Genomic DNA, 144179 nt, shown 5'->3' with positions numbered 1-144179 from the left:
ACTTTTTAAAAAGCTGTTTTATTTTACTTTGGAAGTCTACTACCAAAAAAAATCTCGAGAAGAAAATTAACTAGACAATTGACCAGGATATGTTATAAGAATAGGTAGAGTAACATTTATTTGGAAAGAAAGGTATTCTATATTTAGAAACACCTCATTTGTGTCATTTGATTTTCTTTCTTTTTTTTTTTTTAATATTTTTATTTATTTCTAGGAGAGAGAGAGAGACAGCGTGAGCAGGGGAGGGTCAGAAAGAGAGGGAGATACAGACTCTGAAATAGGCTCGAGGCTCTGAGCCGGCAGTCAGCACAGAGCCCTACAAGGGGCTCAAACCCACGAACCGCAAGATCGTGACCTAAGTGAAAGTCGGACGCTTAACTGACTAAGCCACCCAGGCGCCCCTCATTTGATTTTCTTTCAAGGCTTAGCTAAAATTCTCTAGGGAACATAGTTGTCTTATTTTGTTTTTTCTGCAACAGAACAATAGGTAGGCCACAAAGTTAATATTCATGTGTATGGTTTATTATGAAGGAAGCTTTAAGCGTTGTCATCACTATTTTGTGGATTGAAAAACCTACACAAAAACCTATTTTGTGTATGTATCAAAACATACAGTTTTGATCCTATGACCTGTCCTTAGTCAAAATGCATAATACTAAGGTGACTTCTTCCCCAGGGCAACACCCATTCCACTCAGTGCTCTGTACTGACCTTTCTAGTAGGTTTTCTGGATAGCACACATCTAGGCTGCTCAGGGTCCCAAATCCTAGACGATTAAATATATCCTTTATTTAAGCAGTAGACAAACGCACATGCACTTCTGTTTACCCTTGGACCAAAAATTAAAAAGAAAAAGAAAAAAGAAAACATTTGGATATGTCTGGCTTTGGCATATTATATATATCATAAATTCAAATAATATTAGAATTATTCTTTATCTACCCATCTACCACTTAGTTCCTTAGGTCATTTTTCTCTTCTTTCTTTCTTTTTGTTCTTTTTTTCTAGAAATAAACTCAAAATAACATCACAATAGCAATGACTGTGTAGTTGGAAAGAAGGAGCCCAAGTTTGATGTTGCTTTGTTTTTAACAGAATGAAGAAAAAAAATCCTAAACCCAAACCCTATAATTCAGCCCAACTTGTTGCTACCCCCTGATTAAAGCATTTTTTAAAATAACAGATAGGAAGCTGAGATCTGCATTGAGATAAAGATGGTTAGCATAGATCAAAAGGAATTGTACATATGTCAGTTAGACTAAGTGACAGGATGTGGGGAAGTGGTAGGTCCCATATCCAGTTACTTTATGCACGAGTACATTTGCTGAATGCAGGTACTCTAACAGGCTAGCCACGCATAGACGGAAACCAGGGAAATTAATGGAAAGCAATCTATAATGGTTAGAGTGTTTGTTCTGATATGGATCCAAGACCACATTTCTCCTAATTAGTAATATTACTGTAATTTTTTATAACTGTCTATCTTGCTCTGCCCAGAATAGTAAATTATCTCTGGATCTTCCATCTGGCATTTCTGAGGGGGTCAGCATTACGTTGTAAGTACTCTATATAGCACATACATAAACTTAGTAATTACAGATCACTTCCCCAGCCAATTAGAAGGAAAAATATTTAAAATATTTTCCTCTGCCCCCCCGAAAAAGTCTATCTAAGGCATTCTGGGAGACAAAAGGGACAAGTAATATACAATAATGTCAAAATCAATAGAGCCCAAAGGAAGAATATATAGTTGTTTTTGAGGTGAAGTGGGATTGGGGAGAGGAAAGGATAAGAAGCAGGAATAGTTTACTTGCTAAGTAAAATGGAAAAGTCATACAAGGGTTATTTTTCTGGAAGGATGAGTTACAACAGATGAGTATTGCTTAAGGCCACAGTTAATGTCACATATTTCTTTGGGATGCCATTCATATATTACTATTCATAATGAAGGTGATCTTGGCTACTCAAGTCCAGGCTATAAATCAGAGAAATTAAAAGCCCATGTTAGGGAACTTCTATGGGGTTTAATAACTGGATTACTTCCTTACTTAATGTAGTCACTAAGAAGTAAAATTCTAGACCTGGAAAGGACTTCTTCTTTGCCTTTATGAGACCTGACTTAGCCCAGTTTAGTTATAAACAAATCAAATCACTCTTTAGCTAAAACAATTTCATACCCTTAATAATCCAACAGGCCAGGACTAGGATGAGGGGAATGAGGCACTTGCCTCAGGCACAAACTTAAAGGGGGACAGGGGAAGGAGGTGCCAAAGCCTGGGGAATCAAGATAAATAATATTTCAACTTTGTATGCCCAAATCCCTTCTCTGTTGAATCCTCTCTTTATTTAAAATTTTATTGTATTGTTCATCATAGATTTTTTTTCCATTGATTTTTTTTTAATATTATTTATCTTGATGACTGATGTTTTGGGGACTTAAATTTTGTACCCCAAGGCAAATGTTTAACTCACCTCACACTAGTTCTGGACGTGTAAACCCATTCCACTATTTATATAATTTCAGATTCAGAAATTTCTTTCTTATGTCTAACTCAGGGTTTCTTAAGCGTGGCACTATTGGACATTTTGCACCAGATAATTCTTTGTTGTGGGGGCTGTCCTGTGAATTATAGGCTGTTTAGCAACATCCCTGGCTTCTACCTACTAGATGCCAGTAACACCTCCCTCCCCCTTCCACCAAAAATATCTCCAGATTAATCCTGGTTCAGAACCATTGATCATCACAAAGTCTCTAATGCTAAAAACCACCCCATATCTTCCTGTTGTGTCCTCAGTAGAGATAGAAAACAGCTTTTCATCATCCTCTAAACAACCCCATGAGATTCTTTGCTTTGTAGAGTGTATGTTTACTTTATAATCTGATTAAAGTGATGATAATCATGTTAGTATGTCTAGACTTACCAAGGTTAAACCCCTGGCCTCTGTAAGGTTTATTCCTGTCTAGTATCTGACATCTCAGTGGGGCCACTTGGCAATCTGAAGCAGTAGCTTCTTCCAGAAGTCCCAAGATGTCTTGTAATTATAACCCCTTTATCAAACTGCAAACTCAGCTCCCTCATTGAATTAGGCCAGAGAGATTAGTTACATCCGACCACATTTCATTCTCTTCAAAGTGAATTTCATCTTGGAATTTATCAATAATCTTTATGTAAGCTATCATATCTTCTTCCATATCAGAAACTAAGATTCTAATATGTCAGATTATATTAAATAATTCAGCAATTCAACTTCCCCTGTGATCTTAGTTTTGTAAGTTATACAGTTTTGGGAAGCCATTTTTCCTGTAATGAGCAAGAAAGATATTTAGTACTTTTTCTTATTATTATTCAAAGGCTAAATTCATTAAAAATGTTTTAGAATTAGACCTGGAAATCAGAGTTAGACCTGGAAATCAAATTTACTCATGAGGTAAAAATTCATTTCTGGGTTCTAGTATAGTAGCAACATGCTGAAAATTCCCATATTCATCCATGTAAACTGCTAGATGAATCATAAATAGGTAGTCAGCTGAGCTAGAAATCCTTCTTTCCCAGTGATACACAGTCTGCCACCGTAATCCTCTACTTAACTGAACTTTCATAAAACTCTGGACACATATGTGGGATTTTTTTTTCCAGGTAGGAATATAGGAACCTATATCCAAGATAATGGGTTTGGATATTATACCAGCCAGGTGTCTTGGCTACAAACAACAGAAACTAACTCTGGCTAAGTAGGGAAAAAAGGGAAAAAAGATTATATATATATTTTTACTGAGTTATTAAATAATTAAAGGATGTTCCAAAAAGATTTGAACCAGGCTAAAAAAGGAGACCAAACAAGGGAGCTAGGCAGCAAGTGGTCCCCAGCCAAGAGCACAGCACTCAACTCATATGGTAAGGAATCCACCACCACCGCCTCTACCAGCAAATAACAAATGGATGCTGCAGGTTACTGGATAGCCACAGACACTGGACTTTCGATGGCACTCCTACTGCTACCACCATTTTGATGTCTCTGGATTCTCCACTGTCTCTGCCCCTTTATGTCACCAGGTCCCAGTTCAAAGTCACTAGCAGGAACATCTGTTTTGTTAAGCCCGGGTCAGGTGCCTGCATCCTAGATGCAAAAGAGGCCAGGACAATGTCTGAATTTACAAGCTTTTAAAGTGAGAGGCAGGCAGCCAAGAAAATAACAGCTATCTATTACCAACATGATACAGGGTGGTAACTAATAGTAACAGATGAAATCTTGGGCTCTGGAGTCAGACTATCTGAATTTGGATTTATGCTCTATTACTAGCTATGTGACCTTGGGCAAATTATTTAAATCCTTAATCATTTCTATTTCCTCACCTTTACAACAGACCCTTGTGAATCTTAAAAAAAAAAAAAAAAAAAAAAATCCATGTAAAATTGCCTAGCATGGGATATGGTACATAGTAAGTACTTCTATATATTTATTTTTGTGTGTGTATGCCAGTATGCAACACTGATAACAAAGATAGAGCTTCTCTATTTCTATTTTCTTCCTCCTTTTATAAACATCTACCAAATACTAAGACAGTACTTAACATATCCCAGACTTCATTAAGTTTAAAGCAGGACAATGTAACTAAACTTAACTTTGATTTCTCCCACCCCTCCACTTAAAGCATACATGATGGATGTAGCAGAGCAAAACCAATGAAGAAATCATCATAATCCAACATATGCTTGAGAGCATAAAAATGGGAATTCAAAGAAGGACAGGATTAATTTTGTCTGGGGAGCTAGAAAAGTCATTATAGAAGGAACTTGACAGAGAACATGAAGAACAGATAGATAATGAACTTCTTTAGACAGTAGAGAGAGGACTTCTGTCAGGCAGTGAGAATACTCTCAGCATGGCTCTGTAAGTGCAGGGTCTGCCTGGGAAAGGGGAGGAATCGGAAAGGACAAGAACAAGGGATTGACGGGAGGGCAGGAAAAAAGATGTACTGAGACAGACAGACTAGGGCCGTATTGTCAAAACCACACCAGACCTGACCAAAGTCCCTGGAAATATGTCACATCATTGAGATCAATATCTTAGGTGATTATTTATTTCTGGTAATATTTTTAGTTCATTATGCAGAAGTTCAACCCCCAGGGATTAAGGTTGATTTAAGAGAAACAATGGACTAGGCACAGTTTGTCTCAGACTTTCCTTTTGTTGAGTCTCCCTCCCTCTTAACCTCTATCCTATGTCCCCAGGGCCAATTTGGAAAGTCTCTGCCTGCTCATCACAACCTATGCGATGCTGCCAGAGGCTTTAGGCCTTCACTAGTGCTCCCGGCTCCATGCCCTGCCATTCTTCTTCCTTCTCCACACTTGTCAGAGCCTCAGTTCCTGTTTAATTGGCAAGGCTGAGAATGTGCTAAACAGATAAGCCAGTTTCAACTGCCGTCCTGGTCCACAGCTCTTCCTCACAACATACGGCCCTAATAGTTGCAGTGGACCCTCCCAGAAACAATAGGAGCAGTTCTCCACCTTCACTTTCTGTTAGCTGATAGATCTACACTTTCCCAACCTCTCCATCTCACACCCCCTGCCACAGTTAGAGCATGTGCTGTAATAAGGACAGAAGAGCTTTTATAGCCCACAAAATACTTAAGAAAGCTCAAACAGGATTGCTCTAGAAAGGCTGATATGAGTGATTGCTTCCTCATTTCTTCTCAGGAAATAGAAGCAACTCTGGGCTAAGGGCTGAATCTGATCTTCCTTCCTGGATGGAGAGTTTGAGCTCAACTTCTCCAAGACCATTAACCCAAGGATCTGAGCCCAGTGGTTCCAGCATCCACATGACTGGAAACAGAAGGGTTTCGCCTCTTGCTGTTGGAGGAGTTTAACACACTGATTGCAGAGCTTAGTGGATTTCTTTCAGGTTTTGTTTCAGCTGCCAAGAGCCCAGGGACTCAAGCATTTTAAAAAGCTCAAGGAATGGGGGCGCCTGGGTGGCTTAGTCGGTTAAGCGTCCGACTTTCGCTTAGGTCATGATCTCGCGGTTCGTGGGTTCAAGCCCCGCGTCGGGCCTGTGCTGACTGCCAGCTCAGAGCCTGGAGCCTGTTTCAGTCTGTGACTCCCTCTCTCTCTGACCCTCCCCTGCTCACGCTGTCTCTCTCTCTCCTAGAAATAAATAAAAAACATTTAAAAAATTTAAAAAAAAAAAAAAGAAGCTCAAGGAATGTCAGAGAATTGAGAAGGGATGTAGGGAATTGATGTTCGCTGAGCTATTGCTAGTGTGCCTAAGATGGAGAGTGAGGAAGCCTAGAGATGTGGCCCATCCTGAAGAACTGTGGCTGAGAGGGTTTCGTGCAGCAGGGGTAGCCTCTTTAGTAATCTACTCTGGTAAGACACAAGGAATGGATAAAAATGAGCAATTATACTTGAGACAGATCCGTTCCTTCAGTGGCAATATATTTTCCTCACATGCTTTTCTCTTCACAGCAAGCAAATAAATGCATGTGGAGCCAGTGACTATGAAGTCAGTCATATTAAATTTACTCAGTTTTCTTCAAGTCTTCAAGCGTGAAGCATTGCAAACCTTCATATGTACACTAGGGAAAGAAAGGAAGAAAAAAAAGAACTCCACCGCAAGGCCTAAGGAAAAGCCTGTGGAAAGAAAACGGCAGGATAAAGCAACACAATTTCAAATCTTAATCTCCTGAAATGGTGCCTTTAAAGCCACACTTTCCGCATTTCTGAGTGGGGCCTGTCAAAACTCCGTGTCAAATCATGTTATAACCTTGCTTCTTATCTGTTTGTGATAGCCTTCAAGGGCCAGTAATTCCCCCATATGTGGCAGAAAAGTTCATAGTAGAGATTTGCGTACTTGACTAAGCTTCCTGCATCGCTTTTTGTGGAGTGCTGGTGAAGGACAGAGATTTGTTCTCCCTTTCAGAACTAAACCATGCAACCGCCAATGACACAGTCAAGAAGCAAACCAGAATCACTCACTGGGTCAGGTAATCTACAGAACGATGACTTAATATTATATATACTCTCTGCTTTTGTCCAGTAAAACACATAGCCAGGTAGAATGCCCCTGCCTTTTTTCAAGTAAAAATTAGCAGATAAGACCCCATCATTGAGGGAGTACTTTTTGGTACCCTCTCCCCAGATGCCCTCCTTTGGCACCCCAGCCCCGTCACCAGAGGTGGCCTGTAGTTCTGGGTCCCAGCTGGCTGCTGGGGTGAAGACAGTGTCAGGAGCTCAGGGAAGGAAACCATAACAGCTGTGGAGACCATAATGGCTGTGGAGAGAGGGTGTCATCTGCCTTGGGAAAGGTGGGGGACAACTCACTTTGTCTCTCCTCTATCCACCTAGTGACACTGACTGCATGAGGCTTAAACCGGAGGTGTGACTAGCTCTGAATAGCATCCTCAGGACCAGGGGTCATAAACACAAGTATCAGCCAGAGCCAGGCAGGTAGTGTCAGTGAGTGAAATGGACCAGGTAGAAGGCAACAAAGATTGTCAGGATCTAAGAAAAGAGAAAAAAAAGACATCATTTGCCATTTTATTTATTTGTTTTGTTTTCTGGGTTTTTTTTTTTAATGTTTATTAATTTTTGAGAGAGAGAGACACACACACAGAGTATGCGCAGAGGAGGAGCAAAGAGGGAGACACAGAATCTAAAGCAGGCTCCAGCCTCTGAGCTGTCAGCACAGAGCCTGAGATGGGGTTTGAACCCACAAGTGGTGAGATCATGACCTGAGCCAAAGTAGGATGTTTGACCAACTGAGCCACCCAGGCATCCCTGGTTTTCCTTTTGTTTTGTTTTGTTTTGTTTTTATAAAGAACAGCTTTCTTTTTTCAGATAGACAACATTCTGAAACAAAACCAAAATTAGTTCCTCTTAGCAAACTAATATACTTTCCTGGATTAGGCATGGTATCTATTGTTTCCTTTTTACCTTGACTGTCAAGAGACTCAATGCTATATTTTGTGCTTCCCTTTGATTTTTTAAGTTCTTGTTTTTGTTTTTGTTTTTTAATCTCTATACCCAACTTGGTGCTTGAACTCATGACCCTGAGATCAAGAGTCACATGCTCTACTGATTGAGCCAGCAGGTGCCTCCCTTTGATTTTTTGACACAGTGATCTCCCTCTCCTTCCCGTCCCTTTCCTCTCTTAACCTACATACACACACTTACCTGGTAATCTATAAAGGTGTAGCATAGATAACATATGGGTAATACTGATTAAATATTTCAGAGTTCCTGAATTCTTAATATTAAGTATTAATATATGCCAAGGTCCTATTTTTTATTTTTTTCTGTTTTATGTATTTTCATCTAAAACCTGAATGTCTGAACTCATTGGAAAGAACCATTATATAAGTTCTAAATTCTGGCTATATCAGTGAATTCTAAAGGTATTCTAATTCTAAAACATCTTACTATTCTCGTTTTAAGGACCTAAGGTATTTCCCTTTGAAAGTTTTTTGGTTTTGTTTATGGTTTTGTTTTTCTTTCTTTCTTTTTTTTTTCATTCACTACCATCTCTGTCTGCAAGCCAAGATTACAAAAAGAGATGATATACTTTAGGAAGAGGCCATAGATTCAAAATTAGTCTCTACCAAAGTTAATTCCTACATAAATTAAGCTGAATATGTTTTCTAACACCATAAATTAAGTGTAATAGGTATAAATAAAACATGAACTCAGGTTTCTTCATTTATAACTTCAGATCTGTGACACTTCAGTGTGAAAAGGGGCAAAGTTGGTTTTATTTCTTCTTTTGTAGAGCTGTTGGGGTAGCTATCTCAAAGATTGTAGTATATATTATAAACTCAAATAGAGGTCCTCTCTATGGGACTTTATGGACCCACTATGGATCAAGCTAAAGTTAGATTCCACCTAGGCAATGCCCATGCTCAGATCTTTCCCCTTCCCTATCCTGCTTCCCTGCCTCCCTGCCTCTTAATTCTTTATCTATCTATCTATCTATCTATCTATCTATCTATCTATCTATCTATCTAAAGAGCACGTACTCCCTTAATAAATCATGTGTACCCAAGTCCCTGTGTCAAGCTCTGCCTCTAAGGAATTCTATCCAAGACACCATTTGTATTGATTTCAGCTTTAGGCTCACTGTAAACCAGCTAAACATTTATATATGGAAGGCTTAGATTTCCTTATCTTAAAAGATAGGCTTGCATGCTTGTTTTCTAAACAAGGACTTATAGGGTCAGTGGGCCAGGTTTTCATAAAAGGAAAAGAGCTCTGGGAACAAAATGAAGCAGTCTTAAATTCCTCAAGATTGTGACTGAGGGCCGAGTCTCTGCAGGAGGCATGCAGTGCCCAGATGGGGGGCGGAGCAGGAGGCTAGCTGAGGAGTTCTGATAGATCTGAACCATAGGTGTGAAAGCAGAATATCTGACTGAAGGTAGAAGACAAGCCATGGTCTCCATGTTCACTTTTATATACTTAACAGGAACTAAATGTTAAACAGAAAATCAGTTCATCCCTTGCCTGATATTTATGAGAGTTTGCTCTATGTCACGTGTCATGCACCATTGCCTCCACTTTCTTTAAGTCTTCCCTTTGAGTCTGCAAAGGGGTGGTTTCCTCTTCCTGAATATTTCAGCACTGCTCTGTCCAGTAGAAATACAATGCAAGCCACATATGTAATTTACATTTTTCTGGTAGTCACATTTTTGAAAAAACAAAAAGAAACACAGGGTGCCTGGGTGGCTGAGTCGGTTAAGTGTCCGACTTCAGCTCAGGTCATGACCTCAGGGCTCTTGGGTTTGACCTCTACTTCTGGCTCTGTGCTGACACCTCCAAGCCTGGAGCCTGCTTTGGATTCTGCGTCTACCTCTTTCTCTGCTCCTCCCTCGTTTGTGCTGTGTGTGTGTGTATGTGTGTGTATGTCTCAAAGATAAATACACATTAAAATTTTTTTAAAAAGAGGGGCACCTGGGTGGCTCAGTCAGTTAAGCGTCCGACTTCAGCTCAGGACATGATCTCACAGTTCAGTGGATTCAAGCCCTGCATCGGGCTCTGTGCTAACAGCTAGCTCAGAGCCTGGAGCCTGTTTCAGATTCTGTGTCTCCTTCTCTCTCTGACCCTCGCCTGCTCACGCTGTCTCTCTCTGCCTCTCTCAAAAATAAATAAAACACTAAGGTTTTTTTAATTTAAAAAAAAGAAACAGGTGAATTTAATTTTAACAAAGGATTTTACTTAGTCCCAGTATGTCCAAAATATTATCATTTCAACATGTAATCAATATAAAAATGTATTAATGATGGTGCGTGGGTGGCTCAGTCAGTTAAGCATTTGATTGTGGATTTCAGCTCAGGTCATGATCTTGCAGTTCATGAGATTGGGCCCCTCATCAGGCTCTGCGCTGACAGCACAAAGCCTGCTTGGGAATCTCTCTCTTCCTCTCTTTCTGCCTCCTCCCTTGCACTGGGTGCTCTCTCTCTCTCTCAAAATAAATAAACCTTAAAAAAAATATTAATGAGATATATTACATTCTTTTTTCTTTCATTTTAAGCCTTCAAGATCCAGTGTGCAGTTTGCACTTATACTACATCTTATTTTGGACTAGCTATTTCAACTGCCTTTATGTTTTGTATATATATATCTATACAAAATTAAAGTATTACTCATTAAAAATTTTTTAAATGTTTATTTTTGAGAGAGAGAGAGACAGAATGCAAATGGGAGAGGGGCAAAGAAAGAGGGAGACACAGAATCCAAAGCAGGTTCTGGGCTCTGAGCTGTCACCACAGAACCTGACACTGGGCTTGAACTCGCAAACTGTGAGATCATGACCTGAGCCAAAGTCAGACGCTTAACCAACTGAGCCACCCAGATGCCCCAGACTCAATTTTAATAACTAATTGGTTTAAAATCTCATGGGTTTAAGATTTTCCAACTGCAGTGATAATTTTCTTTGGAAGTAGCATGATGGGTGGGGATTGTGGAGAAGGGGAGAGAGCTAGTGGGAAGAGAGGGCTAGCCTGGAACTCTTGTCACCAACCTAGCCTCTGGCCTGGGGATGTTTTTCAGAACAGTATATCTGTAAATAAAGGCTAGGCTTGTCAGTGGGAAAAAGGAAGGAGTAGGTAGAACAAGTGGGGCCAAACAAGCAAAAAGAACAGTATATAACCAATTATCTGGACAAAGAAATGTCCTAGTCACCAGCCCAGGAGAAATGAAATCTGGATAGGACCTTAATGCAATCTCCTCCTACAGAAAAGTAGTTGAGAGGCTCTAAATTCTGTTTCCAACACAGTGGACAATGCTTACCTTGTTGAAAGTATTCCCTTTGGGGTCCTCCCCGATCCGTGTTAAAACGGCTCTAGCTGTGGAGCAGCCTCACTCCTGTAGTGTGGTTCTTTCTGCCTGTAGACAGGACCATAGGGGCATGGAAATAAATACATTTTTCAAAAGATGTGGTCTGAGACCACACAAAATGCAGGGTGTTCAAAAATTGGTAATGATAAGATAAACTTGTAAACAGATGTTCTCTTTTCAAAAAAATAGGATCAGTATGTTTCCAAGTGAAATATTTCTAAATTTAAAGCAATAAGTCCAATTTTTAATTTAAAAAGATACAGTAAATACTCTATTTTCCAGCTGTTTCTCAGACCTTTTGAACAGCCTTTGAACTTCCTGGAATGTATATATTATATTTTGTTCAGATTAACAGTTTTATCCTTTGCTTTAATTGAAAACTAAAAATACATTAGCTTATTATTTGAAAAGATAAGTAACATGCTGTTTAAAAGTAAGCTCATCCCAGGGGCACCTGGGTGGCTTAGTCGGTTAAGCGTCCGACTTTCGCTTAGGTCATGATCTCGTGGTTCGTGGGTTTGAGCCCCGCTTCGGGCTCTGTGCTGACTGCCAGCTCGGAGCCTGGAGCCTGTTTCAGTCTGTGACTCCCTCTCTCTCTGACCCTCCCCTGCTCACGCTGTCTCTCTCTCTCCTATAAATAAATAAAACATTTAAAAAAAAAAAAAAAAAGTAAGCTCATCCTGGGCTGCCTGAGTGGCTCACTTGGTTAAACATCCAACTCTTGATCTCAGGGTCATGATTTCAAGCCCCAACTTGAAACCTACTTAAATTAAAAAAAAAAAAAAAAGTTTATCCTGTAATTCCTAGGAAGCTACATGGTTCAGACTGCTGGGCCCCATCGCAGACCTATTAGAAGGGACTTTCTGGTAGGGTAGAAATTTGGATCAGTGGCTGAGCCTCTCTTCCAGATGATTCTTATATATGCCAAAGTTTGAGAAAAGGACCACAACAAAGGGGCCATGAAGGATATTGCACAGCCGCCACCTAAGACAAATTCTGTGGGTCATCTGCAGTCCCTCACCTTTGATGGGCCTCACGACTGAGCTGGCCAAGAACACCGGCTCTGAAGTCAGATATGCTGGCTTGATTCTTGGCTCTACAGCTTTATAGCCAGGTCTCCTCAGACACGCTACTTAAAACCTTACCCTTTGTATCCTCTTCCACAAAATAGAGTTAATGATTGACTTAACTTCCCAGATGTAAGGCTTCACAGAGGCAGTGTATGGTTAATTTTACCTGTCAATTTGACTAGGCCATAGGATACATATGCAGATATTTGGTTAAACATTATTTGTAGGCATGTCTGTGAGGGTATTTCTGGATGAGATTAATATTTGAATAAGTGGGCTGAGTAGAGAAGATTACCTTCCCCATTGTGGGTGGGCATCAAGTCTGTTGAGAGTCTGACTAGAACAAAATATGGAGGAAGGGCAGATTTGCTCTCTGTGCTTGAACTGGTACATCCATCTTCTCCTGTCCACTGACACTGATGCTCATGGTTATCAAGACTTCATGTTAGAACTGGAACTATACCACCGGCTTTTATGGGCCTCCAGCTTGCCAACTGCCGATCACAGGACTTCTCATTTTCCATAATCATGTGAGCCAGTCCTTCATAATAAATCTCTTCCTATGTATCTGTTACTTCCTATTCTGTTTCTCAAGAGAACCCTGATGAATACAGACTTCAACATATCTTTTAGGGGGATGCAGATCAACCCATTGCATGAGACAATGGCAGCAGGCAAAGAAGACAAAAGTCTGAGAAGGAATTGGGAGCTGGCAGGCATGGACAGAAGAACCACATTAGGCATCTCGCCATAGACCGTACTTACTGAGAGTTAGGGGTTTAGAGGAGAGTGAAGGCAGCTAGATATGAGCTTCTCTTTCCATCTCTGTTTCCAGCCAAGGAAACCAGCTGCAATTCCAGAGAACATAAAGGGAAGCACTCCAAAACAGGTTGCAAAATGCCTAGTTCCTGAGCCACATGCAAGCGGCCTGTGCTACATGAGAGCCAAAAAAAAGAAGAAATTGGAGGGAAAGGGTGAGTTTGTACTTATTTTTCTCTAGTCCCTGAGGCACAATGAAACAGACCTTTCAGGTCAAGACTTTTGCTGCCAGTATTCTAGCAGAGTTTGTCAGACTGCCCTGACCAACTGTGGCTTCATTATTCCTCAGGGATCCCCATTCTGGAAACATTTTCCACAACCCATTCAGACCTCATCAGCATCCAGATCTCCCTAAAGGGATGCCTTTTTGTTTTATTTAGTCAGAGCTTAATGTCCTCGTTGCAACCCTACGGATGCATCACTTACACATTAGTCATTCAGAGTTTTATAAAGAGCCAAACAGAACCATCCAAACACATTCTGAAGCAAAGCCACATCTGCTGGGCCTTAACACAAAGAATATTCTGTCCCTTTATGCTTAGGATTCCCTTCTTGGCATCCATATATGTGCTTTTAAATGCTCTGCCAGGCAAGCCCTAGATGCTGCCCGTGCTCATATTTGTATGTGGGAGTAGGGAGGAGAGGGTAAGGATTTGGGCATGAAAGAGGAGATGTACTGGGGAAGTAGAGGTGAAAATGAGTGGATTGCACACCAACTGGGCTCGATTGTACACAGTGACCAAAATAAGAGCAATTACAATAACTACTCCTTACATTTACTGAGCACTTAGTAAGTGCTTTGCAAGTGTTATCTTATACAAACCTCATAACAACTCTGGGTGATAGGAATTATCATTGTCCTCATTTTAATGGTGAAAATTCTGGGATTTAAGGAGTTAAGGGATTTACCCAAAGTCATACAACCAGTTAAGTATTAACACCAGGACTGAAATTCAGGCAATCTGGCTTTGAGCCAGACCCTCACTATTTTTTTTATTTTGTTATGTAATAATTGACACATAAAATGTATAAATACGGCATTTATGTTATAAATCATAAAAATAACATAAGCCAACATGCAACTTCAAAGTTCCATCACTACTAATATCTTTGAAGTGACTTATTTGCTTCTATTCATTCCATCTCCAGCCTAACACCTTGCAGAAACCACCATTTTGTGTTTATCACCCTCTAGGCATATAAAACAGCCTTTACCACATAGGTAAATACCCTTAAAATCATAGTTTTAGTGTGAACTTTGAGCTTTTAAAAAGTAGAGTCACATTATACACAATCTCTTATGACTTACCTTTTTTAAAATTCAACATCATGTTTCTAAAAGTCATCCCTATTGTGTCAGCTGACTGTGCTGTCATCATTTTCACTGCTGAGCTCCATTTGTGTAAATAGACCACAGTTTATTTATACATTCTCCCACTGAGGGGCATTTGGATTGTCTCCAGTTTCTGCTGTTGCAGACAATGCTATTACGAACATTTTTGAACCTGTCATTAAGTCCATATGTGCAAGAATTTCTCTAGGGTACTGCAGGGTCAAATTATTTTCCACAGTGTTTGCACTAGTCTACACTCTTCAGCCATATGTAGGAGTCCTTGTTCCACATTCTCACCAACACTAGGTATTATTAGGCTTCTTTGTGTTTGCTAAAAAGTGGGTGGGTAAAATGGTATTTCATTTGATTTCAACTTGTATTTGTATATCATTATATTATGATATTTGTGTTATATTATTATTAATCATATCCAGATGATGTTTGTTCACATTTACCTCCGTTTAGCCTTCATGTTTACCTGGTATTTTGCTTACCATTCCTGCTTATATTTCTGATCTTTCTACTGAGATCATTTTTCTTCTTCCTGAATGATATCCTTTAGAAATTTATTTAGTTAAGGGCCATTGATTGTAAATTCTCTCATTCTTTGCTATTCTAAAGATATCTTTATTTAGCTCTTATTCTTAAAAAAAAAAAAATACCTTTCCTGAAATGCAAACTCATTTTGACAGTATGTTAACGAGCTGGAAGATATCCTATTGTCTGTTTTCCCTTGTTACTAAGAAGTCAACTGTCACCCCATTTGCCTTTCCTTTATAGGTGATCCTTTTTCCCCAGCTATTTTTAAGATCTCTGGTGTTTTTTGGAATCATACAAAAATGTGTCTAGGTGTAGATTTTTTTTATTCTGCATGCTATGTGTTGGTCTTCCTGCAGCTGTGGACTCATGGCTTTCATCATATTTTATCACTTCAAACATTGTCCCTCCTCTGTCTTACATACTGTTTAATTTATATGTCATCCTTCTCATCTCCCCATGTTTCTGTACTGTTTTACAGATAATTTCCTCAGCTCTTTTCTATAGTTTATCAATTTTTAAGCCATTTCTAATCTTCTGTTTAACCCATATATTTGTTATTCATATCAAGATTATAATTTTTCATTTCTGAAATGGATTCCATTTCTGATTTCTAGGTCATTATTGACAGTCTCTTCCACATACATTTTTAAAGTGAAATTTTTTTATCTTTAAATTATCTTTGAACTTTCTTTAAAGTGTTTTCAGGGGCACTTGGTTGGCTCAGTCAATTGAGCATCTGACTCTTGATTCCAGCTCAGGTCATGATCCCAGGGTCCTGGGATTGGGCCCCATGTTGGGCTCCATGGTGAGTGTGGAGCCTGCTTAGGATGCTCTCTCTGTCTCTCTCTCAAATAAAAATAAATAAAAATTAAAAATAAAGTGTTTTCAGTATCTGATCATTACAACTTCTGAACTCTTGGAGGAGCACTGTATTTGTTTTTTGTTTCTTCTGACTCTATTAGTTTTCTATAACTGCTGTAACAAATTATCGTAAAACTGGTGATTTAAAACTGTGCAAGTTCATTCTCTGACATTTCTGGAAGCCAGAAGTCCAGAATCACTTGGTTAAAGCCACGGTATTGAAAGGGCTATTTTTTTCCAGATGCTGTAGGGCAGAATCTATTTCCTTCCCTTTTCTAGCTTCTGAAGGCTGCCCTCATTCCCTGGCTTGAGACCCCTGCCTTGCATCTCTCCAGCCTCTTGCTTCCATCATGACATGTGCTACTTCTATAAGTCAGATCTCCTTCTTTCCTCTTATAAGATACTTGTGATTGCATCTAAGGTCACAGTTGCAAAGTCCCTATTTTCATGGTAATGTTCACAGGATCCAGGAATTGGGACTGGGATATTTTGGGGGCCCATTTTTCAGCCTACTATACACTTGTTGTGTCAGAGACTGCTAGTGGCCAGTAAGTATCTATCTCCCATTCCTTCTTAGGAATGAAAATACTAATTTTTAGCCAGGCTTATTTCCAGCCAGTTAAAATTCCCTAGTTTTTGTTTTGATATCCAGATGTGGCCTTTGGGATTAGAATTTATCAGTAAGTTATAAGTGGAAGTGCTATGTACAACTTCCCAAATATGTTTTTAAAGAGAATAGTTATGCTCCTCTCGTTCTTCATTCCCTAACGATCTGGAATGTGGATAGCTGGAGCTCCAGCAGACACCTGGGATCACAAAAATAATGATCATAACCAAGATCTCAGAGGGTTCATGAACCATAAGAATACAGGTCCCTGATGAATTTGTGATATATCTTCCCTGAATACCTACTTCTTGGTTTGTTTAAAATGAAAACAAATAAATGCATGTTTAAGCCACCATTAATAAAATTAAAAAAAAAAAAAAAGCCACCATTATTTGGGGTTTTTTTTTTTTTTTGCTTGTTTTTTTTTTTTTTTGCCATGTGATGTTAAATTTAGTTCTAAGTGATATAATCACTATGTCTTGTTTGGTAATTTTTTATTGTGATTCTTTATTTGGTTTTACATAATCTGTGGGAATCCTGAAAACCTGAATTAATGACACCCTCATCCAAAATGGATTTGTATTTACTTATCCATTGTAGTAGAGAATTACATCAGGATATCTTGTTCACCATCTCGCCGGGGACCACCCCAGTTTCAGCATTAAAGTATGCCACAAAGGCCTTACATCTGATTGTTCCACCCAACGTTTTGGTGCAAATTTGGTATAAGCAGAACTCTTCTGGAAACCAGATTGGTAACACTTTCTCTGACCATGGACTCCACTCATTTATTTGTTCTCAGGGGTTCAGCTCACAGTCATTAACTATGATTCTCTCTTTTAGAGTTTCTTGCAGCTCTTTCAAATTACAAAGTCTCTTTCCTCTGCCCACAAAGATTTTGATACACCTCCAGAAATATATATAATAAAACTCTACTAGGGGGTACCTGGCTCAGTTGGTTGAGCATCCAACTCTTGATTTTGGCTCAGGCCATGATCTTATGGTTTACTGTAGGATCAAGCCCCATGTCAGGGCTTCTCTTGGGATTCATTCTCATTCTCTCTCACTCTCTCTCTCTCCCACCCCCCCTTGCCCACTCTCTCTATATCAAAAAATAAATAAACATTTAAAACTCTGCTAATGAGATTATATTACACTTATTATAATACGTGTAATATTCTGTACCTTGTTTTTTAATTTAGTAATGCCTCATATCCATCTCAGTACTTGTAGTCATCTAATACTTTTTTCATAGCTCCATAGTATCCCATCGTGTATATTATAGTTTCTTGGACAATGTGACTGTTGATAGATATTTAGTTTGTTTCCAGTTTTTTTAGTGTTTATTTCTTTGAGAGAGAGAGAGTGGAGGAGGGGCAGAGAGAAAGAGTATCCCAAGCAATCTCCACACTGTCAAAGCAGAGTCCGACATGGGGCTTGGGGCTCATGAACCATGAACGATGAGCTCATGACCTGAGCTGAGATCGAGAGTCAGATGCTTAACTGACTGAGCCACTGAGGCACCCCTGTTTCCAATTTTTTGATACTATAAGTAGTGCTGTGCTATAATAAGCACATGTATATACATATGTGAGAGTAAATATATAGAAAGGACTTCTAAAAATTAAATTTTTAGGCGCACCTGTGTGGCGCAGTCAGTTGAGTGTTTGACTCTTGATTTCAGTTCAGTTCATGATTCCAGGGTCATGATATCAAGCCCTGCATCAGCCTCTGCACTGAGCATAGAGTCTGCTTAAGATTCTCTCTCTTTTTCTCTCTCTCCCTCTTGCACTCTCTCTCTCTAAAAAAAAATGCATTGAAAATATTTTTTTTTAGTTCAAAGAATATGAATATTTACCATTTTGGTGGATGTTGCCAAATTGTCTCCTCCAAAAGCCATGCTAATGTAATGGTGTTTTGTAACAAACTACTAATGCAAAATCGATGCCATTTCCCCTAATTCCTGAGTAGGGATTCTCTAACTTATTTCAGAATGGTGAGATGCCTACCTAAAGATTACCCTTCATTGAAGTATGACCACATGACTATCTGTGGCCCCTGAGCTTTGAGCGGCAATGTTATTGATATATCATGCAATATTGCTTACTGGAAGTTATGCCACTTTCTGCCCTTCTGCCTTTATGCCTTCTTTCAACATATGTAGTGGTTTTAAAAAAATGTTTATTTCTTTATTTTGAGAGAGAGAGAAAGCATGCATGTGGATGAGCAGAGGAGGAGCAGGGAGTAAAGGAGAGAATCTCAAGCAGGCTCCACACAGAGCAAAGCCTGATGTGGGGCTCTATCCCACAAACTATGAGATCATGACCTGTGCTGAAATCAAGTGCTGGATGCTCAACCAACTGAGCCACCCAGGTGCCCCTGTAGTGGTTTTATGGCTAGTATTCCATAGACAGGAACATTTTAGAAATGATCTTGATGATGGAAACTATGTACTAAGGATTGTAGAGAAGAAACAAAGGAAGTTGAATAATGGAGAACAGCCACACAACCTTAGACTGCCCGTGTCTTGACTGCCATTATATAAGAGAATAAACCACTACATTCAAGAGTCTTTGTCACAGTTAGGAATTGCATTCCTAACTGACACAATGTCCCTTTTAATCACTTAACCAATAAGCCAGTCTTTGTTATGGGCCCAGTCATATGCTATGGATTATCACTATAGTAAGCTTGCCTGTGCCCAAATTGGGCTGTCCTCAGAGGGGTTAGTGTGGCCAGGATTGTCACCTTTTATATGGACTCCCATCTCTTCTTCCCCAAATGGTAATCTCAGTCCACAGAACTAATAGAGCAAACTTTAAATTCCTATCTTTGGCTCAGATCACCTAAGGAAATCAATCTACACACACACACATACACACACACACCAGTGCATACAAAAGCCAAATTACTTTTCACAGCACCCATAAAACTTCCTTACTTCAGTCTCAGAGATTTTCCAGAAAAACCCTTCAGCCCTCTTTAAGAGAAGTCCCATCTGATGAAAAATGTAATAGGTCTATGGAATAAAAAATTGCAGAATTAATAACTCAGAGCTACTATTAAATCAATGTGCTTACTGTTGATTTGTCAATATGGACTTTTCCAGTTAGACAATTTTATTACAGTGATGAATACGAAAGGCACAACTTAGAGACTACTCTTCTAAGTTATGGTCTGGTTAGCCTAACAATCCATATTTGCTATTGAATAAATGTGATGGCTGTAGCCTTCCAAAGATTAATGGGAATTTATTGGCAGCTGAGGCTGCTCCTGTCCCTCGTGAGGATCAAGCAGGAGTGACTTTCTTCATGTATCCCCAAAGGATCCTTCCTGACCATTGTAATGGCCCATCACCTCCCTCCCCGGGATCCTCTCCCACCCCATATCAGGAACACCCACTCTGCAGGTGACAGGTGTCACAGACAGTGCCTGACAAGTGCCTGAGTCCCAAACCAAGACCCACTTTGCCTGGTAAAGACAGCAAATAAAATTCTTTCTTCATCTACATGAGGTCCTGTAAAATTTGTCAAATGGGAAGCAAGTGCAGCAAAAGATCACAGTCCATGCAGTCAAACCCAGGGGATCTCTGTTGTGAGTAATGTATGATTAGTACCGGACTTATTTAGCCTGCTGCAGGAGAGGGGACATGAGATACAGAGCAGAAGAACTGAGGGATGTCCAGGATCTATTATATTCTAGCAGTGTCACCTGAAGCAATTTGCTCAACTGCTCTGAGCCTTGGTTTCCTCATTGGTACAGTGGGGTTAATAATCTCTACTTTCTGGAGTGGGAATAATTACGTAATAAAAGAGTATAATTCCTCTGACACATGGCAGATCCTCAGGAAAGGCTGGTTGACTCTGAATCTGTTCAGTTTACTGACAGGACAGGACCTGTGCCTCAAGGAAGGGGCATGAGCTTCCACTTCTCCCTACATGACAACATTTTATTAATGCTTTTCCTCTTTATCTGACTGGGAGCACATGAATGATGTGTGGCCCATGAATGATCTGTGAGCAACACTTCTGCTTCCCCTCTGAATTTGTTGTGGAATACCTCTCTTAGTTTGCAAGTACTCCATATTTGATGGCAAAGATTTGACCTGCCTTGAAGTGGATGACAAACTAGGCACACAATTTTGCTCCCTTCCTTATTTTTGAGGCCCCCAAAGCATGGACAAGCAAAATCCAAATTAGCCCTGTTGACTCTTTCTCCCCCCACACACATGAGCTCCTCCTGGTCAGCTCCTCTGAATCGTCAGAGGACACTTCAATCTAGAAGGTGGATAGAATGACCAACTCCTCCTGGTCTACCTGGCACTTTTATGGGTTTTGCACTAAAAGCCCAGCAACATCCCAGGACAGGTGGTCATGCTTAGCAGTCCTGGTGTGTGGATTGGAATAACCTCTGTAAGAGACCTTTGCCTATCGTATGCAGAGCAGACCTCATGGCCACCACTAGGTGCTTGACTTACTGGGTTTGCACTGGCCTTGCATCTTGCTTCAGAGTTTGCTCCTCCTTGGGGACTAACACCAGGGTCACCGGAGTGCTCTTGCCTCAGGCCTCACTGGGCCAGGTAAATAACAGCCCAGCCAAGGGACCAGGCCCTCTTGGGTGTCCTTTCCCCATGGCAGTCAGGCACATGGGAGCTACAGTAATTAACAGGTCCCATTTTTCCTTCTTGCTTTCTCAGGCTACTCCTGACAGAGCTATGAGGGCAGGAAGCCCAGGGGGCTCAGAACTGTAGCCAGGTCTTCCCCACTGGTTCCTAATGAGAATGTCTGTGGGCTGAGAATTGCAGCTGTTACTGGGTTGGTTCTTTTGCAAGTTATTTATCGGTTGGTGATGTATGCTCTTGTATCCAACATCAATTACTCAGCATGCATGCTGTTGCCCTACCCAGGGATCTTGAGGTCTTTGCTTCTATATCCTCTTCAGAGTTCTGCCCACACTCATCCTGGTGACCCTGTTTCCCTTACTCATGCTCTAGATGTCTTCTGTGCTAGTCTCTTCATAGCTATGACCTTTTAGATTTGCCGGAGACTGTCTTAGTTGCTGGTTTTGCAGGTACAGGCCTCCAGCTAAACCTGCAGCATGTGAAGAGCAGGGCTGGGGCCAAGCCTCCCTGAAGCATGTTGTTTTGGCCTGCCCAGCTGCCATTCCCTTGCATCTTGTATTGATGGTAGCCTCACTTTGCTATGGGAACCACTTGATCTTCTCTACCTTGTCTGGACTTTGTGGGCTCAGGATTAAGCCTGAATAATGAGAGCACTTATTGTCCCTGATCATCACAAGTTAGCTCAGGGAAGGCCTGGGACCACCAAGGCCAATGAGCCTTGATCCTAAGATCTTTACTGGATCTGGTCAGGGAACATGCCCTCTGCCCCACAGGGGCTGCTCAGTTGAGCTGACATACACTTGGTCTCTTCAGATACCAGGTGGGGAGATCCTGCTCGAGAATGCAGTCAATCCAGACCAATACCAGGTGCAGTGGGTATCCACTATCTGCCTTTCCAGCATGCACACCCCTGTTCTTATAACAGCACTTTGATTTCCCTTTGGGGGACCACCACTCCACCATTTCGTGCACTGTTATTTGGACAGTCAACCAAGGAGTTTGTTCTCCTTTGGCCAAGGCATGAGCACATGACCTCACCAGCCAATGAGACTGTGTCCTGGGAATTTGAGCAGTACAGGAGGGAATGTAGATGGAGGTGACTCTGAGACCTGGGAAAGAGAAAATGGGAGTGTTAGCTGCCAGATCTCCAGAAATTCCTTGATTTCTTTCTTGTCCACAGACTGATTCTTCAGCAACTCCTTCCTGAGGTGGCTTTATAATATGCCAACCTACTAAGCTGAACTACACTTCCAAGTACTCTTTCCTGGATGTTTTTGTGTCCTGTGGGCCAAGAGAGGGATTCTGGGGTGAGATATGGAAGGTGAAAGAGAAGCATCTATTTCTGTAGCCCATACCTGTTGTCATTCATCTGCCGGCCCTCCTTGTTAACATGAGGCAGTGGCCTTTCCCAGGATCCTCCTTCAGCTTTTCCAACTTCTGGGCCGGGTGTGTGTGTTTTTTTCAAGACCCCTAATGAAGGGTTCTGATCTCTGCAGGATATCCATTCCACCAAGATCAGAGGCATGCGTTGCAGTCCATCTTTGTCATCCCCAGCTGGTGCATGTAGGTTCCAGCTTATTCTTGCTCTCCTCCCCTTTGCATCCAGCTGCCCTTCCAGCTGTCTGCCCTCTGGACTGTAAGCCCCAGCTTCAGACCTGAGGACAGTGGCCTTGCAGAGACTGCCTAACCGGCTCCCACAACTACAGAAGGTCAAGTTCCTGCAATAAATCCCTCATGATTTTGCTTCTCAAGAGGTTGTACTTCTCTAAGTGAAGGCTGACTGATACACATCCCCAGGTCCTCTTAATGGAGTCCACTTTAGTGTAACTTTATCTAGAGTTTACTGCTGTTGCTTGCATTATACACATTGCTTAATGCATGAAAATGTTTTCAAATTACAATGTACTAAAGATTGCATGTTCTCTAATATTTTCACTCGTAGAGACTGTGCTGGGAAGGCAAACTCTGGGGTCAGACAGATAGATTTAAATCTGAATTCTTCCGGGTAACATTTGTACAACTTTAGATAAAGTTATTTACTCCTTTTGACCCTGTTTTCCCCCATTATAAAAAGAAGAAAAAATGTTGTTAGGACCAGGTGTCCATGCATACAAGAGAAAATCCCAAGTTATGAACTTAAACGCAAAACAAGTAAATTTGTCCATCATGTGGAAAAAGTCGAGGTAAACCACCTCGGGCAGGTGTGATGGTTCACTATCAGGCCCCAGACTCCTCACACTTAGCCTTCTGCTGTCCCTGGAGGGCAAGCCCATGCTCACGGTCAGTGATGGCCACACCTAGCTAAAAGAGAGGCTGGCAAATATAATCTTTATTGTGTGCTACAATAGAAATGAGTTCCTGTCATTGAGGAAGGAGGAAAGAGTAGTCAGGGGAGGCCACTGCTGCCTGCGTAATGGGAGAAAACAGGGCTGTGCCAGGGTGGAAAGGAAGCCAGCGCCCAGTCTATGCTAGAACCCATTTTCCTTCCCACCTCCCTCCCAACCCTGCACTCAATCAATGCTCTCTCCGTCTCTCCTGCTCTCATGAGAATCCCTACTAAAGGCTCCTTTCACTGTGATAACACTCTTTCACAGGACTTTTATCCTTAATGTAGTGAAACAGATTGGGGCGGGGGAGGGGGGCAGGGATGCATCAAACAGCTTACACCAATATATGAAAAAGAAGAAGTTGAGAGTCCGGGTTCTAGGGATGGATAAATCATGTTTCTACTGCTGGATGTCCTGTGTCCTGGCTGTAGAATTTTGAGCAAGTATCTTAATCTCCTGAAGCCTATTTTTCAATTGCAAATTTCAACAGTAGGACTGACCTCAAAGTTTTGTGGTTAGGATTGAAGAATATAATGCAGAAGAAACACTTAGTATAGTGCCTGGCACATAGTCAATGCCCAGTAAATATTAGCTGCTATTATTATCACTATTATTATCTTATGTACATCATCTTAGTCAAGTCTCTTTAGAGACATGCTGACGGTTTTCTCTGGGTTCATTCTTCACTGCCGTCTTCAGCTTCAGTGACTGCAATGGTGAGACAGAGAATGAGGCTTCTGACACTTCTAAGAATCTTTACCGGGCAGACTTGGATAATCCATGGCATGCCCCAGTGGCGCTTAGTGGATGAGGAGAGACAAGGGCCACCAGGACTCTTCTGCTGAGACCTTTGGCTCTGTATTCTTTGGAATCTTTAGCCTGTGATCTCCCAGGAGTTCAGGGACCCCTGAGTGGGTAGTAACAGTTGCCCCTAATCCGTTGTTCAGCTAGTGTGAGGACCAGGCCAGCAGTCATATGGTTCCAGATGTGCTTGCTGCAAGCTCAGGCACCCTCTGAGTGTGAATGTTGTTTCTCACCAGATAAGGGATGTGCTCAGCCCAGATCAAACACTTGTTTATCTCCAGGGTGCTGAGAGCCAAACCCTGCTTCTGTTCCTCCCTGGTATTTATTTGCTTACCCTTATCGCCTCTGATGGTGGTGGTGTTTGCACACCTGATCTCAGTTTCTGGCTTGGTAGACTGAAAGGTGCCCTGGTTCTCGGTGAGGTGTGGAGGATGGAACAGCCTCCAGGTGGTGCAGGGCGAAGAGCACTGGACGAGGGGGTCAGGACATGCAGCCCCTGAGTCTATCTCCAAGTGGAGGGATGGGGCTCAGCAGACTTGAAGGCCTCTTCCAGAGCTGACGTTCTGTTTTGCTACAGAAAGCCCAGCGGGAACATTCTTAGGGGTAAGGAAGAAAAGTTGAAGGCTTAAAATGAGCAGAGAATGTAAGTGTCTTCAGCCTCTTGTGTGAGGGAGAATTGTGAATCTCTTTTGACCACACTTTATTTTCTGCTTGCCTCTTTCACCTGTGTGGTCACAATGACAAAAATGAGCAGATGCAGGGCTCCTGCTTATTACTTGTTCGTGCAGAAATAGCTTGTAAAATCAGTCACTATATCCCATATAAATATGAAACAAGGAAGGGAAGAATTCTAGAATATTTGCAGGAAGATAGTCAATGGTATAAAGAGGTCTTTACTTGGAGAAATATTACCATCAGAACTTCCAGAATGAATGGTGGTGGGAAGTGGGGGCATAGATTACTTATTTACTTTACAAGATAATGTCCCACTTCATAAAAAGCTAAATGTTTCCTTTTGGAAGCCAGCTCTCATGGTGCACTAAAAGGTCGAATCTATAATAAATCTAATTATACAAGTTTTGGCTAATAAATCCATAGTGTACAAGCTTTGCCGTGATGGAAAGTGTTTTTCTCTTCATAAATATGCTCTCATTTTTGGAAGAAATTTTTATAAGGTAATGTTTTCTTCTGGTCCAGTTTGACTTGTGTGCCTGCTGTGAATTGAATAATGAAGATTTTTCCAGTTGCATATGAAGGGCAAAATCCATCTTCTTCTAGTGATCCACAATATTCACACGTTCCCACAAGGGGGCAGCACACCACAGGGTCTTTAGGTATAACAAAGGCCTGGGATTCAGAAAGCACAGCCCTAGAAGAGTGGCTCCTTCCCAGGGAGAAAGACAATTCACTAAAAGCTGTTAAGAGGCAGATCTGATAGTGCCTAGGCATAATTGAAAGCCTAAGTATTTGCCAGAAACATTTTGGCTGTTCCCGCATAGAAAAAGGATGAAATAATTTTGTGCGAGGGACAATTCTTTGATATTAACAGAAATCATTTTTTCTGTACGTACACAAAATTTATCCACCTAAGTCAACAACAAGAGCAATTTTAGACAGAGACCAATACACTGAATCATAAATACATTGTTTTCCCTTCAAGTTTCTTTTGGAGTTTATGGAAATGCATGAGATCAAGTGTTCCATTCATGCTGTATTGCATGTCTTTGCACCGCCCAGTGGACAGAAGCAGTGCTTAGCATTTGAAACAATTTATTATCAAGTAAATACAAATTTTTAAGGAAAGAAATTGAGGATAGAAGATCAATTTCAGCTTTAGGGAGAACATCCCTTTCATATTTTTGTACAGGGCTAGGCTTCCATTAAATGTATGTAAGGGATAATAAAAGATTCAATGGGTCAGGGAAACAAGTGATTCAACTGTGTCATGTCTATACGAGCTGAGGGAGAAGATGCAATTGCCAAAAGTGTCTATTGGTGCCAAGATCTAGATCCAGCCTGAGGAAATATGAATTGATCACTCCCTGGTTTTCACCTCATGGGAGAACTTAGGGAGATGTTACGCTAGACTATTATTCTGTGACACTGGCCAAATCCTTTCTGTCTCCTAATATTCATTCCCCTGTCTTCCTCAGAACTCCTGGGTGTGAGTTGAGTATATCATTGCACAGAATAAGTCTGTTTCTCAGCCTTCCTATGGCAGGTGTGGCCACGTGACCAACCATGGCCAAAGAAATGAAAACAGAAGTGGTATTCTTTAAGTGGCAGGGTATCCTTTCTCTTACTTTTCCTACTTTCTTGATGGCTGGAATGTGGATGTGATGGTTGGAGCTGGAACAGCCCCAATGATGATGGATGATGAGGTAAAAGATACATAAGGAAGACAGTAGAAAAACATGATAGAGTCAGGTCTTTCATTATGAAGCCACCATAGCAGCCTAGACTGCCTACCTATAAATAAAAATAATTTGGGTGTTTTGCCATAATTTCATAAATTTTTTTATCGCCAATAAATATCTATCAAATGTTGTGTGGAGGCCACTGCTAGATGATCTGGCTTTAAGTTGACTTAAGGACAGAGTTGGATCAAGACCACCAGAAACAAATTGCAGTTGTTAAAAAAAAATCCTTCCTGAAAATTGCTTCAGTGCTACTATATAAATAAATGCAGCTGTATTTGGTCACAGCCATAGCTGTTTCTGACATCTGTGTTTTCCCTGGCAGCAGAGGTTGTGTTTGTCCTGTATCTCCCTTTATGACTTAAAGCACAGCCAGAATCTGTTCCTGCATTCAAACTTGACGTTTGGTGCTAAATATACAGAACCTATGGATATTAATGGTCATGGCATTGTGAGGCCAATCTGCATCTGCTCTCTCTGTATTGTTCCTGATTAAGAACCACCCACTTTTTTGGTTCAAGGTTAAGGACAGGCAGGTCTTTTTCTGTCTAGATCCCAGCACAGTGACACGGATTCACAGGATCTGGAAAAAAGAGAATTTTTGTGCAGCTGCTTGTCCACCCTAGCCCTGTAGGACAGATGGAGGGGTGATTCTACCAGTCAAAGAACTGCCCACCACTCCAGGCAGCATACAGGAGTGTAGGTGGAGTGGGGTAAGGGGCATTGTCCTAGCAGCCCTGAGTCCTTGGCTCTCTGGGTGTGGGACAGTACTTCCATCAGCAGATCCCAGCAGGTCTAAGAACAGCATGGGCTCAGTGCTCCCAGGCTCTCTCAGAAGGCAACACCAGACCCCCTGGCTTATAGGGACTGCTAAGCGTGGCCCAGCTCTAAGGGAAGAGCTCTGTGCAAATAGGAACTTGGCAGCCTAATCCCACCCAGATTAATGAGGTGGGACCACACAATAAAACAAGGGTGGACCTTCAGGGATGAGGTCTTCTTGAGCAAAAATAACCAACCAGTCCTTTTTAAGGAACATAGCCAAAAGCCAATTGCCCACTTATTTTCCAAATTAGTCATAGCAATTAAATGCACACTGAGATATTATACTCAGGTTGCATAAACCAGCCTTATATCCAAAGCCTATATGCTGCTGTCTTTACAAAGGTAGCACTTGCCTGGAAGGGTCTAGACTCCGTGATGAGAATTATCCCAGGGATCCCTTACAAAAAATTTTGATAGTATGGAGACACCTAGCAAAGTTTACTACCACACCTACATGTTTATGCTAAAGAAGAATGGAAACAGATACACAAATATGTACACAATATCTAAATTGGGTTTTTAGGCTGTACTGAGGCCTGGATGAATTCTTTTTAAATGCTGTGAATGTCTGCTTCTAATTTGGCCCTCACAGGAAGCCTTTAGAACAATACAGCACATCAGGTAAGTTGAAAGAGGGTACACCTATTGGCAAACCTAAGCATTGTGTTAGCTGAGACTCACTTCTCATGGTATACAAGTGAAGTGCCATTTTGTTTTTGCATGTTTGGTTTCTATGGATGGTCTCATGCAGGAGACGTTCATCATTGTGTGAGATACCGAAAGAGAGAGCCAAGGACTCATGGGGTCCACAGTGAGGTAATGCCTGGTCGAGGAGACTAGCTGAACTTCACAGGGATCACTAACAGTTGATAGTAGCTCCTAGTTGTGTAATAAAGCTTGGAGGCTCCGAGAAAACGAGTACCATGATAGATTAGTAATGGCCGCAATAAATTAGGGGTAGGGAGGGGTGTTAGCAGATGAGTGGGAGAGAGGACTTGCATTCCAACTAACAAACTTCATCAATTTTAATAAGCCCATCACCCTCATCCCCTTTTTTACATCTTTGAAATTGAGATGCATCTTGTAATCTACCAAGCCAGATTGTATTTTCCAAAAATGGACACAATATTTTAAGTCTCATGAGCTCTTCCAGAACCTAGCCAAGCCCCCATCAAGAAGTAGAATTTATGTCTTCTCCCCTTGAACTGTGGCAGGGTGGGGGGGAGGGAGGATTGTGAGAAATACGTGGCAAAAGTGATACTAAATGAATTATGAAGCTAGGCCATTTAAAAATGATATTGCTTCTACCTGGCCTTCTCTTTTCAGATGCTCATCCTTGGAACCCAGCCACCATTGCTCAGAGGAAGCACATGCCATGTGGAGAGGCCCCTGGTTCTAACGCCTGGCTGAGGTCCCAGCTGACAACTTGCAGGCCATATGAAGGCCACCTTGGAAACACCCTCCAGCTCTAAGTCTGGCTGCCTGAGGCTGCCGGAGCACAGACAGTAAGTTTCCTAGTGATTTGTTACACAGCAGTAGATAACTGAAAGGATCCTGCTAGATCCTGGTAAGCTCGCAGCAATCATGAGGACAGTTGTCACAGCTGGCATGTGTACACCAAAACTTGTAGAGTAAGTGACAGTTAATTGAAGACAACAGGGAAGCATGCTTTAAAGAAATCCTGCCTCAGCAACATTTTTTGTGGCACAAAGGACAATACTATAAGGAAAAGATGGAAAGGTGATGTAGAAGGATCAGACTCTGAATAGGTAGAAATCTGAGGAATACCATACCAAATTTATCTTGTATATAGTTTCCTTTATAAGGATGATCTAAGGTTAAAAGACCATTCAAGAAATATTAAAGAAATGCAAAGTAATAAGTGTGTGCATCGGTCACTGGCAGCGTTTTCCTTTCTCCGTGGCAGAAGATCATCTTACAATCATGACATCTTAGATTTAAAAAAAAAAAAAATTTTTTTACTATTTTATTTATTTCTGAGAGAGAGAGAGAGAGAGCATGAGCAGGGGAGGGTCAGAGAGAGAGGGAGACACGGAATCTGAAACAGGCTCTGAGCTGGCTGTCAGCACAGAGCCCAATGCAGGGCTGGAACCCACAAACCATGAGATCATGACCTGAGTCGAAGTTGGACGCTTAACCGACTGAGCCACCCAGGTGCTCCATGACATCTTAGATTTAATGAGACAGAAGTATTTACTCTCCTTGACTTAAGCCTCTCTAATTATACCACCAAACACAAGTTTTCTGAGAATTTCACAATTTTTAAAATTTTTCTTTGAAAAATGAAAAAAACAAAAACAAAACCCAGCAGGTATAGGCTTTTTTAAAGTTCAATTAAATTTTGTTTATGTTTATTTATTTTTAAGAGAGACAGAACATGAGTGGGGGAGGGCCAAAGCGGGGGCGGACACAGAATCCAAAGCAGGCTGCAGGCTGCAGGCTCCAGGCTCCGAGCTGTCAGCACAGAGCCCGATGCACCACTTGAACCCACAAACTGTGAGATAGTGACCTGAGCCAAAGTCAGACACATTTCTAATGACAAGCCACCCAGGCACCCCTAAAGTTCAATTTCATTTTTACTTCCATAATTCTGTACACAGCATAAAACATCTTGGTTTTTTTTAAGAGGTTAATTTTCTGAATTTCGTATTCTGAACTAGCAAGAACCCATGAGATCACAGAAAGCTTACATATTACAAATGCTTCAGGGGGCTCTGACTCTTGAGTAGAGGAGGGAGGGTGAGCATACTGAAAGAGTGATAAATTGAATGCCTCTGAGCTTTAGCGAAAGATCTGGTGAGCACTAAGGAAACAAAGTGAATTAAGAGATACTTACTAAGCATTTATACAGCAAAGAAGTGATGGTGTCAGCTTTATTACCACTGTTAAATTGTCAGAATCAAGGCTTCCATAGATTTCAGAAAAAAAAATTTATTCATAAAATGTATAAAAAGATATGACACAATAGAAGGCTAGAAAACTTCACAATCTTATACATCTCAACATCACTTACCACTCAATAACCAAAAGTCTAATTTGACTCTTGTTTCTAAAGTAAAAAGAGGTCATTGTAAATATTCACTTTGTAAATAATATTTCATTTTATGAGCTAGAGAGCTAAAAACTGTTACCCAAATCTAGTATGGCCATGCCATTTTGATATCTTATAAAGTACTATTCTTTCCAGAAACTTACTAACACTGAAATCTCTCAAAGTGTATTTATGAAGGTTAATTCACAGTAGTTTTACCAAAACAATTTTAAACCAGGTGTTATGGTAAAGTATTAGAACTCTGGTGATGAAGAACAAATTAAAAATATGTTTAAATATAGACAAGTATCAACTTTTTCTTAGAAACAGAGGGGAAAGGAACAGAGCTGGCCATGGAAACAGTGGTGCCCCGTGCACTAACAAACCACAAACGGGTGTCGTCAGATCGCTGGAACACACCACTCGGCATTGGCATTTCACACCCAGAGACAGGCTAGTCTGGATGTTGCATCTGGGGCTTGTCTTCTCAGTCAAATCCAGGTTTTTCAGTGAAGGTCAGAGGATTCCAGGGCACGTTCTAAATACTATGAGTGTTCTTCTGGAAGGTTTAAGTCCAAAGTCTCCAGATCAGATTTTATGGAGTTTTGTAACAATCAGTACTCTTACCATCTGATCAAATGAACTACAGACGCAAAGGCCTCTTTTATCCGGACTCCAGTCCAAACTGGAAATGGGCTGGGTAGACAAGGTGACATTCTGCAGAAGGCTGACAGAGCCAGCAACTCCCATCTCCACTCCCTCAGAATCTTTCTTTGACCGCTGAATAGGGTATTCGCTGCAAACGAGACCAGAGTGGTAAGGAGAGAAATCTTAACATTCTCCACATTGTGTTTATATATATATAATCTGTGACTCTGTTTTTACTTCTCAGTTGATTACTAGAACTAATAAATACTTAAAGAAGCTTTCTAATGTTGAGTTTCATACAAAGAGACACTATTTCAACCTCAACAGCTTTAAAAAGGGATTGATTCTACTGAAAACTTTTTTTTTTGCGGGGGGGAGAGTGCCTGCTCTCAAGTAGACTCCATGCTCAGCATGGATCCCAATACGGGACTCACTCCCACGACCATGAGATCATGGCCTGAGCCAAAATCAAGAGTCGGACACTCAACCAACTGAGCCACTCAGGTACCCCTCTCCTAAAAACTCTTAAACATCATCTCTGTTCAGCATGAGTCTATATTTTCTTCTCATATAAAAGTTTTAGATTGATCTAGCATTCTTTATGAAACTTACTTGTGTTCCTGATAATCTTTTAATGCAATTCTTCTCTAGATTCGGTTTGCTAGACACTGCAGGCAGAACAGTTGCAAAAGCAAAGGCTGTCAGTAACACTTGCAGAACCTCGCCTAAACACATCCAGAATGAAGAACAGACACTGTTTCTAACCCTCAAGCTCCATGACACAGACCTGAGCCTACACACCTTCTGTATACCATTTCCATGGGAATGTGCTGCTCAGATATTTTAGACCCTAAAATATCATTGCCTCAAGAAAAATTTTTAAAAAAGCAATTCCAAGAGCATTTGTTTTCTTTCAGCTGAAAATATCAATTTATAAAATAAGTAGAGCTAAAGATTAACAACTATAAATACTAGTTGGTCTAGATTTGAGAGGGTGAAAAGAAACAACCCTCTCTACCACAGATGAGTCCCTCATGAAATACAGGGATAATCTGCCCCTGAACGTGTTTAAAGCCTGCTAGGTATTGACTATGATACTACCTTCATTTCCTAAATTCTAATAAAGGCTAAGAGTTTAAAAGGTAAAAAGCAACTCAAAAGCAGAGCAGAAATAGAAGTGATAGGCAGATAATCTACTATTCTTTTTCCTTTTTGGACCGTACAACTTCTTTTGATTAAGACGAATAAGATATTCAGATGATGAAACAGTTTACAGAATATTTTTTTAGGTCTCTTGGCAAAGGATGCAATTATTTAGTATTTAAGACATAACATAAAGTAAACCCTCTACATTGTCTATTAAAGTTTTAAGAATGTTATGTTTGTGTGTTTCGAACACATACAAAAAATCATGTTGGGGTTCATTCATTCAAAAAACAATTTCTGAATTAACTAGATGAGTTGCTCTAGGAACTCTCTGGTCCCCAATAAATATTTATAATTTAAGTGCATTACTACCAAAGGAGACTGGCAAATGGAAATAGAGCTAAATATCTTTTTACTTAAACCAGATGTCTTCTGTTGGTGTAATACATGACAGCAAAGCTCCACGCCAATTTGGAGATCTGTTATGGTAAGGATTAAAGTTCATATTGAGATAAGCTTCAAATTTCTGTGGGTTTTTTTTTAATGCTTATTTATTTATTGGAAGGAAGGACAGAGAGACAGAGAGAAAAAGACAATTCCAAGCACGTTCAATATTGTCAGCGGAGAGCCCGACACAGGGCCCAATCCTGAGAACAGGGAAATCATGACCTGAGCTAAAATCAAGAGTCAGATGCTTAACCAACTGAGCCACCCAGGTGCCCTGAGATTAGCTTCAAATTTCAACCGCATACAAGACTCCACTTAAACTATCGTCAAAAATTCTAGCTACAAACGTGTTTGTACATCACACAGACTACAACTCCATATGCGGATTACAGAGAAAACTGGAACTAGTTCTTCAAGGAAGCAGCCCAAAGAGTTTGGTCCCAGGCAGAACAGTGATGTGCTGCTGCATGGTCTGATCAGCAGAGGCTAATAGGGAGCACAGCCTGGTTTGGGAGAATCCAGTAAGGACAAAGGGCAAGGGAAGAGAAGTTATCAAACAGTCTATCTACTGGGCATCCTCCCACACTTGTAAAGTGTTTCCTCTGCTTGTTACTCACAGGAACTGTAGAGTCTTGATCTCAAGCATTCTGGTTTTTTTGTCGGCCAGATCCCTAAATACTTGAACACTTTCCAACTGTGGCCTTGTTTCTCAGCACCCCCTGCTATCTTCTAAAAGGAGCTAATAAATACAGAAGTATTTTGTAGGTGTGAAAGTCCTAGCCATACTGAAGATGGTGGTTTTCTTCTTATTTCATGAATCAAACTTTATTTTTGAAATATCTTTCATTTATGGGCTTGTGTTATTGGGGTTTTTTTTTTCCCCTTGAGTGATGGAGAAAAAAATACCATTAAGTCTCATTTTCATCAGGCCCTGTAAATGAACAGCTGACCTAGTATGTGCCACCTTAGGGCACCGGGAAGTGAGAGCACAGTCAAGGCTGTAACTCATACTGCCTCCAGCACACGGAAAGCAAACTCAAGGATGGGGTTTTTCCTGGAGACCCATCCATCGCCTCAGTGCTGTTTGGATTCTTTCACAACAATGGTATCTGAACTCGGTCAAGTGAGTGATCAGAATCTAAAATTAAGAATTCTAACCCATTTCGTATTCTCTAGAGGCAGTGTTCTAATGGCCAGACAGTAGTATTTCACAAAAGCTTCTGGTCACATTTTTCACATCCAAAACAAAACAACAACAAAAACTGACAACAACAATAAAAACCTAGCCAAAGCCATGATTTTAAACTATGAAAAGAACTATTCCTAAGCTAATGCGATAGATGGAAGACACAACAAAAATGATAAATATATTTAGTGTGTCAAAAGAAGGTTAATACTAAGTGTAAAATAAGTACATTAATTTTAAAAAGCTGACAAAATAACACTTAACTTAATACCGTTTAAAATCATTATCAAAATGAACTAAGTCAAAGGAGGAAGAAAGGCAACCAAGTTCAATTTAATCCTACTTTCCGCCCACCAGTAACTTAACGAGGACCCACGAGCACCAGCGGAGACTTACTACTTCCAGAGGTGAAGGCTGCCGGCACCTCCAGCCGTCAGAAAGAGCTCTCTGTTCTGTGGCAGGTGGCGGACCTGCCACACAGTTGACTTATGGGCCTAAACAGGATGAGAGGCACATAACTAGTTTTTATGTTTAAAGGACAAAGACTGCCCTAGAAGAGAAACACTGTAAAAGAGAATTTTTACCACTATAATTTCAACAACCATTACAAAAGTAATTCAAGTATTTCTGGCACATCTCTTTATAAGGGCTACAGAGATTTCTAAGAGTTCGTCACAACTAAGAAAAGCATCGTTTTTCTTTGTTGCTTTATGAAACAGTTCTACTGGATTATAAAAGGAGGTGTTACCAGGTTAAAAGTCCATTTAAGTTTATAGTACCATATACATAGATTTTACATATGTAAATATCCCTAGCTCACTCTGAGGGAGAAGAAAAACTCAAAACACAAACACATATTGTTCATCCTAAGGGAATAAAAGGATAGACTGATTTAAAAAAATAAAAATAAAAAAACAGCCTTTATTTTTTAGAGCAGTTCAGGTTTCCAGCAAACTGAGTGGGAACTTCAGAGAGTTCCCATATACAGGATGGATTTTAACTTAAAGCTGCAAGAGCCTTATCTTTAATTTGTACCATTTGACTTGTCTAGTCTTCAAAATAAGGACCCTATGGGGTGTAAGGTCATAATAAGCCAGGGTCTTTATTCAGTCCTATTAAACTAAAAGACAAAAATGGCAACTGGGAGGTTAACAGCTTGTTACCACAACAGCTAATAAATCAGTGTTAATGGTGTAATATTCACTGCCAAGAATTTGAAAGAGAGACAGGGAGAGAGGAAGGGAGGGAGAGAGATAACGGGAGAGGGAGAGAGAAGGGGGGAGAATGGAAGAGAGAAAGAAGGAGGGAGGGACAGACAGAGGGAGGAAAGATTTCTGCTTTGCAGAAGCAGTGAAATCAAGTAACTTGATCTAAGTCATTCTTAGACACTGTATTTTGGGGAATGATTGGTCTTGGCATTTGCTTTAATAGTCTTGTAAAGGGGATTACCATTGACAGATTAAAAATGCATATCTCAAAATATACCCTTTAAGTGTGTGAGAGTCCTCAAATGAGTGGGTCCAAGTTGTTAAAACCTATTTTGTTTTGGAGTTTAAACTTCTCTTTTTCTTCTGGAAATTGATAAAAACACAAAAAGAAGGGCCATGACCTCTTAAAATATACTGGCATCATTTGACAGATTTAGCCATTACAGGATTAAGTAAATATAACAAAAATTTTTGAAGATGACACTTTATAATGGGCAGATGAGAACCATGTTACAATTGTATAAGGGACAATTTAATAAACTGCTTTATGTTGTTGATACTTAACTATATTCTGAAATAAGAAAGGCAAAACAATATTGCAATTTATAGCTACCTTAAGAATTTAGTTCATCAGGCAGTGACAGTAATTTATATGCAATAATAATTATTATTATTATTAGCAGCAATAACAAAAAAAGACAAAATGCGAAGATTTGAGAAGTACTACTGAATCCACAATGAAGGGAGAGGGAGCAAGAGAGTATTTCTTGAGCCTTACATAGTTTAATCTTATGGAAACTACAAATCTGTAAACTAATCTTTACTTTTACATTCAAGGAAGGTCAGAGTCACATTCCCAACCCATCTCTGGCAAATGACAGGTGTTGCAGCATGAACCTGATGCAATCCCCTTACTCTAGACATCACCATCTTTTTTCCCTTCTTCTTCTTCTTCTTTTTTTTTTTTTTAAACCAGTATTGTCCCTGTGCTCTGTTTTCTCTTCATCTATTTTTGATGTGGTAATACCATATGTTTCCTTCTAAGCTACCTCATACACTCTTTGGGACACGGTAAAGTATGTATGTATGTGTGAATGATGGACTTATTTTTTTGAACCTACTATGTATCAAGGGTTAAGGCTTGAAATAATTTCACTTAATATAGCAAATCAGAATATAAAACAAGATGTGATGAAATAACATAATGTACATATGTTGATATGTTCTGAAAACTATAATTATATATTAATACAAATATTGTATATTAGAATACAGTAGGCTAGGTTTTGTTGATCCAGTTCTCAACATCAGCTAGTTTTCTTGTGATTGCTCCTAAACTACAAAATAAGATTCTTGGTGAACTGAAGCCTTTATTATAGTCAAGAAATCTAAAACTGATAAACTTTGGGGAAGTACTCTGCACAGAAAAACCTGTCAAGTTCCCACAAGAATATATTAAAAATAGCTCCTTTCATATAAAGACCTGGAAGGAACCTGGATGACTAATTCTATTTATTAGTCTAAAACAAGCTATGAATGTTCCTCTTCACAGAAAGGTATTTCCCTCATATTTACCTTTTCTGAAACAGAGGCAAAACCTTTGGTTGGATGCTGTGTCCTCATATCAAAAACATGAAACTTTCCTTCGAGTGACGTAGCTACCAATTTATTCATACTTATGTCTTTTCTGTCAAACTCCAAGCTACATACCTGTAATAGAAAATATTTATTATTGACGGTCTAATGATTATTATTCAGGAGGTTCTTTTAAACTAAGTAAAACCACTTTAAAATTATCAGCTCATGTGAAAGGTTTTAAATAATCATTTTATTTTTTGAGAATCAATACATCAAATATATTTAAATGAAAAAATTTCTTCTTGGTTTATAGGATCCAATAAAATCATCTTGAGTTCCCCTGTCTGGTAGATTAATTTGGAAAGCCATATAATTTTTTACTGTTATTACATAATAATTATTATTTTTTAATGTTTATTTATTTTTGAGAGAGAGACACACACAAAGCATGAATGGGGGAGAGGCAGAGAGAGAGGGAGACACAGAATCCCAAGCAGGCTCCAGACTCCAAGCTGTCAGCACAGAGCCTAAGTGAGGCTCGAACTCATAAGCAGCTAGATCATGACCTGAGCTGAAGTCAGACACTTTACCAACTGAACCACCCCGGCATCCCTGTTATTACATAATTATTTTATACAGTCCAGTCAAAGCTGATTTGAGAAAACAGGAAGGAACCACATTCTTCACTAAAAGTGTACAACTCAAGACCCAAAAATCTGAAAGAACTTGCGGAGGCTGTTACTATTCTAATGTTAGCAGGGAAAAAAGGCCTCTTACTAGCTCATTTTAATATCACACTGCATAGCCCACAGGGGTCCACAGACAGGACACAGGGGCCGGTGACTCACCAGTAGTTGTCCTACCACATCTGAGTGTGTGTTCACTTTCTGAGGAAAGGATCCATGATTTTCATTAAATTCAGGGCTCCACAGCCGAAAAAGGTTAAAAAACTACTGGCAGAGGAGCTGTACTGAGGTGAGTTATTAAAGGCACTCTCAATTTGAAGTAGTTCGGAAGTGAACAAAAACATGCTCAGAACCCAAATATACATTACCCCATTTTTTATGTTCGTTTCCCACCGCAATGACATATTTCTGAGATCAAACAGTTTGATATCCCCATTGTCATAGCCAGCACAAACAACACGTTCTTCTTGATTATAAGCATTGCCTGGAAATCAAGATACAACATTGAATATCTTTATAAATGCTAATTTGAAACTACACATATAACTTTTACAAAATCACACTAAGCAGAATCTCATTTTGCTAAACCTGATAGGACGACATTAAGATTATTAAGTTGGTTATCTAATATTGCTTTAAAAAAAAAAGCTCATTTGCTGAGATTCTATGCTTAAGACGGGAGTGAAAAATATTTATTGGAGTCTAAGTTGAATGGATGGTCTCTCCCTATTATATCTACAAACTAACAGGTTAATTACAGTTCAAACATAGGAGGGTTTGGTAGAATAAATACAGCTATGCTTCTGTTGCTTTCTTGGTAGTAACTATTTGAATGTAAATAGAAACTACTTTCAAACTCTTTTATTTTGCAAGATGTTGTCTGGTATTATCTCATCTTTGCAAGGAAATCTGAAATATGTTGTAATACACTGTTACACATTTTCAGTTGTATGGATGGTCGCACCTGAAGTGAGTTTATAATCTGTAGTTTAATTCATTCTGCTTGGTTGGATCCAGGATGTGTCCTGGAGTACCTCTGCCACTCATCTCTCCCCACTACATACCACCAATTTGATTTTCCTAACACTGTGATCACATCTCAGCCTTGCAAAACCTTCAAAGGTTTGCCACTACCCCCACACCGTCTCAACACTTCTGTCTGTGGCCCTGAGCCACCTTTAAGGCTACTTCTACCACTACTTCTTTTAACATACTTTCTTGGGGCACTTTTCAGGCTATTCCTTATGCTTGACATTTATTCCCAATTTCAGCGATTGACATCCTATGTATACTTGGTCTGAGGTCAAAATGTTCTTCCTCCGTAGCCATTTCTCACTCGAAGATTCCTTCTGTATTTATCCATACTTCTTGTGACCTTTCTCACTCCTACCTTGTACTATAATTAGTGTAGATACTATGCCCTCTTCACTAAACTCTAAGCTTCTGGAGGGTAGAATATGAATCTCTCTCACTTTGCATGCCCACAGTGCAGTACTCTGACATAAAAGGGTCAGATCAATGGACTGTTTTTCAAACGTAATGTCTCCAATTTTAAATTGCACTTATGTCCCTTAGATCAAAGATGAAAGGCTTTAATGGACCCACAGATAATTACTTTTTAATTATTACTTCAAATTTTAGATGATGATTCTAAATACAAATCCTGAAATTTCTCCCCAAAGTATACATGTGTTAAGTTTACATATAATTGCTCATTATATACAAACATATAGTAATTCCCATACAATAACTTATTTTTTAATTTGGAAATTTAAACTTTCCTCTGATTAAGTAACAGTGCAATTTTAAAATAACATATAAAACTTAAGCAGTTCACATATACTGTTAAATCTCACTATTAATGTCTGTTAATCTATACAGGATTATACTATGAAAAAGGAAAAAGAACATACAGATTTCAAACAAAGTATAACCCATAAGCTGTAGTAGCAAAAATTATTTTAATTTTGGCTCCCAGTAAAAGATACTAGGGTATGCATCAATTAGTCCTACAAAATCAATATTCACTTCAGTTATAGTAACATAGGAATACAATTATTGAATTATAACAAATAATTCTGTAATGGCATAACTATGTTCTAGAAAATAAACATCCTCTGTGTAGAGTATAATGTAAGATTTGTTAGGTCACCATTCGTGTTTGAGACCCTGCTTAGCTCCATTAATGGCACCTGACTCTAAACTAGGTCCACAATGTCTTGTTAAAGCCAAGTATGTAATAGTAGCAAATATTTTTGAGCACTTAATAGTTTAAGCACAATTCTAAGCACTTTATATGTACTACTTCATTGAATCCTCATAATACTATTAGGTAAATTCAATTATTAGTTTCATTTTATAAATGAAGAAACTAAGTGCCGGGAGCCGCACCGGCCTCTCTGGATGGCAGTCACAGCAAGGAAATGGCAGTGTTTGCAACTCCTGCCATGAGAAATGAAGACTGGTATCTCCTTCTGCTACTACTGGCTCATGTTGGATATAAGCCTACTGGTATTGACCAGGCCTCACAATATTCCATATCAGACCCATATTCTGAATATAGATACCTCTTAAGTAAAAGCATATTCCTGCCTTTACATAAGAGATTTTAGATGAAAGCTCTTTGGTTGATTGTCAAAAGGCTCTTCCTATGGGCCTTGCAGTTCCGAGACTTAGGGGGTTAAGAACACAAGAATTACAATTGAGCCTGGCCCTGAGACTAAGGGCCTATTTTGGGGTTAAGTGCATAACATATTTACTTCTTTTATCTTTGCTAATTGGTGAATCATATCAGTCCCTTCCTCAAGGCCTACATTCCACAAACACCCTCTCTTACACTGGCAGCTCGGATGAGGATAGATAAGAGTAGCTAAAACATAACCCAGGGGCAAAAGACTGACCCATTCAGGGGCCCCATGTTAGTTTCCACAAACAAACCAATTCAGCAACATTCATCCTCTTGAGAGCCAGACAAAATACTCCTGGCTTATCTATATACAATTTGACCTATATGTTATCCTATTTTTCACTAAGAACATTGTTATTTCCTTGGTCAGAATAATTCTGCAATTGATATCACAAAAGGCCTCTCATTCTAAGAAATTCCTTTCTCTGACTTCATCTTGTGGCTGAATCTTTAAATAAAGACACAAAAACCCACAGGACAGAGATGCCTGCCTGGTGATCAGAAAGAATCTCGGGGCTCTCTCACTCTCTCTCTCTCGCCGACACCGTCCATCTTTCAGGGACCCCTGGACCTGCCGGAGCCGGCTCGGCCTCCAGCAACTAAGAAACAGACAAGCTTGCTAAATTGCCCACCTCACTCAGCCAAATAAAAAATAAAAAAATAAAGAATAAAAAAGAAATAAAAAAGTGAGGATTCAAAACTAGGTGCCAGAGGCTGACATTAACCTCCATCTCTATTTGCCTCAATAAACTATCAGAATAATCCAAAAAACAGACTGTAAAGAGACTATCAGGGACTTCTTGAAGCACTGTGCTTTTTACCATCTGATACATCAAATGCAAGAGTTCTTCAAGAATTTACCAAATGCCACAGTCCAACAGTCCCTCTTGTTTTCTCCTTGTACAGGTTCCATATTAGCAACAGGATCATCTTTTTGTCTTGGGTCCCACACCTTCACAGTTCCTGTTATGAATACAAGTGAGTTGGCAAAATTCAATAGTAAATGAGGACATTTCTGCATTCTCTTCCTATGACTTCCTACATACATGGCGATATTACAGATACTAAAAACTTGAAAATTGTTCACGTATTTCTGACTTCAAATTGGGAAAGTTGTATTTAATATCAGAGATATAACCCATATATTACCGTCTGACTTGATTTCCAAATTAATAGATACACAGAAGAGCCAACAACTGTTCTGAAGTTATCAACAAGGTCTGACTGACAATTGCTGGCAAACACAAATGGTATGTAATTCAGATCAGGTCTTATTTTCTTTGAGCCTAAAACTAATGTACTATTTATTTTGAGTAATATCGGTGCCATTTTAATTTTTATTTTTTGCCATACTACCCATATAATCACTGGCATTTTTCTTACACAGAAGAATAAACTCTAATTTTTACATTTATGATTTCTTATATGGGGTTTTAGAACACTATCTCACATACAATTAAGCTTAATTTCCCTGTGGCAATAGACATGAGGGAAATATTAAATAAAATTAACACATATTTCTTCTCAATTGAATTTCAATCCCCTCATTTTACTGCAAATTGCAAGACTACTAACTAAACTCATCACTGCCTGGGAGAAATACAAATGCATTTAATAAAATGGCTGAAAGGCAAGTACTTGAGCGAGAACAGGAAAAGGGCAAAAAAATCCTTAAAGGGAATAATAAACTCAGGAAAAGAGGAGATATCCCACTAGATTTATCTCTAAGGATAAAATTAAGTTGGTCATTAAAAAGGCTACTTTAAGGAGAAAAGTGTTTCTCACAAATGTGACAAGAGGTTATTATATTACTCTAGAGGGTTCATACAAATTGGTAAAATTCATATGAAATTTGCAATAGTTAAATGAGCAAAGAACATAAATAGACAATTTACAAAGAAAAACTAACTAGTAAACAAATATAGAAAGAAGTTAGCACAAGTTGGAATGCAGTACTATTTTTACTTATAAAATTAGAGAGAGATGGCTGTATGGCTCAGTAGGTTGAGCATCCAACTTCGGTTCAGGTCATGATCTCCCAATTCATGAGTTCCAGCCTCACTTCGGGCTCTGTGCTGACAGCTCAGAGTCTGTAGCCTGCTTCAGATTCTGTGTCTCCTCTGTCTGCCCCTTCCCCACTTGCCCTCTGTCTCTCAAAACTAAACATTAAGAAAATTTTGGGACGAAGCACCTGGGTAGTTCAGTCGGTTAAGCATCTGACTTCAGATGAAGTCATGATCTCGTGGTTTGTGGGTTCACGCCCCGCATCGGGCTCTGTTCTTACAGCTCAGAGCCTGGAGCCTGCTTTGGATCTGTGTGTGTCTCTCTCTCTGCCCCTCTCCTGCTTGTTCTCTGTGTGTCTCTCTCTCTTTCAGAAACAAACTTAAAAATAATTTTTTTAAATTTTTTTTAAATTTAAAATTAGGGGGAAAAACCAATGCTCATAAGATAGACTAAAAATCTACCTCATTGATTGTAGCTTAGAATGTACGTGAGTACTTTGGCAAGTCTGAAAATAAATTTTAAAAATCATATAACATGTTTATTCTAAAAATAGTTACATACATGATGATACCCATTCCTTCATTATTTTAAAGTCACTCTCCCAAAACAATAAACAGAAACTTAGAGCAAACTTGAGCACTTATTAAATAAAGACATGGTTAAGGACATTGTAATATATCCATAGAATGGAATATTACAGTCATTAAATGCTAATTGTGAAGGCAGTAACATTTGCATATAACAAAACAGAAAATAAAAAAAGATAAAATCATGTCCACACAGACAACTACACAAAATTGTATATAAGATTGGAAAGGAAAACAAACCTACTGGTTATGTTACTATGGTAGATTGAATGCTATTTTTCCTTATATATTCCATATTGCTTTTATGATTAAAAAGAATAATTGATTTCTTTTTTAAAAAAATTTTTAACATTTTATTTATTTTTGAGACAGAGAGTGAACAGGGGAGGGGCAGAGTAAGAAGGAGACAGAATCTGAAGCAGGCTCCAGGTTCTGAGCTCTCAGCACAGAGCCTGATGCAGGCCTCAAACCCATGAACCATGAGATCATGACCTGAGCCGAAGTCAAATGTTTGAGCCACCCAGGCACCCCGGATAATTGGTTTCTAAAACACAGACACTGTTGAGTAACCATTAGAAAAATACATCTCTTTTCTTCTAAACATTTTTTTAATGTTTTATTTATTTCTGAGAGAGACAGCATGAACAGGGGAGGGAGGGAGACACAGAATCCGAAACAGGCTCCAGGCTCTGAGCCAGCTGTCAGCACAGAGCCTGACGTGGGGCTCAAACCCACAAACCGTGAGATCATGACCTGAGTCGAAGTAGGATGCTTAACCAACTGAGCCACCCAGGTGCCCCAACACCTCTTTTCTTTAAAGTAATCTCCTCATGGTCTTGAGCAGCCATTAAAAAGTGAGCCAAACCCACTAAGGCACCAAATTTCTTACGTACCCATCATGAAGCAGCAAAAATTCTGACTCCTTTACAGTCATTCAGAACAGCTTTGAACACCAACAGACCTGTCCCTTGCTAGTCACCACAGAGTGATAGAAAAGCAGAGTTGATGCCCTTCATCATTCTACAATGCTCAGTGGAAGGATCACACAGCTTTGATGTTCAACCAGCTGTCAATATGACAATTCTTACAAGTACCAATTCTGCTTATTAAAAAAAGAAACTGAAAAGCTGCCACCCACCTTATATTGATTTTAAGCTGCCTCAAAAACCTGTAAAGAAATTTTAAATATTTCAAGGTTCATAGGAAACTATGGTTGTTAGTAGCTGAAGTAGCTCAAAACTAAAACAGTAATTGCTATGCCTCTATCTCAAAATACTTCAAAAGTCTGAAGCAATTGAAGGATATGCAATTAAACTTGCCCATTAAAAAACGACTGTTAGATTTAGGAAGTCAAAGCTACTGAAGAGGATTTCCATACAGAGAGGACATATTGTTGCACAGAGATTTATCTAGAGAAAAAAAAAATTTAAATATACAGAATACTTACCATCTCGGCTGCCAGTCACAATTTCAGGTGCACCTTCCCCGATTCCCAGTCCACCTACACCATCTATGGTATTTATAATTTCCTTATGACCCTTTACGGAATATACTGGGATCTCTGGAGCTTCCAAATTCCTAGACAACAGATCACAGCTTCTTACTTACTAATCTACAACACTTAGTTACAAATTTCCATGTGTCCTAAACATTTAGTCCACTACTAAAATTTAAGAATGCATACCATATTTAGATTTTTGTTTTAAAATAAGGGTTTTGCTATGAAGGTAATTTACACATTTATTTCCAATATTTTTCTCTCCACTTCAGCTTCTTGAGTCCTCAATGAGAATTGCCATTATTCAACCTGGAATTCAAAGTCCCGAGTACACTCCGTGATTCTCAGAGATGATCTATCTGGGGCCTCTGCATATGACTTACCAGGTAAGCTTACTAATAAATACAGATTCCTGGGTTCCTCCACAGATGTAATGCATAAAGAGTCCAAATCTACTGACTCTTTGGTCCACTCAAGTCTGATAATCACTACTTTAAACACAGAGTAAATTCAAAGTGATTTAGAATGTTTCCAAAGCAGGCCTTGGTAATCTGATCTTGAGATCTTTTGGAAGGATAAAATATGAGTAGTGTTTACTTTGTATATGTTTCTTCCTTTATAATGTATTGTTTTCTCACTAAATTCCAAACTATTTTCACCTAGTTACATATTTTTCAGTGTATCATGCTAGTCACAATAAATCTATAGTCAAACTGGCCAAAGCTTGTCTAAATCCAGGTTAGTTAAGAGAAAGGAATGCAGGAAGGTACCCATTACTATGAGTACAGTCTGAGTCTACCCGAGATGGCAGGGTGACGGCTCAAGTAAGTTACGTTAATATACCCTTCTCCAGCCTCCCTCTTTTCTACTGAAGCTTCTATCCACACTTCTCTTTAACAAGTCAGTTTCTGATAACTTATACTTTAAAAAAAATGAAGGTGCTATTCATGAAATGTAATCCCAACTCATTACTAGGCCAAGATTTATTAGTAAAATCTCCCTAATTAAACTTTCAGATAGCTCAACCTAGTTTAGAGACAATGTTTATCTTTGTAGCATCCCTGAAAGAATCAAGACTAAACAGGACTGAGATTCTACTTCAAAGAATTGCTTTACTCTTTGTACAGACTTTAAAACACTGCGTTTTACAGCATGAAATAATGAAAATAAGTCAGTAATACATGTGACTATGCTAGGAAACTCTATTAGGGAGACAGTCAATAATTATATTTGTTGCTCATTCTTATGCTGAAATCTTACTTTTAAAAAGAACATTTAGACTGATCTCTCCCAAGTTCTCTGAAAGCATATGTAAGAACTGATGCATTCTAATAAATGCTAACTTAATTATTAAGCAGTTAAAACAAGGGGAAATTAAAATAGCTTCATTCTATTTTATGATTTGAAGATAAATATGTCAGAGTAATTTAATTACAAAGCAGCAGATTTTAAGTGAGAGTCGAGGAAGGTCACCTTAGAAAACATGAGGTGGAGAAGACAGCTTCTTCCTAGAAGATTACTATATACTTTAAACAGTGAAAATAAAACATATTCTTGAAAAGTAATTAAGGAGGAATTTCAGTTCATGCAATCTAATTTAAATGAGGAAATAACTCAAGGTAGAACATGAAAATTACAAGCATTTGGCATAATTATGGTCTTGTTCATTTGTAACAGGTTTATATTAGTTTGCTCAACAGATGTGTTCCTAAAAAGTTGTACTTAGATGTTAGCTAAAGCAGTAACAAATTTTTTTTAATGAATTGGGAATTCTACATTTAAAAAATTAAAGAAAAACCCAGTGTATCATTCTGTAATGCCAAATGTCTCACTGAAATATAAACATTATCTTAAGTTTTCCATGTTTTCCATGTGCAGGGAATAGCCCTTTATGTACAAATACAGGGGATTAAATGCTAGCACCAAAGAGCATGTGTGGAAATAAATATTGGTAACATTGGTCAAACTAGCTAAAGGAAAACAGTATTTTTAAATGGATTTTGAATATGAAATCCAGAAATATGTATTAAAGGACAATTCTTACATTTTTATAAATAGCTAAAATTGCACAAGGAACATTTTATAATTAGAGTTCTCCCTTTCAGAGGGACAGTAACAAGACTATCAAAGAAACTGCCTACCTTGTGTCTTAATAGTCACTAAATCATCTTACCATATATGAAGGTTTCCAGCAAAATCTCCAGTAGCTAAATATCTCTGCTGTAAAGATGTTGCACCAAATGTTCCACATTTAATGGGTTTGGCCTTTTCAATCTTGACAGAGGGAGGGAGAGAGGATACATTATTTATGTAAGCAGCTATTTATAATTCATGATATTTATGGCTCTACTATGGGAAATAAGGCACATAATATAAAAAGCAATTAAAACATTTTCTGATCAAAATTATGCTTTTCCTTGCATCACTTTTCTGTAGTTTAAAAGTATGTAACTGTCAAAAAGAATGAGTTTTAATTTTGCCTTTCCTCTCATCTCACTAATGAGACATTCAAATGCTGACAAGTGTACCATCTTCATTGGTTTGCAAATTATGAACATTTCAGCGTTTCATGTGGTATTCTTCTTTAAGATCCTCAGTAGGAATGAGAACATAATGAAGATGTTATTCTTTCCAGATGGCTACAGGAACAAAAATGTTTATGTCTCTTATAGTTTTCCCTGCAGAACCCTATAAACTGAGAATGTTTATGTCACTATTCTCCCTGGGACCTTGTCAGTCAATGCATAGAGATTTGTAGATGTTGTGAGTGCCAAAGGCACTGCTAGTGGTAGGGGTTAGCCAATATTTTGAAGTTTCCTTCAAACTATATGCTCCAAGTATTGCATATAATCACATTAGTAGAACAACCACATACCAATGCACTAGTTAAGGTACGTGGCTTATGGAAATCAAGTACAGACCATATTGTCAAAAGGATCCTTAGAAATGGTATCATACAGGGGCACCTGGTTGACTCAGTCAGAAAAAGGGACTCTTGATTTCGGCTCAGGTCATGCTCTCACTGTTTATGGGATCGAGCCCCGTGTCTGGCTCTGCGCTGACAACAAGGAGCCTGCTTGGGATTCTCTCTCTCTCTCTCTATCTCTCAAAAATAAACAACAACAACAATAGAAAGAAATGATATCATACAGTACCCTCCTGTCATATTTGCCCAACTCAGGCATTCCAACATTTTTATGGAGTTCCTACTAAATAAAGTCAATGAACTGGGCAGAATAGCATACAAACATAAGTGAGATTGGTCATGCCCTCAAGTTTACAACCATGTATCAGTTCCTATTTGACTCTTTCCACATATACATATGCATTACGCTACTCTTATCTACTCCCACACCTGTGTGGGTCATCCACTAAACTCCTTTTACTTCCTGATGCTTCCCATTTCTCTGTCTCCCCCATCCACTCTAACCCCACCTGCCCTGGCCACTTATGTCTCTCCTGGAGTCAGCTGCTGCCTTGGCCCCTGGAAATTCTGGACAGTGTGGAATCTGATGAGGCTCCTGCTTGATGCCTGCCCCACTCCATACTCTAGCCCTATAATAAATATCACCTCCCATTTACTGTCAGCCTCAACAGGGCAAACCTATTGTCTTAGTCTCTTATAAACTTTAAGATTTATTTTTTTAGAGAGAGCGAGCGAGCACGCACACGAGCGGAGGAGAGGGGCAGAGGGAGAGAGATCCCAAGCAGGCTCCATCCTGGGTGTGGAGGGGAGCCCAATGCAGAGCTTGATCCCACAACCCTGGGATCATGACCTGAGCCAAAATCAAGAGTCTGATGCTCAACCAACTGAGCCTATCCAAGAGTCCCAGATTTTTCTTTTTTTTTTTTTAAGCATTTATTTTGGGAGAGCACAAGCAGGGGAGGGGCAGAGAGAAGGGGACAGAGGATCAGAAGCAGGCTCCTTGCTGACAGGCTGACAGCAGTGAGCCAGATGTGGAGCCCAAACTCACAAACTGTGAAATCATGACCTGAGCCAAAGTCAGAGGCTCAACCGACTTAGCCACCAAGGCGCCACTATTCTTAATGTGTACAAAAGTAATAAATGTTCCCTATAAAAATTCAAAACAAAAAGCTGAAGGTAAAAAAGTGAGTTTCTCTTTGTAGTAATCCCCATCCTTCTAGATATTTTTCTACACATTTACAAGCACACATAGGTTTAATATAAGGAGGCCCATCGTATATTTTAACTGTTTTTTTTTTTTTTGACATAACAATATTCTGAATACACTTTTTTCCTTCCACAGAATTTAGTTTTTAAGGGATTTCTTCTTGAAACTTTTCAGTTCCTGGGCCAATGTCATCCCTCCTAGTAGGTTTGGCCTGTTTTATGGCATTTAAATAAATAATTTCCCTGCCACTTTAAATGTTGGGCTGGGCACTTCCATATAGGGTATACATAGCAGTTTTCAAAGAAAAAAAATAAAATCCACTTGATACAAACTAAACTTTTCTTTCATGATTCAAAAGATATTATTACATGGTACAAGGTTTGTAAACTGGCAGCTTGTTAAGCTTGCACACCGTTTCGGATCTGGAAACGATCAGTTACTATGTAGCCAGGTCTACAAGAAAGCATCGGCCACCTCCTTGGAAACTGCCCAGTAAACAAAAGCAGTCATCTATAGTAACATGGTTGTAAAAGACTGTATTGATGAGGAGCACAAAATTGCACAATATTTTTTTCTTTTTAATACATATGTGGTCCCAGATAGTATCAGTACTCACTGATATTCACTTATCTCAGTAATTTTTCCAATTTTACATATTAAAATCATAATGCAGCAACACAAAGAATCAAACATTTGGCAGTTTAACAAAGCAGTTTCTAACTCCAGATCACTTATGTGCTCTCCACCTTCCACTTCCCCCAAATAAAAGTAACTGAAACGATATGTCAGTAGTGGCACAGCACTTAATTACTGTTAGGACACAATTTCTAAGGTTAAAGTAATTCAGAGTTCCAACTTAGGCCAACTAATGAAATAGACACCCACTCCTTCCTCCACTTATCTCACACTGGGCCTGGGTGCCCTAAGCAAGAAGGCACTGGTCATGACCCCCACAGTCTGAGGCAGAGGCTGAAGATGGGCCTCTCAGGGAAGCAGCAGATAGGCTTCATGGACAAGAATATGGCTCCAGGGACTTGTGGGTTAGGAGCTGTGGGGAGGTTGCATCAACTCTACAGGAAAATTCTTCTCAGGGACCTGGGAAGACTTGTCTCCCATTTTCTCCTCATTAAGCACCTGAAGCATTCTGCTTCTCATAATTCCACTATGACCTGGGGCCTCTGAGAGGGTTTCTCTTCTTCCTAAGCCACAGATGAGTTATACCACAAAAGCTAGCCTCTACTTTTCAGTCCCTATAGTGAGCACATGGTTCTTTGAAGATTTTACTGCTGATAATAAAAAACTAGGAAGCAAAAACTTACCTCCCTATGTTATTTCTTCATCTAACTTTCACCTTTTAAGCCTTTGAAACAAAGATTCTCAAACCACACTCCTAGAACACACTAATCTCCCAGCACCAACATAAATTTACACACACAGACAGAAGCTTTAAAAAGCTAATGGATAGGGGGCACTGGGTGGCTCAATTGGTTAAGCGTCCAACTTTGGCTCAGGTCATGATCTCATGGTTTGTGGGCTCGACCCCCATGTTGGGATCTAGGCAGAAAGCTCAGTGCCTGAAGCCTGCTTCAGATTCTGTACTCCTCTCTCTCTGTCCCTCCCCCTACTCAAGCCCTGTCCGTCTGTCTGTCTCTCTCTCTCAAAAATAAATAAATATTTAAAAAAAATTAAAAAGCTAATTGATATGTTTTTCTCAAATTTTCTTCAATATTTTGTTTAGCTTGTCTGTTAGAAAATATTAGCAAATGAACTCCAATAAGAAAGCCTAGCAATGAAGATTAAAAAGTTTATGTACGGTTGCTTCTTGTGATAAAGAGATCACATTATGTATAATATAGTCAGATTTTTCTACTGGAAAACCCTTTCTTTGTACGGAATTGAAACCAACTATTCCAGTATTTCATGGAGTTCCAAAAACAGCACCACAATGTCCAGACATTCTGGCACCTGAACACATCTGAGAATCTCTAACTTAAAAGGAAAGAAACCATGGGGCGCCTGGGTGGCTTAGTCGGTTAAGCGTCCGACTTTCGCTTAGGTCATGATCTCGCGGTTCGTGGGTTCGGGCCCCACGTCGGGCTCTGTGCTGACTGCCAGCTCAGAGCCTGGAGCCTGTTTCAGTCTGTGACTCCCTCTCTCTCTGACCCTCCCCTGCTCAAGCTGTCTCTCTCTCTCTCCTAGAAATAAATAAAACATTAAAAAAAATTTAAAAAAAAAAAAAAAAAAGGAAAGAAACCAAACTGAGAGACACTCTACTACAATAGAATATCCTATACTAGATATTCCCACATTTGTCATTGCACAAATTCTGAAAGTCAGTCTTTTTTAAAAAAATTTTAATGTTTTTATTTGTTTCTGAGAGAGAAACAAGAGCACAAGCCAGGGAGACAGAGAGAGAAGAAGACACAGAACCCGAAGCAGGCTCCAGGCTCTGAGCTGTCAGCACAGAGCCCAACACAGGGCTCAAACTCACGAACTGTAAGATTATGACCTGAGCCAAAGTTGGACACCCAACCAACTGAGCCCCCCAGGTGCCCCTGAAAGTCCGTGTTTATTGAAATATAATGGAATGAAATAAAATGCACCTACATTTAGAGGCATAGATTCACAGGAGTGTCACCAAGGCCTGTGGTAGACAAAATGTGCAAAGCTCTATGAAATCTTGTCTTGATTCTCTGACCTCATTTCCTGCTTCTCTCCTCTCTACTACACTGCAGCCACATCTGCAGCTTCCTTTTTGCTTTTCAGACACAACAAAGTCATTTCTACCTCAGGACATTTGCATTTACTATTCCCACTGCCTGAACTGCTCTTCCCTCATATCATCATGTCTTTCTTCTCCCAATTCAGATTTCAGATTAATCTCCCCTCCTCTGAGAAGCTTTCCCTGTGCCTCCAATCTGAAGTGGAACCTCCAAATCACTATCACCCACCCTGTTTAATCTTATTTATAGCCCTTACCAATAAAATTATTTTATTTATTCAGTTATCTATCTCTGTCCTTTCTAGAATGAGTACCATGAGAATGGGGCCCTGCAGCATCTGTTAAACACCTTTAAGGTGCTCAACATTTGTTGAATAAAAATATAAATATCTATTAACCTCTCATTCCTAGTGCTGGAGAGAAACCATTGCTGGGATTCACGATCCCATTTCTCCCACGTTTTTCCATGACACACCATATAGTTTCTGGTGTTATTTATACGCAATAATGAAAACAGCATCCATATATGGAACACATCTGTCAGATACTGTTCTAGGTGTTCTTCTAGAAGAGGCATCACTTCTCTATTACTGCAAGCTAAGTGCTCAGAACACCCCTTTATACAGATGAGGAGACAGGTTTAGAGAACCAAGACTTGCTCAAGGTCCATACAGAGCTAGGAAGATTCCAATACTTCCAATATACTAACTGTGGCTGCCCCTAGACCTACAGGTAAATCAATTAAGTTTATTATGTAAGCCCCAATTCCATAAACCAGAGAGTCATTAGAAGTACCAAAGAAATGTTCCAAGCTTGAAATGGACTGGTGAGTAAATGGTATTGTCACAAACTGAACCTACTTTCAGATTTGTGTTCTCTGGTTCCTACCTTCATTCATATCTTTACAAGACATAAATATATAGTTATCTATGCTTCCCTCATGTTCTCTTTTCTCCTTATACTAAAGAAATATAAAGAGATTTATGAATACTAGTTGTCTGTTGTGCAAGAATCAAATTCAACTGAAAGTATAAAAACATTTTTAAAAAGTCAAATGTATAAACATCTTATTATTTGCATGGCAATGAGGACTGCATTTGGCCGAGAAGGGTTGAGCTCTGCTGGAAAATGGACTTAAAGAAGCAGGAGTCTTTTCTCTAAGATATTCATGGGCATCATCATAGCTAAATTAAGAAGGAGCACTGGAGTGAAGCTCATTTTTTATAGTTCACAAAAAGGCTCCCTCCCTGCCTCTGTTAAATACTTTACCTTTGGGAAACAAGGGTTTAAAAAAATCCAGTGGCTACTTAAATTTTCCTTGCTAGGGAAAAAAAAAAAAAACAGCTAAAAAGAGATATTTGCAAAATTTGTTCCAAAGAGAAAATTGGTATATATTAGTAACTTTTGCTGTAGGACACTGAAAATGACCAGTACCTAGCTGTTGGTTCTCTTTGCTACAATAAGTTAACATGATTAAGGAAACCCATGATGGATAACTCCCATGAGAGTTATTTTTGTTCCATCTGTGGGTGGGTCTAGTACAGCTTGTCAGTATTTCCTCCTCCACATCCTGGCACTACTTTAATTAACATTAAGAGTTAGTCAACCACACGGTAATAAGCAGTGAACTCAGTGGCACAGGGGCTAAAAAAGCAGAACTTTATTAGCTTATTACATTTTAAAGTATAAACATCCACACTATGATTCCATTTTTCAGGGCCATCCCAATCCTCTGTGCCAGTTAGAAAAAAGTTGCCCTTCACAGGCTGAGGAAGACTCACACTTGTAAAGTTTGTGGAGAGAGACAGATTTCAGTTTCCACTTGAACCCTGCAACCCCATGTATGGTGTAGCAAACTGCTCAACTGTACATGAAAGTCCTCATTCCCTAGCTATCCTTAATAACAAGATAAGGAAAGCCACAACAAACACCTGTTTGCTTCCTTCACATTTTTACCTTGGATGCATGGGCTTTGGAAAACATGACTTGAGGTGGTTCCACACTAAAGAATGAAGTATTTCAGTAATTCATCTAGCCCAATGGTAGTCAAGACTGGTACTTGTTAGAAACACCTGGTTGAAGTTTAAAAAATACTGATATCGAGGCCTCACTCTACTCTAAATGCAAGAGTCCCACTGCATCAGCTTTCCTGAAGGTGAGACCAAGGCATGAATGTTTTAAAACACATACACACACATCTACAACAGCAACAGAAAATACTCAGCTGATCCTGATGCGCAGTAAGAGTGGAGAATCGCTGAACCTGTATTTAACCTCTATTCTTTTCCACTGCACCATCACAGCCAAACACAATCTAAGTTCTTAAATGTGTTCCTGCATTTGTTTTACCCTCTGTCTAGACAATAGGCTCTTTAGAAGGGACTCATCCTTCAAGTACCTTTGGTCCTTCTTTAACATAATATCCTGAAATATGAGGTTGTCAACAAAGGGCACTATTTCACTCCGTGGAACAAGTGTGTTCCTAAATGTATACAAACTATACCTTATTTTAAAAAGTCACAGTCTGTAAATGTTCTCTGGTTAAATTTGACGGTATTTGTTCCTAATACTTCACTTGTAAGTTTCTGTCTGCTATTCCAATGTTTCCATTTGTTCAAACCCTGACATCAGTTGATTAGTGATCAATAAACCAATATTTAAATTTTCTAAGTTACATTCTTTTACAGACTATACATTCACTCATTCTTGTAACAAGTAATTTATTGAGTGGTTGAACTTTACAAACCACCTGATGAAAAGACACTGTCCTTACTCTCCAGGAGCTTACAATCTAATTAGAGATTAGGCAGAATTACATTATTTCTGTAGCAGAGAAGAACCAGGGTAATGTAATGCAAAGAGGTTACTTGGTGTTGGGATTAGGGATTTCCTGAATCAAATAATCTGAACTGGACCCTAAAATAGGAAAAGGTGCCTGGGGGCTAAGTGGTCAACAACATAAGCAAGGCAAGGTAGAAAACTATAAGTCGTGTGTAGGAACTCTGTGTAACTGGCTAGAAAAGACAAACTGGAGGTGCCTGAGTGGCTCAGTTGGTTTAGTGTCTGACTCTTGATTTCAGCTCAGGTCATGATCTCAGAATAGTGATTTCTAGCCCTGCCATCAGGCTCTTTGCTAACAGTGCTACTTGGGATTCTCTCTCTCTCTCTCCCTCTCTTCCCGGCTCTCTCTCAAAATAAATAAATCAACTAAAAAAGAAAAAACAAACTAGAACAAGTAAACTGGAATTTATAGAAATTTAAAGTGAGATTATATACCTTCTAATCCAAGCTTGCCTATCCAAAGTATATTCATTATCTACCACGGCTTTTTCTTAATGTTTTAATTTATTTTTGAGAAAGAGAGAGAGAGAGAGAAAGAGCGCGCGCACGGAGGAGCAGAGGGGGACGGAACCCATGTGGGCTCCGTGCTGATAGCAGCTAGCCCAACTCAGGAATCTGAAATCATGACCTTAGCCAAAGTCCGACGCTCATTGGTCTGAGCCACCCATCCGCCCCAACCCGTATCTACCAGTTTAAAGCCAATCTCCTCCATGCAGATTGTCTCCATAGTTTTTTTTTTTTTAATTTTTGTATATGTTTTATTTATTTCTGAGAGAGAGAGAGAGACAGACAGTGTGAGCAGGGGAGGGTCGGAGGGAGAGGGAGACACAGAATCTGAGGCAGGCTCCAGGCTCTGAGCTGTCAGCACAGAGGCCAGGGCGGGGCTCGAACCCGGTAACTGTGAGATCATGACCTGAGCCGAAGTCGGATGCTTAACTTACTGAGTCACCCAGGTGCCCCATCTCCATAGTTTTTAATCCCTGAAGCTCTCAACCTTCCCTGCAGTCTATTACAAACCTAATACTTGATTATGACTGATCAACTAAAATCAGTGCATTTTTAAAACTGTAAACAAGTACAAAAATGTCAGGTAACATAATTATTCTCTAATTCTTTCACTAACGATATTCACAAAACTTAGACTTTGCAAAGTCTGGTACCTTGCTTACCATTCCCATGGCTGCGCTTCCGCATACGCTGTTTCCTCTGGAAACTTCCTCCTCTACTCCTGGTTTGGCCTAGTTAACACCTACATATCCCAAATCTGTTTTTACTCTCCTAGAACCCTGTTCCTTTATGTCAGAGAATTCATCTCTGTTTTTATTTATGCATCGTTTGTTTGATCTCTAATTCTCTCTCCCACTAGAAAATAAACTGCATGAAACCGGGGACATTGTCATTCACATGCCTGAGAATATCAGACAACCAATTAATACTCGTTGAAGAATAAACGGTTCGGATGTCTCCTCCAATTACAGTGCAGGCATCCCGGTGTCAGCTTTGTCTCTGCTTGTATGAAAAAGCATTTTACTAACAGGGGATATTAAAAAGACTCTCCACAAACAACTACGCACTGCCTACAAGGACCTCGAATTTAGATTCGAAATCTTAATGTCACTTCCCAGAGACCCCGCTCTAGACTTGCGAGGGTGGCTGCAAGAAGGGGCCAGCAGGGCGTGGATGAACTGGCTGCCGAGAATTCAGGACTCGAAAAAACAAGTTTACGTCGGAAGTATTCCTCAATCTGCGATCACCTTCGCTGGTTCCGCGCAGCTCGAGCTGTGCTTTTGGGGGACGCTGGACGGAGGCTTGGGCAAAAAGAAATGCAGACTCCTCCCACCCCCAGATCCGCACTCGCCCCCTCACCAACGGTAGTCCCAGATCCTGAAACTGGGCAGTTCCGCTTGACACCCACCTCCCGAAGCAACTTTAGGTCCCCGTGCTGGATCTCATACAGTTGAATGACGCCGGTGCCCCGTGCGAAGTTGCCCATGGTCACAAATTTGGCGCTGCAGGGCACCCACTTACAGTCAAACACCGTGTAGTTGAGGCCCTTCTGAATATGGGAGATGATCTGAGGCTTCTCGAAGGCCGACATGTCCACCCAACTTCCACGCCACCAACCAGCCCACCCAGATCCTGACAATACACAAACCAGGAAACCAGACTCCAAACATGAACGTTCTTCGCCCTCCCACTTGCCGTAGTAGCCCCCAAACCTTGGCGAGTTGGATTTAGTTGTCTCGGATAATGCCCGACGCGCTACTGAATTCAAGCAAGATTTTTCTTCACTGACATCATAAACTTGCTTATCGTCTTTACCTACTGCCTTCTGCACATACACATATTGTGGACTGCAAATGCTTCGGCTGGGAACGGCGGAAAAGACGGGCACCATAGGAATCAGGCATATCTTAGGATATACCCTCTTCCGGTCCAATAAACGCACAAAATCTCGCTCTAGGTCCCCAGCGTGGGCCTTCTTAGGTAAGGGGGCGGAGCCTTGGGGCTGGTTGGCGGACGCTGGACCTTGCGAGGTGCGCCTGCGCATTGCAGCAGTGCACGCGTTCTGGCCGGAAGCACATGTTGGGGCTGGAGAATCCTGGGGATGGAAGCGGAGATGGAGGCCCAGAGTGCGGGTGCAGAGGACGGCTTCACCCAAGTCACTCGCAAGGGTGGCCGGCGGGCGAAAAAACGGCAGGCTGAGCAGCTGTCCGCGGCGGGGGACAGTGCGGACGCGGCCCGCATGGACACAGAGGAGGCCCGGCCCGCGAAGAGGCCCGTTTTCCCACCCCTCGCAGGGGATGGATTCCTGGTACTAGCGGGAACCCTGGGTGAGGAACGGGGTCGGGGCCAAAGTTGGGCCGAGCCGGTGGCCTCTGGGTGGGTGATGTTAAAACTGCTGGTTCTCTTCTTAGAGAAATGACTTTCCTGCATGAAGTTTAATTCGCTCATTTAAATCTTTTTGTGGAAGAGCTGTCATTTTGCCATGCCCATCACCTTCCCTCGAGACATCTCCCGAGTTGTGTGTTCTTTTATTGTAGAGTGGGAAAGAAGAAATAAGGAAAATTCCAGTCCCAGCCAACAGATACACGCCATTGAAAGAGAACTGGATGAAGATATTTACTCCTGTTGTGGAACATTTGGGACTTCAGATACGCTTTAACTTGAAATCGAGGAATGTAGAGATCAGGGTAAGGAGAACGTCAACCATTTCCAAATATATTAGGGTTTTTCTCTTCTACAGGGATGAAAAGGCGTGAATAGGCTTTCTTTAGTGGTGATTAGTTAAATGGTTGTCATGCAGTTTTCTAAAATAGTATAGTGAGCTCGAACTTATTAAATGTCTTTGTAATTTGCATTCAATACATACATTAATTGAATTCATAAGGTGGGCCTAAGGTCATACCAAAATACTGGCCATGCCTGTACATGTATTCTATGATGTGTTGTGTGTTGAAATGAGAGAAGGCGGAGTAAAGAGGTTGTCATAAACAGAGGTATGTAAATAAGGAGCAAAAGTACTTGTTTGTGCGCACACACACATATATTCCTTTCATGGTGTCAGTTCGAAAGTTAGACAGTATTATTTGACTTTGGTCTTCTTTTCCTGGGTGCAGGTTTTGTATTAGAATCAATGACCAAAATTCTGTCTTCCATTTTAAGGGTTTTTATACCATCATTAGGACTGGTATAGACTCACCTGTGTTGAACTAGAATAAAGCAGATGCACTGCTATCTGAATAGTTGGTAAAGTTTAAAATCTAGCACTTGGCAGCAGAACTCCTCTTTGCAGGTTTTTGTGGCTTTGTGCCGAAACACCTTGTTTCTTCAAGTGTTTTCCTTCATTGCTTTAGATCTCCTTTCACCATCCCTTCCTCTGTGCCAGTGCCAGATGCATTTTCCCTGCCCACACTGCTTTTTACTATGATATCCTAGTATCTTCAAAATCTCTTAAGAGCAAAAGTCAATTTTGACCTAACTTGCCTTTTAAGTAGGAGTTAAAGTCCCAAGTTCATCTCACCATCTCTTTGAACATATCTATGTCCCTGCTCCGGGGGGCTTTGCTCTCTAAAGGAGGCCCTCTCCTCTGTACTCTCTTTTCCTGCCTCAATTCCAGTCACCTTTCAGGGTCCAGCTCAAGTGCTTTCTCCTGTAGGCTTCGCCCGAGTTTCAGTGTCACGTGTCCCAGCAGCATCAGTTTGGATCCCACTCACACCTGTTGGTCCTGCTGGAGGCCATAAACGTAGTGGTGCTTTAGCACGCACTGCGTCATGTTAAACTTTAGGACTGCCCTGTGAAGTATTCACAAATCCTCATCATTTAGATGTGAGGAAACTGAGGGTCAACAGGGTATGTTAGTTGGGGCCCCTGGGTGGCTTAGTTAGTTAAAGCTTCTGACTTCAGCTGAGGTCATCATCTCAGGGCTCGTGGGTTTGAGCTCCTGTTAGGTCTGTGCTAATAGCACAGAGCCTGCTTCGGATCCTCCGTCTCCCTCTCTGCCCCTCCCCTGCTCTCCCCTGCTCTCACACATACTCTGTCTCTCCCTCTCTCTCTCTCTCAAAAATAAACAGACATTAGGGGAAAAAAGTATGTTAGTCAAAGTCACTCACTAATAAGTGAATCTTGATGCAGGGGAGGCCTTTCAGAACCTCCTACTCGGACCTTTTTATTTTACAAATGAGAAAACTTAAGACCTGCATCATGTGTAGGACTTGCTCAAGGCCACATATAGGATTGGAACTGGGGTCTGGTTTTAAATATGCCATTATACAACCTCGTAGAGTTTTAAATTTGTCAAATATGTGGTCTCAACTAAATTTTGAGTCTGCGTGGGAGAATGGAAGTGACAATTTTGGAATCAGACCTGTATTGGAATTTTACCTTTTTCACATTTTAGTACTTTAGTTTTCTCAAATGTAAAGGTTTTTATATTAAGCCTCAGGGTTGACATGAAGATTAGAGCTGCTGTATGTAAAGCATCTTTGCAGTGCATTTGATTTTCATTGGTTGGCTATGAATAACAGCTGTTTTTGCAGTTATCCAGTAAAGCCTTTGAAGACAAGATCCTTGCTTAAACCATCCTTGGTAGTTCGTACAGGAGATAGTGCTTTGGGAAACGTCAGCATATGACGACAGTTGAAGTCAGATTAATCAGAACTCCCAGGGAGACTGCATTTAGGGAGAAGAAAAGAGGACAAGCCTGGGCATTGATGGGATAGACCAGGGATGGAGGCCCCTCAGCATGTGGGCAACTCTGTGCCAGAGGAAATCCTGCTCTTTACCCCAGAGTGAAGATTAGTCATGGAGTATAGTCATTTGGCAGTCTCTGGATGGAACTACCCGGCTCTAAAGCTGGGAACATTTTGTTTTGCAAATTATTACTTTCTAAATTTTTAGTTAGTGTAATACTGGTTTCAGGAGTAGAATTCACCAATTTGTCACTTACATACAACACCCAGGGCTCATCATAATAAGTTCCCTACTTAATGCCCATCACCCATCTAGCCCACCTCCCACCCACCTGCCTCCATCAACCCTCAAGCTTGTTCTCTATCGTTAAGAGTCTCTGTGGTTTGTTTCCCTCTCTGCTCTCCTCCCCTTCCCATATGTTCATCTGTTTTGTTTCTTAAATTCTACACATGAGTGAAATCATACGGTATTTTTTTTTCCTAACTGACATTTCATTTAGCATAATAGATTCTAGTTCCATCTGCATCGTTGCAGATGGCAACATTTCATTATTTCGATAGCTGAGTAATAGTCCATTCCATTCATTTTTTTTTAAGTGTATTTATTTTGAGAGAGAAAGCATGGGTGCAGGTGGAGAAGGGGCAGAGATAGAGACAATCCCAAGTAGGCTCCATGCCGTTAGCACGGAACCCCACATGGGGCTCGATCTCATGAACTGTGAGATCATGACTGGAGCCAAAATCAAGAGTCAGACTCTTAACCTACTGAGCCACCCAGGCACCCCTCTTCCATTATATTATACCACATCTTCTTTGTCCATTTATCGGTCGATGGACCTTTGGGTTCTCTACATAGTTTGGCTATTATTGATATCACTGCTGTAAACATTGGGGTGCACGTACCCTTTTGAATCTGTATTTTTGTGTCCTTTGGGTAAATACCTAATAGTGCACTTGCTGGATCATAGGGTCGTTCTGTTTCTAGGAGTTTTTTAGTTTTGGAGTTTTTTTTCTGTTTGTTTAGTTTTTAGAGACAGAGTGTGAGTGGGGGAGGGGCAGAGAGCGAGGGAGACACAGAATCTGAAGCAGGCTCCAGGCTCCAAGCTGTCAGCACAGAGCCCAATGTGGGGCTCCAGCTCACGAACCATGAGATCATGACCTGAGCCCAAAGTCGGACACTTAATTGACCCACCCAAGCACCCCTATTTTAGTTTTTTGAAACCTTGATACCGTTCTCCAGAGTGGTTGCACCAGTTTGCGTTCCCACCAGCAGTGCAAGAGGGCTCCCCTTTCTCTGTTGTTTGTTGTTGTTAATGTTAGCCATTCTGACAGGTGTGGGGTGGTGTCATCATGGTTTTGATTTGTATTTCCCTGGTGATGGGTGATGTTCAGCATCTTTTCATGTATCTGTCAGCCATCTGGATGTCCTCTTTGGAAAAGTGTTCAAGTCTTCTGCCCATTTCTTAACTGGGTTGTTTGTTTCTTGGATGTTGAGTTTGATAAGTTCTTTATAGATTTTGAGTAAATTAAACATAGCACTTATCTCACCAAAAACTGGGTTATAGAGAATATATTGGGGAAGGATGGTGGTAAAGGAAATTTTAATAATGGGGAAGGTCAGTTCTAGTATTTTGTTAGAATATTATCTCCAGTCTTAATTTGTACCTTTTTTGTTTTTAAACAGACTTGTAAAGAAACCAAGGATGTTAGTGCTCTGACAAAAGCAGCTGATTTTGTGAAAGCCTTTATTCTTGGGTTTCAGGTAGAGGTGAGTGATTTCGTAACATCTGAAATAGAGGCTTAAAAATACTTAGTATGAATGTTTCAATGGATTTGGGCATTTTTTGAAAAAATTTTTTGAGTTTTCTAGGTCTACAGTTGGTAAATTTTAACTTAATAGTCATTCTCAGATACCTAAATGGAAGGGGTTCACAGCATTTATTTTTATGTTTTAGGATGCACTTGCCCTCATTAGGCTGGATGACCTCTTCCTAGAGTCCTTTGAAATTACAGATGGTGAGTGCATGGTGATCTTCTATTACTATTGTACCTTTGTACTGCTGACTTTGTAACGAATGTGTCTCGTAGCTTTCTAATAGCATTCTTTGACCTGTATTATTAGCAGGTTTTAAAAATATACAATATATGTTTTGCATGTTTTAGTAAGGAAATTTAGTTAAATGGTTAACTTTATGGAATGGGTGATATGCTGGCATGGCTTCCCTCCTGAAGTCTTGCTTCTCTCATTTAGTGAAGCCGCTAAAGGGAGACCACCTGTCAAGAGCAATAGGGAGAATCGCTGGCAAAGGAGGAAAAACCAAATTCACCATAGAGAATGTGACACGGACACGGATAGTTTTGGCTGACGTGTAAGTACCTGATCTTGAGAAAATTATTGTCATAATTTATATTTGATCTCTTGCTGGTTTTAAGAAGTCATAAAGATTGTATTTTATGCATAACGTTACTACTGAATCCTTGTCAGTGTATGGTTCTGAATGAAATACATAGTTACTTTGAAAGCAGATTTAGTTGAGAAGATCTTAGAAATTTTAGCTTTTATCTCAACAATAAAGGAAATGTTTAGAATTCCTGTTCAGAGAAGTTATGTGACAGGTGAAGATTTCAGTAGTATCCTAGGGGACTCTTTAATCAGTAGGAGAGAACAAAGAGTAGGTGTTTTAAATGCCATTGTGACTTTCTTTTTAAAGAAATATGTGTAGATAAACTTTATAAGTGATTTTAAATTATATATAAAGGCCTTTGCTGAAAGGACGGAGAGTGTTGCACATTGGGTGAAAAGCTAGAGCCATGTCTGAACAGAAAGATGAGACAGGCTTAGAGTAAGGGTGCAGGAAGTCAAGCTGGGATTAGCCCTGTGGGAGGTTGATGCTGCTGCGGTGCCAGGTTGGGGTTACTGGCAGATGGCTCACAGATTATATAACACCATGAAGTTAGGGAACAAAGCAGTTGACTGAGAGGAGGAGGGATCTGCCTGCTGCTAAACCCAGAAATAATTTTATTGAAAATATACTGTCTTTGCTCTAAACTCAGGGGCTCACCATAATTTAGAATCTAAATTTTAGACACTGTTTTACACTCGAGGGTTAACGGTAATACCCCGTTGGTGGCCCTCTTCCTGGAAAACAGGTGTATTGTCATTTTGATCTTCGGGACATGAGCCTACTACAGTTGGGCGTATGGAGCCACGAGGAAAGCTTTTCTTGAACTAGAAGTTTTAAAATGTTTTGAAATGTATACCACATTTGAAAGTATCCTTTGTTGCCTTAAAAACTTTGTTAATTTAAAAATCTAGAAATGTAACTGATTTGCTAATCAAATTACGGGGTTACCATAATGTGTTAAATTTTAAGCATATTTGTGTTACCTTAAAATTTACTACTGAACTGGTTTTTTTAACAGCTTTATTGCAGTATGATTTACATACCAAAAAAATTACCTGTGTTAGTATCTTGTTCAGTGAGTTTTTGGGCAAATCTATAGTCCTACGAACCCCCCTCATCCCAGGCAATCACTGATCTACTTTCTTTTTATGTTTGTTTATTTTTGAGAGAGAGAGCGTGCATGCAGGCGTATGCCATGCGAGAGTAGGGGAGGGGCAGAGATGGGGGAGAGGGTACAGAGGATCCGAAGCTGGCTCCATGCTGACAACAGAGAGCCTGATGAGAGCCCAATGCAGAGCTCAGACTCACAAACCGTGAGGTCATGACCTGAGCCGAAATTCGATGCCTAACCAACTGAGCCATCCAGGACCCCCTGATCTACTTTGTTTTGTTTTTGCCTTTTCTAGAAATTTCTATGAATGGAAATACACAGTATGTGGTCTTTGGTGTATAGTGTCTTATAATTAGCATGCTGTTTTGAGTCTCCATTTTGTTGGGTGTGTCAGTAATTCCATTTTATTGCTAAGTACTAATTATATGGATGTGTTGCATTTTGTTTATCCATTCACGGTTGGGCTGTTTTCAGTTGGGGCTATGATAAATAGTGTTGCTGTTATTGAATAACTTTTTATGTTTTTGTATTTTTCTTACAAACTGAATTACATACTATCTGAAATCAAAGAAATCTATCTTGAGTTTTCAGTATAAATAGGCTAATTGGAAATTCATATATTCAACTTCTGTTAATTATGAAAAAACTGTAAGGTTTTGCACCCGTGTTTTTGATGAGTTGCTGATAACCTAGTAAAATACTGTATAATATGAGCAAGATAAACTAAAAACTATTCCAAGTATATCAGATGGGAAATAATATTGCCTGTATGTCCTGAGAACGGCATTCCATCCCGCTGCTGCCCCCTGCTTTGGTTGTTTTGGTAGCAAAACTACTCACACTTCATGTATTCTCGATGTCTCTATTTCCTCATCTTCCAGCTCTGTTGTAAAAAGTTTATTTTTATCAGAGCTAAACATACACATACTTGAGCAAGTCCCAAATTTCTACCACCTACTTCGATTTCCTCTTCCTCAGAGGAACCAATTTCAACTCTTTTAGCTAATTTTAAATTATTTATGTCCGTATTTTCAAATTATCTTTATATACCAGCTTGATTCTTTTTAGATTCAGTGTTGACTTTCTTCTATGAAAGATGGAAATGTAGCTTTCTTTCATCCCTCTCCCCCTCCACCCCCTGTACTCAAGCCTTCTCACGTCCAGTTTGCTTCTCCCTCCGTATGTGCCCCATATACTGGAGGTGTTGGAAGACCAGTGTTCGGGATTCCCTGAGTACAGAATCTGTGCTCACTGTATCATCAGCTGAGCCAGGCGATATACTGTGATTCCTCTGTCCTGAATTTACAACTTTGTTTTCACTTGAAAAAATAATCCTTGTATCTGTGTGCTTTCTTAATATTCACTAAAATTCAGTTAAAAAGTTGTCTGCTCTTGTATCTCCCCTTGGTGTATCTGGATGCAGCAAACGTTTGAGAAATCTCTCTTCCTGGACCCGTCTTCAGAAGCACGGCCACCCTCTCTGCCTGGCGCCCAGCTGGCATCCTGGCTTCCCCTTTCAGCCTTGCCTCTTTGCTATTTGGATCCCTTGACTGCTGGATCCTTTTTCCTGAGCGCTCCTTGTGGGGTTTTGGTTTTTGTTTTACAGTTTGTATATATTGCAAAACGATCACAGTAAGTCTATTAATGTCCACCAACACAGTTACAATTTTTTTTTCTTGTGTGAAAACTTTTAAGATTTAGTCACAGTAGCACAGTATTACTGACTAGTTGACATTCTGTATTTTACATTCCTGGGACTCACTTATTTCATAACTGGAATTTGCTGTTTTGTGCTGTTTGACCCTCTTCACTCATTTCACCCATGCCCAAGTACTCCTTACTTTGGTGCTGTAGATAGTCCAGAAGCTAGCTTAGCATAGGAAGAACATTTTTTGAGACTTTCTAGTTTTGAAGGTGTCCTGGCTCCTGGCCAACTATACAGTTCTGATCTAGAAACCATTTTTATTCAGAACTCTGGAGACCTTGCTATATCCTGGCTTTCAGTGTTGCTATTGAGAAGCCCATAGCCACTTTGATACCTGATTATTTTAGCTTCCTGTCTGGAAGTTGTACCTTCATCCATTATGTTCTGAAATTTCATCGTGATCTATGTTAGTGTGGGTCTATTTTTACTCATCTTACTAGGCCCTTTCAAATTAGAAACTCACTTTCTACAAGTCTTAGGAATTTTCTTAAATTGCTTTGGTTGTCCTTTTCTTTCCTCCACCCTATCTGGAATTCCTTTCTGTAACTCCCATCTTCTAATCCTTGTATTTAGTTTTCTTAACATCGTGCTGTTGATTCATGGCTACGTGAAACTGGCATTTCTGATCTTATTGATTTGGTTTTGTTTTTGCGGTTTTCATTTATTTCTCCCCACAGCCTGTTTCTGTAATGCTTTCTTCACCTTGCTAGTTGTAGCTTTTTTTTTTTTTTTGTATTAGATGCTCTCCTCGGATTCTGGTAATCCTCAGTGTGTTTGCCGTATGTGTAAGTGAGGCAGTGAAGAGCAGACTGGTAGCCCTGAGCCCAGGGGGTAGTGTTGGTTGACTGTAGGCTTCAGTGAGGGTTACTGCCAGCCTCTTTCTTTGGGGAAGCCCTAATGTCTTTTAGTCTTTTTTATTGGGCAGGGCAGTTTTCCACAGAGAAGTCTTCTCCAGGCTCTTTGCCACCAGACTTTGAAGCCCGGTTATGGAGATAGGTGGTAGTCTTAACAGTGTGCAGATACTTGCTTTGACATGCCCCTGTTTTTAACATGTTACTCCTACTTCAACTATACCTGGTACTCCCTGTGCAGACACTTTATCTTTTACCTTTTCCAGGGAGCAACCCCCCATCCCCACCCTGTAATTTTGCCCGTTACAAGGGTGGATGCCTGATTGCACAGAGTAGGGAAGAAAATTTGGGGATCATCACGAACAGACTTTCATTTTTACCCCCCAATTTCAGAAATGCCAGAGTCTGTCTGGGCAAGAGGGTTCCTTTTGGTGTTCCCATGGCCAATTTTGGTGTCAGTTTACTGATACTTTTTGGAATATGGGCTCAAAAGGACAAAAACTATGCTGTCCATCTTGTTTGAGTCAGCCAGGCAGGAATACCCATTAGAAGGGTCTAGATGACTCTCAGTGAGTAAAGAAATTTAGATAACCTTTAGAAAGCTTTGCAGTTGAAGTCCAAATATTTTGATGAAGTACAGTGTTACTTGCATTTGTGGGCACTTAATAATTCCACCTCTGCCAATGTATAATCTTGGACAGGTGCTTTAATTTCTTGTAAATTTCCTTCATTTGTAAAATGGGAGTAACATCTACCTAATAAAGCTCATGTAAGGATTAAATGGAAACACACAAAGGTGCACAACATATAGAAGGCACTCAGTATTGATGGTAACCATCATTAACTAAGAATCTTTAAAAATTCTTGGTTTCTTAAATTTTTTTTCCTTTTATTGGTATATAACTTATGTACCATAATATTCCCCTTCAGCGTGGTTTTTAGTGCATTTAGAGTTGTGCAACTATCACCACTTCCTTTATTTAGGGATCTGTATCTGTCATGATTTTCCAAAGTTCCTGGATTAGGGGACTTCATTAAGAAAATGTTTTTTTGTTGTTGTTGTTGTTGCTAACTTGTCTCACATTCTCTCTTGCAGGAAAGTTCACATCCTTGGCTCTTTCCAAAACATCAAGATGGCAAGAACTGCCATTTGCAACCTCATCCTCGGTAACATCTATTTAACACTATCCTAACAGCTATCCTAACACTATTCCTTAGGTGTTTTCTCTGGAAAGAAAAGAGTAGGAAATTTAGAACTCAAACCACATTTGCAGATCAGTGTAGGTTAAGGGTAATGTTAAAGATAACAAGTAGAAATGGGGGTTGGCAATTGCAGGCCTAAAGAAAAATGGATTCCATCTGTTTGCTAGAGAAAAGGTGTGTTGGATTATATTGCTCAGATCTTTGCTGCTTTCCCCTGAGGTTCAGTGAAAAGCCATTCTAGGTTTCAACAAAAAGGGAGCTGTTGATCACCCATCAGTCAACTTAATTGATGCACGTAATCTTGTTTTCAAACTGTGCCAGCAAAGTCAGTAACTTCTGTTAAGAGTTAACAGGATTCTAGTAACTTGCTCTAGATGGGATTTTTCCATCAGTGCCCAGATCTGATTGACCAGCTTTTAGAAATCAGCAACTTGGTGCCTTTGACTCAGGATTTAAAATGTTTTTGGAGAATATGTGGGTTTATGGTTCTTTTTGATTTAAGAGAGATCCACTGGAAAATGTTCTTTTGTAGACACCTTTCCATGTAGCTCCTATGTGTGAGTGTATTTGTATACATACGTTTATTTTCCTCTGCAGGAAATCCTCCATCAAAGGTTTATGGCAATATCCGAGCCGTGGCTAGCAGAGCAGCAGATCGGTTCTGATTTCAAATCAAGAGACTTTTTATCTTGTCTTTGGACTCTAGAGAAAAAGCCTTCCCCTCCACATGTGGTCACAAGAAACCATTTGAAGAGTATTCCAGTCACTTTAAGCATTCATCACTTCTGTTCTCAGCCGGGAGCATAAACAGAAAGGTTTGGTAATACTCACACATAGCAACTTTGAGGATAACTCCATAACTGAATTTGGCACACTATACTTAACACATTAACTATAATTTATCACTTCATTTTAAGTAAAAGATTTGCATAGTTTATGATTCTTATAGGAGGGGAACTTCTGGTTTAAACAGTCCTATATGAATTTATCACCTTATTTATAAATTTATAATTTTTTATAAATTTATAAACATTTCTTGTCTATGGAGTGTAATTAAAAAAATCATCTCACAAAACTGCTCTGAATCATGACCCTTAATACTGGGTGGTATGTGGGGTTTTTAGAATTGGGTCATAGAAGTAGCAGTTCAGAGATACTGTTGTGAACAAAGGCAAGCTAGCTAATCTTTGTACCTATTTTGTAGTTTATAAGGTTAAAAACATCACAAGGCTGATGGTTGATGGTGAGGAAAGTACTTTATTTTTCAAATAAACACTTAATGAAAGTAGCCAGACCTCACCAGTGTTTGGGCATATTTCTTCTAAGTAGTAAAGGTGAAATATGGTAAAAAGAATGTTTTTACCATGATGTTCTGTAAATGAAAAGATTACTTTAAAAATGTTTTATTTATTTCAGAGAGAGAAAGAGAGAGGGTGAGCAGGGGAGGGTCAGAGAGAGGGAGACACAGAATCCGAAACAGGCTGCAGGCTCTGAGCTAGCTGTCAGGCACAGAGCCTGACACGGGGCTCGAACCCACGAACCGTGAGATCATAACCTGAGCCAAAGTCAGATGCTTAACCAACTGAGCCACCCAGGCACCCTAGTGTCTGCCTGTTTAAATAATCCTTTAGTAAGTATTTAATGAGCAAACACTAAGAGGTATAATTCTAGACAAGTGAGGTTGTCCGTGAACAAGGGACAGAAATAGAAAAATGCCCTCGTGGAGTTTTTGTTTTATTCCAGTAACCCGGGAAGAGAAGTGTACAAAATATCCAAGTAAGTTCTGTCAGCAGAAGGTAAATGCAGTTGGGGGGGGGGGGGGGGGTAAAAGGGACGCAGGTGTATTACGTTTACAAGGGATGGCCAGTTGTGTCCTTGGGCAGCGAGGACATATTTGAACAGACGGAGGCATTAGCTGTGCTATACCTGGTGGGGGAGACTGAACAGTGGCCCACAGCAGAAGCAAGCCCAGAGATCCAGGAAACACAGGAGGCGAAGGCAACTCGAAGCAAAGGAAGGGTAAGTGGTAATGGCATAATGAGGTAAGGCTTTGTAGGTTATTGTAATGACTTACATTTTTAACCAGTGATAAAGCAGAGTAGTCAGATACCAAACATCAATTTATCAGTTTTTTTTTAAAGTCAAAAGAATGAAAAAAAGACTACCTAAAGGACAAAACACTACCTAATGGCTGTGGAGGCCCACAAAAGACTGAATATACTCAAGCAAGTTTCAAATATTTTATTTTCTTATTCATACAGTATGAAGTTTTCTAAAGATCCCACAACATGATGTTTCATGCAGAAGAAAAAAACTAAACATTCAACATAAACCCCACCCCCACCCACACTAAAAAAAAGAAAAAAAAAAAACCCTCATTCCCAGTAAGGAAATAACGTTTGCACTATTTTTCCTGTAACGCCAGCCAAGATATGCACAAGCAAGAGAAATAGAAAGCATTTGCTAAAATATTTGTAACAAATACTTATGTACAAAAAATTCACAAAAGACTAGTTCCCCCTTGAAGCAGAGCACATGGCAGTTGACACTGGAACAGATCAAACCACTGGCTGGGATTATAAGCCACGTACTGATCCAGAGGAAGAAAGTTACATGTAGTGGAGATTCTCAGTTTGAACATTAACATTTCCAAAGTTTGGCAACATTATCTTTTAAAATTATGCAAATTATGTAAACAAGAGGTACATTTTAAATTGATCTACATGCAAAACTCCATGTCATGCAAGGACACCAAGCACCGGGATTTTTCTCTCACAGACAGAGCCCATGATGTGCAGCACTCAGTTGAAGGAACAGCGATGGCAGGCAGGCGTGCCCAATTTAAGATTCATTCACTTTGATTCAACCTGCCCTTTTCCACTCATGATTATGAAACCAGTTTTCTAGAAAAACAATATAGGGGAAGACTACTTTCCTAGAAAGCTAACCAAAATGTTTTCTTCTAGCCAATAGTACCTTTGCAGAAAAGGGAAGGGATAATATCAAGTGGTGGAACATGATACACTACTTTTATATCACACGTTTATTCAGTTATCATCCATTACAAATATGGGCAAATCAAGAAAGAAAAACATGCACTCTCTATGCCTTGTGGTAAAGAAATAGGAGAGGTATAAATTTGGATAAAATTTTGCTTTTCTGTGGCATATAGATTGGTAAGACTTCTTCCATTTAAATCACAAATATATGTGGGTATCTAGATACATACATGCACATTAAATGTCACCAGTTTTTTAGATTAGCTGCAAGTCTTCTGAAACAAGGGAAATTTATGGTTCAAACAGAAGTTTAATGACACACTGTTTGTTTACAAATGAATGGATACCCTTAAGTTCCATAGTTATTTCAGGTATTCATTAAGTAATGTCTGAGATAAATCATGATTGCCTCAGATAGCTTCTGGCCTTTCCACAACTGGTAACTTACATTTAACTCAGGGACATTTAATAAATGAAAATGGCTCCTAGTTAAATAATAATCCTGAAGCAGCCATGAGCTTGGTGCGGTTCCCACGAGAACCCAAGCAAGAGCTCTTGGCAGCAGCACTGCACTGTACTTTCTCCTCAAGCAGAGATGTAGTAAGAGCTGCTCAGCAATGAGACCTAGTCCCTGAAAATCTATTGATAGGTATAAATAAAATTACAAACCCCTTTGTTACAAAACTGTAATTAAGGTAAATAATAGGACGTTAACAAATGCTTTGTCAATCTCTCAAAGGAGAAAGCACAGGGAAAGGAAAATAGCTGGCCTAACACCCGGCTCAAATTGTACAATTTTCTATCTATATATAAAACTGTGTGAAATAAAAGTAAGGATGTTTTATGTTCTGCTTGGCACTTTTGTACTCTATCATTTTGTTTCTGAATCAAGTATATTAAATTAAAGCCAACCTACTACACATATAGAAAGCTACATATATCTATATATAAATATTTACATATGTATATATAGATACTTTCTTGTTATAAAAGATGAAGAAAAATAAATTAAAAAGCCAACCCCTTCCCTTTCTTCACCACATTGATATGCTCTTTTCATGTTGCTGTCCTTCAGACTTTAAAGTGCTACACTGAGTTATTGAGAGAATAAGAGTTCAATAACACTTAGTTGGCTTCATGAGGCTCGTGTTGGAAAATGTGGCTTCACAGAGAAAAATACTTCCATTTAAATACACAGAGAGCATTGCTGGACGTCTTGAGCAGATCTTCAGAGATGGAGAAGAAAGCAAAAGTGTTGGGTGGTACTCTTTAGAAAAAAGAGTCACACATCTACCACCATCTTTTTGTGGATATCTAGGCCACCTACAACCTGCAACAGACAGGAACAAATCAAACTTTACCATGGTGGAAAATTCTGTTTTACTGGTCTAACCACCTTAACCAAACTACAATTTAAGGGGTGCCTGGATGGCTCAAGTCGGTCAAGTGTCCTAATTCAGCTCTCACAGTTCATGGGTTCAAGCCCCATGCCAGTCCTGTGCTGACAGCTCAGAGCCTAAAGCCTGCTTCAGGTTGTGTCTCCCTCCTTCTCTCTCTCTGCCCCTCCCCCTCCAAATAAGCATTTTAAAAAACCCTACAATTTAAAAAACATACTACTATAACCATTTTCAGAAGCTGGCTTTTGAGGTTTGGGGTTTTGTTGTCTTTAACCTGTATTGCCTCTAGGTAAGAACTGCTTTCTCTCAGGTATCACTCATTTTCTTGTGTTCTGGGACAACGGTTGGCAAACTTAAAGGGCCAGACAGGAAGTATTTTAGGCTTTGTAGGCCACATACAATTTCTCTTGCATTTTCTTCTCCCACTTTAACACTTTACAAATGTAAAAAAATGTTTAAGCTCAAAGACCTAGAAAACAGGCCATGGGAAGGATCTGACCCATTCTGGTTTGCTAACCCCTACTAAGGCAGTTTAATGTTAAATAATAACCAACTGTAAGGATAAAAATTATCTTCAATAATTTTCTAGGGGCTTATCAGTCCATTCTAGAAGGTATTAAGAAAATACCAAATAAAATCTTCCGCACATTATTTTCTCATGGGCTTCAATACACGTAGAATTGTTACAGAAGTCTCAGTGAATAACAACATGGAAATCTAAAGGTATAATCACCTGTTCACAGCCTGATAAATCTTCCCAGAGTAAACACCAAAGTAACTAGCACCCAGACCATTTCCTGGAGTCTTCTGCGGGCCCTTTCCAGCACCAGCCATCTCTCTCCTGCCCTAACACACATACAGGTAGCCACTACTGTGACTAGCAACATGCATTAGTTCGGTTTCAGCTTTTGTACAATTTTAAATGAAATTTCTTTTGTGTCTGGTTTTTTCACCCAACAGGTTTTTGACATTAATCCATGTTGTTGTGTATAGCTGCATCTGTATTATTTTTAAATTTAAACTTAAAAATTTTATATCAAAAACAAAGCTTAAATAGCCAATTAGTTCTACAACTTCTGCTATAAAAACAGCAGTTTGCTACCCCTGCCTTCATTCTCTATTTTCTTTTACACAGAGGTAATCATTTAGAATTTTCAGCTAACATTCAGTATTTCCCTGAAGGCCTCCAAATAACAATCCTGAGTTGCCTTCTCTTGGGATTTAGAGTTGTAGGCATCTATCCACTGACTTCCCACCAGACGAGAGAAACACTTAGCTCTTACACCCAAACCCTTCCCATCTATCTCTTACCCATATAATTCCAACAGTTACATCTTCATGATTAGCAGAAATTCAGCATTTTAATTATGATTACATAAACTACCGCAAAAAAGAATTGCATACTGCACATTTATTTTGCTACATTTCATGATTATCTGATCTTTTCTTTTGCTGGGTATTCTATGTATTGCACGAACTCAATCCCAAAATTTGGTTCTAACTATATTATGTAATTCTATCAATTTTCTTATCTTTGAATCACTCACTGCCAGAGCTTTCCAACCTGCTTCAATGTAGGCCTCTCTGGATCTTTCTTCACCATCATCCCGGGCATTTCCTTCTCTCATGTTGGGCCATCTGCCTCTTGGACTCCACATTATCTTTTTTGATTTACAACCTTGTTACAGTAGGAGCACATCGTCCAAGAGTTTCCAAAAAAAGGGAAGCCTTGCATACCGAAAATATCTTCATTCTTTCATGGAGTCTGAGTTTGTAGAGAATTCTAGTTTGGAAATAACTGTCCCTCAAAATTGCAAAGGCAATGTTCTATTGTCTTCTACCTTATGAATACTTTGCTACTGAGAAGTTTGTTGCCATTATGATTTTTGAGTCTTTGTATAAAGCCTGTTCCCCCTACCCCTCTACCCCAGCTCTGAAGAAGTTTGTAGAATCCTGTTTCCCGTTTTTTGTTTTGTTTTTTAATTTTTTTAATGTTTTATTTATTTCTAGGAGAGAGACAGCGTGAGCAGGGGAGGGTCAGAGAGAGAGGGAGTCACAGACTGAAACAGGCTCCAGGCTCTGAGCTGGCAGTCAGCAAAGAGCCCGACATGGGGCTCGAACCCACGAACCGTGAGATCATGACCTAAGCGAAAGTCGGACGCTCAACCGACTAAGCCACCCAGGCGCCCCGGTTAACACTTTTTAAAAAACCATTTTAAACATAACTTTATACCTTATGACACATATATATGTATACACAATCATTTGTTCAGAGTTGAATTAGGTCATTGACTTCCCTTGATGAGGAAGAAAAAAACTAAGAGGGTTCTAANAGACTGAAACAGGCTCCAGGCTCTGAGCTGGCAGTCAGCACAGAGCCCGATGCGGGGCTCGAACCCACGAACCACGAGATCATGACCTAAGCGAAAGTCAGACGCTCAACCGACTAAGCTACCCAGGCGCCCCTCAGTTTCCCGTTTTAAAATTTCATGACATTGCGCCTAGGTCCAGAGTATTTTTATATACTATGCTGAGTACTCAATAATCCTTTCAGTCAGGAAGTCATTTTTGGTTCATTATTTTTTGATTGATTTTTGAGGACTTCCATCCCTCCATTTTCTCTCTGAAAACCCTAGCATTCAGGTGTTAGACTTCCTAGAATGGATCTCTGAATTTAAATTTCCAAGAACTCTTATTATCCAATTTTTAAGGATTCAGTATATTTTATCCCTGGAAATAAGGACTTTTTTTTCATTTTAGAGGCATCAAAATGCAAATATGCTTATCTTCACTTAATCACCACCACCACCCTCCCAACCCCACTGCACAATCTATGATGCCTCATGTTTCCCAGACTCAAGATTCTACCTCACCCTCCAATCTCCCACTAGGGTGCAGGAGAGTCTGAGTAGAGTAGGAAGGGAGATCTAGTGTTCTGAATGCTTTTTAAACAGACTTTAAGCAATTGTTTTTAGTCTTGCCTTTATCCCCACTTTCACTTATGCTACTAATTTCTGAGCCTTTCAGGAATTCTGCATTATACACCAAGTTGCCTCTCAGCTTTACAAGCTGATAGCTCAGAACTCATATTTTCTCCTGCTTAAGTCAGTTTATAGAGTTTTAAGTTGTCAAATCTAGGTGCTATCCTCCCTACTATTCTCTCTGTCCTGTGGGTTCATAACCTTTACGTTTTAATCCACTTATTTTCACTGGAGTTTGGAAAGGAAGCAAAAATAGATAATATGACCCTTGACAACAACAGGGATTGGGGATACCAACCCCACTATGCAGTGAAAAATCTACATATATTGGGACACCTGGATGGCTCAGTCAGTTAAGCATCCGACTTCAGCTCAGGTCATGATCTCATGGTTCATGGGTTCAAGCCCTGCATGGGGCTCTGTGTTGACAGCTCAGAGCCTGGAGCCTGCTTCAGATTCTGTGTCTCCCTCCCTCTCTGCCCCTCCCCCACTAGTGCTCTGTTTCTGTCTCAATAATGCACATATAACTTTTGGCTCTCCCAAAATTTAACTACTAATAGCCCACTGCTAACCAGAAGCCTCACAAATAATAGTCAATTAACACTAGTTTGTATATGTATTACAAAAGTTGGGGAAAAAATTAAAACTATAACAAAAAACATGCAATATTTCATTGAGAAAAAAACGCACAGAAGTGGACATGTGCCATTCAAACCCATGTTTTTCAAGGGTCAACTATATAAGCATTCACAACCTGACAACTTTAACTCTGTCATTAATCATTTTTATCTTTGTATGTTTATGTATTCTGAAATTTTTAAAGGAGGTGGATAAGCATGTGATCTTTTAAAGTAACCTCCCATCTCATTTTACTGCTATAGCTTGAGAAATCAGAATAAAAAGGACTTTATGAAGCCAGAGTTATGGACTTGATCAATGTTCAGAGAAGCTGAGTTTAAAACACAAAATTTTTCTACATCCCCAAACTACACTCCTCAAAAAGACAAAAGCAATTTATCTAATACTGGAAATAAACTCAAAGCACAGCTTGTGTATTCAACTAAAAAGCATCATATGTATTTTCATTTCCTTCCACTGACAAATGATTTACATGTAATTTTAACTTATATTTTACATTTACTAAATATAAATGGAATCTTCATCTATATAACATCTTACCTCACTGTAAGCAAGAGTTTTCCATTTTTGTTTTGTTCCCTCTAAGGATTTTTGTTGTTTGTTTTATTTTGAGAGAGTGCAGGTATGAGCAGGGGAGGAGCAGAGAAAGAGGGAGAAAGAATCCCAAGCAGGCTCTGCACTAACAGAGCCATGCAGAGCCCAACGCGGGACTCCATCTCATGAACTGTGAGACCATGACCTGAGCTGAAGTCAAGAGTCAGATGCTCGCTCAACTGACTGAACCACCCAGGCACCCCTGAATTTGTTCTTTTCTTTCTTTCTTTTGAAAACTGGCTATGCTGCCATTACCAGCCTGGTCTCATGTCACAATCTGACAACACTCCACAGAAGTCTTTCCATGATCTTTGGTAAAGAAGAAACCGAGGAGTCACAAACCCTTGCAGCAGTACCACCAGGCAACAAAGTCTCAAATCTTAAGCCTAAATTTCTTCCAAAAAGACCGCCTGTTTAAATTAGAGCATCACCCTACTCTTTGAGACAACATGTATAAAATATTCCCTTGAGTTGAAGGAAAATATTTTAAAGATAATGTGAACTACTTAAATGCCACAGTAACAACTTTAGCCCATACATGACATGACACACAACCACCAGTGTTAGTTTTTCCTTGTGTGATCTAAATAAAAAATGAAAAGGGAGGAAGGAAATCTTCCCATAGTAGCATCCAATCATAACTGAAAATCTTTAAAACTTTTTTATCTTTGCCTCCCCTCTGGATTCTCTGGGTCTTTCTAGCTTGCAATTAAAACTCCTTACAATATATCAAAAGGCTACTATCTTTGCTTTAGGGGGAAAGTAGAGAAAGAAGCTGAGTGGTTGTCTTCCTGTCTGGAAGCACTGAGTAGTGGCAAATCTCTGGATCTACTGAAGAAAGGCTGTCAACTGGAAGCTAAGCTGTTGCCCCAGTTTCCGCTTAAAATTAGTTTTCTTAGGGCTCCCCATAACTACAGTTATGCCTCTGCTCAGCCCCTGCCCCAGAACACAAGAACTAACCATCAGTAGCTTGGGAGAGGGGGCAGGGAGGAATCCCCATTTACACTGCCTACCTGAGGAGTCTAATACCATGCACAGGCACTCCCTTTCTGTTGTCCTCATAAAGCCAAACTTCTGGATTCCTAGCGGAAACTTCATGAACACCTACCCTCCACAAGTGTTTTCAAACATTTATTTTTGAATTAACCTTAAGAATACACCCTGGTTGTAATCTAGGGGACTACCAACAATAAGTAAAAGTTACTAATACCATTCTTGTGGTGTATTACCAGATAATCACTGAGCCCAGGAATTCTTGAGAATAATAATGGTTAGTTACTAACAATTACCACAAGGACTATTTCAAAACTTTAAATATGGGCAACTAGGAAAATCAAATACTGTATATGAATTTCTAGGGCAAATAAGTATAAGGAACTCTATTAAGTAGTTTTGTAGATGCTTTTAAAACCTAACTTTTGAAGAACCAGCTCTTTTGTACTCACAGCACAGAATTCTTCAAAGGATATTCTTCCGTCTCCATCCTTATCTGCATTTATTATGGTTTTGTCTACAATTTGCTGTAACTGTGTATCTTTCAGATTGTTCCCCACCATCATCTTCAGCACCTGGAAGAGTTCCCCATTGGAAATATAGCCATCTTTATCCATGTCATAGATACGGAAAGCAACTAAAAAAAGAGTAAGGAAAATCAATGGCAATGATAAGGCAATCACAAGTAAATACTTTCAATGAGGAAGAAAACAGTTGTCAAACATCTAGTCTAAAATTATAACTATGATGATGGCTCCTCCTATTTGATCTTGCCTTTAGGTGCAATTACACAGCTATTACGAGTATGGGTTCTGGAGTCAAGAGCGCTCAGGCCAATTAGCATACCTAAAGGAAAGTTATAACCTTGCTAAGCTTCAGTTTCTGTACATAAAATTGAGACTAATTAAGAGTTTCAACTTCCCAGGTTCTTTATAGAGTATGATGGCACAAATACATGTAAAAAATTGCTTAGAACAGTGACTAAAACACAGCAAAAGCTCAACTGCTATTATTATTCTCATTTATACTGAGTTCATTTACAAAGATGTCTGTATATATCCTGTGCCTCAGACAACTATTGAATAAAATGTCTCTCTAATAAAGAGCAGAATAACGTAGAAAGGTACAGATGTTCACTGTAATAGAGGCTGCCTACAGAAACCAAAAGAGTGGACTTCTGGCTAAATATGTATATAAACTAAGTTCACCTAATGACATTAAAACATTTCTTCCCAGTTTCATCAAAAAATCTCTTATCCAAGACCTACAGTTTATATAGCTTCTACCTCAGGAAAAGGATATTCTGTTCTTTCTATACAACTAAAAAGCAACAATGACACTATACAAAATGCTAGTTGCAAATATCCTAAAAGGATTTTCTCCAGAACATACAATTTCTGTTACATATACTAAGGATCTAGAAAAAGTCATCTTTTAGAATATTTTTTAAAAAGTTTATAATGTAGTATGGGATAGCAGTGGTGTAAGAGGAAGAATGAATTCAGTGAAGAAAAATACTTACACCTCAACTTCTGTTCCTTATCTCCTTTGACACTGAACTGAGAGACTCCCTCAATAAATTCTGAATAAGAATAGAAAGTGTTTACAAATCAGAAGTTTCAATTTTAATATATAGAAAAATACATAGCACACACACATACAAACTGAATATATTCATAAAAGGATTTTTTTTTTTTGCTGCAAAAGAAAATATTACTAAGCAGTGTTTTAAACTGAAAGTGTCAAATTTGAAACTTCAACAAGGTTCTATGTATTTTTTTAAAAATCTAAATTTTCAGTTCTCTAAGGTCAAATCAGTTTGAGCAATATTAAGTAATAGAGCTTACCACTAAAAACCACATTCTTTAAGCTATTTAACTCTTTCTTTTGGAATGTAACTATAAAAAAGAGGGGCTTTTAAAAAAAGATCATACTGGCACCTGGCTGGCTCAGTAGGTAGAGCATGCAACTCTTGGTCTCAAAGTTGTAAGCTGGAGCCCCACATTGCATGAGATTACTTAAAAACAAAATCCTGGGGCACCTGGGTGGTTCAGTTTGGTTGAAGTGTCCAACTGCATCTCAGGTCAAGATTTCATGCTTCAGGAGTTTGAGCCCCACATCAGGCTCTCTGCTGTCAGCTGCAGAGTCCACCTCTGCACCTCTCCTGCTCACCACCTTTCTCTCAAAAATAAACATTTAAACATAAAAATATGTTTTTAAAAACCACAAAATGTTTAAAAAGTATATTTAAAAAGATTATACATTGTTTTGTTTCTTCCATTTAAGTAATCTTCTCCACCCAATGTGGGACTTGAACTCATGACCTCATGATCAAAGTCTCATGCTCTTCTAACTGAGCCAGCAGGCACCCAACTGTTTTATCAGAACAAAAATAATTTTGAATTTCTGGTCCCAAAATTCAGACTCATTTAAATGAAGTTTTGGAAGCCTCGTGAAAATAATTTTTCTTCACTCGCTGTTTAACATTAAGTCTATCATAAAATCTGTTTTAGATCCTCCTTCACTTAAAATTCAGTTCCTAGAACTAAAATAACAAAGTCTGCTGATGACAAAGTATAGAATCAAATGTAAAACTATGCACCATGGTAATTAGCAAAAGCACTATTGTTTTATGTAAAAATCTAGACTAAAATAATCATGTGTGAAATGCTCATGGCCTTATTACTACGGTTTAATTTTTATTGCTTAGTATCAAAGTCTCATTCTTTAAATAAAATTTCTAAAAATGCAGTTCTAATATTATATTTCCCAAAATGAGACTAATTTTCCAAAAACAAAGGAAATACTAAATCTTTTTTTTTAAGCTTAAAGGACAGTTTGATCATTTATGATTTGATCATTTATGAACCAAACAGTATAGAATCTTACTTATTAGTTCATTATAGTTCATATACCACAGACTTTGAGAATTAACACTATTATATATTACCAATAAACACATTTTTAAAAAACTAAATATGCAGACATTTTCATATACAGAACTTAACGTAAGAACTACTGTAATTCTTACCTTTAAAGTCTACTTCTCCATTCCCATCTGTGTCAAATATATCTATTACTCGCTGTACTAAAGGATTCTGTTGTAACTCAGGCAGAGACATGAATTCTTCCACACTCAAGGAACCAGAATTGTCCAAATCGAGCTTCTTAAATCTCTTTCCTAGCCTTTTAATTTCATCAGCATCAACTAAAAACAAACCAAAAGAGGTGGCAAGATTTAAAAAATGATTTTATGAAAATTATATGGGAAAAAATCCAGCAGTTAATCAGTTTAATTTCTAGTTTAATTAAAAATTACATATTCTATTAGTTAACTATTTATAACAGAAAACGTACATAATATTTTTATTTGGTTACCTTTTTGTTTGCCTGCCGCTGCCATAACATAACCAGCTGTATACTGCACCAAGATATTATAGGATTGCAATGCTAAGCTGATCATGGAGTCAGGTGATTCCTACTAGGCAGGCTAAATCAATCTCTGTTCTGTGCCAAAGTATCTTTCACTTATCTTTTTAAAGTTTAATTTATTTCTAATAGTTCATGGTTTGAACATGGTTCAAAATTCAAAGCCTCCCTCCTATCCCATCCTGTAGACATCCAATTCCCTCCTTAGAAGCAATGTGCCAGTTTCTTGAGTATTCTTCCAGAGATATTCTTACCAAGTATGAGCAAATAAAATACAGCTTTTATGTTTTTTAACCAGAAGAACCACAGCTAACAAAATTCACTTTTCAGTGTTTTAAAGAAAAACTTAATCCTTTAAGAAATCAGACTAATTCATACAAATAATTTTAATCACTGATAATACAAATAATACAAATATATTAACCATAACTTCTGAAAAGAAATTTTTAAAAGAAAATTAACAAGTCACATGTTGTGCACATGTATTATGGCCCACAGCATTAGAGACCGAGACTGCAAACTTTTTGAAAGTTCAAATATATGGCATACTCATTATAAGAACTTTCAAGATTTTTTCAATGTAAAAATATTCTGTTAAAGAGAAATAAAAAGTATAATTATCTGCATTACTGAAGTACAGACGGTACTAGCTACCAGATGATGCTCTAATATGAAGTAGTTCATATGCAGCTGGTAAAAGGAGTCCTAATGGTTTGTGAGTCAAAAGCGCACAGAAATGTCACTGGCTCAAAGGGATTTTTTTCTAGTTCATTCTGAAGGGAAAAGGGCCAAGTTTTCTCAAATTAAAAAGTGTTAATAAAATAAAATCTTAAGAAAAAAAGGTGAAAAGAAATGCCATCCTTCAGAGAAAACAGCAGCAAGTTTAGTGGCTTCAGGAACTTCAAGTCTTTATAACACTGTTATATGGTAAGAAGGGTACAAATGAACCTGATGCAAAGCTAATTCCTCATCTCTCCACCTCTCCCCATCACCAAGCCTCAGAAAGCAATTAATAAAGGCACTGTGCCGTAATTCATTAATTTTTACAAAATTTGTTTCTGCTGAAGCAGCTGCCCTCAAGGACCTGGAGGAAGGTTGAAAATAGGAAGCTGGAGTCCTAGTTTAAGGCTAATAAATAAATAGCTATGGTGCTTAATACAAATGCCAGAGGCTATTTATGCTAAAATTTTTAAGATCGTTACTGTTTTTCTAAGTGCTCTGTTAAGCTGCATACTTGAGTCTACCCAAACCATACTTTCCCAACATTTGATTCTGCAGCATTTGAGGTTTTCAAGAATACATACATTTTACTGTAACAGAAATGCCTTTATGATTCAACTAAACATTGCTTCAAATAGCAAAACACACACACACACACACATTTACAATAATCCAATCAAAACTGAAACACCCCTCATGAACACATCAACTGCAAAGAGCCTTTTTTATCCCTTAATGAACAGATGATAAAAGCAACTGTTCAAATAAGCCTTATTTTCTAATTTTCCGCGATGAAATTGGATATCCTTACTCCTGGGAGGAAAAAATTTAATAAATCTTAAGTCCCCTAAATGCTTTTCATTTATTTATTTACATGTCTTTCCCTACCTCGGACCAGAGTCCACGACCTTTCAGTGCTGTTCTGTGCACTGCATATAAAAGGTGCTCAAAAAATGTTTTAAATGGACTTTAAGTGCTTCAGATTTAAAACTTACTCATGAAAATGCTACCAGAATTTAGAATAAAACTCAACCTACCAGACATCAATCAGCAAGCAGATCTTTCAGAACAGTTTCTCCAAGTTCACAGTTTTTGCTGAAAGCTACTCTCCTCTCCATACATACCAAGGATGAGTTAACTATTTTTTTCTAGTAATCTTTAGTTTTGCCTTACTTTACAACCACAAACCAAAAAAGGTGATGAGGAAACTGAACATAATGGATGACTAAAGTACATTATAAGTGGAAAAGGAAAGACAGTATGTCCCCAAACAGCATCTCATTTAGAATAACTCTAGAGTAGGGGCGCCTGGGTGGCTTAGTCGGTTAAGCGTCCGACTTTCGCTTAGGTCATGATCTCGCGGTTCGTGGGTTCGAGCCCCGCGTCGGGCTCTGTGCTGACTGCCAGCTCAGAGCCTGGAGCCAATTTCAGAGTCTGTGTCTCCCTCTCTCTCTGCCCCTCCCCTGCTCACGCTGTCTCTCTCTCTCCTAGAAATAAATAATATAAAAAAAAAAAAAAAAACTCTAGAGTGGATCCATTAACTGGAAAGAGCAAAAGCAGAAATGTAGCACCATAATACTTACGGAAACTGTTAAGATTCCACTTTCTAATGCTGGAACATGAATAACGGTTTATAAAGTCACATTCTGAAACTGAAAATGAGGTGACGGATTATGCTTCAATTACCTGGGTAACCCTACTAATCCAGAAGACAACATTCCAGTCTTGACCAATGAACAAGGAATATCAAGAGTAAAGATGAATCAAAAATATACTTCTTTACACTGCCAACAGCAATCTTTCTAAAAGTCACATTCATGCTTTTAGAAAGCTTGCTCTCATGCTTAAAAATCTGTAGTGGCTTTCTAATACATTCAGGACACAAAGTCTAAAGCCCATGACAATATTAGCCTCAATTTAAATTTCCATCCTTCTCTTCCCCATGTTTAGCTACAATGATCTTTGCACAATTCTTCTATAGCATAAAGTTCATGCTTCCATTTCCTTATACACCCTCTGCTGGAATGTCCTTCCCTGAACTCTCCGTTTATGAGACCCCTATCAATTTCTGATTTAGAAAGGGGGAGACTAGGGCACCTGGGTGGCTCAGTCAGTTAAGCGTCTGACTCTCAATCTCAGCTCAGGTCACAATCTCATGGTTTGTGAGTTCAAGCCCCGCTCTAGGCTCTGCACTGACAACATGGAGGCTGCTTGGGGTTCTCTCTGTCCGCCCCCCCCCACTTGCTCACTCTCTCAAAAATGAACATTAAAAAAAATCTTTAAAATATGGGGGGAATTAACTGTATATCCTGTAGTTATGAGTATCATTAACTCATTCTCTGGCACAAGCCCTTAAAGCAACATTTAAAATCCATTTACTGTCTTTTGCTTTAAATAGCTTATAAAATATTACAAAATAGTTAATAGCTATTCTGGATGAGTAGTTACAACTTTCCTCAAAGGCAAAGTAATGTGCCAGCAGTGACAATGGCTTTTTAAAAAGCCCCAAAAGTAAAATATGGAGAGAATGACCTCTATTCTAATCTTCTATTCACCACCATTCTCATATACCCCATGCAACCAAAACTCACCTTGAGATTACGAAGCCAGTGTAATTTGAAAGAAGGCATATATATCTATTCTCCAATCACCCATTTATTTCCTTCTTTCTGTCCCTTCCTTCCTGCCTGGATAACACTGGTTAGTAAAACACAGACTGGATTACTCAGTACTTTGAGGCTAGCTGAACAACTGGAGGAATCTATACTAAATAATTCCAGTATTTTTAAATGGTTAACATGAAGGCAATGCCATAAATATCACTTAAAGCCAAAATCTAAGAAAGCTAGCTTTCAACAATAGACGGTGAAAATAATAATTTAAGGTACGGAACAAAGTGATTTATTTGGTCATTACTGTCACCAGAGAAGCAGTTATTCAGCACTTACACTTGCCAGCATTGTAGACCGGATGTGCTGCAGGATTAAATGTAAGTTAAAGTATGAAACAGAGTCTCCATTCTTGAAATATCAGCATACACCAATCTCCTAAAAATTAGGCACAGATCTCTTAAGTAGATTAAACCCATCTTGGTAGTACCATTAAATGTTTCAGATCTGCACTTGGTACAAGTTAAATACTAAAGAATAAATTCCAACTTTTGGTACCAACTTTGATCAAAGATTTTTCCTACTCCCTTAAAACAGATGGACAAAGGGAAAAAAAAACAAACCTCACCCTCTTGACTCATCTTGTGACTCAGAGATCCTCTTTTTCATTATGTTTTGCCAAGTTAGAACTAGTTATTTTTCTTTTTCCAAGGATGCCTTTGGATGGATCATCACTTTTAATAGTTGAAAATGCCTACATATTCAATTTATTACAAAGCATTAAAATATAGAATCTTATAAAGTCATATGCATCTTTCTCTAATTAAACGAAGACACTGAAAAACTGGATTTTTTGTCTGAGTTTATGAAATACAAAGTTATTAATAAATAGATGGAATGTTTACACAGAAAACACCAAATTAAACTGTTGAGACCTAAGATGAATGGACCCTGACTATACTCAGGGATAAAGGTGAAATCTAGATGTTACTCATTTAACAAGAGATTTTAAGAATCTCATTAACACATAAATTAATTAAGAATTTGCTTTTAGAGGGCCGCCTGGGTGGCTCAGTTTGTTAAGCGTCTGACTTCAGCTCAGGTTATATAATCTCATGGCTCGTGAGTTCAAGCCCAGCATCAGGCTCCGTGCTGACAGCTCAGAGCCTGGAAGGAGCCTGCTTCACATTCTGTGTCTCCTCTCTCTGCCCCTCCCTGGCTCATGCTCTGTCTCTCTTGCAAAAAAAAAAAGAATTTGCTTTTAGAGAGCTCATTTTGCTACAGTAAATTTTATTTTTATTTTTTGCATTGATATTTTTGTTTCTATTTTAATTTCAATATAGTACATAGTGGTATATTAGTTCCAGATGTACAATACAGTGATTCAACAATTCCATACATCACCCAATATTCATCACAGACCAGTGCCCTCCTTAATCTCCATCACTTATTTCACCCATCCTCCACTTAAGTTCCTTCTGGATCTCTACAGTTAAGAATCTGTTTCTTGGTCTGTGTCTTTTTTCCCCTTTGCTCATTTGTTTCTTAAAGTCCACATATACATGAAATCATATGGTATGTCCTTCTCTCACTGACTTAGTTCTTTTAGCATTATACTCTAGCTCCATCTATGTTGTGCAAATGGCAAGGTTTCATTGTTTTTATGGCCAAACAGTATTCCTTTGTATATACACACACCATCTCTTCTTTATCCACTCATTTATCAATGGACACTTAGGACTCCTTCCATAATTTAGCTATTGTAATAAATAACAATGCTATAAAATGAGGGGTGCATAATATCCCTCTGAATTGGTCCTTTTGTGTTTGGGGGGTTGATACCCAGTAGTGCAATTACTGCTTATAGGGTAATTCTATTTTTAACCTTTTAAGGAAAGGCCAGACTGTTTTCCCACAGTGCCTGCACCAGTTTGCATTCTCCCCAAAAGTACAAAAGGGTTCCTGTTCCTCCACATCCTCATGAATACCTGTTGTTTGTTTTTTTTTTTTTTTTTTAGCCATTCTGGCAGGTATAAGGAGATAGCTCATTGTAATTTTGATTTGTATTTCCTTGATGATGAGTGATGCTGACCATCTTTTCATATATCTGTTGGCCATCTGGATGTCCTTTGGAGAAATGTCTGTTCATATCTTCTGCCCATTTTTAACTGGATTATTAGGGGTTTTTTTTTTGGAGGGGGGGGTGTTGAGCTGTATCAGTTCTTTAGGTATTTTGGATACTAGCCCGTTATCAGATATGTCCTTTGCAAATATCTTCTCCAATTCAGCAGGCTGCTTTTTAGTTTTGTTGTTTCCTTCACTTTGCCCATGACTTTTATTTTGACATAGTGCCAACAGTTTCTTTTTGCTTTTATTTCCTTTCCCTTGGGAGACATATCTAGAAAAATGTTACCAGACCAATGTCAGAAAAATTACTGCCTGTGTGCTCTCTTCTAGGATGTCTATGATTTCAGGTCTCACATTTAGGTCTTTAATCCATTTTGAATACATTTTTGTGTATGGTGTAAAAAAGTGGACTAGTTTCTTTCTTTTGCATATTGCTGTCCAGTTTCCCAATACCATTTACTAAAGAGAGTTATAGCAAATTTTAATAAAAACGGTCAACTGGACATATTAATACTAGAGTAACATAATACTGAGAGACAGAAGGTTGCATATTCATTACTCCCTCAGATGAATAAACATAACCATCTCCCTTCATATTTTTTTCTCATTTAGAAATAAGGAATGGAGCGCCTGGGTGGCTCATTGGGTTAAGCATCCAACTTCAGCTCAGGTCATGATCTCACAGTTCGTGAGTTTTTGCCATGTGTCAGGCTCTGTGCAGACAGCTCAGAGCCTGAAGCCTGCTTCGGATTCTGTGTCTCCCTGTCTCTCTGCCCTCCGTGGCTCACTCTGTCTCTCTCTCCCACTCTCTCAAAAATAAACATTAAAAAAAATTTTTTTAAGAAAAAGGAATAAAAGAGATTCCAAAATAGTATGTAAGACATCTAGGTCTCCAACTGCTAAACCATTATTATTATTACTACATACATGCCAAGCTACTACTCCACTGTTAGGGTTAAAAGAAAAACAACTCTGAAGTCTAAGTTCTTTTAGGTGATTCTGAGATTTCTCGAAAACAAAAAGAAATAAGCAGAATGGTAGAAAAATAAAGTTTCGGCAAACTTTAGCCAATTCCCAGTAACTGTGTAGTAGTCAACAGCAACAAGATTATTCCTCCTTGAGGAAATTCTTTTAAATAGTCAATTTACAGATAATTTACTGGTAGTCTATTAATCATCTAATAAAAACAAAATAAATTAAGTCTTTTCAAATCCTAGCAGTAATAATACTTTGAAAGAAACTACTAAATGTAGGAGGATCCTGTTTAGAATCCCGGAAAAGAACTTTACAAATGTCACCAGTTTTTTCACTAAAATATGCAGTTTAACAGTTTGTACCAATGTTAATTTCCTGATTTTGGTAACTGTACTATATGAGACATTAACATTAGAGGAAGCTAGCTGAGGGGTATTTGGGAACTCTTTATTATTGCGACTTTTAAATTTCTCCTTAGTCTCCTCTAACTTATGACAGCTCTTAATTCTTCCTTTGTCTTTTTTGACCTTGAAACTTTTATTCCTGAATTTTGTAAAATGTCCCTCAGCTTGAGCTTGCTGATATTATCTTATGACTAGTATAAATCTGGGCACTTGGAACAAAAATACCATAGAAATGGTATGTCCTTATCAGCACATTGTTATCAAAGGCTTCACAATGTCAATGTCTTTTTGCTAGTGATGGTAACATTAATCACTTGGCCAGGGTGGTGTCCGTCAGATTTCTGTACTATAAATCTACCATCTTTCCCTTTGTATTAAAAAATATCAGGGGAGGGGCACCTGGGTGGCTCAGTCAGTTAAACATCCATGATCTCATGGTTTCGGAGTTCCAGCCCCATGTCAAGCTCTGTGCTGATAGCTCAGAGCCTGGAGCTTGCTTCAGATTGTGTCCCTCTCTCTGCCCCTCCCCCACTTGCATGCATGCACACGCTCGCTCTCTCTCCCCAAAATAAATAATTTTTTTAATGTTTGTTTATTTTTTAGAGACAGACACAGAGGCGAGTGGGGGAGGGGCGGGGGGGTGAGGCACAGAATCTGAAGCAGGCTCCAGGCTCTGAGCTGTCAGCACAGAGACTGATGCGGGGCTTGAACCCACAGATGATGAGATTATGACCTGAGCCAAAGTCGGACACTTAACCAACTGAGCCGCCCATGCGCCCCTAAATAAATATTTTAAAAATGTATTAGGAAGGGGGGACAATACTCTGAGACTTTGCAGATATCTTATTTTTCCTAAAACTCTAAACTAATTTTAGCATAGACAGGTGGCTCTGGTGTGCAAGATTTATTCACTATGGTATTTGCTTAATAATGATTTTTTTCTCCTCTCTCCTTCTACATTGAAATGTTCCTATTTAAGAAAAAATTAAAAACTGTCCCTTCTCCATTTATTTCTTTATTCAATTACTCATATTAGCATAGATTCACAGAATACTTATTCTATAAACTAAAATTCAATAATGTCTCTGTCAGTCAAATTTTTCCAGCTTTGTTTAGTTAGGTACCACTTCATATTGGCTCCTGTATGACTTTTCAACAACCCCCATTTTGAGCATTTCCATAATTCCTGGCACCATAAAATATTCCAGCCTCTGGAATTCCAGCCTCTTGACTACACAGGATATTTTCAAGCATTTTCTTTTTTGGATGGCAGAATATTTAGAACTGTATTATAGAATGAAAACTATTAGAAAAGATTACTCTAGTAAGCAATCTCAGAATCACTATCTTAGAAATATTCTGGAAAGAGCCATCAGATATGACAAAATAACCTATGGAAAACAGGTACTGAATAATTTTTATAAAGACTACCACAAGAATAAAGCATTATAGTGTCATCAAAAGAAGATATTGGGTGGTTCCTCAACTTAAAGTTTAATTTCAAATTTCTATTAAAGTTTTTTTATAAAATTTATCTCCTACAAAGGTAATAAGTGAATTTTCATGTTATCCCAAATAAGATGCAAAAACCACCAGAGGGCGCAGTAGAGATAGTCACAGATAAGCAGCTGGAAAAAACACCCAAATTCTGTACTGACCTTCTATATATGGACTAGCAGTTTAGTATTTATATTCTACAAAGTATAGTTTGACAGACTAAAGCAAAGAAAGAACACGACCAATATTATGAGAAACCTGAAAAAGTATTTTATGAAATATGAACACAAAGTCACAAATTTGTGCCGTCTTTTCTTAGAAATGAAAAACCTACATATACTTAAAAGGTCTAGATTTTAGCAATATATCATAATTTTCTAATGTAAGAGGCAAGGTGCATTTCTGGTGTTTCTAGATTATAATTTCCATGTAATTTTAAAATGAAGTTAATTGTCAAATAAAAAGCTAGACATCACCACCAACAAAATAATTATCAAGTTATAAAACGCTAATAAATTTTAAGCGAACTTTAATAACTAACATTCCAAAAATATATTATTAAATACATAGTTCTACAGGTTTTGACAAATGAATACACTTACATAAGCATCACTACAATCAAGATAAAAGCACATTTCCATCAGCCCCAAATGTTCCCGAGCCCTTCTGCAGTCAGTCACGTCCCCTACCACCAACTACAGGTAACCACTGTTCTGCTTTCTTTCTGTAACTGTGTCCAGAATTTCATATAAATGGGATCATATAGGTGTAATCTTCTACCTTCTTTTTCTCATCTAACTTTTCACATTAATTCAAGTTGTTTTTATTTTTTTTAATGTTTTATTTATTTCTGAGAGAGAGAGAACGCACGTGAGCTGTCAGAGAGGGAGACACAGAATCTGCAATAGGCTACAGGCTCTGAGCTGGCTGTCAGCAAAGAGCCCGATGCGGGGCTCGAACCCACGAACCATGAGATCATGACCTGAGCCGAAGTCGGACGCTTAACCGACTGAGCCACCCAGGTACCCTGATTCAAGCTGTTTCATATGTCAGTAGCTTGTTCCTTTTTATTGCAGACTAGTATAGCCCACTTTATAGATATACACAATTTTTTAATGCATTCATCTGTTACTAAACATACCTGTTGTTTCCTGTTTGGAATTATTAAAAATAAAGCTGCTAAGAATATTCATAAAGTCTTTTTGTAAACAAATGTTCTCCTGGACTTGCAGGGTCATAGGGTAAGCTATATGTTGAGCTTTCAGAAACTGCCAAAAGGTTTTCCAGAACGGTGCACCATTTTACATTCTCACCATCAATCAATGAGAACTCCAAGAACTCCACATCCTAGTCAACACATGGTATTGTCAGTCTTTTTAAGTTGAGCCATTCTAGTGGATGGTAGCAATATGTGATTAGAGTTTTAATCTGCACTTCTCAGAACTAATGATCTTGAGCATCTTTTTCAAGTGATTATTGTCAATTCATCTATCTTCATCTGAAAGGTAACTGTTGAAATATTTTACCTTGGGTTGTCTGGGGGTGCCTTGGTGGCTCAGTTGGTTAAGCGTCTGACTTCAGCTCAAGTCATGATCTCACAAGTCATGGGATCAAGTTCCGCATGGGGCTTCTCTGCTGTAAGCACAGAGCCCACTTCGGATCCTGTCTCCCTCTCTCTGCCTCTCCCCTATTCATGCTCTCTCAAAAATTAAAAACAAAAATGAAAATAAAACTGGGTTGTCTGAAAGAGTTGTGAAATTCTCTCTGTATACTGACTGACACAAGTCCTCTTGTCACATGTAAGTAATTCAAGTATTTTCTCCCAGTCTGTAAGCTACCTTTTCATAGGTATCTTTTAAAGAGCAAAAAAGTCCAATTTTGATGAAATCCATTCTTTATGATTCATGTTTTATGTGTACTAAATCTTTGAGTAAACTCAGCATGAAGATTTTCTCCTACATATTCTCCTCAAAGTTCCAGTTTTATAGCTTTTATGTTTAAATCTATAACCCATGTAATTTTTACATATGGAATACTGGTAGAGGCAAATTTCTATTTCATATAGAAATATAGTTACATTTTGTTAAAAAGGCTCCCTTAAAATGGTATCTTTGACACATTTGTAAAAAACCAACTACACATATCAACACTGTACAACTTAAATTTATACAATGTTATATATGTCAACTATATTTCAACTAAAAATTTAAAAAATCATATTATATATTGACCAGTGAAACTACAGTGTATTTGTTAAAAGGATAACGTTATATTATGAAGAATTTTATGCAAATAAAGTTCTACATCTTACATTAAATGGAAAAATTTAATCCAAAACAAATAACTCAAACTGACCCAAAAGAAGTAAAAAATCTTAATAGTATTTTATCTATTAATGAAATAGAATTCTTATTTAAAAATCTCCTCACAAACAGGGGCGCCTGGGTGGCTCAGTTGACTGAGCACCCAACTCTTGATTTCAGCTCAGGTAGTGCTCCCAGGGTAGATCAAGCCCTCCACTGGGCTCTGTGCTGAGCATACAATATATATTTGTATTTATATGGATCTATATACCCTCTACTGTTTCAAAGACTTGTCCATCTTATGCCAATACCAGTCTTACGTTTTATAGTAAATACTTAAATCAGGAAGCACTGTCCTCATACTTTGTCTTCTTTTTCAAAACTATTCTAGCTTTTCTAAGACCCGTATGTTTCCATGTGGAATTAATAATTAATTTGGTAACTTTTACAAAAAGCCTGAGAGTTTGATAGGGGTTGACTTGAATCTATAGACCAATCAGAGTAGAACTGATACCTCAACAGTATTAAGTCTTCCATTTTATGATGTGGTTATCTCCATTTATTTAGATCTTTTTAATAATTTCTCTTAGTAAGGCTTTATAGTTAAATGTACTAATCTTACATATATTTGGTTAAATGTGTAACATGAATATCTCATTTTTATTCTTTATATACGGTATTTTTATCAGTTTCACTGCTCAATTATTCATTGTAATTATGTAAAACTTCCAGTGATTTCTGCATTCTGTTCTTGTACAATATTGCTGAATTCACTTATTTCTAGTAACTCATGATTTACTATGCATACAATGACATCTAGAAATAAAGACAACATTGTACTACTTCCTTTCTAATCTGAATATATTTTATTTCTTTATCTGGACTTAATGTATTGACTAGGACTTCTATCTAGTAGTATACATGTATGTACGTACGTATGTACGTACATATGTATGTATGTATTCTGAAAGAGAGAGAGAGACAGAGTGAGGAGAAAGAGAATCCCAAGCAGGCTCCGAACTGTCAGTGCAGAGCCTGATGTGGGGCTCGAACCCACGAACCATGAGATCATGACCTGAGCCAAAGTCGAGTCAAATGCTTAACCAACTGAGCCACCCAGGTGCGCCAGGAACTTCTAGTACAATTTTAACAACACTGGTTCAGAGTGAAAAACTATGCTTTTTCCCCAATCTTAAGTGGGATGCATTCAGTCTTTCATCATTAAGTATGGTGTTAATTAAAGGGTTTGGTTTTTTTTTACAGGTGCTTTACCAGAGTTGAGTTAGTTCCCTTTTATTCCTAATTTGCTAAGCATATTTATCACTGAACTGTCAAAAGATTTTGCTACATCTATTGCTAAGATCATGTTTCCTTTATTCTGTCCACATGTTTTTAGTTAAAATCACAGTGAGGATAAATTCCACCTGGTCATGTTTTATTGTCCTTTTTACAATACTGCAGGATGTGATTTACAAATATTTGAAGATTTTTACATGTACATTCAGAAAGTTGGTCTAGGTTTCTATATTTTTGGTACTGCTAACAGTGTAATAAATGCTAGCTTTTATTTTCTGAAGGAATCTGGATGATGACTTGTTTCATTAAATGTTTGTTAGAATTTACCAGTAAAGCCATCTGGCTTAGGGTTTTCTTTGTGGGAAGATTTTTATTTTAGAGAGACAGCATGCTCAAGGAGAGGAGAGGGAGACAGAAAGAGAAAAGGGGTGGGAGGGGAAAGGGAGGGGGAGGGAGGGAGAGAGAGAGAGAGAGGGAGCGAGGGAGGGAGGGAGGGAGAGAGAGAATGAAGGAATCCTAAGCAGGCTCCATGCTCAGCACAGAGCACAATGGAAGGCTTGATCCACCTGGGAGCATAATCTGCGCTAAAATCAAGAGTTGGGTGCTCATTTGACTGAACCACCCAGGCACCCCGTTTATGTGAAGACTTTTAAATAAGAATTCAATTTCATTAATAGATATAATACTATCAAGATTTTTTACTTCTTTTGTGTCAGTTTTAGGCATTTGTTTTGGATTAAATTTTTCCATTTAATCTAAGGTGTAGAACTTTATTGGCATAAAATTCTTCATAATATTCCTTTGCTATCCTTTTAACATCTGTAGGCTCTGTAATGATTTCAGTTCTTTTGTTACTGATACTGGTAATTGGGTATTCTTCTAAAATGTTTCTTCCAAATGTGAATACTGTATGTTTCACAGACTTCCTCCTATCTCATAAAAAGACATGATCCAAAATGATCCACCACACCAGAACTCACTCAGGCAAATGAATGTTATCCAAAAATGTCCAAATAAGCTACACAGTTAAAATAATCTGAAAATTCTTTTTTAAAATTGTTTTCAGAGCTAACAGATTAAGAAAAATATTGTCATATAATATATATTGTTGGAATAAACCTTAGAGATGAAAACTCAAGATGAGGAAACAGACTCCGAGACTTATTTAAGTTGCCAAATGCTGTAAAGCTTAATGGCAAAACTGAGTGACAGCATTTCTTGAAATACTTTCTAATCTAATTTCTTTTCCTATGTTAGTTCCATTTGAATAGTTAGTACAGAAGATTAAGCTAAGAGATATTAAACACTGCTGTTCCTCAACCTGCATTTTCAGGCAAGTATGGACAAAAGAGAACAGTAAGAATGTTCTCACCTCAAAGAAATAAAAAAACCCCACAGATTTCTGAGATGTTCTCCAGCTTATACAATACTGGTTTTCCTACTGAAGGTGTGTGTCTTGCTGTTGTTTTTCTCCTTTTGGTTTATCTACACTGTGGTTCTAATAAAAATAGACAATTAGCTACTGAAAAAGCATGTATTTAAAAGATCCTAAAAACACATCTTCAAGTTTTCTCATTATTATTAATAACCAAGTCATACTTTTCTTTTTAAGTCTATTTTGAGAGAGAGAAAAGGTAAGAGTGGGGGAGGGACAAAGAGCGAGACGGGACAGAGGATTCAAAGCAGGTTCCAGGCTGTCAGCACAGAGCCCGATGTGGGGCTCAAACTCAGGAGCTCTGAGATCATGACTTGAGCCAAATCAGAAGCCTAACCGACTGATCCACCCAGGCGCCCCATATACTTTGTTTTTTTAACCTATGTGTACACTGTATAGGCCAGTAACATGCGTTACTGAAAAGACAAAGCTCTTAAAGATTTCCAATGTTTTGTGAGTCAAATCTAATCCCAACCCATTCATTACACATCATATTCTCCAGGTTTTCCTGGAAGGAGGTCAGGGACCAGAAGGAGAGAGAGAGAGAGAGAGAGAGAGAGGGAGGGAGGGAGGGAGGGAGAGGGAATATCTCAAGCAGGCTTCACACAGCACAGAGTCCGACACAGGGCTCGACTGCACAACCCTGGGATCATATTCATATGTTATGCTGCATTTAAACACTTAGTTGCACTTTTCTTTAAGCTTTGTATCACTCTCCAACTCTCCCCAAAATATGAAATTTTAAGAAAGAATGCATATTTAAGAGTCTTCTTTTACTTTTAGCACCAATTATTCAAGATTTTATGGTTGCTCCAGAGCTTAATGTGGTTTGTCATCAGTAATGTCATACTACAGTCTCTCCTTTTCTTGATTTGCCTTTTACCTAAAGAAATTCCCAGAAGGAAAAAAAGAAAAGAAATTCCAGCACACAATTTATATAATGGCTTTTCTTTTTTCTTGAAGACTCTTTACAGAGAATTCTGGCTTCTTGCTCTAATGTGTACCAACTTCTTTCTAGGCCCACAGGGATAGTTGTTATCCTGTGATTTTCATTGGTGTTTTAGAGATTTGGTTCCATGGACCTCATCTTCTTTCACTTCTATTTCATTTCTCTGAGTACATATTCAAGAACTTATGAAAGGTAAATTTCCCAAAAATCCTTAAATTTCTGAAAATTTTTCGTCTTTAATTTGATTTCACACCTGAATAATCATTCAGCTGGTATCAAATTCTAGATTTAGGAACTCAGAATCTTAAATAAATTGCTCCACTGCTTTCTATTATCTAAGAAATCCAATGCCAATAAACTCCTATTCTTTTTAGGCAATTTCTCCCCCTAGATCTAGCAGCTGTTAAGATTTTCTTTTTACTCCTGGAATTTTAAAATTCCAAAGAAGTTGAGACTAAAGTCGATCTTATTTCATCTAAACTTCTTGGTGATCAGAATGCTCTTTCAATCAGAAGATTTGATTTTTCAGGTGAGGGAAATTTTCTCCTATTTCACTGATTAGTTTTGCTTCTATTTTTATCTACTACATCTCTTGAAATTTCTTTTAGGCAGTTACTATTACTCTCTGTATTTGTGCCACAAAGCTTTCTTTTTTGGTATATTTTTCCTTATTCTTTGTTCTAACAATCTGAAGGAGATCCAAGAATTTATAATACTTCTGCTAACTGGATGGCTAGGTCTTTTCACCAGCTAAAGTAACGGACTTCTCTTTATCAACTACAAAATTATTCTAATTTGTAGTAGGCTCACAAACTACAACAGTGAGACTTCACTGTTAAGACTACAAATTTTTAAGTGCTGCGATACCAACACTGGATAGTCTAGCACCCTCACTTTTTTACTTTTTGCACCCTCACTTTTTAAGACTACTTCTAAAATCTAATTTTTAGTGTTTGAGAGAGAGAGAGACAGAGACAGAGAGAGACAGAGACAGAGAGTGTGCACAGAGGAGGGGCAGAGACAGAGGGAGACACAGAATCTGAAGCAGGCTCCAGGCTCCGAGTTGCCAGCACAGAGTCCAACGTGGGGCTCAAACTCACAAACCATGAGATCACAACCTGAGCCGGTCAGACACTTAACAGAGTGAGCTACCCAGACGCCCCAAGACTACTACTGCAAACCCAAAATATTAAGGACCATAAAACAATCCAGGGATCTGTAGAAGAGGGACATATATAAAAGCAAATCAAGGTAACAACTCAAAACCTAGATGTTCAAGTCAGACACTATACTTTAGAAGACTTCTAAATCTTTTTTTTTAATGTCTATTTATTTTGAGAGAAAAAAATGCACATGAGCAGGAGAAGGGCAATGAGAGAGGGAGAGAGATCCCAAGCAGACTCCACACTCAGCACAGAGCCAGAAAGGGGCTGGATCTCACAACCCTGGATCATGACCTGAGTTGAAAACAAGAGTCCGACACTTACCGCTTAACTGAGCCACCCAGGCACCCCTAGAAAATTTTTTATCCCTGTCTTGATTGCTCACCTCTAAGCCTTTACTGAAAGAAAGCAGAATACAACTAGTTCTCAGTGGACTAGATAAAATAGAGTTCAGGATCATTAAATAATTAAGTAAATGGTAAATCACAGCTGGTAGATTAAGAAACATGAACTATGAGACATGAATTTATGAATATTTTAATCAAAGTAACAAATACAATAGTCAATTTCAAAGTTAATCACAAAAAACTATTATTTAGTAATAAATAGCTTTGGGGCCCCTGAGCAGATCAGTTGGTTAAGTGTCAGACTTCAGCATGTCATGATCTCACATTTCCTGAGTCCGGCCCCACATTGGGCTCTGTGCTGACAGCTTGGAGTGTAAAACCTGTTTCAGATTCTTTGTCTCCTTCTCTCTCTGCCCATCCCCCACTCACACAGACTCTCTCTCTCTCTAAAAAATAAACATTAAAATTTTTTTAAAATAATAATGGCATTTTAGGAATAAAATGTTTTACTATTTTCACCTCTGCACATTCAAACTGAATTTACTATATATAAATATTAAAAAGGTTTCCTCCAAAGAATTCTGAGATGATGAATAAAGGTTTGATAGCCAACCAGAAACCACTCTTTAGAACACATTATTATTTAAAAACTGAATGAAATTATGTTAGTCCAAATAAGGAAAAAAGGAATGCAGAAAAAGGAAATTAACTTTAGATGAACTTTTTCTCTGATAAAGTTTTGTTTTCATAACAAAGAAAAACTAGACCTAAAGAATATGTACAGGTAAATTTCCCTGAGACCATCTGATTGAGAGCAAAAATTAACAGCACAAAGTCAGTATCTCTACACTTTCAGGTAACCTGTAAATAGTCAAATCAGAAACAAAATTGCTTGACTATGAGACTGTTTACTCAAAATGAGAGCAGAGTCCTATAGGCTAATGATGTCTTCTAGGTTTCTACAGACAGTTCTTTATGCAAAAGACATGCCTTCAGAATCTGCCAAGCTTCTCTTGGGTCACCTTCTAATGAAAGAAAATTTGTTTATTTTATTCAACTACATTCAGTCTACAAAATAAGCCCTATTTTTACCAATTTTATCAAAAACATTCAGAATTCTACTGGTTTCTCAGCAGTAAAAATTAGCTGAATCTGATTTTCCACTCATACCTCCAACTATTCCCCCATTTTAGTCCTCTGCTTAAACTATCTAAAGTAGTATCTTGCACTCAGTCACTTTTCCAAGATACCATGCCAAGTAACAACTAAGGTCCCAAATATGAACACATCACCCAAGAGAGTATACATTTCCTGGTCTACACAGGTTGGCCAACAGACAACAAAGTAACAATGGCCTAGAATAATGCAACTCAATAAGAAGTAAACACTGAATTGAGAGACACTCAAAAGAATACTTATCTACATATGAGACAATCCAGTTTTGCCTAACATCATTCACGTAAACAAAAACATAACATTAATCTTGTAATATTTACTATAAGGAAGAGTGTATAGCATTGTGATTTAAAATATAACTATGGTGTGCCTGCGTGTGCCTTGTTCCGTTAAGCGTCTGACTTTGGCCCAGGTCATAATTTTAAGGTTCAGGAATTCAAGCCCCACATCAAGGTCTCTGCTGTCAGCACACAGCCCACTTGGGATCCTCTGTTCCTCTCTCTTTGTCTGTCTCTTCCCCGCCCCCACTCATGTACTTGCACCCTGTCTCTCTAATATAAACAAACAAACAAACAAAAAAAGACTCTGGAGCATGACTACTTGAGATCAACTCATGGTTTTGTTACTTTTCCTACTGTTATGTGACCTTAAGTCTGTGATTGAAGGTCTCTTTGCCTCTGTTTTCTCATCTATATGACATGGAAAGTAAACGTCTTTCATGAGGCTATTGTTAAAGATTAAAAAGGTTAAGGGGCGCCTGGGTGGCTCAGTCGGTTAAGCGTCCGACTTCAGCTCAGGTCATGATCTCACGGTTCGTGAGTTCTAGCCCCATGTCGGGCTCTGTGCTGACAGCTCAGAGCCTGGAGCCTGCTTCAGATTCTGTGTCTCTCCTCTGCTACTCCCCCACTCACACTCTGTCTGTCTCCCTCTCTCAAAAATAAACATTAAAAAAAAAAAATTAAAAAGGTTAATATATGGGAGGTACTTAGAATAGTGCCTGACACATGTTCAATGCCATATAAGCATTTGTTGTGATTATTTATGAAAATAAATGGGGTGACTGGTAACCACTGGATTTTCTTAAAGGTACAGCCTTTAAAATTATCCAGGTAGTTACCTATGTAGTTCAGCTCTGAGCTCTTACTAGCTTATCCAGTCAACATATTTATTCAGCATCTGTTCTATGCCAGGTATTGCACTTACGCTTTTACTGTCAATGCCTCAATTTCTTTATTGGTGAAAATCAGCTTATTATTAAAGCTTGCTGTGATGCATATGCCATACTTAACTATAAATTAATTTTACTTCTCATATTACTTTTAGTTCCTTCCCTCTCCTTTTTTCCATTCATTTAAGGAAAAAAAAAAAAAAAAAAAACCTCTCTGGGGCACCTGGGTGGTTCATTCAGTCAGTTGAGTATCTGACTCGGCTCAGGTCATGATCTCAAGGTTCATGAGTTCAAGCCCCACATCAGGCTCTCTGCTGTCACCATGGAGCCTGCTTCTGATCCTCTGCCCCCCTCTCTCTGCCTTCCCCTCCTTGCGCTAAGATAAATATTAAAATAAAAAAACTTTTAATATCAGAAAGTTTCAAACACATACAAAGATGAGAGATTAGTTTAATGAATTCCATATACCTATCATCCAACTTTTCACCCATTAACATGTGAAAAATCTTATTTATACACCCACTTCAATTATCTTACAGCAAATCCCAGACATATCATTTCCTTTTATCTCTAAAAAATAATTCTTTTTAAAAACATCACAACACTACTTGAAAAAATATTAATTATAAATTAACTCCTTGATATTAAAACATCATGCTTCAATTTCCCCAAATGTCACAAATGATTTTACAGCATTTTTTTAATCCATCAGGCTTGGCAAATGGGCAATGTGTCAATAAAATGAAGTTTGCCTTAATAATAACAGTTTCATTAGAGTAGTAAAAAATAAAAGCAAGATTGCAGCCAGCCAAGAAATTAGCAGAAATAAGGAAATGGATACTATGTGAGCATAACTTGCTAATTAAAAGTTCTTGTCTTGGTCTTGACAACAGCATAACATCCAGAATACTGCTGTTCTAAATTAATGACACTGGCAAACACTTTATAGTACTTAGTAAGTTGCAGGCATTGTTTAAAGCAGTTTACATGTATTAACTAAATCTCAACAATTCTATATAATAGGTACTATTTCCATGCTATAGATGAGGAAACCAAAGTTATTAAAAAGTTAAAAAAACTTGTCCAAGGTCACAAAGCTAGTAAAAGGTAGAGCTAGAATTTGAACTTAGGTATACAGTATTTATCATTAACCTGTAGCGAGACTTCTTTTTCGTAATATAAGTGTTTTTGTTAGTTTTTGATATGATCTATTAAATTTTTTCACCACTGTTAAATTTAGAAATATTTACTATGTCTTCATCTCTAGGGTATTCTGAGATTCAGAATTATGCTCCTTATGAAATTAACACATTTAATCTGTCACTACAGATTTGTACAGATTTAATCTGTAGTGACAGATTAAACGACCTGACTTGACTGGAAGAGTAAAATTTTAGTCTTTGATCTATGTTGTTTTGTTTATTGGCTGGGCAATTTTCTATAGTGTAAAGAGGCACTATTCTTACATTTAACCAAACTATGCAACTGCATTTTGTCAGTAGAGGTTTCATTACTGCCTTCTTTTACTCTAAAATATAATACTATACATCATTAAAAGTAAATTAAAGTTGGGGCGCCTGGGTGGCTCTGTTGGTGAAGCATCCGACTTCAGCTCAGGGCATGATCTTACGGTTCGTGGGTTCGAACCTCGCATCGGGCTCTGTGCTGACATCTAGCTCAGAGCCTGGAGCCTGCTTCAGATTCTGTATCTCCCTCTCTCTCTGACCCTCTCCTGCTCACGCTGTCTCTCTCTCTCTCAGAAATAAATAAAACATTAAAAAAAAATTTTTTTAAGTAAATTAAAGTTGAAAAAAAAGAAATAAGGAAATGGAGATAACTGCACAGTATATGTTCTTTTTTTGAGAAGCTCAAATAGAAAAAGTGAAGAAAAACTAGGAGGTACATGAAGGATCAGAATGAAAGTATAGCTGATTATATGTGTAAACTGAAGAGATAAAGAAGCTTAAGACATATAGGAAAAGACAGAAACAAAATAAGGTCCTATTGATGAGATTGGATGAGGTTAAAAGGACAAGTAAAGAGGCTAACCTCAAATAAGGGGGTATAATCCAAACTCTGACACTGACAGGAGTCAGTTAAGCATGAATGGGACTGGGAAAATTGGCAGGCAGAGGTAGAAGGTGGAGGGGCATAAGGAGGACAATACTTAAAATGGTTTCAGGTTTCTTAAGACTCAGAAGACAAGGCATTGATTAAAAGCAGAGTACTGGAAAGGATCATGTAGGGGATCTGGATAGAATGTTGAAGACCAGGATGGAATTTAAGGAGACTGAAAAAGAAACAGGACCAGACAGGTAAAGAATTAATCAGCATTCAAATATCTATATAGCTTTCAAAACCAATTTCAAGCATCACCCCACCCACAAAAAGCTCTTCTTAACTTCTTTAACCAAAAGTAGTTTTCCCTCCTTAGAACTTTTGTTTCTATTTTTCATAATGGTTTACTTGTACTGTAATAATTTTACCCAATAGCCAGACTGTAAGTACTTTGTGGTTGCTTACTTTCTCCGTATATCGCAAGGTTGAAAATAGTACCTTACAAAATATAATTTCTAATCTTCTTACCTTTTTTTAAAATTTTTTTAATGTTTATTCATTTTTGAGAGACATGGAGCATGAGTAGGGGAGGGGCAGAGAGAGAGGGACACACACACACAAAACTTGAAGCAGGCTCCAAGGCTCTGAGCTGTCAGCACAAAGCTGGATGTGGGGCTTAAACCCACAAACCATGAAATCATTACCTGACCTGAGTTGGACATTCAGCCAACTGAGCCACCCACACGCCCCAAATCTTCTTACCTTTTTTAAGGTAAATACTAAAAGAACAAAACAGACAGTAACTACCTGAAGAGCTGAGACCACTCAAGTTTGGGTCAATTACACAAGGCCCCATCAAGAGCACACAACTGAGGTGAATCTTGAAGAGTTGAGAAGGCGTGTTATCATTTAATCTGAATTTACAGAGAAGTATAAACAGTGAAGCGCCCCAAGAATCAGTTTTAACAGGGGTACTGGGGTGGTTCAGTCAATGAGCATCCAACTCTTGATTTTGGCTCAGGTCATGATCTCATGTTTGTGAGTTTGAGCCCCATGTCCGGCTCTCCACTGACACTACAGAGCCTACTTGGGATTCTCTCTCTCCCTCTGCCTCTCTGTCTCTCCCCAGCTCCTGCACACTCTCTCTCTCTCAAGAATAAATAAATTTTTTAAAAAATTAGTTTTAACATTCTTATCTATAATCATAGCTATTCACAGATAACACTAAGCTCTTCCAATAATATAAAGAAGTTTTTTAAGGGCAACTTGGTGTCTCTCAGTCAGCTGGGAGTCCCCACTTTGGCTCAGGTCATGACCTCACGATTCCAGAGTTCAAGCCATGCACTGGGCTCTGCGCTGACAGTTCAGAGCCTGGAGCCGGCTTCTGATTCTGTTTCTCCGTCTTTACGCCCCTCCCTTGCTTGCACTCTGTGTCTCTCTCAAAAATAAATAAACATTTTTAGGGTGGCTCAGTCGGTTGAGTGTCCAACTTCGGCTCAGGTCATGATCTCACTGTTTGTGAGTTTAAGCCCCCTATCAGGCTCTGCGCGGACAGCTCAGAGCCTGGAGCCTGCTTCAGATTCTGTGTCTCCCTCTCTCTCTGCTCTTCTCCAACTCACACTCTGTCTCTGGCTCGCTCTCTCTCATAAACAAATAAACATTAAAAAAAATTTTAAAGTAGTTTTTTAATGACACAACAAATGTACTACAATATGTGGATGAGAGAAAAGTGGTGGTTTTAACGTAGACAAGTTCACTTTGGGGAAATTCATCCAAATCATGTGTAAAATATTATAAAAGCACATTTTATGCTAGAGAACCAAATAGGGAACAGAGAAAAAAACCTATAAACTGGGTAACAGAAGAACTCAGATAGATTCATAGATAGATGAACAATCACTGACAACTACAGATTTTTAGTGATAAGGCTCAACAGTTTCATCAAAGTAGAGATGAAGTCATAAGAAAGAAGACTTATTACTGAGTTCAGAGGATAAAACTGAAAGGGGCAGCTTTAACAGTGTATACATTATTTGTGAACAGTGTATGCTCAGGTTGTGATCTCACAATTCATGGGATCGAGTCCTGCATCAGGCTGTGTGCTGACAGCTTGGCACCTGCCTGGGATTCTCTCTCCCTCTCTCTGCCCCTCCCTGGCTCACACACTCTATCTCAAAATAAATAAATTAGCATTTAAAAACAAACTGTAAAAGTTACAAAATGTATGATAAAATGATTAATAAATAATTTTAGCCTACTATAACTGCTATAAAGAAAATAAATGGGGTACTATTCATGACAGAGAATCTAAGCAGAGAGAGAGAAAACATCTCCAAAGAGATGACATTTATGCTGACAGTTGAAGGACAGCAAAGTCAAATAAAGAGCTGATGGAACAGCATTCTACCCAGAGCTCATTAAGCAAGCAAAGGTGTCGAAGAGAATGAAATTAACACAGGTTTTGGGAAAAGAAAGGAGACTAATGAAACAAAGAGCAACTGGGAAAGTGATGCACAAAAGAAGTGACAATTCATTGCAAGATTATGTCTCCAAACAGGGAAGGACCAGCTACATCAGACAGAAGGGGCAAGGAAGGTTCAAAACTGTTTGGGGATCCTGGGACCTCTAAATTTACCAAGCGTCCCTATTCCAATTCTAAAGGATCTCTCCATTTCCCAATCATTGCTCTTCCACACAACAGACTTTATGATTTTTATTTAAACTCCCTAGTGCTCGGACTGATCCTTAAATCAAGAATTTCAAAACATGTCATTTTCTTTCTTCACATTCTCTAGTACACTCAGAAAGAACCAGACCACCCACACTTCTTATACTCCTCATTCCCGAGAAACTTCTTTTTCCAATAGCAACTTGGTCTACTGAAGTTTTGCCTTCAACAAACACTTTATTTTATATCACCAAAGGATAAACAAAGTAACTATTTACTTGAAACTTTGTTAATCTGAAAACCTTCTGTTGGGTTACACCACTGAGATTTAGGGCTGATCTGTAACTACAGCACAGTATACATAATAAAGAGCACTCTATTAAAAAAAAAGTTCCCTACTGTGATAACTTAAAAAGACTAGAAGCCAAATTCATTACTCATTTTAAACAGTTAAGGGCTAACTTTACTATGTAGATATACAGAGGTGTATGATATATACATATAGAGAGAGATGTGTAAATAAAATAAATTCTTGATAACAAGAATATCTGACTTACAGTGTGAGCACATTTCCAAAGGATAACTTGCCTCATTTCCCTGGAAAAAAATAAATAAATAATAATTAGTCATAAAATTGGCACAAATATCTTTAAAATATTTTGAGTCAAAAAACACAGGGAAATAAGCCTGAAACCAATTATCTAAATCTATAAATTATAGTTTTTTGATAAGAAAAAAGTTATACAGTATGATACAAAGAGTTCTCAAATCAAACAGGCCCAAGTAGGGTCTTTGACATTAAGACTTATACAGACACTTGACTAAAATTTATTTTAAATATTTTTAATGCCCTATACATATTGCATACCTAATTTTAAAATACCAGAGACTGTCAATGCTCTGTCTTGCTGGGTAAATTCATTTTGGGACAGAGCTCAGAGTAAAGTTTCTCCTGCCACGTCTATTTAAATAGCTTCCTGAGACTGTAAAGTTGTTAAAAAGAAAAAGAAGAACAAACACTTATTAGCATTTACACCTAGATCTTCTATATGCCGTACAACTAAAATAAAATATAGGAAGGTGGGTTCAATGTAAGGCAGCCAATTCAAATTTTTCTTTTGAGAAGTCTTATTTCATGGATAAATTCCAAACTGATATAATTTCTCTGAAATCTTAATTTATAAAATATATAAAAACAAACATCTCTTTTCTATCCAGGATTCCATGTGAATTTATTTAAGGAAAAAAAAGCTCTAGAAAAACTACAGATCCGGCCCAAGGCCTGTAACAACTTTTTATTTAACAACTCTTAATGAACTGACCCTAGGGAAGTCAAGTACTTGGTGGATGATCAAATCATTTGATGGGTGATGAAACCAGTCATTCTAAATCTAAAACAGTAAAAACTCCAAGTATAACAGGCTTACACGAGGTAAAAACAATGAAAATCCTTTTAAAGTCTATATAATTTAAATTAATGTAAACTGAATTTTCAAAGTTCAGTCATAAAATCAGGGTACCACACATCCTATATTTCATTTACCTAACCTTAACCCTATCCTAAAAAAGTATCTTATACTATTGAAATTTGAAGTCTAAAAAGTTATCAGTAAATCATCATCTTCAGTTCTTATCATGCTACCAATCATTAGTCTTTTCCTTGAAAATTATAGTAGATAACTGCAATTTTCCACAACTGGTTAATTTAAGGTTAGTTTATTTACTTTTTATTTTTTTTAATGTTTATTTGTTTTGAGAGACAGAGTGTGAGTTGGGGAGGGGCAGAGAGAGGATTCTGATTAAGATTCCGTGTCTCCCTCTCTCTCTGTCCCTCCCCAACTCATATTCTGTCTCTCTCTCTCTCAAAAATAAACATTAAAAAAATTTTAATATCAAATATATATTAAAGACAGAAAATGATAAACAGGGACACCTGAGTGGCTGAGTCAGTTAAACCTCTGACTTTAGCTCAGGTCATGATCTCATGGTTTGTGAGTTCGAGCCCCGCCATCAGGTTCTGCATGGACAGCTCAGAGCCTGGAACCTACTTCGGATTCTGTGTCTCCCTCTCTGCCCATACCCAGCTCATACTCTGTCTTTCTCTCTCAAAAATAAACATTAAAAGTTTTTTTTAAAGAGTAGCAAACATTAATAAAACTTGACCATTAGTAATGAAGAGAGACACAGAGTTTTGCTTATTCTGCCCCTTAAGATTCTAATGATTACGATCTTTTACTGCCTTACATACATATTTCATACCTAAAACTTTAAAATATGCCTTTAAGAAAATCTCACTCTACCTTAAAGTATGTTTCTTGAGAGGTTCTCAAAAGAGTACAATGATACTTTGTACTGTCTTTCTGAGTTGTGTGTATGTTTTATGATAATGATTAATGTTATAATTGTCTTAGAAGTGAGGGCATGGGGCATCTGGCTGGCTTACTCAGAGGCTGGCTTACTCTTGATCTAGGGGTTGTGAGTTCGAGCCCCACATTTGGTACAGGGATTAAGTAAGTAATAAGTAAGTAAGTAAATAAAACTTAAAAAAATAAAAGTGAGGGCAAAAGAGTCATATGGTAGTTTCAGGGATGACTCTGAAACCCAGTCCTTATTTCTCCAACCCACTGACCTTTTACGGTGTTATCACTTCTTTATAAATGATACCATCAATCCTCTATCCATATCATTCCAAGCTAGACAGCATCCACAAGATCCAAGGACCAGCCTAGCTAGAGCCCTTCAGTGCTTCTCCACCAACACTGAATGCCTCATCTGTACCCTAAATTTAAAATCCATATATCCGTTACTTCAACCTCAACCTTCAACCTCAACCTAAAATCCATATATCCTCAAAGGTTACTTCAACCTCAACAAGTCTTGTGCCCAGTAAAAATATCTTTCAAGCATCAAGGAAAATGCCTTGAAAATTGTACTATATGGAAATTTGGCTCTAGACTAAGAAATGAAAATCACCAAAAAGGTAAATTTGTATGTAAATATAAAAGATTTTTTTCTCATTTTTAAGTATTTTTAGAATTAACTACTTAACATAAACATAGCAACAATGTATTGTGGGGTATATAATATGTACATAGAAGTAAAATGTATGACAACAGCAGCACAAATATGAGAATGATGTATGTTGTCAAGATCTTGCACTATGAGGGAAACACCACAATGTTATTCAAAAGTAGAGCATAATGTTAAAGATGTATATTATAAGGGCACCTGAGTGGCTCAGTTGGTTGGCTTGAGCATCTGACTCCTGATTTCGGCTCAGGTCATGGATCTCACGGTTCATGAGTTTGAGCCTGTGTAGGGCTCTACGCTGACAGCACAGAGCCTGCTTGGGATTCTCGCTCTCCCTGTCTCACTGCCCCTCACCCATCCTCTGCTCTCTCTCTCTCAAAATAAATGTTTTAAAAATGATGTATATTATAAACTCCACAGCAACTACTTTTTAATAAAAAGATAAATAAAAGAAACAAAAATCAAGTGTGGAAAAAAACAGAAAGTAAAATAGCAGTATGGCAGATTTAAATCCAAACATTTTGAGAATGATACTATGTTAAGTGTAAACATTCTAATAATTACAATTAAAGAAAATGCAACTGTATGCTATCTGTAAGAAGCTTACTTTAAAAACGGGTTACAGCTAGGTTACAACTAAAAAGACAAAGATATACCACAAAAGTATTAATCGAAAGGAGGATACACTGACTGGGGTGCCTGGGTGGCTCAGTCGGTTAAGGGTCCGACTTCGGCTCAGGTCATGATCTCGCGGTTCATGGGTTTGAGCCCTGCATCGGGCTCTGTGCTGGCGGCCAGCTCGGGTCCTGGAGACTGTTCAGATTCTGTGTCTCCTTCTCTCTCTGACCTTCCCCTGCTCACACTGTCTCTCTCCCTCTCTCAGAAATCAATAAAACATTAAAAAATGTTTTAAAAAAAGGATACAGTGAGTGGCTAGTAATAATGGAAAACGCAGAATTCAGAACAAGTAATATATTACCAAGGATAAAGAGGGCTGTTTCATAATGTTAAAAGAGTGGATTCATTAGGAAGATGTTAACAACTGTAAATACAATGTGATTTATAATAAAAAACCTAATTTGGTCTTCTGTTTCTAGCAGAGAGATCCTAAAACCATCAGAATTTCCTAAGTTAGAACTATAAAGGTGTCTTATATTAAGGAGGTGACTTTAAGAAAGCACCTAAAGATAGGGACCATCTGGTTGCCAGGAGAACCAACTACATGATTAGGGGACTGGAATATTAGCCCCACTACCTTCTGACCTTTGGGGAGGATGGGCTACTGGATGAATTAATCAACAAATGCCAATGATTTAATCAATCACAGTTATGTAACAAAGCCACCACAAAAATCCAAAAGGACAGGGTTCAGAGGACTCCCAAGTTGGTGAATACAAAATGATGCAGGTAGAGTGGAGCACCTGGACAGGGTACAGAAGCTCCAAACTCTTTCCTATGTATCTAGCCTCACGTGTCCCTTCCATCTGGCCATTCCTAAGTCACAACCTTATAATAAACTGTGATTTAGTAAATAAAATGTTTCCCTGAGTTCTGTGAGTCACTCTAGCAAATTAATCAAACACAAAGTGGGGTCATTTGAACCTTCCAACTATACCAAGTTGGTCAGAACCCCAGAGAACAACCTATATCTGTTTACTGGCATCTGAAGGGGGAGAGGAGGCAATCTTGCAGGACTGAGCCTTTCATCTGTAGAATCAGATGCTATGTCTAAGTAGACAGTGTCAGAATTGAATTGTAGGACATCTAACTGATGTCTGGAAATTTTGTGAGTGTGTGGGAGCCCCCCACCCCCATACTGTAATTAGGTCTATACATACGCACACATACACACATACACACACACACACACACACACAGCTTCAAAATAAATGAAATCAAGCACTTAAAAAACAGAAAGGAAAACAGTCGATCATTTTGAAGATTTTAATGTTTCTCTCACAGTAACTGACAGAAAATAAACAGAACAACAAAAAACCAGTTAAGTTACAGAACATTTGAACACACGATCAACCAACATGTCCTAAACCAGCAGAATATTCTTTTCCAATGAACATGGGACATTCACAAAACCATTATTCTGAGCCTCAAAAAAAGTCTCATTAGGTGCGCCTGGGTGGCTCTAAGCATCTGACTTCTGCTCAGGTCATGATCTTGTGGTTCGTGGGTTCGAACCCCGCATTAGGCTCTGTGCTGACAGCTCAGAGCCTGGAGCCTGTTTCAGATTCTGTTTCTCTCTCTCTCTCTCTCTCTCTCTCTCTCTCTCTCTCTCTCTCTCTCCCCCCTCCCCAGCTCGTGCTGTCTCTGTCTCAAAAATAAAAAACGTTAAAAAAAATTTTTTTAAAGTCTCAATAAATTGAAAGATCTAAAATCATACGGTATAAGTTAACTAGAAAGGTATGTGGGAATAATCAAATATTTGGAAACAAAGCACAATTTCTAGTAACCCAGGAATCACAGAGAAAATGACAAAGATAAATCAGAAATGCTTTGAATAGAATGAAAACAGAACCTATCAGAACTTTTAAGATACAGCTTAAGCAATGTTTTGAGGAAAATGCTGCTACAAGAGAAAGTCCAAAATATAATGATCTGTCCCCAAAGTAAAAGGCTAGAAAAAGTGTAAGGTTAAACCTAAAGCAAGAAAAAAACAAGAAAAAAAAACTCGAGAAATTAACAAAATAGAAATGGACAAACAGAAAAACCAATAAAGACAAAACTCTTTTTGGAAAAGGTCAATAACTAAACCCCCTGGGAAATCAATACAAATCCTACAGACATTAAAAAAAATTTAAAAATTTTCTAAACAATGTTATAAAAACAAATTTTATACTAAGATAAATGGACAAGTTTCTTGAAAGACCACATGTGGCAAAACTGACTCAAGGAAAAAAAAAAAGAAAGCTGAACAGCTCTACAACTCTTAAAATACACTGAATTTGAGTTTAAAAGTTTCCTACAAAGAAAACTACAGACCCGGACCGCTTCACTGCTCAATTCAATCATATATTCCAAGTACAAAAACATGCCAACCCTACACAAAGTCTTTCAGAAAGCAGAAGGGGATGGAATAGTTCTTAAACTCACTTAATGAGGCTAGTATTACCCTCATACCAAAATCAGACAGTAACAATACATTACAAAAAAGAAAGCTATACTACCATACTTCTTCACAATAATGGATACAAAAATCCTTAATATCTGAGTAAACGCAGAAATTTTTAATGTTTATTGAGAGAGAGACAGAGCATGAGCAGGGGAGGGGCAAAGACCGAGGGAGACACAGAATCTGAAGCAGGCTCCAGGCTCTGAGCTGTCAGCACAGAGCCTGATAGGGGGCTTAAACTCACAAATAGTGAGATCATGACCTGAGCAGAAGTCAGAGGCTTAACTGAATGAGCCACTCAAGAACCCCTAGAAAAAAATTTTAAAGTGAATAAAACTCATGACCATTTGAGGAAAATCTCAACAATGCAAGCTTGGTTTAACACACCTAACAGACTAAAAAAGAAAAACACCGTAGTATCATCAACACATATAATAAAAGCATGTGACAAATTTCAACACCCATACGAACCACAATCCGTAAAAAATTTTCCACCATCTATTAAGCCTGTCTACAAAAAGCCTACAGCTAACATATTTAATATGTTGAAAGACTAAATGGCTTCTCCCTAAGATAAGGAACAGGATAAAGGTATCTGCACCAATGCAATAATGCGAGAGAAGAAATAAAAGGCATACAAATTGGAAAAGAAAAAAGTAAACTGCCTTTACTTGCAGATGACATGACTCTGTATGTACACAAATACTAAAACTCTAAGACTGTCAGAACTAATAAATGAATGAAGCAAAGCCACACAATACAAGGTGTATACAAAAATCAAATGCATTTCCATCTAGACCTAAGTAGCCAATTTGAAAAAGAACAATGTTAAAGGATCTACATTATCTAACTTAAAGATTATAAGGCTAGAATTGTCAACAGAATGCTGTTAGTGTTAAGACTAGATAAAAAGATCAATGGAACAGAATAAAATGGAGAACACACACACACACACACACACACACACACAGTGTTTTTGACAGACGTGTCCAGGTAATTCAGTGGGAAGAAATTCTTTGCAACAAATGATGATCAAACAAATGGATATCAATATTTAAAAAACGAAAAGACAAAAGACTTGGGTAGATTTTTACTTTATTTTATTCTATTTCTATTCTGCTCTATTTTATTTGAGAAAGAGGTGAGCAAGGTAAGTATGGAGGGAGTAGAAGAGAGAATCTTAAGCAGGTTCCATGCACAGCACGGAGCCAACACGGAGGCTCTATCTCCTGACTGTGAAATCAATCATGACCTGACCAGAAATCAAAAATCAAATGCTTAAATGTGCAGGTGTCCAAGTAGACATTTTATAACAAAAGATATAGACACAACAAACACACACATCAAAAGATGTTTTATATTATTAGAAATCAGACAAATGCAAAATTAAAACTACAATTACATACCACAACGCTTGCAATTAGTATATACGTGCCTAGAATTTAAAAACTGACATACAAAACGTTGCTGAAAATGTAGAACAAATGGTTATGTGCTACACAGAATTCTAAGATGGCCCTCTGAAATTCCCAGCCCTAGGTATACAAACATCTTTTCCCAGTTATTCAAATACTAATCTAGGTACAGGCTGAAAGGGATTTTATATATGTAATTAAGATTCCAAATTAGTTGACCTTAAGATAAGATTATTTAGGTGGGCCTGTTCTAATAAGAGACTTTTAAAAGCAAAAGGGGAGGGGAGGGGCACCTGAGTGGCTTAGGTCATGATCTCACGGTCTGTGGGTTCAGGCCCTGCATCGGGTTCTGTGCTGACAGCTCAGAACCTGGAACCTGTTTCGGAGTCTGTGTCTCCCTCTCTTCCTTCCCCTCCCCCGCTCATGTTCTGTGTCTGTCTCAAAACTAAAAACTATAAAAAAATTAAAAATAAAAAAAATAAAAGCAAAAAAAGGAAGTCAGAGATTCGAACCATGAGGAGAATTCAAGACTAGGGAGTACACCACATGCCACTGAATGCAGGCAGCTTCTAAGGGCTAAGAGCAGCCTCCAGCTGACAGTAAACTGGGAAACAGAGAGCTCAATCCTACAACAGCAAAAAACTGAATTCTACCAATCTAAATGACCCCAGAAACACAATCTTCCCCAGACCGTCCAGACAAGAGCTTACTCTGGCTGACTTCTGGATTTCAGCCTTGTGATTAAAAGAGACCCTATGTTGCACTAGTTAGGGTTAGCGTTAGGATTAGGTATCGTTTTAAGCCACCAAATTTATGGTAATTTATAACACAGCAATAGAATCAACACCCAGATATATAGTACATATGGCTACAAGTAAAAATGTTGACACAAATGTTGGTGAAGATATAGAGCAACTGAAATTTTTATGTACTGCTGGTACGAACCTGGAAAACACAGTCATTTGGAAAACAGTTTGATGAATTCTTTTCTTAAATGTATTTATTTTTGAGAGAGAGACAGAGAGCAAGCAAGGAAGAGGCAGAGAGGGAGAGAGAGTATCCTAACTCTGAGTCAGTATGCTGACTCCTGTCAGCATGGAGCCTGACGTGGGGTTCAAACTCACAAACCATGATATCATGACCTGAGCCAAAATCAAGAGTCAGATGCTTAGCCAAGTGCGCCACACAGGTGCCCTGGTGGATTCTTACTAGTAACTTTAACATAACATTCAGAAATAAAAGCATGTCCCCACAAAAATTTACACACGTTTATGTATATAAATGGTTAAAAGCCCAAACAAAAAACTAGTCTAAATGTCCATCAACCATCAAATGGATAAACTGTGGTGTATCCAAACAATGGAGTACTACTGCATAGTAGTAGTACTATGCTACTGCACAGTCAACAGGAAAAGACTACTAATACACACAACAAGAATTTCAAAAGCAATCAGCTAAATGAAAGCACACAGATACAAAACATTACATACTGCATGATTCCACTTATAAATACTAGAAAAAGCAAACTATAGTTACCAAAAGCTCAGGGTCTGCCAGGGTTTAAGAGAGTCAGTGAAAACGGTTATCAACTAACATTTTAGAGTGACAGAAATGTTCTACATCTTGATTGTGGAAGTGCCTAAAAAACTATACATCTGTCAAAACACATTAACTGTATACCTAAAATTGGTTAATTTTATTATATGTTAAGTTATACCTCAATAAAGCTCATCTCAAGTATAATAGAACTGCTTCATAACTCATAGATTTAAGTCTCTAGTTTAAAAATATAAACATCTTGGGGTGCCTGGGTGGCTCAATTGGTAAGTGTCCAACTCTTTAGTTTCAGCTCGGGTCATGGTTTCACAGTTCCTGAGTTTAGCCCTACATTGGGCTCATACACCATGGTAGTGTGGGGCCTGCTGGGGATTCTCTCTCCTTCCCTCTCTGCCCCTCCTCCATTCACTCTCTTTCCCTCGCTCTCAAAATAAATAAATAAATAAGTGTGTGTGTGTGTGTGTGTGTGTGTGTGTGTGTAATTTTCTTTTTAAATGGTAATAGTTTCTGGTCATATTGTAATTCCCAATTCAAGAACCATATGGATTCTTTGTTTATATAACAGTCATTTCAAGGTAGCTAATTTATAATATGAGAAGCCAGAAACTTATAGTAATTCTAAATCTAATATTGTCTAATTATAGTCCTTATTGTTTGATCCTTTAGTCTCCTTCATAGATCTTAAACTCCATGAAGGCAGTAATTGTTTTATTCTCCTTTGATATTCCTTGCCAAATGTAACACTTAAACACTGTCCCAAATTCATTCAAGGAAGTATTTTATAGGTGCATGTAAAAATCCAGACAGCCTTAAGGAACTTGGTTTAAGTGGCATGTTAATAATCATCAACATATTAAAGAACATGGTTGGGGCATCTAGGTGGCTCAATCGGTTGAGCATATGACTCATGATTTTGGCTCAGGTCATCATCTCATGGTTCATGGAATCAAGCCCTGAGCTGCACATCGGGCTTTGTGCTGACAGCATAGAGCCTGTTTGGGATTTTCTCTCTCTCTGCTCCTCCCCTGCTCATGCTCTCAAACACTTAAGAGAGGGAGAGAGAGAGGGAGAGAAGGGGGGAAAAGAGAGAGAGAGGAAGGAAGGAAGGAAGGAAGGAAGGAAGGAAGGAAGGAAAGAAGGAAGGAAGGAAGGAAAGGAGGGAGGGAGGAAGAGAGGATAAGAGGAAGAGAGGAAGAGAGGAAGGGAGTTAGAAAGGAAGAGAGCAAACGAACATAGTTAGATTAAGGGTATATTAAGAGAGTCAATAAATTCTTAAAAGTCCATTTTGCTTCCCGTGATGCTCACTTTTCATGAGTATCTATTAAGTACTTGGATCTCTAAACGCTTTAAATAAGCAAGCAGTACTCTAATACTTAAGTAATATTTATAGTTCCCAAGAAGACTCTATAACCAAATAAGACAATGTTGTCACCTCTACAAGTCTACTAAAGATAAATGTGTACATATTTTGACAGCAGGCCTTTTGAAAATAATCTACACTTTACAGTAAGCATTCATAAAATTTTTATTCTCTCACATCTAGACACTTCAAGATCAAAGTAACTCTAAACAAAATGAAATAAAAGAGATCCAAAAATACTTTCATTTCTTTGCCAGAAAATTTCCTTAGATATTATATTCCTATTCCTGATTTAATGTGTATCAAAATTGATAATCACAATATAGTAAATTTAAAAAACAATACTGAAAAGAAAAAGTGAGAATCCGAATGTCTTCATCTGCTAAAAGACAAAGTTTGCCAACTTCCCACAGTTAATAAAATTATTATAAACAAATCAATTAATTTCTAGGGTAAACTCACTAACCATCTTAATACTTGTTCTAGGATAGATTATTTCTTACTCTCAGAAGTATAAACCAAGGGGTTGAAACTGTCAGTGGACAAATTTGGCTGAGACGAAGTGAAAAGATCATAGACTTCCAGGGACAAGTCTCTTGTGTCTATCAGGCTGTGTTCACAAGCACCCCTTCCTCTAGACACTGACTTTTCCATACAGGAAATAGGAAAGTTTGGGGGTGCCTTGGTGGCTCAGTTGGTTAAGTGTCCGACTTTAGATCTTGGCTCAGGTCATGATCTCACAGTTTTGAGTTCAAGCCTCACATCGGGCTCTGAGCTGATAGCGCAGAGCCTGCTTGGGAATCTCTCCCTATCACCACTCCCCCCCCCCATGCACATGCGTGCCCTTTCTCTCTCAAAATAAACTTGGGGGAAAAAAAGATAAAAATAAAAGTTTATTTTAAAGAGTTTGGCTAGATGATTTCAAGGGGTCCTTCTAGGTATATTGTTTTTTGACTACTAATGAAGATGCTGGACATATTTAAATATGAAAGAAAGATGGGGCGCCTGAGTGGCTCAGTCGGTTAAGCATCTGACTTCAGCTCAGGTCACGATCTCATGATTTGTGAGTTCGAGCCCCGCATCAGGCTCTGTGCTGACAGCTCGGAGCATGAAGCCTGCTTCGGATTCTGTGTCTCCCTCTCTCTTTGCTCTGCACCCCCCGCACCCCCCCCAACTCACTATCTGTCTCTGTCTCAAAAATAAACCATTGTTAAGGTGATCAGTTTTCCCTAAGTCAGTAACATCTGTACTTGTCAAATTATTTTAGGAAGAAAACCCTAAAATTTTCTAGCCTGATAAATACTCCAAAATTATACTCTGTAACTTCACCTAGTAAATGACTGAAGGTATATAAATGATATGCATAAATATCCTACTGCATATTGAGGCCTGAAATAGTGATACCTATTATTTTGTTTTGTAGTTTAAAATTTATCTAACATCTAACCTAACCAATCTTATTTTTCTCTTCTATCTAAAATTAACCATTTTTGTAGGTTTACCTTGTATCCTACAATCTTTTTTAATTCATTTATCAGTTCTATCTAGTTTTTTATTGTGGTAGATTTCCCAGGATTTCCTATTTAAATAATCATGTCATCTTCAAATAGAGAGTTTTTCCTCCTTTCCAATCTGTACACCTTTATTTTTTTCTTGCTTTATTCCAGTGGGTAGAACTTTCATCACTACATTGAAAGAGAGGTGAGAGCAGATATTTTGCCTTGTTACTGACCTTATGGGAAAAGCATTCAGTCTTTGCCATTTGCCATATACTTTGCCATTAAGTATAATGCTACCTATAGGTTTGTATAGATATTTCATATCCAAATGAGTATTTCCCATATACATACTTTTATTTTTTTAAAGAAACCATGAATGTGTCTTGAATTTTATTAAATGCCTTTTTCCATCAAATTATGTGATCATGTGATTTTTCTTTAGCTGTTAATATAGATTATTTATATTGAGTTTCAAATAGTGAACCTGCTGTGCATCCCTGCAGTGAGCCCATACTTGGTTATGGCATAAAGTTTTTTCTCCATTCTGCTTAACTAATTCTATTTGCTTACATTTGTTAAAAATTTTTATATATACATTAACATGGGAAAATTTATAGTGTTTGTACTTTTGGGGGCACATCAAGGTAATGCGGGCTATTCAAATCATCTATTTCATACTGGATGAAGGGTGGTAGTTTCTATTTTTAAAAGAACATTACATCAAAGTTGCCCAATTTATATGTGAGTTGTTCATAGTATATCCATATGATCTTTGCCATGTCTGAAGGGTCTATGGTGATACCCTCCACATCATTCCTGATACTGAGAATTTGTTTCTTTTAGTCCTCCCCATCTTGTAGAGGTTTATCAATTTATTTGATCTTTCTGAAGAATCAACTCTTATTTCATTTATTTTCTGTTTTTGTCTTCAGTTTCACTGATTTCTGCTTCTATCTTTATTTCCCCCTTCTTTGCTTTGGTTAGATTTTGCTGTTTTTACCTTTTTTCAGGTCCTTGAGATAGGAGCTCAAGATTAGACTTTTTTTTTTCTCTTTTCTAAAATGTGCATTTAGTGCTATAAGTTTCCTTCTCAGCATTGCTTTGGCTACATACCACAATTTGTTCAATGGGTTCTTACTTTTTTTTTCACTGGTTATCCTTCAGTGCATGATACATGAAAAAACTTAATACATATTTTTGAATTATCACTGAAATATGCTTTTGTAAATCTGTATTAGGTAAATCCATTTTTGTTATTTCTTTGGAAAAACGTAATTAAGTTCCAAACAACTGGTTTTTTTTTTATTTTTTTTTAATGTTTTATTTATTTCTAGGAGAGAGAGAGAGACAGCATGAGCAGGGGAGGGTCAGGGAGAGAGGGAGTCACAGACTGAAACAGGCTCCAGGCTCTGAGCTGGCAGTCAGCACAGAGCCCGACGCGGGGCTCGAACCCACGAACCGCGAGATCATGACCTAAGCGAAAGTCGGACGCTTAACCGACTAAGCCACCCAGGCGCCCCCAAACAACTGTTATATGAACTTTAAACATAGTCCATTTGTAAACTAATCATCTTTATGACAATCCAAAATTTTTACAAGATTGAGTATATATCCAAAAAGTTAAGAATATCTTCCAGTGTTTAATACACTGTAAGCAATTAATAAAAGGAAGGATTTAAGAATAAGATTCCATTCCCAAAGTTGTAAGATAACCTCTCAAGCAGCAACAGACAGGACAAAAACTTTACTAAAGCAGAGACCTTTCTGAAAGTCTACATTTGTAAAAACAAACCCTGCTGGCCCTTGTCATCTAGTTTTACTTCTAACAATGACATTATTTCCATCGAATTAAAACAATTCTTTATATAAAATCCTAATATTTCAGACTAAGATCAGATGTACTTAAATTTAAATAACTACTTCAGTTCAGGGGCTCCTGCCGGATGGGGGTGGCTCAGTCGGTTAAGCATTTGGTTTTGGCTCAGGCGGTGATCTCACGGCTCATGGGTTTGAGCCCTGCACTGGGCTCTGTGCTGACAGCAGGGAGCCTGCTTGGGATTCTCTCTCAACCTCTCTCTCTCTCTCTCTCCCTTTCTCAAATAACCCCTTAAAAGAAAAAACTACCTTAGTTCAAACAAAACATGCAAAACAATAAATCTTACTGTCAAGTTCTCACGACCTTTTTAAAGGCAAAAGCTGATAGATCTTGAGAGTAATCTTTAAAAGTTAGCTTTATAAATATAAATACGGATAGAAAAAAGAAGTTTACTGAATACAAAAAAAATAACATTTATGTGCTGGGCACTCTTTTAGAGACTTTAAATACATTTATCTCATTTATCCTCCAAACAATCTTCTGGGTAAATGGAGATGTCAAGGTTAAGCAACTGGCACAGGTCGCAAAACCGGTAGTGGCAAAGACCAAATGTGAACTCACACTAACATAATTCCTATAGTGTTCTCACCAATATATGATAAAGCTATATCCTCTCTGTATTATAGAGAAGCAGCAATAAGTTACTGAAACCATTTTCTTCTCATCTTGGAACACTTCAGTTCAAGTGGCTTGTCACTGCCAACTTAGACCGGCAAAGCAATTTAAATGTTGTTCATGTATCTAACACAGTAGTCTGAATCACAAAAGCATGACGATAACAGGGTGTGAGATAGGTGGAGACAGCTGAGGAGAAGAGTAAAGGGATGGAAAATATGAAACACTATTACACGGAAACCATCCAACAACTTGGAAGGAACAATACTAATTTGGTATTATATTTTAATTTAAAAACATATATAATGCGGGGCGCCTGGGTGGCTTAGTCGGTTAAGCGTCCGACTTTCGCTTAGGTCATGATCTCGTGGTTCGTGGGTTCGAGGCCCGCATCGGGCTCTGTGCTGACTGCCAGCTCAGAGCCTGGAGCCTGTTTCAGAGTCTGTCACTCCCTCTCTCTCTGACCCTCCCCTGCTCACGCTGTCTCTCTCTCTCTCTCTCCTAGAAATAAAAAATAAAAAAAAAAACTATAATGCTAAAACAAAATAGAAAACTCTATAAGCATAGAATTTTCAATAATTATAATTTTAAAAAAATAATCTGAGAACAGAGAAAGTATAAATCCAGCAGTAGCACACTTCTGGATGATGGTAAGAGACCACCCCGACCACGGTGAAAATAAGCAGTTGAAAGTATTAGTAAAATGAAAGGTCAAGGAACACTAAAGCAAGATATACATAAACACTTAAGGAATGGGGAATCCTAGAGGGAAAATGTGACACAGGTACTAAATTCTGAATGAAAAACTGGAGTATCCAGAAAGATGTTAGAGGACGGCAATGAAAAGACATAAAGAATTCTCATGCAGAGTCATTTCCTTCTATCTGACTGTATCTTCCTTTATATTGAAATAGAATTCACACCCCATACAATTCACCCATATGAAGCGGATGGTCTTTAGTAGAGTTGCGCAGCCACTACCACAATCAAATTCCTCACACTAAACAGAAACCCCATATCCAAAAACAGTCACTCTCCATCTCCCTGGACTCATCCTACTAATCCTACCTTCGGTTCCTACACACTTGGCCATTCTGGATTTCCTACAGAAATGCACTCATACAGTATGTATTCTGTCACTGGCTTCTTTTACTTATATTTTTAAGGTTCATCCAAATAGTATACCAAGAATCAATACTTCATTTTTACTGACAAACAATATTTCCTCATATGGATATACCATATTTTATTTAATCTGTGCACATCTGGACTGTTTCCATTTTTGGGGGGGCTATTATGAATAATACTGTATAAACATTCATGTATGGGGGCGCCTGGGTGGCTCAGTCAGTTGGGCGGCAGACTTCAGTTCAGATTTTGACCTTGCGGTTCATGGGTTTGAGCTCCGTATCGGGCTCTGTGCTGACTGCCAGCTCAGAGCCTGGAGGCTGTTTCAGTCTCCAGAGACTTCCTCTCTCTCTGACCCTCCCCTGCTCACACTGTCTCTCTCTCTCTCTCAGAAATAAATAAAATATTTAAGAAAAATAAAAAAATAAAAAAACATTCACGTACAAGTTCTTTCATTTCTTGTGGATACTTAGGAATGAAATTACTAGGTTATACAGCAACTCTATGTTTAATATGTTGAAGAAATGTTTTATAAAGCAGCTACAACATTTGCATCCCCACCAGCAATATTATGAGGATTTTGATTTCTCTGTATCCTCACCAACACTTACCTGGTCTTTCTGATTATAGCCATGCTAATGGGTATGAAATGATATCTCTTTCTGGTTTTGATCTGCATTTCTCTAGTGATACTGAGCATCTTTTCATGTGTTTATTGGACACGTGTTTATCTTCTCTGGAGAAACATCTGCGCAAATCCTTAGCTCACTTTTTGGTTGGATTTTTTTTTTATATATTCTAGACAGAAGTGTCTTATCAGACCTATGAACTGTAAAAATTTATCCCATTCTGTGGGTTGTCTTTTCATTTTCCTGATGTCCTTTGAAGCATAAAAGCTAATTTTTATAATGTTCAATCTATCTTTCTTTTGATGTTTGTACTTTTAGAAATAATTCACCACCTGTGTTTGTACACAAAGGGTTTTTTGCAACACACATCATTTGTTGTGTATTATCTATAGCTGCTTCGAGCTACGATGGCAGTTTGGTAGTTGCAAAAGACTATATGGCACCCACAAAGCCTAAAATATTTACTGTCTGGTCTTTTACAGAAAGTTTTCCAGCTCCTTCCTTCACTTGAAGAGGCTGATGCAAGGCAAATGATATCCTTTGTAAGGAAGCAGAATTTTGATTAGGGTAAACTAGGTGCAGAAAATATTTTTATGAAGAGGCTGACAACACAGGGTTATAGCTACACATCAGTGAGGAAAGAAATATAGTATAACATCAGAAACCAGACATAATTTCACTGCCTACAATCCCATCACTAATCAGTGACTTCTGTTCAGAGTACCAAATAAAATACTGAGGTGGGTTTTATTACATAAGGCCTAGTGATGGAAGGTAAGCTAGGAACAGGTTGTAAGATCTGCCTTAAAGGAAGGTGGTCAAAAAGGCACAAAGGTCTTTTTCTGGTACACAGGAAACCTGGAAAATACAATGGAACTTAAGAAAAAATCTGTAATGAGACTTGGAATCTAATAAAAAGAGACACTTGAGAAGTGTTCCCTACTTTTTTTCCTTCAGGCATATGCTGGTATATGTAATTGTGGCGACCCTCTTTAGACAAGTGGAGCTTTAATGTAAACCTGACTTATATCCCTGAGGAAACTGGATGAACTGCTGAACCACCCTGTAACTTATTCTGGGCTTCTCATTTTGTGAATTAATACATTCCCTATTATCTGGGACACATTTAGTTGGGTGGGTATTCTGTTACTTATAGCCCAATACTCTGAGACATTTTCTACTTTGTTAACGAGCACATTACTGAACTGAGCTGCACAGAAATCAGAATGAAATGATTATGAAACCCAATCTGCTAAAAATACTACAGACTGGTTTTTGGTAGTTTGATTTTTTTAATTTTTTGATGTTTATTTTTGAGAGAGAGAGACCGAGAAAGAGACAGAGTGTGAGTGGAGGAGGGGCAGAGTGAGAGGAAGATATAAAAATCTGAAGTAGGCCCCAGGCTTTGAGCTGTGGGGCTCAAACTCAGAAACTGCAAGATCCTGACCTGAACAGAAGCCGGACACTTAACCAACTGAGCCACCCAGGCACCCCTTTAGTAGTTTAATTTTTTTTTTTTTTTTAACTTTAAACAGTATTTTGCAGGCCGCCTGGGTGGCTCAGTCGGTTAAATGTCCAACTTTGGCTCAGGTCATAATCTCTTGGTTCGCGGGTTCGAGTCCCGCGTCAGGCTCTGTGTTGACAGCTAGCTCAGAACCTAGAGCCTGCTTCTGATTCTGTGTCTCCTTCTCTCTCTCTGACCCTCCCCTGCTCATGCTGCCTCTAATAAATAAAACATTTTAAAAAATAAATAAACAGTATTTTGCATTTTATCAAGCACCTTAGTAATTACCTTATCCAATACCCACAAGAACTCTGAATTAGTCTGATGGCCATGTTACAAATATGTATTTATTTGTGTGTGTGTGTGTGTGTGTGTGTGTGTGTATTTATAAATTCAGCATACTCCATTATAGGTCTTCCAATTCTATATCCCAACCATGTTCCACCACTCCATATTGTTTCATAACATGAAATAAATTCATTGAAAGCAACCTAACAACAAAACTGTAACAATATTCTTTCAGTACTTAATTGTCTGACATTATACAACTTTATTCTATGAATGTGACCAGAATGAATAATAAAATGTCCAAATAGCTGCTACCTGTCAAGTTCAAACTGGACAAGCAGAGTGACCAGAAGAAATCTAGCACCTTACAACAGCTCTACTGAAACCTGGGGGGGAGAGGTACATATACACACACAAATTGTATTGTAATTTTTTCCTCCACATGCCTGACTCAATCTATACTATGGAATCTTTAAAGCTATGTCCTTTTTTCTTCATTTTTGTCTCTAACGTTATGTTTGAGATATGCATTGGGCAAACATAAAAGTTTGCTAAATTAAGAAATTAAAGCTCTAGAATGGGAGTCTTACTTTATCAGCTGTTCTAGAATATACTTAGTACAAAAATGTTGTGGTAAATCAACTTAACTAAACAAAACTATTATTTATAAATTGAGTCTCCTTTACGAAAAAGTCTATTTACCACTGAACAAATGGAATAACATTCTCACATACAACTGACAATTTACTCAGATATACAAAAATAACTCTTGAAGCATAAAAGTCCTATAACTTTTGGAATCAGCAGTATCCTTCAGTAGCTTCCCCACTGTGCTAATCCACTTTAGCTTTCTAATTGTTTATTCAAAGGACTTTCAAATACCTCCCTAGACCTAGACAATAAATATAACTAACCCAGCTGCACCTTTGCTACATTCCCAAGCCAGCAAGGAAAGTGTCTACTTACCTATCCATCATTTACACTTTTATTCCATAAGAGATACTACAATGGGAACAGGCTTTACAAAGATGAATAAAAATGCATCCCCTGCTTTAGAGGAGCCCACAGTTTAGGGGAGACATTAAACACAACGAAATATGGCATGTACTGTTACGAAAGTTACTTACAAATGGCCATTAATTGCATGAGAAGTTGGGAAAGTTTTCACCCAATGCCACTAGAACAGGATCTTGATGTTTGCCAGAGAAAAGAGAAGCACAGTGCATATGAAAGAAAAAATATATGCAAAGGCACCAATAAGTATAAAATAAAAAATAAATAAGTAAATAAATAAATAAATGAGGCACTTGAGAATCAAGTAACCTGACTCAGTTACAGCAAAAAAATGGACAGAAACAATGATCAGAAGATGAGTGCCTATGCAAAGGAATTTAAAATTTTAACAGAAGAGGAGGTAGCAGTGACATTCAAATGAGGCAGTGACACTGGATTTCCTTTTCAGAAGAAAAACTCTGGCAGCCTGCTTCAGATCCTGTGTGTCCCTCTCTCTCTGACCCTCCCCTGCTCACGCTGTCTCTCTCTCTCTCAGAAATAAATAAAACATTAAAAAAAAAATTTTTTTTTAAAGAAGAACTCTGGCAGCAACATGATGATAATGAATTAGGAAGAAACTAGAGGCAAGAAAGAGCAAACCATTAAGGCAGCTATGGAAATAGTCCACATGAACTATAAATGAAATCCCAACAATGCCAGGGGCAATGGGAATAAAGAAGCTGATTCAAGAGGCACTGGGGGATTCTAAATGGGAAGACAGGTTTGCTATAACATGATACTTACGTTCCTGAAAAAACCTCATGCTCTTAAAACTACGACTAAAAACAACATGGCTTGGGGCGCCTGGCTGGTTCAGTTATTAGAGCATTTGACTCGATCTCAGAGTCATGAGTTCAAGATGGTGGGCATAAAGCTTACTTAAAATAAACAAATAAATAATAAACAAAATGGCTTAATGAAAACAGAGTTGGAAGCAGACACTAGAAACCTATGCAGTTAGAGTACTAAAAAAAAAAACAACAAAAATCTTAAGAAAGCATACAGATGTGCTAACTAAGAAGTATGGGACCTTTAAAAGGTACAGATAGATGAGGGGTGCCTGCGTGGCTCAGTCAGTTGAGCATCCAATTTCGGCTCAGGTCATGATCTCCTGGTTCATGGATCTGAGCCCCGCATTGGGCTCTGTGTTGACAGCTCAGAGCCTGCCACAGATTCTGTATTTCATTCTCTCTCTGCCCCTCTCCCACTCATGCTCACTCCCATGCTCTTTCTCCAAAAAAATGAATAAACGTTAAAAAAAATTTTAAAGAAATAAATAAAAGGTACAGATGAAAGGAACAGAAGAAAGTGTAATGAAGGAATATTTGAAACTAAGTTATAGAAACAAAAGAAAAATTCTTCCAACATAGATAAATGGCCAAACTGAGTCATGAGGAAGAATGTGGACTGTATGCATAGTATAGAACATTCTTCAGTAGCTAGCTACTTTTAGCTGCGTTAGTGTGTTTTGGATTCAGCTGTCACTACTTGATGGCATTAACATGCTGGAACATTATAAATACAAAGTTTTCATCTTTATCAGTAGTATTATGTGCACTCAGCAGGAATGCCTCAAAAGTCCCTCAAGTAAATAACTGAGCCTCCCATCACCACAGGTCAGGCCACGTGTTTCTATGTTCTACTACTCAGTACAGGCTACAATTGAGAACTGCTTAAGACTTTAGTAGTAAAACGGGGCACCTGGGTGGCTCAGTCAGTTAGGTGCCTGACTTCAGCTCAGATCATGATCTCACGGTTTGTGGGTTCGAGCCCCACGTTGGGCTCTGTGCTGACGGCTAGCTCAGAGGCTAGAGCCTGTTTCACATTCTGTGTGTGTCTCTCTCTCTGACCCGCCCCTGCTCGCGCTCTCTCTCGCTGACCCTCAAAGGTAAATAAAAAACATTTTTAAAATTAAAAAAAAAAAAAAAAAAGATGTTAGTAGTAAAGAGGAGTTGCTGGGGCACCGAGGTGGCTCGGCCAGTTGAGCATCTGACTTGAGCTCAGGTCAGGATCCCGCAGTCTGTGAGTTTGAGCCCTGCATTGGGCTCTGGGCAGACAGCTCAGAGCCTACCTAGAGCCTGCTTTGCATTCTGCGTCTCCCTCTCTCTCTGTACCTTCCCCACTCACACTCTGTCTCTGTCTCTCAAAAATAAGTAAATGTTAAAAAAAAATTTTTTTTAAAGACTTTAGTAGCAAAGGGGAGAAAGGAGGTATGCCAGGTTTCCAGATAGGAGTGAATGAACAGATATTATTTCCAACAAGAAATATTAGGGAATAATGGAAGCACGAATAGGAAGACAATAATGAATGTGGTTTTAGTTATGATGAGTTGAGGTGACTTAACACACTTTATTTAGAATGAATATCCTGTAAGAAGTTAGATCCTCAGACTGGAACAGAAAAGAATGACACAGGCTGATGAAAATATGAATCACTCACACCTAAAAGATGATGAAACTTTGAAAATAAAGAATTTATACATTCAATCGACTCATTCAACAAATATTTATTAAATTCTTATAATATGGAGGAATCTATGCTGGCAGCTGGTATAATATAGGAACGTGGCCGGACCTGCCATGGGAGTGGGTGGCTCAGTCACTTACTTGAGGGACTTTTTGCATTCCAAACATAGCCGATGTAAAAAGCTCTGACAGTAGTAATAAACAGCAGAATAAACCTAACATACAATACTTAATAAAAGGTAACAAAATCAAGTTGCTAGAGTATAGAGAAAAAACAGGAACATGGTGAAAGAAGCAGAGTAAACAATAGGTAGAACCTACAGAGTCCCTGAGCTCGGTTAAGGTTATGTTAATCCTAGGATATGTAGGATTTTAAATGGGAAAGTGATACAATCAATACTCAAGAGGGCCTTGGACCAAACCCAGATGAGACGCTAACAACAAAGATTAAAAATGGTCAGAGATGTAGAACAGCAACTAGCAGAAAATGTCACAGAAGCCAAAAAAGGAAAGAACTCTAAAGAGTTTCCAACAAGTTTCAACATTACAAAGAAGCCAAATACAAAGAAAGAAGAACCAAATACATTTAATGAGTACCAACTGGATTTCCAGACACTCTCTATGGTCACAATTTGAGGTGTTCTTAATTCTCAGTTTTACACTACTAAATAAGGTCAAGAGTTTATTGTATTTGTTCAAGGTCACATAGCTAATAAATGGCAAAACCAGAATCTAAATTCAAATCTTTCTAATTCCAAATCTCATGCTGGTAATTAGATTACTGCCAACATAATAACTTTCAGTGAAATGCAGATACATAATCATTCTAGACCAGTGCTATCAAATAAAAATTTCTGCTCTACAATGACAGAAAGGTTCTATATCTGCACAAATGTAGGAACCACTAGCCACAAGTAGCCACTAATTTGTAATGTAGCTATTGTGACTAAAAAACTGAATTTATAATTTTATTTCATCTTAATTCATTTTAATTTAAAAATTTGAATAGTCACATGTGGCTACTGATTTGGACATCACAGATCTAGACTGCAGTATATTGAAAAACAAAAAAATAAGCAAATAAAGAGTCAAGAAGTATGATGATAGAGAGTGACAGCCAAACAGAAAGGCAGAATATAAGCATTTCCAATTGTTCATAAATTCATTTACTTGAAAGATTATGATGAATTAGTTTAGAATTCATAAAATTTTATTTGTTTGGAAAACAGTTGTAATACAAATAGATTTAAAATCACAGATTTTCCTTATTATCTATTAGCACTTTACTTTCCCAGCATTAATAATTTTTATTAAAGAATGCCTTACAAGTAAATAATATTCCAGGATGCTGGCTTATTGTACACATATAACAGGAGACTGGTTGTGGTAACAGATTCAGGTAGACATGACAAAAAATCAGCCCTAAAACTAGATACATTAAGGATAAATAAAAGGGCTAACAGCTCCATTAAAGCCAACAGTAGGTTGTTATGATTCACTCCCTTGTACCTAGATTTTTAAAATGCATACCTAATTCTCACACACAAATAAAAATATTCAATATTATTTATAAAGGACAAAAAAGACCTGGTTAGAATACAGATAAATTTAATAATGCTACCAAAACAATTCAAAGTATCATCTCACAGAAATGTTTTTTGCAATAGCAATATATCAACACAGTCCTTCTTATACATCTAATAAAGGGCTTTAACTGGCAGAACTTTGAGGAAGAAACTTTTAAGAACATATGGATTGTTGAGTATTCACTGCTAAATTTTAAAAGATTTCCTATAGAAATCTTCATGTGTTTAAAACTTTTTTACAGTGCAAGATTATAAAAACCAAAGACAATCCCAGAAACATATAGTAGTCACATTTCAAAATTTACTCCTGTGCCAGATTTATAGATTAGCTGTCAACTCATAACCACAAAAAGGATCTGGGAGTTCCAGGAGAAAATTCAGAAAAGGAGAGAGTAGATGTGGACTGTTGAAGAAAAAGTTTATTTGGAAGTATAAAAGTGAGCAAGTAATTTTAATCTATCAAACTTGAAATAAAATGGATGCTTTACAGGCTACATTTTGGAGGTCATTTTCTTGTTTTAATTAAAAAAAAAAAAAAAAGATGTTATCCAGGGGCACCTTGGTACCTCAGTTGGTTAAGCATCCAATTCTTGGTTTCAGCTCAGGTCAAGATCTCACAGTACACGAGTTCGAGCCCCACATCAGGCTCTGTGCTGACAGTGTAGTCTGCTTGGGATTCTGTCTCTCTCTGCCCCTCCCCTGCTCACTCTCTCTTACAAATAAATAAACTTAAAAAAAAAAAAAAGGAAAAAAATTGTTATCCATTTAGTTAATGTTTAATAAGGTGAGAAGTAGAAAAAATAATTACAAAAAATGTTCTCGTAAAATATTTTCTCAGGGGGCCTGGCTAGCTCCATCAGTAGAGCGTGTTGCTCTTGATCTCAGGGTTTTGAGTTTAATTCACATTTTGTGTAGAGATTACTTCAAAAAATGTTTTCTCTCAGGGTAACTTGATAAGAGTACTGTCATAGTTCAGAACCTTGTTAGAATACCAACCTCAATCATTACAAAATCACTACCTGATTAAAAATTAAGCTGAACTGTTTTGAGGTCTGTGTTTACAAATGAAATGGTTAAAAAAAACTTTGGAATGAAACTGTAAGGAGTAACTAGAGCATGGTATCGTTAAAATCTCTTTAAATCTGACTTTTGTAGTCTTTTAAACAAAAACTAAATTATGAAATAGTAATAATCCATACACTGCCATAGGTTTTAAAAAAAGGAAGAAAAAATACCAAAAAAACTCCATTTTGGAAAAGTATACAAGAAACTTTTTTTAATGTTTTATTTATTTTTGAGAGAGAGATAGAGACAGCATGAGCACGGGAGGGTCAGAGAGAGAGAGAGTCACAGAATCCGAAGACAGGCTCCAGGCTCTGAGCTAGCTGCCAGCACAGAGCCTGACACAGGGCTGGAACCCACTAACCGTGAGATCATGACCGGAGCCGAAGTCAGACGCTTAACCGCCTGAGCCACCCAGGCGCCCCCAAGTATACAAGAAACTTAACAGTGATTAATACAAGCAAAAGGGATCCCCAGAAAAGGTCACTTGCCATTTATACCTTTCAGTATGATTCAGTATGATTCGAATATACTTTCAGTATGATTCGAATATTTTAGCAAATGTATTAATAGTGTCCTTACAACTTTAAAAAAATTTTAAGAATATCAATATACAACTAGATATAACCCTTACATAAAACCTGAACTCAGAAAAATGGTTCCTTTCAGACCTATGTAATTTCAACAGAAGTTATTAAATCAAAGGCTGACAAGGGCACTGGGTAGCTCAGTCAGTTGGTGAAATAGAGCCCTGCTTTGAGCTCCATGCCTTCAGCACGGATGGAGCCTGCTTGGGATTCTCTCTCCCCTTTCTCTCTGCCCCTACCCTGCTCATGCACTGTCTATCTCTGAAATTAAATAAACAGACTGACAAAGTACTAACCTCTTTTCTTGTTAATACTCCAATCTCCTAGATTCATTCCCTAGGTCACTGACTTACTGGTGCTCTCTCCTGGGTCCACTTACTATTTAATAATATTTACTTAATACCCTATTAACTGCATATCAAATCCCCCCAAATCATTATTATAATCCTTTCCTATACTCCTCACCCTCAATCTCACCATCAGCCTTAATCTCAACTTCAGATGATCTTGCCTCAAACTATCTCAAATTAGTGAGATGATTTAGGTCACGTCAAATGAACTCCATCATTAAAACAAATCTGTTGCCATGGCCTACTCTCCTCACTCTGATTTTTTCCCTTTTCTTTTGATGACCCTCCTTTCTCTCTTTATCCCTCTTCTTTCTGCCATTTTTAGGACTCATTCCATTAATCATCCTTCCTTACAGCTCCCTCACCTGGCTTCTCTTCTAATTCTAAAGAATACCAACATCTACTAGCCTCAACGGAATTCACCCCAACTGTAAACCACTGAAATTAATTTTTGTCCTTCTGTTCATAAAGGTCTCAAGAAAGGAACTAACACTCACTGCCGCCAGTCTCATCAGCACTTACTCCTTTATGCCACTTATTCACTCACATATTCTTTCTTCTAACAATACTTAATATCTGGTATATACCAGGTATTTGTAATATTAACAATGAAAAGACAAAGACAAGGCCTCTGCATTCTTAAGAGTTTACCTTTTCCTACAATCTTATTTTCATTACCTAGGATTTAACTGAAGTTACTATCTTAGAGATTGTGACCTCTATTAACGGTTTTCAATTTTATCTCCTTCTCTCTCATGTTAAAATATGAAAAAAAAAAAAAATCTTGTTGCCAGGTTGCCTGGGTGGCTCAACCGGTTAAGCATTCAACTTCAGCTCAGGTCATGCTTTCACGGTTCAGTCAGTTAGTTCAAGCCCCATGTCGGGCTCTGCGCTGACAACAGCTCAGAGCCTGGAGCCTGTTTCAAATTATGTATCTTCCTCTCTCCTCTACTCCTCCCCAGCTCGTGCTCTCTTAAAAATAAACATTAAAAATCTTATTGCCTAAAGAGAGTCATATTTCCTCCTATCTTCTTGGGGAATCTCAAACGATTAATAATTCCATCTTTTCCCTTTGAATCTTCAAACACACTCCCTCCTTCCAGGCTATTCCTTTTACCCCCAAATAAATTCTTCCTCAAACCTCAACTCTGTAGCTTTTATCTTCTCTCCTTCTAGTCAAAGCTTTAAAGAACAATCTATACTCAAGTGTCTAGCCACCAGTTTACTCCTCACTCACTGCATCCTGGTTTTCCTTGCTACCAGTACAAAATGGTGTTTTCTTGTACTACTGCCAAGATCACAACTCTCCTGATGCCTCTAAAAGACACTTGTAAGTTCTCTTTCCCAATCTTTGCAAAATCTAGGCACTGCTGACTCCTTCAAATCTCACATCACTCTATTAATTTTCCAACTCTCTCTGGCAATTTATTCTCAGATAACCTTCACAGATTCCTCATCCTCTATCTACCTCCTCTTAAATGCAGTGTTCCTTAGGGTTTGCCCTCTTCTCATTTTATATTTTCTCTGTAATTTCATCCAGTCTCATGGCTTCATCTACTATCTAATACACATCCATAGACAATGCTCAAATCTTTAACCCCAGCCCAGATTTCTCTTCTGAGCTCCATATATAGAGCCAATTACCTGCTGGCCATTTCCAACGAGATGACCCATGACTATTTTAAATTCAACATGTCCAAAACAGAAATCATCATCACTCCCTCATATCTCCTTTTCCTATACCTCCTAGGCAGAGAATGTGCATTTCTGACAAGATCCCAGATGATGTTACTGCAGCTAGTTCAAGATCCACATATTGAGAATCACTGCTCTAATGTAGGTTACCCCTTCCTACCTTTAGGATATCAAATTTCTTCTACCCTAGGCCATGATCTCTGTGTAGCAGGCAGTGTTAATGTTTCACAGCACTGTATCCTACTGAACTTAGAATCTTGCAACATAGCATTCCAAGCATTGGTTACCAAATGATGAGAGAACACTAGAGATAAAACAACAGTCATCCCAGCAAACTGGAAGTTTCTTGAGGACAGGACAGCATTTCTCACATATCCTTAGAACTCAATCTTACCCAAGTAGATGCTCAATAAATATGTGCTGAACAGAAATCACTACTATCCAGTCATCCAAGCCAGAAGCCACATTGGGTTCACCCCTTTCCTTCCCCACAATCCAACAGTCACCAAGTCCTATCTTCTGCCTCCTAAAATGTGTCTCATATTTGGTCTCTCCTATTTAAACTGCTCCTACGTTCTTTTTTTGAGTCCTTCTCACATGAATTACTGTAATAATTTAATAATTGGTCCCCATACCTACTATATTCTTTTATCCTATTTTATTATCCAAGTGGCTACCAGACTAGTCTCTCTAAAAAAGTAAGTGAGACCACGTCAATTTCCTGCTTAAAAAGAATAGCTTCCCACTGGCTTTAGGGGGAAAAAAATGTTAACTCCTTCATATGATATGCAAACCCCTCTATGGTCTTGGCTCACTCTACCTGACTACCCTCTTTCTCCTTTCTACCCTAATCCCTCCAATCATGCTAAACTGGCTTGTGTATCTTATGCCTCTACGGCTTTAAACATAATACGCTATCTAGACCCCCTCTCCCATTGGCTAAATATGCATCCTTTTAAGACTATGCTCAGACATCATCTATTCCAGGAAGCTGTCTCTGAGTGACATTCATCTCACTGCCCCATCCTCACCCCAATTTGGATTAAGCCTCTTCTCTCCCATGTATTTTTATTTAAAGAATTTAAAAGTAATCTCTACACCCGGTCTGGAGCTCAAACCACAACCCAGAGATAAAGAGTCACATGCTCTACTGACTGATGAAGCTGGGCACCCCTCCCCTGCTATATACTCTTAAGTACCCCATGTTTAGTTTGTTAATAGCACATGTCACAATGCATAATTGTCTTGTTTATTCCACTTGATTAAGTTCTCTGGAAATTACAATTATGTCTTATGTTTGTACAGCCAGTGTGAGGTATGTTAACAGATACTCAACTAAAATTTAAATAAATACATTCCTTGCTATTCTCTAAATAGTTGCTCTCAAAAGTTAGCATATTTCAGAATTACCTGGAAAAGCTATAAAATCTAGACTGCTTGGCCCCATTCCAAGAGTACTGAATTCAGCTGGTCCAAACTGGGGCCTGACCAATTCCAAGATGATGCTACTGGCCCAAGAACCACATTCTGAATACTAGTGTTCCAAATACATGTTTTCTCTCCCTTTCTCCAAGATTTAAAGAGAATCTTTTCCTTGGTGCCTCCAACTCTGCCTACTCCAATCTTAATAACCTTTTTAATCCCAGCTCAATTGTCACCTCCTTCACAAAACTTTCCCTAATCCAGATGAAACTGATCTTGCTCTTTTCCTCAATTTCTATCAGTCTTTGTATTATTCATATGATAGCCAGAATTAACTTTTCACACCTACTAGCATTTGTATAATGTTCTAGATGAAAATGAAGGCAGGATACCTGCCTTAATCATTTTAATATCCCCAACAACTAAGCACAGTAACCAATGAACATCAGACAAAATTGCCAAGTGTTCGTGATATGAATGAATCCTGTTGCTTCCCCAGACTCTGGGCCCATGGTCAGTCTGACTCACTTAATCCTCCTTGCCCAAGCTGACTTCCTTTACTGCCTCGTACTTTTGCTTGCCTTACTACCTACAACAGATGGTTCGATCTTCCCACACTTGTCTGACCCTTGTACTGCTTTGCCAACTGACCCTTAGCGTCTTTACCTTGCAATCTTCACCTTTTTAATTTTCTCATCCACAGTGGGACATAATGAGCAGAGAAATTTTCTCCTTGTGACTGACATCAATTTTAAATCTGCTGACCATAAGACAGGTTGCTTGCTTTGTTGTTGAAGCAGCCTTTGTCACAGAATCTAAAGCATGTTGTGTGCAACTCTAAGTGAAGGTATCATTGAGAGCAATAAATGTTTTAACTTCTATTTATACACTGTAGAGATGATTTTAATAAGTTTAAAAACACAACAATAGGGGAACCTGGGTGGCTCAGTTGTTTGAGCATCTGACTATTAATATCAGGTCAGGTTGTGATCTCGTGGTAGTTAAGATCAAGCCCCAAGTGGGGCTCTGTGCTGAGCGTGGAACCTGCTTGGGATTCTCTCTCTCCTCCCTCTCTGCCCCTCTACCCTGCTAGTTCTCTCTTTCCCAAATAAATTAACATTTTTTGAAAAAATATAAAAAGGTCTTTTACAAGATTTAAGGTTTCCCTAAGTAACAAAATTTAAAAGAAAAGCCAATTACTTATGCACTGTATTCATGTATGCATCCAAAATAAAATCCTATTTTTAAATTATCCTACGTGCATGGTAAAAACTATTTCTGATACATGAAAAATTAACTAAGTTTCTAAAAATGCCCTTACAAAATTTACTCCTCCAAAAACTTTTCAATCTGAAAAAACCTAAACACTCTCTTTAACGTTTTATTCTTTTTACATTCCTCTGCATGCCATTAACACTGAAGTACTCTAAAATACACATGCCCACTTATAGAAAAAATTATCTATTTATATATTTCAATAAACAAGTATTTATTTTACCAGAGACAACTGACCAGTAAGGTAAAATTCCTAGAAGCACAGTACTCAGGTGTGTGGCTGTGTGCATAAAATCTTCATCCCACCTGGATGCTCACAACAGTTTAAAATTCAAAAAGAGGTAAAGGGAGGGAAAGACTTAACTCTCAGGAAAAAAAAAAGAAAGTACATTTACTGTAGCAACTAAAATAAATACCTGTCAGAAAAGATTGTTGATAGGTTTGATCCAATCTTTTTACTTTCCCCTTACTTGAATTAATCAGTGATATTGGTAAGTTAATTCCTAAATTAAAACCCACTGTGGAAACTGTAAACAGGTTCATGATACTCAGAGTTATAATTAAGTTTTCCAAAGGGAGTGAAAATTTTCAGGATTTTATACTCAATTAACTAGAACAATGAACCAGATCACTCCAAAGCTCAATTTGAGTTAATTAATATCCCATATAGCACAATTCAGCTATAGATATGGTCTTGATACTTTCAAACCAGTGCTACATTCAACAGACCAAAATAATCCTAAAGTTGGGAAGCCACTGTCACAACAAATTAACTAGGTCTTGAAGTGAAATTGAGAGAATGGCAGGGGAAGCCACTGTCACAACAAATTAACTAGGTCTTGAAGTGAAATGGAGAGAATGGTAGAACCAAGAGTAATAAGAAAATAAATACTAAAGAGAAAACTAGACAGAGGAAAATGACCTATAAGAAAACATAAAATAAATCTTAAAATGTTTAAAGATAAGGAAACACTGAGTACCAGAAAAGTAAATTTAAGAGCAAAAAAGGGGGAGAGGAGGTTTCTGAGGAGACACACTACAGAAAAGAAAGAAAAAAAACAAGCAAACTACTTGAAAAACACCTCATTCTGATACATAATACACAAGCAACAAAAAGTTGGATCATTATTTCTTCCAATGTACTGTTTACAAATGGAGGTAAAAAACATTCACTGCAATGGCCAAAGATCTTCACATCCTGACCTTCAAGTAAAGTTATGTACAGGAAAGTGGTATTAAAGCACTGAAGTGCAATTGCTAACTCCAAAAAAACTACGGCAACAAAAAGACCACACTATGAATGGCCTTGATCTAAGCTGCTTTCTGGAGTTTGGGGGCTAAAGTTGTCTCTGAGCTGCCTCCCAAGTTAACAGGGAAAAACTTCCTGTACGTATCAAAATCCCTAATCATTTATTAAGTCTGTTCCTAATCTGGATTTTAAGTACACTGATAAGTGCGCTTAATCTTTTGCCCTGTATTTTAAATAAAAGCTGACTTAACTTGAATTTTCTAGTTTCACTTCGTCCCCTCACAATCACATCAAATTGATTTTACGTTGCAAGCAGCTGAATTTCCCTCTCGACTAATCCACCACTCTATTTTGAAATACTAAATTTCTACATGCGGGGTGAAATACAATACAAGAAATTACCCAACGTCAAACAATCGGTCTAAAGATCTTCTGACAACTGTCTGAGGACTTCTAGAAAAAGTGTAACAACCAAATTCCATGTCTGAAGATCTTACATGGAAAAGCAATGCGCACTTTAACTACTACTACGTAGACGATTCGTGATTGCAAAGAGGAAACTACAGCGGCTACCCGGAGCAAGAGAACCGGTAAGGTAACAGGCTAAAAGGGCGTCGTTGATTTCTTGGCCACGGTGACAGAGGCGGGAGACACACCCCTAGCGTCGGTTTGAAACACTACAGCAATGAATTCTACCTAGGGATTAATGTGAGGGTAAGGAAAGACAAATTTAAATCGCCATGATTCAAAAACCACCACCACGAGAGAGAGACTTAGGAAGGTAACAAAGAAAACGAAAAACCCTGGACAGTAAGGCAGCTTTAAAAACCAGTATCTCCACTGATCGAAGACCGAGTAGGACTACGTTCTCAAGAATACACACCTTGAACCTTTCCGGTTCGCCAGAGCAAAGAGAAAAGCAGCAGCGAAAGGAGCCCCATAAGGTTGCAAACAGCAGCAAAATACTAACAGAAAAGGGGAGAAGTGGCAGATTCCTGCCAAGACTCACTGGTTGAAAATGGAGTGGGAAAAAGAACAGCTCTGGAGAGAAAGTGGGTCTTATATAAAAAGCCATTTACCACATATTATTTCCCCAAGATTCTGGAACATGCCAGAACTTGAAGGAGAGAGTCTGGGGGTGAAGGGGGGGTCTCCACGTGGAGGAGGGTCCTGAGAGAAGTACTGCGGAGCGACTAGGGTCCGGGACCAGGCGGATTGGCAGGGAGGAGGGGGTCCAGGCCCGGGCAGACTCCAGGCGACCGCGGGGGGAGGGGGCGGAGGAACGCCCCGCGGAGACCGGGGGGGGGGGGGGGGNCCGGGACCAGGCGGATTGGCAGGGAGGAGGGGGTCCAGGCCCGGGCAGACTCCAGGCGACCGCGGGGGGAGGGGGCGGAGGAACGCCCCGCGGAGAGGGGGGGGGGGGGGGTGGCCGCGGGGGCTCCGCGGTCCTGTCAAGCAGCCCGTTCACCACCCCCCGCCAGTCGCCAACGCACCAGGGCCCTTATGGGCTCTCTCGGACCCGCCTCATCAACAGCCGGGCCGGGTCTCTCGAATTTTCCACCAGGGGAAGCCGGCCGGGGGCGTCGGGGCTCGCCCCCGCCTCCGTCCCTTGAAGCGGCGAACGGAGGAGGGATGGTGCATTGGGGAAGCAAAGGTCTCACCATTTTGCTGGGCGGTCGGAGGCTGACGCGGGCGGAGAAGACTGTCGGCGTTTAGAAGGGTTCCCGCAGGAAGCGGCGGTGGCCCAGCTGTGCTGGGCTGGGGCGGCTGCGGCCCTCGGGACGCCCGCGGGGGAGGGGGGTGCAGGCTGGGGGAGGGGAAGCGGCGCCGCGGGGCCCGCGCCGGCCGGGTGACTGGGCACGCGGGAGCGGGCGGGGAAGAAGAGAAATTAAGGTCGAGATTCAGAGACAGAGGGAGCGGGGAGGAGAGACGGCGAGAAAGGGGAGAGACAGACAGGCAGAGAGGAGGGGAAGAAGGGGGAGAGGGGGCCAGGCGGCTCAGGGGCTGCAGCCTAATGCTCGCGCCGGAGCCGTGACGGACTCACTGCGGTGGCTCGCGCTGACCCGCAACCCCAAGGCACGAAAAAAGGGGAGGGCGGGAGAGGGAGGGGAAAGCGGAGCGCTGCGGGGCGGAGGGCGGGGGCGCGCGCGGAGCCGGCGACGGGGGCGGGGCTTCCGCGAGCGGCGCACATCCGGGAACCCGCGCGGCGGCTCGGCGGCGGCCGCGGGGTGCTCTGGCGAGCTCTGGTTGGGGAGCGCGGAGCGCGCGACCACGTACTCCCCTCCGCCTACGGCTCTTTGCGTGCGGCGTGGGGGGAGGACGGGGACGGGGGCGCGGACGTCGGTGACGTCGCGTGGCAGAGCCCTTCCTGTCATGTGGCTGGAGGCGGGCTGGTGGGGGGAAGGCTGGGTCGCGAGGAGGAGGAAATGCAAGGGTGCAGTGAGAGGGAGGAAGTGCAAGCGGTGCTCGAGCTCCGGGCGAAGGCGTACTTGGATCTAGGAGTAGGAGACTCGTGGGGGAGGGAGGAGCAGATGAGTGGCCTTAAGGTGTCAGAGCCACCCAGATACTGCACCAAAAAAAAAAAAAGGAGAAAAGAAACAATCCAGGCCCCGAGCTAGAGGGAATCGGTTTACTCGGGAAGACTGGTATCTTTACATCAGCGTACCGGCTTGGACCCACTTGCAAAATTGCTCGGCTCATCTAGACTGTTGTCACCCTGGTGTAACACCCGCAGGCCCGCACCCCAGTACGAGTTGGCAGGGTCAGGAGCCAGGTTGGAAAGACGGGGAAGACGTAACAAAGCTGGCGACAGCTTGAGGCTTGGGGAGCCATAAGACAGCCGACTAGAAGGGCTGCTTCCCAATCGCGCGAAGACTTCCTCACCCAGCTCGGTAGTTTCCTTAAACCCTCCAAGCTGCCTTTTGACGGGGTGTCCGGTGTTTGATTTTGAAACACATTCGAAGATAGATTGCCTACTTATCCCCTTGGTAGGGCTATATCGACTTTGGTGGCAGTTACCATTCCCAGAAAATTCAGACTTTAATGGGAAATGGACTATTGAAGAGCGTAAAAAGAAAAGTAATGGGGGGGAAGGGAGGCCGATAGGAGAGGTGTGATAAGGATAGTGAAGAAAACATTTTGCAACTATTTTAACCATTTATTTTTCAAATTATTGATAACCTTGTGGTTTATGTGTGTGAGAGAGGGAGAGAATGCTTTGAGTGGTCAGAATACATCTTATTGACAAATCCTTTGAGTCGTTTTATAAAAAGCCGTAGTGCTTTTAAAAGCAGTCTGTTAAAGTTCCTCACATAAGAGTGTTATTCTTTTGTAATTATTTTTCCATGATAAGCCCGCATCTTTTGTAAAAGACTTGGTGGCATGCCCTAGGTCTCTCTGTCTCTCTTTCCTAGAGATAATTTCTGTGTCCGGATAAGTAAAGAAAAGTAAGACTGATAGCTGTCTCACACAGTGAATGTATCAGGAAAAGGCCAAGAAATGACACTCCTTCTTCCACTATCTAAGTTTTGTATATATGTTTCTTACATAGTATTTAGATATTAATATGTTCTAAAACAGGGGAAAGCCCCTTAGCTAAAAATGCATATCATTTATGTTTTTAGGTATATTATTTTAATTAGTTTATCACAAAATTAAGACATGCTCATTTTTTTAAAGTACCATATAAAAAATTCCTCCCCCTCAACTCCACTTCTTAGAGATATTCATTGTAACTGCATTTGTGTGTATGTCCCTTGGATGTACTCAATGAAAATCAAATTATCATTTTGAGGATTAAATGCTAAGAAGGCATTTGACTTATATGGGAGGCAATAGATTTAGAGTAACCCATAAGTTTGTAAAGATTTGAGCCAATTTAGACTACAACCATTCAAAAAGTGTGTGTATTGTGGACCCGTCAGAAATTTAAAAGCTAGCCTCTGTTACTGACCAAAGCAAGAGACATAAGGGCCATGTCTGCTTGCTCCTTCTCATCCTATGAATCTCCCAGATTCACCACTTCTTTCAGTTTTGTGTATACTGCACAAAATGTAGGCATTTACTAGGCTGCATCCATGACACTGAAACTGATTAGTCCATTCTGAATTCATTGAGAGAGGTAAACCTAAAACGTGCCTTTAACACACAGGTTTTTACCTTAAGGTTAAAAAATGAAAGTATGAGAGTCTTTCTCCTTGTCTCTTTCCATTAATTTTTGGTGAAAAGCTTAATATGGGGGAAGAGAACGGGGAGTACCAAATGGTCCTGCTTGCTACTTGTTTTTAGATGACTAGATAAGTAAAATACAAAGGACATATCTAACGAGTGGATATTTTTCCTGTAAACTTAGCAACCAAAAGATGATTGTTGGGGAGTATTATGTCAGGTAAGTTGGAGGGAGACACACTTAAGACAGAGATCTCAATTACAAGAACAGTAACAACTATGCATGAGGTAATTAGAAGTGCTAATGGCCGAAGAAAGGAAGGAGTAAATATGAAAGACATGAAGCAAGAATGCACTGACTATGCAGTTTAGTGGGTGTAGGGAACAAGGAGAGGAAGAAATAAAAGATGACCATTTTAATTTGGATGACAGAAAATAATGATGTCATTATTAAGAGAAACAGAAATCAGGAGAAGTTTGGTTGCTGAGTGGAGAGAGTTGAGTTTGGATTTAAGAATGCTGATGAGAGATCCCAGTGGAAGCATCAAGTAGGATCTGGAAGAGCAGGTTAGAATGGAGTAGAGATGTGGGAATCAACCTAAAAACAGGTTGAAAGTGAAATCTTCAAATTTTCTCTTAGAGACAGAAAAAAGAAAGGATCCACAGATAGTAATTAAGCTGCTAAACAGAGAGAAAATTAAAGGGAAAGTTTTTAAGAGTAATGTTTACAGTCCTATTCGACCATAGGCAGCCTCAGGCATCAGTGCCTCCACTATTATCTTTAAGAAGTTAGAAATGTCACAGGGAGTTTCACGTGTAGACTCTTCAGATCATTGTGATATCCAGAAATCTGCATTATTCTTAAAGGACTGATCATTGTCCTTTACTCACATACCAGATTCACATATGAAGATGACAGAAGAAACAAATTACCATTCCTGTAGTTGTTTAAGATATTCCAGTGCAGGGGCGCCTGGGTGGCTCAGTCGGTTAAGCGTCCAGTTTCGGCTCAGGTCATGATCTCACGGTTCGTGGGTTCGAGACCCACATCGGACTCTGTGCTAACAGCTCAGAGCCTGGAGCCTGTTTCAGATTCTGTATCTCCCTCTCTCTCTCTCTGCCCGTCCCCTGTTCATGCTTTCTCTCTCTCTCTCTCTCTCTCTCTCTCTCTCTCTCTCTCAGAAATAAAACATTTAAAAAAAAAGGTATTCCAGTGCAATATTACCCCCAATGCATCCACACTCTTATTCATGATTGTACTGACTAATGTCAACTAGAAACTGTGTTTAATTTTATACTCCTATTTGGGAAGAAAATGCCAATTAAAAAGGAGAGTCAAAATGAATTGAAAGTACCCTCTGTTCCATTTTATTACACATTTATTGTTAATACAGATTTAGAGGAAATGTCTACCACTCCTCCTAGATAAAACATGTATGCCCCAGTTTGAGAATCCCAGATTTAAGAATATCTTGTACCTTTTGCCACCTACTTTCACACCATAAAATTATCTGTCAGTGGGAACTCAGGGTGCATGGGGAATATATCGCCTTCCTTCCCAAAATTCTTTTTTGTACTGAGGAAAGAGCAGGAATGCCAGCTCACCCCTTGCTCAAGGGTGTGGTTGAGGAAAGGTTCCTCAGCACCTGAGATGGCAGGGAAGAGGCCAGTTCTCTTCTTGTTAAGCAGCAGAGGTAAGGATTCTAAATTCCATCTTGGAAACTCATTTCTCCATAAAAATCCATTTTACAAAGAGTTTTGTAAACGGTGGACTTTCTGCAAAAGTCAATTTAAAATTATAATGTAGCTAAAACTGTGTATTTGCTATGAAAAACATAATGGTAGAAAAACAATACTTATATAGTTTCATGAATTAATGAGTTTGGGGAAAATATATCAATTACTGGATGGAATTTAAAAAATTTTAAGCATAAATCACTTTATGGATTGTGTGCAACTTTTCTAATTCTCGTAAAACTAATAATATTTGAATCTGTTCAAAATAAAATTCTCTATCATTTACTTTTCAGATGAAACACAAATCAGAAATATTTTTAAATTTGGAAAAGTTTCCCAAAATTATGTGATTAATTGGTTGTGTGAGTTACTTTTATATTATATACTGGGCCAAAAAGAAAAAGGGATAAGTCTTTCTGAAATGTATTCCTAAACTCCCTGAATCCACATCTAAATCTCTGTGTTAGAGGAATGTCCCACAGTGCTTTTAAAGGCAGTCTTTTAACACTCTTCACATAATGAGCAATTATTTTTCTGTGTTGATAATTTTTCCATATGATAAGTATGTTAGAATTGGGTAGTTATCTCCAAAAAGATGAATGTTGAAGCCATGAGACAGAAATCAGAGATCATAGAAGCGATAGAGCAGTACCAAGGCAGAACCAAAGGCAGCATCTACATTTAAGTGGTGGAGGGAGAAGGAGCAACAGAAAAGATAATGGACTTGGCTAAGGGCAGGAGACACAGCAAGGATGCCCAGGATGCTGAAGACGAGGAGTTTAAGAAGAAAAGGATGGTCCAGCAGCATGTCAGAGAGGACAGAGACAGATGGAAAAGTTCAGGCAGTTGGTACACACCTGGACATATCTGTTGAGGTGTCCTAGATTATGTCTTGAAATCGTTTTTATTAATTAGAAGTCTCATTTGTTTCTTTGGTCTCTTCCACGTAAAAGTGAGTATCAAGAAGAAGCTATCTATTTCTATTTTGATAGTATATCCACTTTATTCATTCACTAAAAGTATTTACTATAGAGCATTAACCTAAACAGTATTTACCGAAGTGTAACAGAAAATATGATTTAAATATTAAACAGACACATTATGACACTAGCGAAGACCTGTTTTTCATACTTGTTAACACATTTATATACTTACACACTCACAAGTATCTACATGTGCTCCACACATTATCTAATGTGTAAGTCCAGAGTCAGACCCTAGTTCTAATCCCACCTCTGATTTCAGTCCATTTCTGCATGAATTTTGGATTTAAGTCTAAGTCTACATTGTATAATACAGTGGCCACTAACTACTTGTGTTGTTCAAATTCAATTAAAATTGAATAACATTTAAATTCAGTTCTTTTGTCTTTTTTTTTCTTAAATGTTTATTTACTTTTGAGAGAAAGAGAAAATGACCGAGAGACAGAGACATGAGCAGGGGAGGGGCAGAGAGAGGGAGACACAGAGTCTGAAGCAGGCTCTGAGCTTTCAGCACAGAACCGACATGGGGCTCAAAACGATGGACTGCAAGATCATGACCTGAGCTGAAGCTGGACGCTTAACCAATTAAGCCACGCAGGCACCCCTCAGTTCTTCTGTCTTATTAGCTACATTTCAACAGTTTGATAACTCCATACACAGTGGCTACCATATTGGACATCACAACAATGCTATTGGACAGCAGTCATCTAAGTCCTTTACCTGAAATTATTCATGAACCACAAATATAATATTTGTTTATTATGAGGGTAAGGAAATTTTAAATATAACAAGCTAATTGAAACCATATTACATGCCCTTAGCATTTGACCAACATACAACTGACACTGAAAATAAACTAGAAAAGTATACATGAACAAATGAAACTGTGCTGATGTCAGAAAAAAAAAATGTGTCTATATTAGATAGATGAAAAAATGAAAAATTTAAAGAATATTGTCAATACTGACAAAAATGTATATATTCTATATTAAAATGTTTAGTTTTTTCAGCACCAAACAATATATTGCAATAAACATAATACAAATTTAAGTTGTAAAAATATTATTAGCAACAACATAGAATTAATAACTTATTTAGTTTTCACTATTGATTTTTGTTACTACAATCTAAATCCTATATTTTACCCCCAGCATTGATATAAATTTCAAGTAGCAATCAGTACACTCCAGAAAAACTCTAAAATGCAAAGAGAATGTATTATCGGATAAAGTATTAACCCTGCCATCTTAGATTCTTATTAAGAGATCTTTAATAAAGGATCAGGGTTTCAGGTTTATGGTCCATCTAAAAATAACAATCCTGATTGCTAAATCAGGACCTTGGGCACGCAACATAATAAATCTAGTTCTTTCAATTCTCAGGGTTTTTCTCAGGGAGTTTTCATGGTAGAGTGTGACTTCTGAAGGAAAGAAAATGAATAAACTGGCAAAAGAAGATTGGTTTGGGGCGCCTGGGTGGCTCAGTCGGTTAAGCGTCTGACTTCAGCTCAGGTCATGATCTCACAGTTCGTGGGTTTGAGCCCCGCGTCGGGCTCTGTGCTGACAGCTCAGAGCTTGGAGCCTGTTTCGGATTCTGTGTCTCCCTCTCTCACTGCCCCTCCCCTGCTCACGCTGCCTGGTTGGCTGGCTGGCTGTCAGTCTCTCTCTCTCTCTCTCTCTCTCTCAGGAATAAATAAAAAAACATTAAAAAATTTAAAAAAAAAAAAAAAAAAGAAGATTGGTTTGGCATACAATAGCCGTTCATTAATTTAACTCAGCTGATTTTTGAAAAGATGTACATTCAGCATCCGGCTGCCCCTAGAAAAGGGAACAATGTTTTACAGATCATAACCCATAAGTTACAGTTGGCTTTAGATGGCAGTGGTTGGATTAGCTGGCTTTGAATGGTAGATCTCAGAAGTCCCCCCTGGCTTCTCTTGGGAGTGAAGAAGCAATGCGATACCATTACATTGCCATTAAGTTGTGGTTAAACCATAACTATGGCATAATTTAGGATGGCATTTTCTAGATAAGGGTGTGGAGAGAGTGGGGAACACTGAAGCTAAACATTAGGCATTAGTAACTGGTCCTGACATCCATTGTTTCCATTGGAGGGACTACTCTGAATGTTCCACTTTTGAGCAAGCCTTTTCTCTCTTTTGCCTGACTCTGAGCACTTGGTAATTTTAGTGACATAAATGGAATAGCTTAATTCTAAGGGACTCTTGGGGGAAAAACCACTGGATCATTAAGATGGTTATTACAGAAAATGTTTTAAATACAGAAAAGTACAAAGAAAGAAAAATCTTCTGTAATCATACCACCAAGAGGTAATCGTTGCTCATATTTGGATGTATAGCCAATTTCTTCCTATGTATATATATACAGAAAAATTATATATATATTTATATATATAATTTACATAATTGGGACCTACTATTTTATAATACACTTTTCCACTTAATATTTCCCACATCTATAAATATTCTTCAAGAATATGATTTTTAATTTTTATGTATTCAATAATGATAATGTATTCATTTCATAACCATACTTTATTTAACAAATCTCCTAGGACTTAATTTTGAATTTGGTTGTTTTCAGATTTTCCTTTATAGACAATAGCATATTAAACATCTTTGTTCAAATCTCTGATTTTTTAAGGATACATTTATCGTAGTGAAATTACAGAACCAAGGAGTACAAAAATGTTAAAGATTTTTTAAAATATTGTCAGATTACTCTCAAGAAAGTTTGTATCATTGTAGACTTCCATTAGTGCTGCACATTTCCCAACAGCTATACAAACTATATATTGACACTCCTTTTAAATGTAGGAATGGCACCTCATTGTATTTTGCATTTCTTGGTTTACTGGTAATATTGAACATTTTTCTTAAGCTTAGCCCCTTAAACTCAAATTCTAAGAATATATTCCTGTGTCTTACCTGTTCATTGCCCATTTGGGGGGGCAGAGGATTTGTCATTTTTAGTGATTTTTAACAACTTTTTGTATATGAAGGATATGATCCCCATATCATGTGTTATAATAATTTTCCCCAAGCTTGTAGTTTAACTTTTGATTCCACTTGTGGTATTTTCAAAGTTTATTTTCCTGTTCTGTATATGGAAGAAAATATAACATACAGATGACAGCAAAAGACTTCATATACTTAATATATAAAATCCTTCTAGGTAATTAAGAACTATTTTTTCATATTGTTAATCTGTTTCTTCCATGCTGAACATTGTGTGTGTGTGTGTGTGTGTGTGTGTGTGTGTAATTGAGCCTGACTTGACAGTGGCTACTTACTCTCCCTTTTTTGAAGAGCTAATCCAATTCACTTAAAACTTAATTTGACCTTGGGGCACCTGGGTAGCTCAGTTGGTTAGGCGTCCGACTTCGGCTCAGGTCATGATCTCACAGTTTGTGGGTTCGAGCCCCGCGTCAGGCTCTGTGCTGACAGCTAGCTCAGATCCTGGAGCCTGTTTCAGATTCTGTACCTCCCTCTCTCTCTGATCCTCCCCTGCTCACATTGTCTCTCTCTCTCTCAGAAATAAATAAAACATTTTTTAAAAAGAACTTAATTTGACCTTAAAAATAAGCAAAACAGATCTGTCAATCATATTCTTCAATGAAGAGGCAAGCAATGTATGCAAATCCTGCATCAAGACCATATAATGAACTGCATATGCAACTAAAAAATCTTCGGGGATTGGAAAACAGCTGAAGATACTACATTCTGAAAATGTCTTATGATGTACTCTGTATTATTCTGTTACAATTTTGTATTGATTTCACACATAGCCCATATAATATATATAGTTATAAAATGTTCTGTGTGATACATGGGGCACCTGAGTGGCTCCAATGATTAAGGTCTGACTTCAGCTCAGGTCATGGTCTTACCATTCATGAGTTTGAACCCTGCATCAGCCTCTATGCGATTCTCTGTATCTGTCTCTCTCTCTCTCTCTCTCTCTCTCTCTCTCTGCCCCTCCCCCACTTGTGCGTATGTACTCTCTCTCTTTCCCAAGATAAATACAAACATTTAAAACAGTTTGCTTCAACAAAAGTAACATCATAATTATTTTGGATAGTTAATCCTCATTCTGTTTTTCTGCTGGAATGAGTTCTTCCTTGTGTGTGAATGCTTCTA

At 38.7% G+C, this 144179-nt stretch overlaps 3 protein-coding genes and 1 long non-coding RNA gene across 4 annotated transcripts; 2 read left to right on the top strand and 2 right to left on the bottom strand.

Annotated features, from left to right (window-relative positions):
- Positions 1-30480: 30480 nt before the first annotated feature.
- On the bottom strand, positions 30481-56167 carry DNAAF10 (dynein axonemal assembly factor 10). Its single transcript, XM_039239610.1, has 8 exons — positions 55886-56167; positions 46448-46548; positions 44224-44354; positions 41047-41148; positions 37868-37983; positions 36811-36945; positions 34424-34521; positions 30481-31396 (listed from the first exon to the last, which is right to left on the bottom strand). Exons 1-8 carry the CDS (start codon positions 56066-56068, stop codon positions 31189-31191), a joined length of 1074 nt encoding a protein of 357 aa, XP_039095541.1. The 5' UTR covers positions 56069-56167; the 3' UTR covers positions 30481-31188.
- Positions 56168-56510: 343 nt separating this feature from the next.
- On the top strand, positions 56511-67731 carry PNO1 (partner of NOB1 homolog). The gene is made up of 7 exons (XM_039239620.1): positions 56511-56785; positions 57015-57164; positions 60847-60930; positions 61118-61178; positions 61414-61531; positions 66331-66401; positions 67035-67731. The coding sequence occupies exons 1-7, from the start codon at positions 56579-56581 to the stop codon at positions 67100-67102; spliced, it is 759 nt and encodes a 252-aa protein (XP_039095551.1). The 5' UTR covers positions 56511-56578; the 3' UTR covers positions 67103-67731.
- A 932-nt stretch (positions 67732-68663) lies between these two features.
- On the bottom strand, positions 68664-135412 carry PPP3R1 (protein phosphatase 3 regulatory subunit B, alpha). The gene is made up of 6 exons (XM_039239572.1): positions 134795-135412; positions 102922-102961; positions 79072-79248; positions 77563-77622; positions 76493-76677; positions 68664-70766 (listed from the first exon to the last, which is right to left on the bottom strand). Exons 1-6 carry the CDS (start codon positions 134795-134797, stop codon positions 70719-70721), a joined length of 513 nt encoding a protein of 170 aa, XP_039095503.1. The 5' UTR covers positions 134798-135412; the 3' UTR covers positions 68664-70718.
- Positions 69686-92395, top strand: LOC120236652. The gene is made up of 3 exons (XR_005529722.1): positions 69686-69763; positions 78464-78478; positions 92385-92395. It is a non-coding gene; the product is annotated as an uncharacterized LOC120236652 (long non-coding RNA).
- Positions 135413-144179: the final 8767 nt, after the last annotated feature.

Source organism: Hyaena hyaena, unplaced genomic scaffold (assembly GCF_003009895.1).
Source record: "Hyaena hyaena isolate Hyena2069 unplaced genomic scaffold, ASM300989v1 scaffold_158, whole genome shotgun sequence".
NCBI lineage: Eukaryota > Metazoa > Chordata > Mammalia > Carnivora > Hyaenidae > Hyaena > Hyaena hyaena.
Note: the sequence above shows the minus strand (reverse complement) of the source record. Positions and strands in the feature narration are given on the sequence as shown.

What these genes read in the sequence shown, in the direction of transcription:
- PNO1 (XM_039239620.1), top strand. Translation starts at nt 56,579, where the DNA reads ATGGAAGCGGAGATGGAGGCCCAGAGTGCGGGTGCAGAGGACGGCTTC. An exon ending in CGAGGAATGTAGAGATCAGG is followed by an intron (nt 57,165 to 60,846) that starts GTAAGGAGAACG and finishes GTTTTTAAACAG; the next exon opens with ACTTGTAAAGAAACCAAGGA. An exon ending in CATTTGCAACCTCATCCTCG is followed by an intron (nt 66,402 to 67,034) that starts GTAACATCTATT and finishes TTTCCTCTGCAG; the next exon opens with GAAATCCTCCATCAAAGGTT.
- PPP3R1 (XM_039239572.1), bottom strand. An exon ending in TTTGGAAATGTGCTCACACT is followed by an intron (nt 79,249 to 102,921) that starts GTAAGTCAGATA and finishes GTTTGTTTTTAG; the next exon opens with TTGATGCTGATGAAATTAAA. An exon ending in TAAGGAACAGAAGTTGAGGT is followed by an intron (nt 76,678 to 77,562) that starts GTAAGTATTTTT and finishes CTCTTTTTTTAG; the next exon opens with TTGCTTTCCGTATCTATGAC.
- DNAAF10 (XM_039239610.1), bottom strand. Translation starts at nt 56,068, where the DNA reads ATGTCGGCCTTCGAGAAGCCTCAGATCATCTCCCATATTCAGAAGGGC. An exon ending in GCTGGAAACCTTCATATATG is followed by an intron (nt 44,355 to 46,447) that starts GTAAGATGATTT and finishes TCTGTTGTCTAG; the next exon opens with GAATTTGGAAGCTCCAGAGA. An exon ending in AGCCTTCACCTCTGGAAGTA is followed by an intron (nt 31,397 to 34,423) that starts GTAAGTCTCCGC and finishes TCTCGTTTGCAG; the next exon opens with CGAATACCCTATTCAGCGGT.